At 41.3% G+C, this 142,232-nt stretch overlaps 1 protein-coding gene and 44 non-coding genes across 55 annotated transcripts; 44 read left to right on the top strand and 1 right to left on the bottom strand.

Moving 5' to 3' along the window:
- The first annotated feature begins 43,725 nt into the window (after nt 1-43,725).
- Nucleotides 43,726-43,798, top strand: trnaf-gaa (transfer RNA phenylalanine (anticodon GAA)). The gene has a single exon. It is a non-coding gene; the product is annotated as a tRNA-Phe (tRNA).
- A 511-nt stretch (nt 43,799-44,309) lies between these two features.
- trnak-uuu (transfer RNA lysine (anticodon UUU)) lies at nt 44,310-44,382 on the top strand. The gene has a single exon. It is a non-coding gene; the product is annotated as a tRNA-Lys (tRNA).
- Nucleotides 44,383-44,597: 215 nt separating this feature from the next.
- On the top strand, nt 44,598-44,670 carry trnaf-gaa (transfer RNA phenylalanine (anticodon GAA)). The gene has a single exon. It is a non-coding gene; the product is annotated as a tRNA-Phe (tRNA).
- Nucleotides 44,671-45,181: 511 nt separating this feature from the next.
- On the top strand, nt 45,182-45,254 carry trnak-uuu (transfer RNA lysine (anticodon UUU)). Its single transcript has one exon. It is a non-coding gene; the product is annotated as a tRNA-Lys (tRNA).
- Nucleotides 45,255-45,469: 215 nt separating this feature from the next.
- trnaf-gaa (transfer RNA phenylalanine (anticodon GAA)) lies at nt 45,470-45,542 on the top strand. The gene has a single exon. It is a non-coding gene; the product is annotated as a tRNA-Phe (tRNA).
- A 511-nt stretch (nt 45,543-46,053) lies between these two features.
- Nucleotides 46,054-46,126, top strand: trnak-uuu (transfer RNA lysine (anticodon UUU)). Its single transcript has one exon. It is a non-coding gene; the product is annotated as a tRNA-Lys (tRNA).
- A 214-nt stretch (nt 46,127-46,340) lies between these two features.
- Nucleotides 46,341-46,413, top strand: trnaf-gaa (transfer RNA phenylalanine (anticodon GAA)). The gene has a single exon. It is a non-coding gene; the product is annotated as a tRNA-Phe (tRNA).
- Nucleotides 46,414-46,924: 511 nt separating this feature from the next.
- On the top strand, nt 46,925-46,997 carry trnak-uuu (transfer RNA lysine (anticodon UUU)). The gene has a single exon. It is a non-coding gene; the product is annotated as a tRNA-Lys (tRNA).
- Nucleotides 46,998-47,212: 215 nt separating this feature from the next.
- On the top strand, nt 47,213-47,285 carry trnaf-gaa (transfer RNA phenylalanine (anticodon GAA)). Its single transcript has one exon. It is a non-coding gene; the product is annotated as a tRNA-Phe (tRNA).
- A 511-nt stretch (nt 47,286-47,796) lies between these two features.
- trnak-uuu (transfer RNA lysine (anticodon UUU)) lies at nt 47,797-47,869 on the top strand. Its single transcript has one exon. It is a non-coding gene; the product is annotated as a tRNA-Lys (tRNA).
- A 215-nt stretch (nt 47,870-48,084) lies between these two features.
- On the top strand, nt 48,085-48,157 carry trnaf-gaa (transfer RNA phenylalanine (anticodon GAA)). The gene has a single exon. It is a non-coding gene; the product is annotated as a tRNA-Phe (tRNA).
- Nucleotides 48,158-48,668: 511 nt separating this feature from the next.
- On the top strand, nt 48,669-48,741 carry trnak-uuu (transfer RNA lysine (anticodon UUU)). The gene has a single exon. It is a non-coding gene; the product is annotated as a tRNA-Lys (tRNA).
- A 214-nt stretch (nt 48,742-48,955) lies between these two features.
- trnaf-gaa (transfer RNA phenylalanine (anticodon GAA)) lies at nt 48,956-49,028 on the top strand. Its single transcript has one exon. It is a non-coding gene; the product is annotated as a tRNA-Phe (tRNA).
- A 511-nt stretch (nt 49,029-49,539) lies between these two features.
- On the top strand, nt 49,540-49,612 carry trnak-uuu (transfer RNA lysine (anticodon UUU)). Its single transcript has one exon. It is a non-coding gene; the product is annotated as a tRNA-Lys (tRNA).
- A 215-nt stretch (nt 49,613-49,827) lies between these two features.
- Nucleotides 49,828-49,900, top strand: trnaf-gaa (transfer RNA phenylalanine (anticodon GAA)). Its single transcript has one exon. It is a non-coding gene; the product is annotated as a tRNA-Phe (tRNA).
- A 511-nt stretch (nt 49,901-50,411) lies between these two features.
- Nucleotides 50,412-50,484, top strand: trnak-uuu (transfer RNA lysine (anticodon UUU)). The gene has a single exon. It is a non-coding gene; the product is annotated as a tRNA-Lys (tRNA).
- A 215-nt stretch (nt 50,485-50,699) lies between these two features.
- trnaf-gaa (transfer RNA phenylalanine (anticodon GAA)) lies at nt 50,700-50,772 on the top strand. Its single transcript has one exon. It is a non-coding gene; the product is annotated as a tRNA-Phe (tRNA).
- Nucleotides 50,773-51,283: 511 nt separating this feature from the next.
- trnak-uuu (transfer RNA lysine (anticodon UUU)) lies at nt 51,284-51,356 on the top strand. The gene has a single exon. It is a non-coding gene; the product is annotated as a tRNA-Lys (tRNA).
- A 214-nt stretch (nt 51,357-51,570) lies between these two features.
- On the top strand, nt 51,571-51,643 carry trnaf-gaa (transfer RNA phenylalanine (anticodon GAA)). The gene has a single exon. It is a non-coding gene; the product is annotated as a tRNA-Phe (tRNA).
- A 511-nt stretch (nt 51,644-52,154) lies between these two features.
- Nucleotides 52,155-52,227, top strand: trnak-uuu (transfer RNA lysine (anticodon UUU)). The gene has a single exon. It is a non-coding gene; the product is annotated as a tRNA-Lys (tRNA).
- A 215-nt stretch (nt 52,228-52,442) lies between these two features.
- trnaf-gaa (transfer RNA phenylalanine (anticodon GAA)) lies at nt 52,443-52,515 on the top strand. The gene has a single exon. It is a non-coding gene; the product is annotated as a tRNA-Phe (tRNA).
- Nucleotides 52,516-53,026: 511 nt separating this feature from the next.
- trnak-uuu (transfer RNA lysine (anticodon UUU)) lies at nt 53,027-53,099 on the top strand. The gene has a single exon. It is a non-coding gene; the product is annotated as a tRNA-Lys (tRNA).
- Nucleotides 53,100-53,314: 215 nt separating this feature from the next.
- trnaf-gaa (transfer RNA phenylalanine (anticodon GAA)) lies at nt 53,315-53,387 on the top strand. The gene has a single exon. It is a non-coding gene; the product is annotated as a tRNA-Phe (tRNA).
- Nucleotides 53,388-53,898: 511 nt separating this feature from the next.
- Nucleotides 53,899-53,971, top strand: trnak-uuu (transfer RNA lysine (anticodon UUU)). Its single transcript has one exon. It is a non-coding gene; the product is annotated as a tRNA-Lys (tRNA).
- A 216-nt stretch (nt 53,972-54,187) lies between these two features.
- On the top strand, nt 54,188-54,260 carry trnaf-gaa (transfer RNA phenylalanine (anticodon GAA)). Its single transcript has one exon. It is a non-coding gene; the product is annotated as a tRNA-Phe (tRNA).
- Nucleotides 54,261-54,771: 511 nt separating this feature from the next.
- On the top strand, nt 54,772-54,844 carry trnak-uuu (transfer RNA lysine (anticodon UUU)). Its single transcript has one exon. It is a non-coding gene; the product is annotated as a tRNA-Lys (tRNA).
- A 226-nt stretch (nt 54,845-55,070) lies between these two features.
- trnaf-gaa (transfer RNA phenylalanine (anticodon GAA)) lies at nt 55,071-55,143 on the top strand. The gene has a single exon. It is a non-coding gene; the product is annotated as a tRNA-Phe (tRNA).
- Nucleotides 55,144-55,654: 511 nt separating this feature from the next.
- Nucleotides 55,655-55,727, top strand: trnak-uuu (transfer RNA lysine (anticodon UUU)). Its single transcript has one exon. It is a non-coding gene; the product is annotated as a tRNA-Lys (tRNA).
- A 215-nt stretch (nt 55,728-55,942) lies between these two features.
- trnaf-gaa (transfer RNA phenylalanine (anticodon GAA)) lies at nt 55,943-56,015 on the top strand. Its single transcript has one exon. It is a non-coding gene; the product is annotated as a tRNA-Phe (tRNA).
- A 511-nt stretch (nt 56,016-56,526) lies between these two features.
- Nucleotides 56,527-56,606, top strand: trnak-uuu (transfer RNA lysine (anticodon UUU)). Its single transcript has one exon. It is a non-coding gene; the product is annotated as a tRNA-Lys (tRNA).
- A 226-nt stretch (nt 56,607-56,832) lies between these two features.
- Nucleotides 56,833-56,905, top strand: trnaf-gaa (transfer RNA phenylalanine (anticodon GAA)). The gene has a single exon. It is a non-coding gene; the product is annotated as a tRNA-Phe (tRNA).
- Nucleotides 56,906-57,415: 510 nt separating this feature from the next.
- trnak-uuu (transfer RNA lysine (anticodon UUU)) lies at nt 57,416-57,488 on the top strand. The gene has a single exon. It is a non-coding gene; the product is annotated as a tRNA-Lys (tRNA).
- A 215-nt stretch (nt 57,489-57,703) lies between these two features.
- trnaf-gaa (transfer RNA phenylalanine (anticodon GAA)) lies at nt 57,704-57,776 on the top strand. The gene has a single exon. It is a non-coding gene; the product is annotated as a tRNA-Phe (tRNA).
- Nucleotides 57,777-58,287: 511 nt separating this feature from the next.
- Nucleotides 58,288-58,360, top strand: trnak-uuu (transfer RNA lysine (anticodon UUU)). The gene has a single exon. It is a non-coding gene; the product is annotated as a tRNA-Lys (tRNA).
- Nucleotides 58,361-58,575: 215 nt separating this feature from the next.
- trnaf-gaa (transfer RNA phenylalanine (anticodon GAA)) lies at nt 58,576-58,648 on the top strand. Its single transcript has one exon. It is a non-coding gene; the product is annotated as a tRNA-Phe (tRNA).
- A 511-nt stretch (nt 58,649-59,159) lies between these two features.
- trnak-uuu (transfer RNA lysine (anticodon UUU)) lies at nt 59,160-59,232 on the top strand. Its single transcript has one exon. It is a non-coding gene; the product is annotated as a tRNA-Lys (tRNA).
- Nucleotides 59,233-59,458: 226 nt separating this feature from the next.
- Nucleotides 59,459-59,531, top strand: trnaf-gaa (transfer RNA phenylalanine (anticodon GAA)). Its single transcript has one exon. It is a non-coding gene; the product is annotated as a tRNA-Phe (tRNA).
- Nucleotides 59,532-60,044: 513 nt separating this feature from the next.
- On the top strand, nt 60,045-60,117 carry trnak-uuu (transfer RNA lysine (anticodon UUU)). The gene has a single exon. It is a non-coding gene; the product is annotated as a tRNA-Lys (tRNA).
- A 226-nt stretch (nt 60,118-60,343) lies between these two features.
- Nucleotides 60,344-60,416, top strand: trnaf-gaa (transfer RNA phenylalanine (anticodon GAA)). The gene has a single exon. It is a non-coding gene; the product is annotated as a tRNA-Phe (tRNA).
- Nucleotides 60,417-60,929: 513 nt separating this feature from the next.
- Nucleotides 60,930-61,002, top strand: trnak-uuu (transfer RNA lysine (anticodon UUU)). The gene has a single exon. It is a non-coding gene; the product is annotated as a tRNA-Lys (tRNA).
- A 203-nt stretch (nt 61,003-61,205) lies between these two features.
- Nucleotides 61,206-61,278, top strand: trnaf-gaa (transfer RNA phenylalanine (anticodon GAA)). The gene has a single exon. It is a non-coding gene; the product is annotated as a tRNA-Phe (tRNA).
- A 513-nt stretch (nt 61,279-61,791) lies between these two features.
- On the top strand, nt 61,792-61,864 carry trnak-uuu (transfer RNA lysine (anticodon UUU)). The gene has a single exon. It is a non-coding gene; the product is annotated as a tRNA-Lys (tRNA).
- A 215-nt stretch (nt 61,865-62,079) lies between these two features.
- On the top strand, nt 62,080-62,152 carry trnaf-gaa (transfer RNA phenylalanine (anticodon GAA)). Its single transcript has one exon. It is a non-coding gene; the product is annotated as a tRNA-Phe (tRNA).
- Nucleotides 62,153-62,663: 511 nt separating this feature from the next.
- Nucleotides 62,664-62,736, top strand: trnak-uuu (transfer RNA lysine (anticodon UUU)). Its single transcript has one exon. It is a non-coding gene; the product is annotated as a tRNA-Lys (tRNA).
- Nucleotides 62,737-68,137: 5,401 nt separating this feature from the next.
- Nucleotides 68,138-137,887, bottom strand: chl1b (cell adhesion molecule L1-like b). 11 transcript variants are annotated; one of them, XM_030419487.1, is made up of 31 exons: nt 137,734-137,887; nt 100,237-100,429; nt 98,525-98,542; nt 95,919-96,027; nt 95,528-95,718; nt 94,808-94,930; nt 93,410-93,580; nt 93,077-93,103; nt 92,795-92,906; nt 92,439-92,620; nt 91,776-91,907; nt 89,875-90,015; nt 88,868-88,979; nt 88,410-88,576; nt 88,163-88,328; nt 87,930-88,054; nt 87,467-87,568; nt 86,971-87,168; nt 86,681-86,751; nt 85,649-85,871; nt 83,226-83,341; nt 82,776-82,980; nt 82,521-82,643; nt 79,223-79,402; nt 77,992-78,021; nt 77,033-77,104; nt 74,555-74,662; nt 74,220-74,381; nt 73,687-73,818; nt 72,642-72,714; nt 68,138-70,578 (listed from the first exon to the last, which is right to left on the bottom strand). In XM_030419487.1, the coding sequence occupies exons 2-31, from the start codon at nt 100,334-100,336 to the stop codon at nt 70,374-70,376; spliced, it is 3,876 nt and encodes a 1,291-aa protein (XP_030275347.1). In that variant the 5' UTR covers nt 100,337-100,429; nt 137,734-137,887; the 3' UTR covers nt 68,138-70,373. The 11 variants fall into 11 exon arrangements, with proteins under 11 accessions (XP_030275347.1, XP_030275348.1, XP_030275354.1 ...); XM_030419488.1 differs by lacking the exon at nt 137,734-137,887 and adding an exon at nt 110,285-110,642; XM_030419494.1 differs by lacking the exon at nt 74,555-74,662.
- Between the last annotated feature and the right edge of the window lie 4,345 nt (nt 137,888-142,232).

The following is a 142,232-nucleotide window of genomic DNA, read 5'->3' as shown; positions in this document are numbered from 1 at the left end:
AAAGAAGAAAACAATGATCAAAACGATGAGGAGATGTGGAGGGGGTTTCTCTTCATCCAGACCAGAGACATAGAAGGAATTAGGTAAAGGAGCAGAAAGAGAGTGAAGTCATTATCGTTACAGATGATAACTCCGGGGGCCATTCATGTAAGGACAAATCCCAGAGGAAGTCACGCCAGCAGTATGCACATCATTATCAATATAATCAACTCCCTTGTGAAATTCCAGCCCCCCCAAAAATAGAAAGGAAGTAGCAAGGGTAGATTTCGGTTTCATGGTCTGTGGAGAATGTGCTCAGGATCCAGGAATGCAAAACTACAGCAAGGGCAAATATGCAGTTATCAGAAGCGCCTGCATAATTAAAGTATTCATTTCATGTAATTACCGCCTAATCCGGTGGGACACCAAGTATTACAATCTGAACTCCCTGATATTGAACAACCTGGGAAAGTGTTGCAGAGCTCAGTAATATTAGATGGTTTCAGTCCTTTGGGTGAGAAAGTCACTGTTGAACTCATTGATTCATCGGCTGTCAGTTAGGGTTTCCACAGAAGCATGTTCAGTTTTTCTGTCTTAACATAGCAAGAGGGTCCAAGCGAAACAGTAGGTTTTCCTTTGGTCCCGTAATAGTTGAGAAGGTAATTTATGATGAGATATTTATTGTGCCAGGTTTGGAAAAAAATAGAAGCAAACCACGTCATGTACAAACACCAAATTGTCTCAGGAGTTTTTCATTGGAAGAAGTCTGATAACCTGTCAACCTGCCACATTGAAAATGTAGGTGCATGGTAATACGACACAAAAAAGATATCTGATTGCCATTTGTATAACTTCATACACTTCTCTGCTGTGTCATTATGGATCCCACTCCCTTTCTTGTAAACACCTGACCTACTCTGTCTCTGACTGGCTTACTCTGATATTTCCCATGTTAACCCAGTTCAGATGAAACCAACAAACAAGATGTTAAGAAGCGAGCTGCAGCGGTGCTGGTAGGCCTTTGGATAAAATTAAGTTGTTTAGCTTTCCCCCTGTTTCCAGTTTATGTGCAGAGCTGAGCTAACCAGCCGCTGCTAGTGCGGTACAGAAGCTCTTCTCTGTCACCACGGTGGAGAAGAGGTCGTGTAGCTCGGGCACCACTTTGCGATGCCTAGGCCTGCCACACACTTCACATATATTATAATTTGTGTCAGATATATATATATATATATATATATATATATATATATACATATATATATATATATATATATATATATATATATATATATATATATATATATATTATTTTTTTTTTCTTCAACATGGCAAGTCTTCCTTCCTTGAATCAAGGGTCTAAGGACAGAGGATGTCGTTCACTGTACAGATTGTAAAGCCCACTGGGGCGATGTGATTGTGATTCTGGGCTATAGAAGTAAGACTGATTTGATTTGATTTGATTTGACAGTAGCATGGTATTTACTAAAGACAAGAGGGAGGAATCAATGTAATCTATACAATCTAATCCTTGGCAAGAAAGCGAACAATCATGTTTCTCAATATGACGAACAATTCTTTTAATATGGTTGTGGTTATGTTTTACTATGTAAAGTAAAGCCATTAAGCATTATCTAAAAGTCATTTTTGATTTTTTTTTTGTTTTTTTGTTTTGTTGTTGAGCTGATTGATGACTCATTTTAGCTGCTTGCTGTAATTTGCTGCTACACGTGTTCAAACATCACACTTCCTCACAGAATCTTGTTAAATTGATCAATGTGATGTCTCTCCTTATGGCACGTTTGACGTGAAGGTGCCGTGAGAATCGAGAATGCTTCTGTCTGTGTTTGTGTGCATGTGCTGGCCGCGCTGTTGTGTGCGAGACAGAAACACCAACATCAGCTTTTGTTTCAGCAGCTGCAGAGAGCAATTATATTCCACACACCTAGCTTGCCATCGAGGTGGCTGTTGTTGGATACAGAAGACGGTTTAGTCCCGAGTTTCAACCACATCTCATTGATTGACTGCTAAGAGAAAATGAGACAGCTGCCTTTTGATGTCACACAGTCGTTTGCATAATCGCCTTCATTCAACAAGGGTTAAACTGAAAACATGAGGGGGCAAAGACCTGTGTTCTCAACCACTTTATGTGCGAGCCACAATACAAGCTTACACTATTTAGTTTTTCATGCTATTCCGTAACAAAGAAGCCTGTCACAATACAACATGCAATTTATGTGTGTGCTGAGATTTATGAAGTGCAGACTCACCTATTACCTCCACTGTGCATACTCAACAGCACATTTAGTATGGTTATTCATTATTTATATATTTTTTTTATCTTTGATACAAAGCTGCTTTGCGTCATGCTTGTGGTCACCCACCGAGCATCTGTTGTGGCCCATTTTGTGATTATCTGATGCCAACTCATTGAGATTTTGTCAAGCCTGCATTGTTAATGGTGTATTGCATCCATCTTCTTTGTTTCTTTCTTTGTTTTTTAGTCAAATATGTCACTGTAATACCACAAACTCTGCAGGCTGCACCGATCAATATGTTCATCGGGTCGAATGTTGTGTCGCTCACAGTGATGAACCTTCAGAGAATCACATGGAGGATCGTTCAGTCACGTACCCTTTTGGATCCGCTTTTTAAGCATCGTCTCCAGGCACAGTGAGCAGCTGTGTTCAGCAAAAAAAAAAAAAAAAGTTCTAATAAACTCACTGTATGCTACCAACATAGCAACAAACACCAGACAGACACATTTAGTGAATAACTGTTGAGCATAAATGATCATTCAGATGCCAAAGAGCCAGATACTTACTGCAGGAGTTGGCAATCAAAGCATTTATCAGGGGGGAGAGAAACACAGCTTCAAATAACTGTTACATTGCCAACAGCAGTTAGCACTGTTGCCTCACAGCAAGAACTCCCTGGGTCAAATACCACTGGGGCGGTACATTTCTCTTTGGCGTTTCCATGGTACCCTTGCGTGGGTCCTTGCATGGGTTTCATCCAGGTTCTACAGTGTCCCCCACCAGACAGCTAAATTTGGTTGATTCTCCTGCAGTATCCTTGACCAGGGCACTGGCTTAAATCTGGAGTAGGTCCCCGGGTTTGTACGCTGCCCACTGCTCCCTCGAGACGTACATTGTATGATATGTGACAAAAATGAGGAATCTTCTGTTTGCTATCACTTTCTCCATAACAAGCTTAAGGTCGTAATGTCGGTATTGTGCAAGCTGTTTATTGTGTGTCAATCATGTGTTATTTTTGGGTCTGTGACTCCGCTCCTTTTCTTGAAGTGAAACCTTCCATCAATAAATTATAAATTGAACAAGATTAGTGTTGAGCAGGAAGGCATTGATGTACTGCCTGAGTAGCTAATATAGCTTTACATGACTTCAACATTTTGAAGGTCAGCATGTTTGCTGTTTAATCAGAAGTTGAATGGAGGATATCAATTTTGTCTCCTTCTGCCCACTGAAAATCTGATTTACATGGTATGTCTTCTTAACTTTGAAAAGCAGCGCGCAGTATCTACTGCATTACTTATTTATCTGTTGGTCACAAACTAAGACAAATCACAGAGTAGGGCTGGGCGATTAATCGAATTTTGATTGCGATTTCGATTTTGGCTTCTCACGATCATGAAAACACTGTAATCGAAGAAAAACGATTAACGTGCCACCGCGCGTCGTGTTAGCAAATTACTGCGCTGTAAATGCACAGTGAACGCACCTGTGTCACCTGCAGCTGCAGCAGTGAGTATGTGGATCAATTGTGGAACGAAAGATTGACAACATGGCAGAAAAGCAGCCTGAGCCTTTGGTTGAAAAGAAAGGTAGGACAACTTCGGTCATTTGGAGACATTTTGGCTTCAAATCGTCGGACGTGGAGCAGAAGGAGATTGTTTGCAAAGTCTGTCACACCGTCGTGTCAGCACCCCAGGGCAACACGAACACATTTATTTAACCATAAAGTGGTCTGTGACAAAGTATTGAAGGAGCAAAAGACCCAAAAAAGTGCAAGAGCGCCAACTTCAGCCACAGCCACCACAACACAGTCCTCCATTGACGACACTCTTTACAATGCCGCTCCATATCCCACCGGCTCCCGGCGACAGCGAGAGATACAGAGGCTGTGACATTCATGCTAGCTAAGGACATGTGCCCTATCAGTACCTTCAGCAACCCAGGCTTCAAGACACTGGTCAACACTTTGGACAAGCGGTACGAGTTGCCATCACGCCAACATACAAATATTATCATTTACTTTTTTACTTGTTACTAATCTATCTGGTTGTTTTTCTAAAAGTTATATTTAAAGTTGAGTTTTGGTGGCTCAATAAATACTTTTTTTGAAATCAGGGAATAATCGTGTTTATTAATCGTGATTTCAATATCAATCAAAATAATTGTGATTATTATTTTTAGCATAATCGCCCAGCCCTATCATAGAGGTCAGACAACTGCGATTGAATATTTATCTTGTAACATGTTACAGTTATGACAAAAAAAATGACAACAGAAATAAAGTTTGCTGATGTCACATATCTCCGCAACGCAAATTCACCAGCAGTTGTCTGCCCAGAAGTGACTTTTTGTCACCTAACCGAGTATTTAAGTTCCCTCAACCTAACCTAAAACTTAAAGTTAAACTTAAATGTGATATGAACCCCCGGTCCTGTGAGCAATAGCCCTGTTCACAATAGTTGCAGATTTGTAGGTTGAAATGATTGCCCTGGAGCAACATTAAATATGATGTTCTAGGAACAACATGAACACAAGCTTGAACTATGACATCAGAAGAACATGATTGCTCAGTTTTAATGACAGTCTTGGAACAACGTTAGTTTTGATGTTCTAGGAACAACTCCAACATGGTAATATCAGATACACCCAGGCACTGGAAAAATACTGCAACAACTGAGCAAGAGTTGTTCATTTTTTGGATAATTGTGGCTGCACATTTACAGTGTTTGCTGTGCAGTAAAACCAGCCGCCTTCTCATAGGTATAAATCATTATCAGACTATTCCAGATTTAGTTATTTGGTGTGTGTGTGTGTGTGTGTGTGTGTGTCTGGATACATGGCTTCTCATTGTTGGCATCTGTAGGTAGCTAGCTGGTCACCAAAGCACACTTTAATGGATTGGTATAAGAGTCGGTGCGACTTCCTTGTCTACAAGCTCGGGTTGGTAAGGAAATAGGCTATTTAGCTAGCTGGTTGAACTAGGTTGGTGGTTCTCAAACGTTTTTCTCATAAGGTACACTATTTCTGAAAACAAGTATTTCTATGCTATACTTTGGAATATGATCATAGCTATGTGAATCAAACCAATAAGACTCCTTCCAAAGCACACCAGCATGCGTTGACTCACAGTTTGAGGAGTTCTAACTGGCCTGCACTCACGTTGATGTTAATGTGGAACACGGGCTAGGCATAGAAAAAAAATGGGACCACCTTATTTTGCCTTTGTAGAATCCACTTGAAGTCTTCAAGCATTTGTTTCCCCTGAAGCCTATGAAGCACACGTATCTCTGCAGCTGATAAAGCACCGTCTCATATCTTTTTTTTCAGTGTAAGTTTAAGTGTGAAATAACGTGTGGTGCTAAAAATAAGTTGCAATTGTCAGGATAAAATCTAAAGATTTCCGGGCTGGACTGAGCCCCCAGTGTTTCGAGATCCTAACGCCGCCTCTGGTGTGTACTACAGTCCCCTGCTTTTCAGTACACTGTGACCCTTGATAATGATTCATCGAATTTTACTCCCACTCAGTGTGAGTAACATTTCAGAGGAAAGAGACAAATCAGAGATGCTTTTTATATCTAGACCTTTCAATCAGGATCTGACCTGTCTGTAATAAGTGACACCAAAGCCCGGCTTTGTAATTTATGTGCTGCCTCAACAAATTGCTTCACAGGGGACCAGAGGAGAGCTTTTCTTTTTCTGGCAGATAAAACCCGTAGAGACAGAGCCTTCTCGTACTCCGAGCTGGTATCTGCCTTGACTCCACCTCCCCCAAACATAAAAACTACATTTAAAGATGATCATGTGAATGTTTTTTTTTCTATAAACAGCTGTGTAACTGCAAAGGAATGTAATGGCTTTGATTGTATGAAACCCTGCCACCATTTGTCATATTATTATAGCTGTTGCAGCTTTAATCAAAAAACCTCTCTGTAATGTGTCTGTGGTGGCTTCTGCTATTGCCTTAAGTCACACTTCTGTCTTATTACATCTCTGAAATTTTATTTGCTTGCTGAGGCAACACAGGTTTCTCCCTCTAATTGTCTCTTCAGGGAGAGGGGTCTTCATGTGTGAAGGTAGGGAGCAAACATGGGACCCACTTTCATCTGACCACAGGACACGGTGACTAACAGTTGAACCTCTGTTTGCTGGAGCGGTCACTTCTGGTTTCCAGGGCCACAAATGCTGCAATCATTCATAAAAGATCACTATGTGCAGGATTTGTGTTTGAGTGAAGGCCAAATATTCAAAAATGCCTGTATTTTAAGCCTTTAACCTAATTTTAGAAACAAACAATTTACTCAAGCACCGTGCATGAATAAAATTTTGATAGAGTCGAGTATTTCCATGATGTATAAATAGCAAATGTACTTGTGCCCACCTATGCGCCCCTGGACATGTTGGTTTTAATATTAGTCGTGGTGAGGCGCACTGATTGCTGTCTTGAGGCAGCAGAAAGCAACTGCGCCATAGACCAGTCAAAAGCGCAGTCTGTTTCCTCCTGTTTAAAGGATTAGATGCTCCTACACAGGCGGGTTCACTCTGTTCACACACTATGATTTGAGAGGCTAATTTGAGTTATTTAAAAAATGTCCATGAACACAGTCATATCACTGAAACAAAGATCATGGCACATCCAATCAACTGAACTAACAGCTCTAGCTATATACTCTCCAAAGGAAGCTGGTCAGGAGTTTTAAATAATGAAGTTTATCAACTGTTCCAAATGACTCATATTGTTTCAGCTGCTGGAGGATCAATGCAGGTAACGTCACTGGTATTTTCTTCATTAAGGAGGAATTTCTCACCTCTCATTCCGACGTTATTGATCAGGATATGTGATCATATGACCCGTCCCGCCTGATCCACTGACTGAGATCCAGACACACATAGGGGTATGCATCAGCACTCCTCCTCCTCCTCCTCCTCCTCCTCCTCCTCCTCAGTTTATTTTTTCATATGCAGTCAAACAGAGTTGTTGATAAAACAGATGATTGTGAAATGGTGGGGCACTGGGGGCAGAAGGTCCCAGCAGCTGAGTATCACATCCGTCTCCATCACTGAAGATGAGTGGCACTGTTTAATATGTGCCAGTCCATGGTGCGCAAGGCTCTTCAAGGGAATAGGAGACCACACACGGATTGGTTATATGGTTATATGTTCTGCCCAAAACACACCCATAACTAGTCTAAACTCCACCTGTGCCATACTATGCCCAGATAATGTGCCATTTAACTAGTAAAATGGACTTGGACACACCCTAAATGCACTAATGCACCACGCTATAGACCATCTAAATTGTGCTCTTGAATCCAGAAACACAATGGCGAGGGAAATTATACCCTATACTCTGACATAAAAATGGAAAATAGAGTTGCATTTACACAACACTGTTTTAATCTTCATGACCCAAATGCTTGTCACATTCACTCAGTCATATACTGGTGGCAGAAGCTACCATGCAAATAGATCTTTCAATGTTCAAGTGTTCAAGTGCATGACCTGCTCTCGCTCCTATGGCCACTCCCAAGCGTAAAAAAATTCCGATTCCTAAATGTTTGAATGTTATTGTGTATAAAAATTGAATGAATCAGTTCTTAACTCAATTTACCCTTTTAAAACATGTAACTACATTTTGATAGTGTCCCATTTGGACAGTAAATTGAGTCAATTAGTCAATTTGATAGCAGGAAAAAACATTTTTGAGGATGCTATCTTGAGAGAAATCTCTTTTCTAAACTGTATTACATATAACCTCTCTAAAATATCTTAACTGCCATCTTACTGAAACTAAGATAAGACAAGCTAGCACAGTCCCATTTTAGCTTTTAGTTTTGCAAAATATTACAACATTAATGAAGCTATTTTAGTTGTTCTCCTAACATACAGTATATAATATAACATATATGATTCCATATGACAAATCTGTTTAGAAGGTGTCTAAATTGGCTTCACGTTAGCAAACTACTGCAATAAAATATGTTCACATGTCATTTTAGTGGTAAAAATATTATAGAATTATGTTTAGCCACATGGTCACAACCAATGGTTTGATTCCAGCTAGCAACCCTAGTTGCATGTCATAACCCTCTCACTCCTCCATTTCCTGTCTACCTCTTCACTATTGCTTTCCAATAAAGGTGTAAAATGCCAAAATAATGACAATAAATCTGTTGAACACTGTTAAAGGAAGCACTCTGTATTCTGACTTTGAATACATTTTGCTGATAATACTATTGTACGGAGTATATTTTTGTGTTGAAATATAATTAAACTACATGCACACTGTACATTTATACTCACGCCTTATTTGGATCAAGCCAGTCGAGGCAGAGGGAGACAAGAAGCAGTCCCCGGCTTCCTAGACATGTGCATTATGTCCTCTTCCAGATTCAGAGGTGAGGAACAATGTTTCATTTTTTTTTTCATGAAAAGCTGTCTTCGTGACATGTCTCAGCTATTTCGTCTGACATTCCAACCCCAGAGTATCGGTGAGGCATCTCTGGGCAGGAGAGACGGCACAATGGGAGAGGAAGATTTCCTTTAAGTGTTCCTCTCAGAAGCATTGCAATAGATCCTCAGACTGATCTCATCTCCTGCTTCTACATTAAATACAACAGATGACTGAGTGTCTGTACTCAGATTTCTGCCTGAGAAAGAAAGACACATCACAACTTGAAAGAATTTTTTCTGTAACCTTGAATTGACAACATGTGATTGTTCTAAATGGATTGTGAAATGTCGATATTTCACAATCCATTTAGAGCAATCACATGTTGGACACATCTATTGAAGCTTGGAAATCAAATGCACTGGATAAAATCCCTAATGCTAAATCAAGTATGATGTTTTGCTTTAAGTATCTTGTCTTTTCAGTTTCTGATCAATTAAGAAGCGATCAAATGATAACAGTTTGTCTGACATCCTACATTCAAATCACTTGCAACCTGGAGCACAGCAGTATGACATTTGAGCTTCCCATCCTGAGTGCGATGAAAAGATAAATGGCCACCATGTCAATATGGTCTAGTCACTACTACATAGCAGAAAACTGAAATTTGTACTTTCTTGGACATTGACTGCTGAACCCTCTGCCAAGACACTATAATGGATGGACATAGAAACCAACAGTAATCCTTACACTCAAGGATGGAGGTGCCCATTTGGTCTCCAGAATACAACACCAGCCTAAAGGGACGCCTTTTAGTCCAAAGTACGGCAGACTGGTCAGAAGGGAAATCATAAAGACATAAAGACCATTGACTGTATGAAATACGGACAGAGCATCTTGGTCTGTAAAGTGATGCCAAACCTGGATTTGTTCTATTGACCAGCAGAGGGTGACTCCACTGGTTTCAAAAATAAGTCCCAATGTGCGTAAGCTTATGCGAAAATGACCCTACTTTTCACTTTATTCTTCACCCCGTTTAATAAAATTTCCTAATTGATTTATGGTCTCAATCTCTTCATCACAGCAATAATTTCTTTTGTACTTTTTGGTCCCATGTAGAGTAAAACAGATGATGGGAATGTTGATTGACTAGTCAATACCACAGCGTATCTCAGGTTCTCAGTCAGATTCAGTTAGGATAAATGTGTTCCAATGCATATCCCTCCAAGCTCCACCTTCTTGTCCACATATGGTCACTTCTGGCTCCAAAAGAAATAAAATAATGCCGGCCACAATGCCATGTCACGGTAAGTTTACATTTGGTGATGACAGGAAACTCATGGTATTATGAGATAAAGCAGTTCTCTCAAGTGATACGGGCTTCTTCAAAGTCTTAAACCCAGGGAGAGTCATAAGAGACCCACGCTGTGTATCAAACCCAACCTGTTAATGCAGCCACAGCATGTAGCTGATGGAGAAACAGTTTGAGGCCAAGAAGCTTAAAAACACTTCCTCGTTTCAGGTTCTATAGGAGAATACAGCCTGTACAGAATACAGATGGTGCTGTTAAGGTGATTGTTTAACCTTTTATTTTCACAATTTTATAATTTATAGCTGCACTAATAAATACATAGTTTTATATTAACATGGAATTAAATGAGTGTGTATTGTGAAAAGACTTAACACTAAATTCTGCAGTTTCCCACAGCACTCTTTTGTTTCAGTTCTTCAGCGCACAACTTTATTATTTTGGTTCAGTCTCATAGCTCTCATGAATCTTGTTTTCAGGCACTGATTTCTGATTAAAACCACGGCTTAATTTGTCACTATCAAATACATTCTATGTAATATTTAATGTTATCTATCCTGTCCTTCATTTACTTCCAACCAAAGTTTCTCAGAAATACCTTGTTTGCCTGTTTTTTTCCAGCATTTTAAATCAGATCTTAAAAAGAGATAGAGGGAGCGGTCATGTCACGTAGTGACGCCAGAAGCATAATTCAAGCTGAGTTTTGTACATGAAATGCCAGCTATGTTGGCATGTGATTTATGCTTTCTAATGCCTAAATATTTTGGCAAATTATCACTGTAAACCTCATAAGTAAGTAGGCGTTTGTGCTGTGAAATGATAAAGCGAGTATGGTTGATTCAAGTTTGTGTGTGTGTGTGTGTGTGTGTGTGTGTGTGTGTGTGTGTATGTGTGTGTGTATAGGTGTGAGTGTGCAACATGAATCAGGAGCGATTGATCAGATGAAGAGACAGACAGAACATTTCACTTAGTTTGTTTTCATAGCCTACTACTTTTTACAGTTGTTGGTAGAACTTTCTGCCCTAATTCCATCCCACTCATCTATTGTTCTTTGAAATTAATGGACGACACGGAGGCCTAAGAACCGTCCGACGCGCAGCTGACGGTTGCCTCCGCGAAGTCCATTAATTCCTGATCATCGACACCTTGAAGGGCATTGTCCCGCTTATACCATGGTCACTTGCCAAGTAAAAGAAATTAAGACCATTTATTTATATTTTCATGTGTTTTACAATCAAAATATAAAGTTTTTCACAAGCCATAACTAAATTTCCCTGGTAAGGCTGAGGGTTTGACTAATATCTGAAACAATCATTACCCTCCCGTAAGGTGCTTATGCAATGGAAACGTTGTTCACTCCTCCAGTAAATAGGACGGACCTTGGATACGACTTGGCAACAGGAGATATTCTAGTCTGCTCAGCGATGACCCAGAAAGCTAACGCTATGCTAGCAAGATTCAAATAATATTTCATAAGATTCAATAATTATTCATAAGTCAATTGCGTACGGTTGACAAACAGTAAAATATAATTTGACAGTATGTTTATCAACATGTCATCGTCCCCAAATCAATATCAAGATTTTCACGAGCAAATGATCGGCTGTGTGTAACGTTACCGTGGCCGCAGCCTGAAGTAGAGAGTTGAACAGCGAACGGGATGTGAGATTATTCACGTATCATTGAGCTTAGAGGGAAAGTGTATTTTCTGCAGCTTGTGTGTTGCAGTCGCCATCCTGTGGTGTTCAGAGGATAAGGCACTCAGTGCGTTTACATGCACAGTTTAGTCAGATTACAGCCATAGTTCAACTATGCTACTCAATCAGACAACAGCAATTATCCGAGTATATATGCCGGTGAGAAAATCGGATTATTGGCCGGAGCATATCATACCCGAGTACGCCTGGTGGCGCTGTACCCATTTCAACTAGTGGTAACAGGGCCACCTCCGGCTGACCTCTTTACGTCACCAGCTGCCTCGGCATTCAAGAAAGATGGCGTACGAAGAGCAAGACGAAGCTACATCTTTGTACACTTCGTATATGGTGTACATGATAATTACACAAACTAGATGCACAATGGCGCTCTTTCTTGCAATGATTTCAGAGGAAAGACGCCGCCGCCGCCGTCCGTCTACTTTCGGCTCAAGGACCCAGGGAAAAATCTCGCGCTTGCTCAGAATCCAAAATCCGATCCGATCCGCTGGAACGTATACATGCAGGAGTAATGCGACTATCAATCGAATAATCTGGGTGCTTTAATTCGACTATGAGAAATCCGATCCGGTCCGATTTTAGTCAGACTAAGGTGTATACATGCATCTTAGAAATCCCATCATAGTCAGAATAACACAGTACTGCACTCAGTGTTGTAAATAAAATATTTAGATTTGATACTCCAACTAGCGCATTAATTTAGAATGGCGAACAGACAATTTGACTGGAACTACTTAGTAGGTGTCCATATATCAGGGATTAATGGACACCCTGCAGCCATCAGAACTGAGTATTCCCCCAGACCATGGTATAAATATATATTATATATATATATATATATATATATATATATATATATATATTTATATATATATATATATATATATATATATATATACATATATATATATTATATATATGGAAGAGGTAGAAGAAGTGGTAAAACAGCTATGTGTGTCAACTAAACTATATATTTTGAAAGCTTTCAAACCACTAATCTGAATAAAAGCAAAGCAAGAAAATCACGTTGTCTAATGGGTAGGAAAAACACATCCTCATACCTGAACGACTGAATAGGTTGATTAGCAGGGACACTCAAAACGACAAACATCAGCCTAGTAATTACTTAATTAGCCACTAAAAGTCACAACCTCACAGGAAATAGAAATATTGGGTCATAATAATCTACTTTCACAGTTGACCCATATGGTTGTTTCCTGGTGATGATGAGCTGGGTAGAAAGAAGAGTAAGGTTAATATGGAGGAAATCTACTGTTCAAATTATTCCAGTGTGAATATTTTGTAGTGTACACACTCTGCAGATTAGCTGCTCGTCCAATGAAATATAAAAACTTTAAAATAGAGATGGGTATCAATAATCAGGTTACCATGTCAGCCATTGCTACAGCATGCATGCTACGGACTGAATCCGCTGGTTTCATGGGACCAACCTGCTTCCCATTCTCCCCTGTCTGATCCCATGCTAAAACATGGGCAGATAAAACAGAAGCAAGGTATACACGGAGCCAGAAACCCCAGCATGACAGAGGAGGGAACACCTCATTAACAGCAGCCGCCTGGACTGATCCCAGCACTCAGTCTGGGGAGTAAGAGCCAACTCGCTCCATTACAGGGAAGAGAAAGACTTCTAAAGGGCACGACCATCTGGAGCAAGCCTCACTCGTTTTTTTAAACTGCGTATGGGTGGGAGGCAGAGCCCAGACTCATCAAGCAGGTTGATAATCAGGTGTCACCGGAACTCATTCATGTTGCTGTGTGTAGGGTCAATTGTGGCCGCCGGTGAAACTGGAAGAAATGGAAAGGAAAAAAAAAACCTGTGGGATGATTGTTATGCAGGCTGGGTATGCTCAGAAAGCCCCAGTGTAGGTGAAATATTTTTTGAGATTTCATAGCAGCCCAATTGTTCAAAGAAACAAGACCCTGTCAGATAGAAGTAGGACGAGTTTTTTTAAAAATAAGAATAAGTACAACCAAGTCTTTTCCCCCACGTCGGTCAGTGTCCAGGAAATGTCAGTGGAATGCCGTAGGGACAGGTGAAAACCCAGTATCCAGTGTTGGGATGACATTCGTCCCCTAAGGACAAATGGTTGCATATGAAAAATTGATATGGGGCAAAAAATAGACTTCCAGTCCGATATAGAATAAGGCTGACCATGAGACTAGTGCATGAGGAGCCCAAATTATAGCAGCACAATTTACCACAATTAATTATTCACTGGGCAGGAGCTGGTATCAGTAGCTAGACACACAATTACAAAGACACGAGGTTGGGCTTGTTTAAGGGTACATCCAGAACAAAACTAATGAGGACTGACGCACTGATTGATGGTAGAGTCTTGGAGCTATTTGTCTGTTCTCTGCTTGTGTCTGGATGAGGCTTTTTCCACTTTTAGCAACATAAGGAGGAATGTGTGAATGTATCCATAGCTGTAGCGTTTGAGATTCCTTAAAGACAATCTCCCTGTGACATCTTTTCCAGCAGCACGGCGTTGCTTGAGTAAATCCTCCGAGTCCCAAAAATAATTACCTCTTCCATATTACATCACATTATGTATATACATGGAGTGCCCTCAAAACGCTGCTGCAGTAACCTCATCGCCTCTCAACTCAAGGGAGCTGTTCAACATGCTCACAAGTGACAGCGAGCCTTAATAAGTCAGCCAGCAACCAGACTGCATGGAACACTGCTCCTGCGCTCGAATCCCTGCTCAGGGCAGATACATAGATAATCAAAGCATGACAGCAGGTTTTACATTTCAAATAACCCACGGTGCATTACCAGCAGTTATTTACAGTGTAAGCACTGCTCATTAATTTTTAAACAGGCCCTTAAGGACTGGTTGACAGACAAAGCTGGAAAGCACAAGCAGGAGAATGAACTGTTGTTGTTTTTTTTTTTCGACTCACAATATGAAACATAGTAATGGCACCGAGCAAAGTGCTACAGAATGCATTATTAATGTGTTGATGATGCAATATGTTAAGGTCATGGCAATAGTGTCTGCACACAGCCATTCATCATATACCGTAGTGTACGTTGATATCCGTGATTGGCGCCCAATTTACGTTCGAGATACTTAGCAGACATTTTTATTCAGAAATCATTCGTGAATTTAACTCTTCAAAATCTCTGTATATGGAAAAAAAAAGTGTTTCCTACAGATTGTAATTCTTTCTTTTCAGTGAAACCCCACAGGAGATGAAGAAACAGCTTGGCAGATGTCTTTTCTTGCCATGAACCTGACGCCACTGGGAGTACTGGGTGTCCCAGACACCACAAATGAGATCGCACAGCTGCCATGTCACCATCCATGCTGGTCGGTGTTGTGAATGTTGGTCGGGTTGTATGTTCAGGTGCGGAAGTGAGCCTGTGAAAGCGCGTACCTGGTAATCCTCCTTTATGTTTTTTTTTCCCTGCAACCGCTTTGTATTCTCATTACCCATGCATGTCTCATTAATTCCTGTCATGGCCGAGTGGCCCATCACTTGTGCTGTCACCACCCATAAGATCCTCTAGCCACCACACGCCAACCCAAGGCCTCTAAACAAAGCAGGGGGTGAGGAGGGAAAATGGTGGCCTGTGTAGCAGCCACAAATCATTGATGAGGGTCAGACTGTCTCAAACTGTGAGAACTCACCTTGGGCTCAGCTTCTTGCAGCCCTATAAATGAAGTCGGTTGTGCTCTCTGATGGATGGACTGCAACAAAACAGAAGGGAATTGCTGCATTGTTTGGCCATGATAAGGCTGTTTTAAATCGCCGCAGGCTCGCATACTAGGAGCACATATTTTTACAAATGAGAGGAACATTCAGTGGGTTTTCCATTATCACTTGCTGCACTGTGTGCGTAGCCGACGCTGATATGACGAGGTCAATCATGTTAATTAAACTAGATGGAGCTGTGGCTTGACTGTGTTTATGTGTTGTCTAATGAGGGTGCTAATGATGCTTTAAAAGTGTTTGTCGAAACGCTCACTACTTAGTACATAGTTCACTCTTTTATTTCATGGCTCCATGACTAACTTTAAATGGCAGTATCTGTCATCGTGATTGCAAAGAGGAGAGTCAACCAGCTGCAAACACACAGGACTGGAATACAGAGATTGTTTTCTATTTTGAAACAAATATGAGGATAATGAGGGTTATTAAAAATACATCACATGTGATAGTATAAACTCAACATACTTTTGGTTAAAAAGCAAAGCCACCAATCCTGTCATATACATGCAAATTTAATGGAAAACTTTAGTCGCTGTAAAGACATGAATGTTTCAAGAAGAATTTTGTAAAAATTGTAGTCAATCACCGAAAATCAATTTCCAAAAAACTGAGCAGGTTTTGAATTATGTATTGAAGTTTGAAGGCACCTGAATAGTGATTCTGGGTTGGTATAACTTGCATTCTTTTTTTTCATCACACTCATTATTCAAGTCAACTGCTGCGATCTAAGAGCCCATAATTTTTACCCACAATGTCATTGTTAAGAGTTGAAACTCACAGTTAACTGACCATGCTGCATTCAGTCCGCATGGAAGGAATAGAAAAATTTACTGATATTCTGACATTGAATCATTCCAACTTTAAGACTGAAGTTCCCAGCCCAAACACATATGAGTGTATTTCAGTACCAGAAATAATACATGACCTGGAGACGATTAAAGTATCAAGGCACTAATTCTACTGTCTTATTCTTGGTAACCCGTTAAAGTGGAAGCCTTTGTCGGCGTCAGACTTTAATGTGCAAGCATATGGCCATGTTCGGTCGGTCGTCCACTAATCAGAAGGTCACTGTTACCCCCAATTCCCCGGCTGTACGTCAAAGTATCCTTCAGCAAGATACTGAACCCCAAATGCTTCTGATAAGCAGGCTGGCATCTTGTATGGCAGCCTCTGCCATCAGTGTATGAATATGTGTGTGAGTGTGTCAAGTGTAGTAAAGCAGTTTGAGCTGTCAGTAGACTGGAAAGGAGCTATAGAAATGCAAGTCCATGTACCAACGTTTTCAAGATTATTATAGACATTTCTAGCATTAATAGTAGTAATGGTTAATAGTTACCTGAATACATTCTAAGCTTAATGCATACTGCATTTTGGTGTCTCTGTACTTGTACTGTGCACAGTGACAATAAAGTTGAATCTAACCCCCCCCCCCCCCCCAAAAAAAAAAACTAAATAACATTTACTGTTGAATTCTATACGAATATTAGAATTTGGTGCAACTTTTATTTCCATGTATGCCCATTCAGTACAGTTAAACTAAATATTTTTGCACAATTGCAGATAAAGATTGGGCCAGATCAATATTATATGCAAATCAGAATGAGATTTCAGTGGTGGCTATTTAGAATAGTTTAAAGCAGATTAGATTTAAAAATCTGTTTGAATTAGTTTGTTAACAGTTTGTCTAATCATCTCACTCATGTTTCTTTCCTGGTTTGACTTTGTAGTTTTGATAGCACCATGTTCACAGACATCAGCATTTACTTTGGTGAGTAATATGTTATCAAAACCGATAGCAACAATGACCAAAACGACTAAAATAAGACTCTTTACCAAACAACCTTTGCCTTAAAGTGTAATTCTTTCAATTTTCCACATTGAAGTGTGTTCACAGGGGCTGGGGAGTGAAGATGTAAAAGTAGTAGTGTAAAGCCTTTTACAGCTTGGGATGACATTACCCATAATGCATCTAAGCCACTGAGTGACATCACTGGAGGCGGTTTAAAAGATTACATGCAGCTTCCTCTGAAGGCTTTATACTACTTTTTTTCACATATGCAGCAGTACTCCTAAAAACCTGTAAACACACTTTAATGTGTACAATTGGTAGCATTACCCTTTAAACATAAAAACAGTGATATCTAAGGGAAGGGGCAAGCTTAGTTAAGTTCTGTTTTGTTGGGTTGTATGTGAGGTCCAGGTAGAATATACGTACTTTAGCCTTTTGCATTGAAGCTTTACTGTATAAGAACAGTTCCAACCTTGGACTTGCAAACAGAAGAAAAGAAAAACAACAGCAGCATCAGTCCGAGCAAAACCGCAGGCATTTTTTTTTTTTACATCAAATCACTAACAGGCCTTATATGTGGGTAGGGTTCATGGTATAATTTCAATCACCTTCATGTTTCAATGGCAATATTCAAAACCTTGAATGCAACATTTTCATACCCATCTTTTCTATGGCCTTTCCTGTATAATGATGACTTTTTCATGCCATCTGCAAAAGTTGAGTCGACATGATGTGATAGTAAGTGTTGTGTTTTGACAGCTAGTCCCTGCACAGACTCGGAAAGCTATAAACAGTTGTTTGAGCTATTCCAAAAACGTGTCCCAGGTGGCTTCGGTGTTACCACCACTGGTGGAGGTGTGAATTTGACAGTTTCAGTAACACAAATACCAACAAAAAGAAACACATTCTATTGCCATTTTAAGGCCCATATGGTATGTGCGAAATTGGTTGCAGTATGAGCATTTGAAATTAGCATGTGCCAGACACACACAATAGATTATTGCTCCAGCTGGATGATCTGATTGCACTCGGCGAACAAACATTATTTTTTAAAGTTGCCCTTCCACTAGAGACTCATGATTTTGTATTAATTCTTGTTTTTTTCTCTTAGCAACTAACTTTGCCTTTGATTTGCAACAACACCCCCATCCATCTATTTTCTAAACAGCTTATTATGTGTATAACATTAAGTAATTAGTACAGAAATTGAAGAAATATGCATGCATTATAAAAATATATACTGTACATCTTCACATTATATATATAAATTAATATATTACAGTATTGTTATTGTACCTTTAATGTATTTTTTTTTCAAATTAGTTGTTAGATGTCTTCATCAAGCCAATAGAAAGAGCATATGACTCTATTTTCACTTTTTATTTAATTTTTTTACTTTGTTAAATCACAAGTATATTTTGATTGCCTGTTCACTCTTGAGCAAGTGAATAATCATGCCAATAATTTTTTTTTTCCATAAAGTGTTATTTGAAGGAGTTACATAAATGTCCTCTACAGTGAACAGCATGCATCAAGTGATTAAGGAAAAAATGTTTAATCATTTTATTCTCAGAGAACCATACAGGCAAATACAATAGTTTTCATCCAGATAAGTGAGGTTTGGAATGTCATCATCTGCATTTTTTTTTTTTTTATGCAAATAAAAATTCGTTTATGGGAGTTATGCATAAGGGTTTATTTTGCTATTAGGCCTACAAAACAAGGGATAGATATTGGCCCTTTTTACAACAATCTTAAGACTGTTTAATGTTGCTGTTTGATTAAACTATTCAGGTATAAATTAAATAGAAACAGATGTATTTTCATTCACAAAAAACAAGGTTCACTGCATTTAACAGTATTTACAGCTGACATGGAGGATGCTACAATCATCTTGGCAATCATACCAAAGTATCAACTTGACTTAATGGTTATTCAAGGCAAAATGAAAAGCACTTAAATGAAACAAGCCATCAAATAAATGAATCATCTCAGTAAATTGTCACATGAGTAATGTTTTACTTATCACAGAGACTCAGTCTACTTGTTGTCAAGACTCATCTAAACCCTGTGCTTTTCTTGGCTCTGGTTATTGTACAAGGGAATCATTAGGGGAGCAGATCCAATCAACACCTGCCAGATGCAGCTGAGGTAGTGATATCTGTGCATATAATCTGTGTAGTCATAAACAATGTGTCGTGATACACATTTTAATACTTACTTTAAAGGGTAATGTCACCAATTGTACCCATTAAAGTGCATTTACGGGTCTTGAGGAGTACGAATACTTATATGAAAGAATCCTTTTAGTGGCTCCACTGGAAGATGTTATCAGTTAATTGCCTCCAGTCAGACTCAGTGGCTTAGTTGCATTGTGGGTAATGTAAGCACCATGTTTTGAAAGGGATGAAGAATGATAAAAGGCGATGTCTCTGGTTTTGATGGATTGATTTTTAAACTTTCCATTGTGCCTCCAGCAGTGTTATAGATGTGCAATGCTAAACCAGAGTAGTGCTTTTCAAAATCTGGCAACTACATTGCCCACAATGCAATTTAGCCACTGAGGCAATTCACTTGGGGCAATTTATCAGATTAAATGCATCTTCCTCTGGAGCAACCAAAAGGCTTTATACTGCTCTCCTACATATGCAGTACTATTCAACAACACCTGAAAACATATTCAAGTTTACTGGCCTTTAAGGCCGTCAACGGAACTGTACCCATCTACCACCCCAGTACGAGCACTTTGCTCTATTACATCAGCTGGCCGGCTGGTACTGCCATCGCTGAGAGCAAAGAAAGCTCGCTCAGCGAAAGTCACAAGTCTTTTCTGTTCTGGCACCTCAGTGATGGAACGAACTCCAATGTCAGGACAGCAGAGTCACTCGCCATCTTCCGCAAAAGACTCAAGACTCATTTGGTCAGACTTCACCCTGACCACCGCATAGCATGACTCCCTGAATGTAAATGTACTTTAATGTGTCAAATAAGCCACCCTTTGATTACAGACAGATAATGCATAGAACAGTTTCTGATATGATCTATAATGCTTTTAAAGGCTAAAAAAGTAGTAGAGTAGTTAAGAAGTAATATCCAGTATATATACAACTCTTGCATGTCAAAAACTCTCTGTTTCCTGTATGGATCTTAGGGTTAAAAATAAACCATGCAATGTATCTCTTAACTAGCACTGAATCATTTGCATATTGTCAGTATTAAATTATCAATATTACATTTTATCAGCTTATAAAGTTGTTGTGGCTTTTGTATTAGCAAACATTGGCCAAAGGACACATCTCGCCCCATTACTTGCATAATGTGTACAAATCTTGAGCTCCTAGATGCTACACCAGCTAGATGCTAACGTTGTCAGCTCTTGTGTGGTAGCATCCAAGTGGTATTTAAACCGTCTGGTGAGGCTGTAAAGGAGGTTGAGGGAAGCTGTTAGAGTGAACCAAAGCAGGCGAGCTGCAGGCCATAAAGTGGAACAGAGAAGCTTACATGCTTCATAAAGCCGAGGAGAAGTGCAAAGTTGGCTGGTAATTCACTTGCGGGTATCACAACAAGCCAACCCCCTTTACATTATACAGTAATTCCATCCATTGTGGATATGAAAATATTGATTAGTTTAGCTTTTAAAACCATGGGCTAATATTCAATGAGAAGGATGCAAAGAGCACGCTGTCCATCAGTAGCTTCCGAATAATTCAGGATATGTGAGATTCAGCAGGGGGTGAATAATTGTCTGTGAGTGACACAGCAGCAGCAGACCACACTGCCAGCAGAGAGCCCTCTGATCACCAGGGACCCCATCAAGAAACATTTCCGACTGACAACATCATGAGCAGTGAGTAAGAATTTGCTGAATGGGGTCAAGGACAGTGATGTTCAGGTTTCATGCCGACTGAATGCAAGGTCTGACATGAGTGCCCAGGGACCATGTGGCTCTTGGTTAATCAAGCTGTGACTGTTATTGCTCCTTTGATTGTACACTGAAGCTTTCAGATGATTTGTGTTGTAAACATCTGGCAGTTTTCCAGGAAATAGCTTGTGGTGCACAGGAAATGAAATGTTTCAAATTGGTGGAACAAAGATTAATGTTGGATAAAAAGAAAATGGGTTGTTACTCAGTGTTCCCTCCTTTAAAAAAAATGTGTTCTTCAATAGATCTGACAATGCTCCTTACTACTGTCCTTTCATATAAAAAATTTAAAAAAGGATATTCCTCCACATGCTGAAGAGAACTGACAGTGCACATTCAGGTTAAATGTCTGTGAGCAACTTTCTACCACCCTTTACCCTCTGCCATCTTAAAGAGAGTCAGAGATTACACGTTAAAATGCAGACAGCCACTGGGGCTTTTTACAATACCCAGCTGAGTTATAAAAACTGTGTAATGCATCCACTCCTTATATAAATGGTCAGAGATGATCAGGGGAAAAACTAAGAGCTTTTACAGGATAAAGCCATGTGTGTAAATTGAGCTCGTACTGCGCCGTAACAGTCAACATACTGTAAGTTAAGAGACAGTGGATAAGAAATAGCTGCCTATATATCACAAATCCCATTTTGCAGATGACAGTGGCAATTGCTTTTTCTGCTTTTATCAAGTGGTTCAGGCTCACTTAGATGTGCAGAACCCGAAACTGTGGAAATTGTCAGGAAAAGCAAAAATCCCAGCCCACAGCATAAAAAAAAAAAGGCGTTTCCCATTTCCCCAGTGTCAGTCACATAAAAACAGTGAAGCGCCCTGACGAATCTTTCTCTTCTCTTTTTTTTTCTGTGTCCTGAAATCGACTGTCAACACATCCTCAAGAATTTCAATTCCATGACATTTGCGGTCAAGGAAAGGCATTGATATCCGCAGAGATTCTGAGAAAATGCTATCACATTTCCCCACAACAGAAAACTTGCAATTGGAAGTTTGAGAGAGGAGGCAATGGCCTCAGACATAGCTCAAAGACATGGTTACTGGACTGTTCAATACTAAACGAAGACTTTTTCTCTTGAGACCACTGAAGCCTTCCTGGAGCGCAGCGCTGCAGACTTCTCCTCTGTGGCAGCCTTCAAGGTGCAGAAGATAAGAAAAATGAAAAATGACACTGTAGGGAAGCTGAGCGCTCTTGTTGTCTCCAAAGCATTGTTTATTTAGACTTTTTGTCTTCAGGAACGCTGTCTTTTATACTCTTGGTGATATCTTGCAACGCTATTTACAATGAATGGATCTTTAAGCTCATATGTCCTATTTATATATTTTTTTCTCATTTTGGGAATGTGATATCCTTAATGTTTATAGATTGGACAATGATCTATATATATATTTTTTTTTTCCTCTACATGACTGCATGTTTTCTCCTTAGATAGAAGGAGCTGCTGAAAATAACTGGCTGCGACAAATTAGTGGTGCAGAAAATAACTTAAACTGAGCCATATTTCTTCATTTCAAATAGTCCCAAACCAACAACATAAAACAGGGACACAGTGTCCAGTAGTAAGTATGAGGCTTCACGTTTTCTATACATCTGCAGAGGCACTTGAGTTCATCCAGTGTTTTCTTCTTTTATCTAAAAGGCATATCAGACCAACAACTTACCCACCTTCAACCTACTGAGGTAAAGATATGAAAACACTCTGCAGAGAAAGCGTGGAAAGGAGTTGACATCTACATATATCAATAAAACAATAAATGGTAATCACTCCATAAGTCAAGCATGTACCTCCAGTAGAGTCAATAAGTTTAAAACCACAAGACAAAAAGATTTTTGTTAGAAGTTTGTTAGATTGTCATACTATTTTTTTTTCCATTACAAATGGTAATATCAGTTTAACAATTCAAGTGAAAGGTTCAATCTTTGAAAAAATGTGCATGAATATCAGAATATCTTAATATTTAGTGTACGGACAGCATGCACTGTAGCAGGCATGTACTCCACGAGTTTGCCTGATCGCTCATGATATTTCACAATGGGTCACAACAGTGAGGGCACTTGAAGACCCAGGCATTCTGTGACTTCATGTTTGTCCATGCCAGCTATTCTGAAATTCATGGACAGTTTTTCAATGATTCAGCTCTAAAATTGTTAGGCTGACATCATCATTTCTCATGAATAACAAGGAAAAAAATTACTAAACAGATTATTGTCAGCGTGATAGCATCTCACAACAGTACAAAGTCGGGCACTGAGTACTAATGTAAGCAGCTGAGCTTGATGCAGGTTTAAATATCCTTGATCATACAGATATCCCGGTTTATCCTGCTTTTTTCATGCTGGTTTCAGTTTCAACAATCATATAATATACAACTCTGTCAGATATTTACTCTAAACATTACAACATAAGATGTCTCACACCCACGAGGGCTTTGAGCTTGTGATTTTACACTGGAGATCATGATTCATGTCCATCTCTTACGAAACAGCAACATTAGAGCCTTTAAACAATTAATTAAATCTATTTCTAACTGTGGCCTTTAGATGTTTCGAAGCTAAACAAAGTAGTTTTAGTCATTTAAATCTCACCACATTTGAACCATAATGCCACAACCAAAATTGCCCCTCACTCTAAGCAAAGCGATTTAGCATGTGTTTTGTCCTACTGTTCGTACTAAATCCGCAGGTGCCCAATTTGGTCACTTAAGTAAACAAAGGAAGACTGATTTTGTCCCTCAGGTATGAGGACTTGTTGAAAAGGTCAGAACGGCTACTCACTTGTAAGCAGCAGGAGACCACTGCCATTCAACAATGCATCAAATTCTTAGATAACAGCTGCAGTCCAGCAATAGACATGATTAAGTCCAATGCTTGTCCAAAGTTAGTCAACTTTCTATTACCCCCAATTTGCACAATACATCATGACTTTTCTCAAGTTCTGTTCTTTTTAATTATATTTCCATTTTTCAGTGGCCTTCTAATTAACCTCATTTAATTCCACCTGCAGGCAGTAATTATCTGTGAATACACCCGTTTTATGGATGTTTTCTACAATTATTTTGTTTTATGCCTCATCTTGAGGCAGTGATGCAATTATGCTTATAATTATGTATTACTCTTGCAGAGATATTCCACATGTCATTAGATTAGATGAATTGTGTTTTGTATGTTATACACAATGCAGCTGAATCCATTCTAAAGGTACGGAGACACTGAAATAAAAGTTGCAAAATGAAAAGGATAAAACCTTAGTAGTTTTCATCGTATGTGTTCTGCTGAGTTTGTGTGGAGCTACATTTGAGGCCTCTCACCCGTCGAGCAGGAGCCTGAGCTGGAATCACAGCTCTCCAATTTGAAATTGGCGTCACAGAGAGTTTGGTGCTCCCTTCCGTGTTGAAGGGAATGGACAGCATCTGTGCTACCAGCTGAGTTGACTTAAGCCTCCTGGCAAGCGTTTCATTTGGAGAGCAGCTGCAGTGGAGGGAACACAACACTTTTCCGTGTTTGTTTTTGTATTACATGGTTTGTTTCAGTCAAACTTCTCTCTGTCTTTTTTGGGCAAGACGTACAATGTTGGAGGTCTTTGGAAATGTGTTGCTTAGCAACAATGTCTGTGGTCAAGTCAAATTTATTTTTATAGTGTGTTCTTCAAAGTTTGACTTTCCACTTTTAGTGGACAAAGAGACCCTCTCTGTTAGTTTCTGACCAATGTTGAAATTGTATAGTTCAGAGTCATTTAGAGTCTTTTCAACCGTTCACCAACAATGAGATGTCTTCAGGATTGCCTCATTGCCCCCCCCCCCCATGAAACATAAGTTTTAATGAACTCAAATGGCATTTCATCTTAACATGGTAATAGTCGCCTGTCTTGATAACCGGCAGTGTGGGGTTTGCTAAGATTCTTTTCCAAAACCCTGGAGTTGAGAAGCAGAATTATCTCAAATGAAAATAATGAATGACAGAACACAGGTCTAAGGGCTGATTTATTTGATCTTAATTGACACTAATATTTAGTGAAATATAAAAAAGACTCAGCTTTTAAGCTAATGATTACAGCACACTATAGAAGGAAATCACTGTTTTCCCATGCTAAACTTTAAAAACAAAGACCTATATTAAAGGAGCGGTTTGACACATTTGGCTTCGCAATATTGTTTGGGATTCTGACTCTATAGCAGTTTGGTCTTTAGCCTTAAAGGTGCAAAACTGACGCTTGAGGGGGTAGATAGACCATCATAGTTTGAAGATAAAAGCTGTTATTTGTAAGAAAAGTGTATATTTTTCAGTCTCATTCCCAGCCCATCAAATTATGACGCATTGGGTTTCCAAAAGAAACTACGCTTTGGTATTGTAGTAGGATGGGTTTCCAATCCCAAAGCGTCTGTTTTTGACAAGTTGGAAACCCTGAGCGTCATTATTTGACGAGTTGGGAATGAGACTCAAAAATCGACTTTTCTTACAAATAGCACCTTTAATCGTCAAACTATGGGGCTCTACCTACTCCCTCAAGGATATATATATATATTTTCATATGAAGGGCTTCACAGTCAGGTTGGTGTAGCGCACTGAAATAATATTCTGTATTTCTTGTTGATCTTATATCCAGTCATGTTCAGTTAAAACATATGTCTACATAAGTGCTTTAATTTATTCATAGTGTTTTTATTTCCATGGTTACAAACATCAATTGTTAATAGTTACCTGTGAGAAAGATGGTGTATTTGCCCTTTAAGAAGGGAGCGCCATCCCTTTAAGAAAAAAAAAAAAAAAACGTTAGGAAGTCGTGTTGAAGCCGTAGATCAGTAGTGAGGCCAAGTTGTTGTGCTTGAGTTTGAACCGTGGACAGTGTTAATAAATGTTCAGCAAAAGCATGTTTCTTCAGCCCGTCATTGTTGAGAGTGCAACATTAGCGCGAATACATAACATGCAACACCTGGTTATACTTTAACGATAAGGGTGCTGACACACATATTACGACTTTTGTACTGTTATTGATGTTGTCAAACTGCATTAGCTTGGTTAGGTTTAGGCACCAAAACTACTTGCTAAGTTTTAGGAAAAGAGCAAGTGACGAGTAACATGACTCACATCACATACAGCAAGTTACGGAAATTTGTCACTCAACTCACGCAACGTAATTTACGTGCATTAACTTACTCAAGGAATAAAACTTAACTATTTACTCTTCATCACCAGTGTCCAGAGGGAGGCTTCAGTGTATTAGCATTTCACCCACTCCTCTATGAGACTATTCTTGCTTTTTATTCTGCACCAGAGGGGCACATCAAGATGTGACACTGAAGGGGCACCAGTACAGCGTCGAACTTTGATGCCTCACTGACCAGGCTCCTGTATTTGAAGCACCCGGAATGAGAACAGGCTGGCTGTTGCATACACCCTAGCCCTTTTTTGTCTGGTTGGTTTGGTTTCATCTAAGCTGAGTTTAATGATAAGAAGATTATGGTAGTAAAACATCTGCCTGAGGTATTACTGCACAAAGAGTGCCAAAAATATATCTGTTTTCTCTGCTCCAATGTTGGGTAGAAATCTTAATAAAAGTCTCCTCCTAACTGTTTACTTGCTTAAAATCCACATTACGTAATATGAACCTCTCCATTTTGATCTAAGGCAGGAAACCGCTATGCACGAGGGCCATATTTCACAGCTGAGCCAAAAAAAAAAACAACAACTCTGTCCTCCGGCGTACAGTATGAACTATAACGCCATCCTTATTGTGCGTTCTCTACAGTTTCATCAAGCCATGAAGGAGATGAATGATGTGTGAGGAAGCCCTGTGGAAAGTTCGACTGTGTGAAGCGGCGGCAGCTCCGGCTCTGTTTACTGTGCTTTGTAGTCACCAGGCCCACAGCCATTTGTCACACTATTGGCGCATCGGCATACAGTAGAGCACAGGGCCCGGGCCGCTCCCTCATAAATCAAATCGGAAGCTGATGAAAGACTTTTGACAAATCTGAATGGAGCCGTTGCGTTCTCGTAGCGTGAGCACACTTTGTCATTTAAATGCCTAATTTCATTTGACCCACATTGCTGTCCCAGCTCCGCGCAGTCACACAAAAAAAATAATACAATGACACCAAATTATCATTTAAATGAGAAGTAGTTGTGTTAGTGGTATTTGTAATAATATCATTATCTTCAAATACGGCAGGCATAAAAATTGCATTATGATGATTTTCCCTCAAATTATAATTTAAACTAATTAGCATGACACTGATACGAGCTTGCCTCAGTTTGATTCAAGGCTGGGGGTTGAATGAATTGTTTGAGAAAAAAGTTTCTCAAACAATTCATTCATTCATTCATTCATTCAAAGTTTCCACATGAGGAACAAAATAGCACAAACAATAGCACAACCACAGAGTGACAACTGGCAGTACAATAACCACAATGTACTTGTGTAGGAGAATGCTAAGAGGTTTCCTGCAGCTATAATTCCAAACAAGACAATTATCATGTTTAAGCTCGCTCCAATTAAAGTTTGGCTCAAAAAATGTTACATATGCAAATTGTACTCAAATGCAAATTTAACTGCAGGTGAAATTACAGTGAGTATCAGGAGATGGGTTACTGGAGTGCTACCCAATTCAAGGGACAGAAGTAGAGTTCTCCCCACAGACAGTCGCCATAATCGGCTATACTGCAAAGCAGCCACAAGACTAGACACTGTATTCTGTTTACAACCCTTGTCAACATGTGTGATAAGTTTTTCTGTGCTTGCATGCAAAGAGCTTCATTACTGTGACTAATATGGTATTCAAAGGCAGCCTCTGAAGCCTGGAGCCATTTTAAAATTACACTGCTCATTTTCTCAAAAGACAAAGATTAGCCTTTTATTAGGTTTGATAAATAAACAATAGTAATCTATATAATATACAAAATAATACATGGTTAACATGTGTGCCACAGTGTTGCATAATCTTCTGTTTGTTAGCTTGTTTTATTTTGTTGTATTGCTGTTTGTTTGTTTGTTTGTTTGTTTTGTTTGTTGTTGTTGGTGGGGGTTTTTTGGGGGGGGGGGGAGACTTCTTCTCACGAAGAACAGTGAGCATTCCAAATTTGATATGGCTAATTTGTAAGCAAACCTTGAGTGTCATTTTGTTCTCTATCCACTTCATAAAGAAACAATACACGGACTTTATCTTGCTAGTTGCTCCACTATGTTCACGAGCCTGTCGCTAACTTTGTTATTCTGACTTGTAGTGCTGCTCATTTAGAGAAAAGTGGTTTTAACAGAGACTTTTGTGTTGAAAACAGCTGCTACTGTTGTGAACAAGGTTGGTGTGCAAACTGAAGTTGCAGGCTTCAAATCAAAACAAAATCCAGGAAGTAGCTTTAAAAGTAACAATGTTTTAAGAGGAAAAAACATGAGAGTTGAGTCCTTGCCTGGTTCCTGCCTGTGGCAACATCAGTATTAATTCATACCAAATGGTTGATTTAATACAGCATTGCAATACAAGATATTGCTGACAAGGTTCTATCTTGGCAAGTATGACTGACCTGCTCTGAGTGAACAAACTCACAAAATGTTCATAGATGTGTTCATCTACAATTAGCACTCAACATACGAGCATTTTGTGACATGTTGGTGTGATACATGGGGAGGGACGTAACTACTAAAAATATACAGAAGTTCTGTATTTACACTCAAGGTAACTCCTGCACCCTCCAAGTTGAGGCCTTGTCTTAACTAAAGTGTGATCCAATAGAGTGTATAATCAAGTACAACCTTAGTTTCATCCAGGGAATATTTCAATATTTATTTTAATTATGAAATAAGATAATAGAATAAGATCATATTGTCAAGCAGTACCAGCTAATACAATTACAGTACTTTTAAAAACGTTTTGCTTTGTTCCACCTCCCTAAGGTGACTACAGACCTTCTGTAGGACAGGAAACGCAAGCTGGGGCAGGACAGGACAGGACAGGACAGGACAGGCGGGACAGAACAAGAAACCTTAATAATCCCAAAAGGGGATTTGGTGTGTCAGTCTGGTACAGTACATCAGAGGCACAAGGCACCATTGTTATAGAAACAATACATTGGAAAGCAATAAAAGGTGAGAGGTATAAGATAAGGGAACAAATAAACATAAACTTGATACATTTCTATGCCAAAAGTTCTGCCACTTGCAAAAAGTGCTTAAATGAAGTTCTCAACACAAAACTGGACCTAAAACAGAAGCAAATGGAAATGATGGGACATTGGTGACTTATTAGCAGTTAATTCACAGACTTCAAATCCTCAAGTCTCACTGCGGATTTTATAATGGCTGGTCCTGCTGTTAAGCTTCTGGATCAACTTCTAATCTTATGTTCCTCATGATTACATCACCTCTCAATGCTTGTCCGGCGAGGCTGGGACAACGTCAGTTTGGGGGGTTTAATTTTGTAGATAAAATTCCAATCAGAATACTGCACACAGAGATCTCCACAGAGAAAACTCATGAAGACTCACATTTATTAGACTTAATACGTCTGAGAGTGAAGATAGCCTGGATATCCAAAACCCTTTTTCCTCTATGATGGTATGCTATTTGGATCATAGGAGTGTAAAGTTATTATAAGTTATTACCTGTAAGATTTTCATGATATCCAATCCCATTATTGGTACAGATTTTGGTTGACATTTGTACAACTATAGCTGTTCAATGTATTTGTGCTATTTAATTTCCTTTCTATTTAGCAGTTCTGTTTTATCAATGCGCTGTATCCGATAGCATTCAAACACAAGGATTTAAAGGAAATTAATTTGATTTTATTAATCTAGTAGTCTTAATGTTTACTGTTAGCTCTCTTAACATCATGTACAAGCTGTATTAAGTTACTGCTAATGCAAACCAACATTACCGCTGCTTTACATTAAAAGCATTCAGCTGGTGAAACCTGATTGTGATCGTAGACATTGCCGTTGTGAGCAATCTTAAGCATTGCAACTTTAATCTCGAAAGTCTGGTCTAATTATCCACAGCATATGGCTGAATTCATCAGCTACATCTGCTTCAGTTACATGAAGAGTGTCTTTGCCACATTAATCTAAATCCTACAAAGGATACAGCAGAAGTCTTGCACAAAGAAGACTCTGACTCTTGCAGATGCATCCATTTTACATTGTAACACCCCCAAACTCAATTTTCACTCACTGGCAAAGTAAAAAAATTACTTACCAGGAACAGCTAAGGTGTCTAAATTCCAAGAGAGAATGCCATGTGTTGACACAGCAGGAATGCACTGCACTGCAGAGAGTGTGATATTGCAGAAATATCGAGTTTGTGTGCCGTTGTGTTGTTGTGACCGGGCTGGCATCACCTTTTTAGATGTTGGTAAGCCTTTAATACAATTTAGCATCTTCATTATGACCTCTTGTTTCGACTGATTGCATTAGGCTCCTGTGTAAACCCGAGGATGAAGGAAACACATTTTCTCATATGAGAATTCTTTATCTTGTGGCAAACATTGTATTACGCATTGCTTAAGGTGTTTGCTCTTTTGTCAGTCCAGACACCATCTGGGTAAACACAGTTCCCACTGCCCATCTGTTTGCTCAAATTTATTTTTTTGTTAATTTCAAAGACAACCAGGGTGCACACTACTTATAACTTGACAGGTGGGAAAGGTGTGAAGTTGGCAGGGTGCCACATCATCACAGCCAGAAGGCCAGTTGCTTCTTTGTACGATAGTCTGCAATATTTTACTGGAGACAGAAGCTATTGGATGATAATTATAGTCAATATGATTGGTGTCAGTGGTAACTAGATAGAACTTTTTTTTTTTTCAAATAAGCATTTAAAAATATTCTCAGCTAAAGGTTCACTTACTACGCATTTCCAGAAGATTTAACCTCATCTTGCCCTCTGACGTTGCTAAAAACGAGTGGCAGTTCAGTGTCATGACATTTTGTTCTTAATATCTCAAAGGCTCCGCCATCTGTGAACTTCCTGACTTCCCTAAACTGTCTTCAGGAGGATCAAGCCCATTGGTTCCTTTACTGAAGATGTAAATCTATTAAATGTTGCAGACGTTTTCTTTTTTCTTCTCTTACACATAATAACATAAATTCTTGTTGGCATATGAGTTTACAAATACAAGAGAACAAAGGTCGCTTAAACTAAGTGCATACTGTACATAAAAACTACTTGTAAGTGGTCAAACTAAATTCTCTTGCAATTCCATAACCATGACCAAAATATGCAAGACCTCAAGCTCTACTACATTTTTGATTGACTGTGGCAACCAAGCCCCCAGGAAGGTAAGGAACTATAGTATTGGCCAAACCATGTAATTACAACACCACTTGATCCACTGGGGCCCAAAAATACTTTTTCCCATAAGCTTACATTTTAAAGGAAGCAGCTGTAAAAGGGTGGATATTTTTTTTTTTAGCATCACACCTCTTTGATTATAATTTGAGCTGTTACGTCCAATACAATTCAGAAACTCTAGAAGAATCGCAAGATTAGATCATTTGCATCTCTATTCAAGTTAGCCAGGCACAAAACCGGAAGTTAGCCGGGAGAAATCTCTAGTCCGGGCACTCCATGGGCCCAACAAACATGGAGATCCGTGTGATTGTATCGTCAGGAAGTCAAGCCCTTTTGGCTTCATGTGCCACTGAGCAGCTTTCAAAGGAATGAATGGGTCTCTATCTCCAAAAATGTAACCACTCTGAGCGAAAGGCTAGCTGCCTACTACTCCAGTTCTGTTGACCTCTCACACATAGCTGCTGGTTGCATGAGCATTACTGACAGCGAAGAAGCAGTGTCATGCAAAACATGATTTATTCCTCTTCTGTAGCAGGAAACACAGCGCTTGTGCCTGGTGGTGAGTGTGCTGTATACCGAGCTTAACAAGAAATTTACGGCTGATAATAAGAGTGTTAACTGTTGTAAACACCTCAGCTACAGCTAGGAACTGACTACCCCACCCACCACATACATACACACACAGCAGGAGCTCCACTTCACCCAGGCAGTGACTCTCTTAAAGGGCTATAAACATCCTGCTAATGACTGTCAAAGCACCAAGAGACTCCCAGTTTTCACAGAAAATACGCAGAGAATCTGATTAGCTCTGATTACCAGCTCTACATCGCTACCACCCCGCTCTCAGTTGTTGCTCCCTCATTCATCTGTTGAATGCTGTAAGAGAATTTGATTGTAAAGCTGCCACCAACAACCAATCATTGGGTCTGACCACCAACAAAAAAATTGTGTACCAAACAAAAGCATCAGTATTTGACAACTTGGGAATGAGACTCGACAATCAACTATCTTCCTCCAGAATCACTTACTAGCACGCACCCTCAAACAAGCTAGGAGACAAGGTTGCAGCAGAATCTGAGGGTGTTGTTCCCCTTTAAAGGTCTTGGATCAGGACCAAAAAACTCGATCAAGACATCCCTTAGGTACATTAGATGGTCCAGTCACAAACTGTAAGTGGCCGTTGTTATTCTGCACATCACATTAACAACAGAAGCTCATGCACATTTCCTTGTGCACACTTCAGACAGAGACTGTGAGAAAATAATAAAGGAGTTGATTTTGCAGTCCACCATCCCTAAAATCATTAAGTGACTTACAGCCCTGTAAAGAAGTCTGTGCACTGTACAGTCAAAGGCTCGGTAATGATGAGCACTGGTCATGAAGCCAGCGGAACATGGAGGCCTCCCTTTGAAAAGAGACTTAGATAAAAGGCATCTATATGAAGACATAATGAACTCCTTTTCTCAGCGACAATAAACCGGCCTTCGCTGGCTCAGCAAACATGGGATGATAAAAGGTTGGCTGATGCACATTTGATTGTGAAATCTCTGCTATAAAAGAGAGGATAAAGTGATTCTAAATCAACCATAAAATTGCAGATGGTAATCCAGCGTGCACCAGTAAATATGTTAAATGACTATCATCATTATCACCTCTCCCTGCCTGACCCATGGCATACATCATTACTTTACCAATGAGATGGAACTTCATCTTTCTTGGAGGGAAGTGTTTCATTTGATTTTCACAACAAAGCAGTCGTAATATTTTGTCTTGTGGCATGATTTTCTCACATCTAATATCCCCGATATTTTTTGACCAAGAAGGCGTACCAGTCATATGTTGTTGCTCTAATAAGGCCGCAAAGTCATATCTCCTGTCTTAAGCGCAACGAGGCCTTTTATGGATTGAGCTTTAACATTTTCTTGAACATTCGCAACACACAAAAATAAACACAGAGCCTCAAATTGATTTATAGACTGAGATCAAGTTAAGATATGTGAGCTCTGCAGAAGCAAAACAGTAGCTGCAGGATTCCGGTCAGTTCGACAATGAAATCAGATAATCTGCTCCAAACGTCAGATAAGCTTCACCTGTTAGCTTTTTTCATCTCCTCTCATGCAGAGCAGATCAATGTCAACGAGGTCATCATTCCTGAAAATAATCTTTCCGGTGGCCTCGCTGGTGTGCCTTCTTTTGAGATATTGTGACGTTTTTAGCCGTCCACTGCGTTGCAAAACGAGGCTCACGGTGGACACGTGAACTCTGCTGCATCTGTTCATGGGAGAGGATGGTAAAATAAAAACAAGATTATCTATGCAAAATGTTGACTCCACAAGCAAAAGCTCATATAGAAAGACAAAAAACAACTGTTATCCTTTGTTTGATCAGTCCATGTTCTCAACCGCCACCCTGCTTAGACTTTCTCATTCTTCTTACTACATCACCTGACATGTTTTAAGCGTGGTCTGTTTGCACACAGTTAGATGGTGTACAGTCTTATCCATGGACAGATTGAAGCATCTCGGCTGGGCTTAGAGGTTCTCCTGAACCCATGGTTTCTATTAAAAGTGTCAGTTCACCCCCCCCCTAACCCTAACCCTAACCCCCCCCCCCCCCCCATGCAGACAGTGTAAGTTCTATTAGCCCCGATTTTTTGTGTTTGTTGTTTTAAAGTTATAACCTGTAATATTTTCATGATATCACATCCTGTTGTTGATACTATTTGTGGTAGACATTTTTACAATGCTATTTTACCTCTCTATTTAGTAGTTTTGTTTCTACAAAAATGTGATGTAGGAGGATTAAAACTTGTCTCACAGCATTGCAAAATAACACAAAAGTAATTTCATCTCTTTCCACTGATTTCCTGTCCAACTCTGTGGCTACAATTTTGAGATTTTAACTCGCCCACAAAAGGAGGATAACAGGTATCTCTACTGGGCCATTTAATGCTCCAAACAATACAAATGTATTTATGCATTTTTGTTCTTTAACTAAACCTCTGTTCATAAGAACACACTTTCTTAACATGTTTATATGTGCCTTCCACAAACAAGCCTCTAGTTGGCTTTCATCCATGACACACACACATACACACGCACGCACACACACACACACACACACACACACACACACACAGCAAGAAGAGAAAAGTGGTGTAGGTGATGGTGCACAATTTGTTCACATGCAGTGGGTCATAATGGCTCCATTAGGGTCTGTGTGGCCACACATGATCCCCTCTGTGTTCACACTTGTGCAAGCCATGCTCTCATTCAGGGGTGCTGCGGATTAATCTGCAGCACAGAATGGGAGGACTGCTTTAGAAGAAGACAGGAAAAACTGAATGTGAGGACACTGAGTCAAAACGTCTTGGTATCTTTGTTCCATCCCAAAAGACAGCTTCTGTCCTCTTCTTAGGGACACCTCTATCTCAGATGAAAATATTTCATATATGACAAAAATGTTCAACTTTAAAATAGTCATTTTGGTTATTTAGTTAATAGCTTATTTGGAGTATACCATTTTCTTTGGTTGATTCCATAAACACTAGTTGATGACTAAAATGTTGTTGAAAAACAACTAGACCTTTGTTCTGAATTTTGTTGAGTTGTGTACTTGCCCAAATGTTTCTTCCAATGTTCAAACCCAGAGAAATCTGCTAATTCACTCCATGTTTTATTACTTTTGATCATCTGTTGAGAAAGGAAGTTGGCGAACGTGACTAAACATAATGTGACTAAAACCTTGAAAGAGATTTTTTTTAGTGATGGCAGTTGTTTATCAATGACGACAACAAATAACCCAAAGTCAAAGTTTTCTTGCTGATTGAGGGACCCTACATACTGTGTCTTTCATTGACTGGTGGTTGCCTGACTAAGAAGAAACACAATTCTACCTTTGTTGTTTCTTTAACTGCTACGCACGCAGCTTTCACCAATTTAGCATTCTTTTTATTGATCAGGAAACGCTTCAATGGGTCATTCCATAGAGCTCTGACAAATTATGAATGTTGTTGTTTAATATGGATAACTTATTGGTTTCCGGCCAGCGGAGGAATGTACAGTAAGTCCACTACTCACTTTGAGCCTCCTGCTGAGTCAAGTTTTTGATCTGGAAATCCAAAAGAGGCTACTCTAATCACTAGGGGGGACACTACACATAGCAGTTTGATCTACTCTGTCATTACAACATAGCTCTTCAAAATAGCTTAAATATAGTTTAAACCAAAAATTTAACATCCACATTTCTATTCTGTGTCTGCTTGTTCCAACATGCAAGTGGAGACGGATAATGCTGACAGCGACTTTAATATTCATGCACAGGATCATCGTATTATGAAAATGCCCTCCATGTCATATTGGATGCACATTCCCTCACTAGTTCAGCACAACATATGTGGTTTCTTTATAAGGCCTTGGCATCTGTTTGGAATTTTAAATAAAGTCCTGTAAGTTTGAACAATGCTTATATGCTCAACATGCATTTGTAAAGATGGATGCGCCGTTGGCTCCGGCAGAATGGAGCAAAATATTGGAGGAGGACATGCTGTGCATGACAAATTTTTGGTGAGGGAGAGAGAATTGGATTTTAATGTGTGTGCCAGAGATGAACTAAAGCCAGAGCGGCATGTTAATGTCAGGTGGAAAGGGTGCCACCGCCTGAGGACATTTTACTCTGAAACAGAGAGAGAGAGAGAGAGTAAAGGACAGAAAGTGAGTTTTGTCAAAAAATAAATAAAAAAAGCTCCCCTTCTGAGTTGAATTTGTGGGCCCAATCCCCCTTATGTTCTCTGCAGATTTATTATGGTCATTTTGTCGCATGTGTCAGTCTTTATTATTTATTTGCTTAGTCTTTCTCTATCACTTTCTTTTCTTCCTGAAGGTCAGAATCAACAGAGCCTAAATGTCTATGACTGATCCTGATCCTCTCAAAGTAGGAGGGTATTTCAAAGTGTCATGTTAGGAGCTCGGCTCACAGCTTATCCCGCTGTTGCTGCCGTGAAAAATGTGGACCGAATCTTTGAAAGACCTGTTCCTGCCTCTGGAGGCACAGCCCCCCAGCGGGGCAGACCGTGCAGTTGGTCAGAAGTGCAGGAGAACTCGCTGCAGATAACACGAGTCCTCACCTGATTGGATCGGAGCGGAGGAGCCTTTCTCGCCGGCACTGCAGCAGCTGGGAACCAGAGGGAAGGGCCGCAGCGAGGCTCAGGCCACTCGAGCCAGAGTCATTAGTCTTACCCTGGGCTAAGACCGCGGCCCGGGGGAAACACCTCACCTCATACCAAGCAGTGTGTGTCAGAAGGAGGCTTTGTCTGATTGATTACACAAGAGCAGGTTTTTTGTAGGATAACATGCATTGCTGAAATTAAAATGATCATTTTATAACCTATATTCATCAGATCAGATTCATCACAATTGTCTGTGTACTAGGTACGCTGGATTGATTTCTTGTTCAGAAAGCGAAAGACTGTTTTGCATTTGAACATCAATATTTCAGCCTGCTTTGCTTGCACATTTGATGCACTATTTTGAGTTTTAGCAAAGAGTGCATTTTCCTCCTGTACTTGCCCAGCTTTGAAAATAAAATCTAGCACAGGGTAAGTATCATTATACCATGTGTGGTATGCATCAAAACCCCACATTTCTAATCTGGCTATCTGCTCTACACTTCCCCAGATGGCCTGTAAATTAAACTGCAAATGCTCTGAAAATCTTATGACAACAGATACAGTGTATTAACATATTTAATGCCATACACTCACACTGAGAAGTCTATTTGTCCTCTGCAGAGGACGTTGTATCCTGGGTAATAATTGCCACACCAAAATACAGTGGAGCAGGATTTGCAAGAAGCCATTTGGACAATAAAGAAAATTTGTTCAGTGCCCTCAACAGCACTTCAATAAATAATACAAGCAGCTCTGAAATTGCATTGTTATTGAATACAAGCCGCGGGCGATTCCCGGATTACCCTTTTTTCCCCCATGTATCAATGCACATTGCACAGAGATGGGAAGTATTTACTGTGGAGAAGCTTTATGGGATTTAATCATCATTTGAACTTTTGACTTTATCTAATTATCCACTAATCTATCCATTACATGTAGTAAGTGCTGTGACAGAGGTTTTATGATTTTGTGTGCATCTGCCCTACAGTCCCAGGGGGGTTTAATCTTTTGAGTAGTGACAATCCTGATACCTAAACCTGATTTTTTTTTTTTTGGCATTATGCATTCAGCAAGTTGTGAACAAATATTGACCTATTGATATGATGAAGTTGTAAGCAAACAGTTGCTTATTTGCACATCAAGCTGGTACAATTGCTTCAGTGAAAGGCAGTGCCAAACAAAAAGGTTTTCAGCCTTGATTTACAAGAGGTGAGAGCTGGAGCGGACCTACTTTTTTCTGTGAAACTTCATTGACATAAAAAGCACAGGATCTACACACTTGGATACAGTAAATGGATGTTTTTTTTAATTGTTTCAAAAGAACATAATGCTGCCACTTTCTGTCTAGGCTGGGATCTTCGTTCACAATGTATATTTACTTCACACTTTTCTCTCCTCGTCTGTGTATTACTTTCCACTCTATCGTTGATATTGACATCTCCTGCTGTGTGCTGCATGCGTGGTCAGGAAACAATAGAGAATATCCTGATCTGAGTCTTTGGATAGTGTGCCACAGTAAAACAGGAAAGGACATGACGTTAGCCTGATGAGACATAACACTTTCTTACCGTCAGGTGCGCTGAAATTTCTTTTAAAATACAAAAATGTGAACGTAAGATGTTGATTCTATCTATTTTTCTCTGTTCTTTACACATGACATGTTTAGCATGTCTGTCTGTCCCGAAAGGCGGTGTCCTCCTCTGGTGCTCTTTCTGAGATTTCTGCCATTAATCTCCTGTTTATAGCTTTTTGGGTGGAGAGTTCTTTAATGAATACATTTTTAAACTAGAACCGAGAAGTATTACTTGACTTACGTGCGAGAAGAAAAAGCATTTATCTCTTCTGTTCTTCAGTCTGCTCTTTCATCAATGCGCACAGAATGAGGCGTGAACATGTGGCTGCAGCTGAATGGAGAAGTGAGGTCAGACATGGAGCCACCTGGATCTGAAGAGGCCGATGCTTCACTCTCTGACCTGACAGTGTTGGGCTGCGTCCAGGGAGAAGCAGAGCTATCTGAGGTGTCTAATATAGGCCCATCTGCCTGCCCCCCCTGGGTCCCCTGCTACCTTGCCCCGCCACGTGTTCCCCGTAGCCTACATTCCCAAATCGGTGGCAGCCGAGTCCACATTCAGCATCTGTCTGTGCTAGATACGTCAGTCTGTACCGGCCCTCTCACAGCCCCTTCACGAATACTCAGAGGATATTCACCTACTCCAGGCTTCCCACACTTCTACAGTAAATTATCACCTCCCCAGAAAGAAAGCACTGTGCTGCCTGGGAGTTTGGATTACACAGCGTTGAGTGCTGGGCCCAGACAGTTGACATTGCTGTGTAATCATCATTACCCTCACAACTGCTTCTCAATAGGGTCACAAGGACGGCAGCGCTCAAGTATCATACAATAAATGCCATGTAAATGCTTGAATGTTCAAACTGCTCCTCCTCTGAAGAAGTGTTTGTGTAAGTGCCTGTTTATCTGAGCCCGAGAGATTGCAGTGATAAAAGCAACAACACTGAGAGGAGAAAAATCTACAGGATATAATTACATTTATTTCATTTAATTTTAGGGAAATTGAAAGAGTGTGTTTGACCCTGAAATGATGTGTCTATTAATTAACCCTGCATGGCAGAAACCTTCATCTTATCTTATGATTCTATTGAGTCCTAATAGTCTAACTTTATTTAAAAAGTCGAATATTTATGTGAGATGAGAACAACACAACCTGGTTCCAATAATTTCAATAACTTTCCAGAATCAAAAGTAATTTTTTTTTACTCTAGTGGAGCAATTTGCATCATTTGGCCACCTTTCAAGATACTGGCTCGTTTCTACAAGACGTTTCTCAAGCAAGTTAACTTGCTTTGGAAATAATCTTACTTCACTTTCCTTTTCTACCTGTTTGAAAACTTTACAGGATAATTTGTTGGATTTTTTCCAGTGCAAATTATAATTTTATTTCATTCAAAAGTTTACTTGATGAATAATTTCTGACAGGACAGTCAAAGTCTTGGCCAATCCAAGTCTCCAGTATGGGGGTTATTAAAGGACCCTCCTGAATGGGTCAGTCCTACCTTGACAGAGTGTTCTGAAATTAAGTTCCTAAGTATTCAGCACTGTGCAGATGATGGAGAGGAAAATGGTGGTACAGAATACATACCGATTACCATTACATACTGTTTTTTATTTATTCTATTAATTTATTTATCTTTTTGTGTTTTATTGGCTTGGTGAAGTGTCACAAACATGATTAGTTAGTTGTTTGTGGCTTTCACTGCACAATCATTTCTCCACTTGTGGGGAAAAGATGTATTACGAAATAAATCACATTTATATTAAGAAAAAAAAAGAAAGAAAAATATTCTCAAGCTTTTGTTTGGTTTGGTTGGCCAACAACACTCCCCCCTGAGAAGAAGTTACTTTTTGGTAGTACATTTTCCAATAGGATTGTTTATCAATTAATATTTACTTGGTTATAAACAACGAAAACATCTTTATTTATAATTTATTTATAATTTCTAGTTAGCTAATCACAGTTTACATAGTTCTTCCCAGGAAAGTTCCTCGGAAAATAAAGGACACATAAGCGTCACCTAATGTATCCTTCTTCTTCTTAAACTTAACAGATAGCTGAACTGTAAAATGATCAGCTCAATAAAGTGCAGTATTTAGTTCATTTCAAGAAGAAATTGATGTTTCTAAAGAAAACTAGTAGTATTACACCTGACCTAAAAAATATAGCACCCTGACAGGCACCATTTCATGAATTCAGCTCCACAAACTGTTCCACAATACCACATGGATATTCATCATGCCAAAGTCTTAAGAAGAAGTTTTGCTAGATTTTTTTTTTTTTTTTTTTTTTTCTTGCAAAAGTTGCTGCTCACAGGGAGAAATGTGTTGATGAATGAAGCTCTCATACAATGTGAGTTGCTGACAGCTCTGGAGACCTGGGGGACCAATTCATTTGCAGCGCTAGTGCGATATGTTGAGATCAGTCCCTCAGATGTCCCAGACGCCTGAGCACTTTAAAAGAGTCACAGGCCTGCGCTGGCACTGGAAATTCAGCAGTGCTCCAAATGAATCAATGCTTTGGAGCGCACAGCCTTTGCAGGATTTCTCATTACCTGACAGTATGAATCAGACTTCCACCAGTTGAATTTCCACTTATAATGTCTGATGTAGACTACAGTAGGCCAGAAGTGGCTTTACATATCGGTCTATTGAAGAAATAGATTGTAATATGTCTTGCTTCATCAAGGTATATGAAGTCATCCAGCATGAGGCAATAGCATGGAGACTCCTGCACTGTGAAATGATAATTGGATGCACTGTTTCCTTTGCTCTTGGGATGACGGCCTTACAGCGTTTTTTGACAACATGGGAAGAAAATTATATGCCAGGGAAGAAGTCAATTTTTCCTCTTTATTTAATGCAGTTATTTTTTCCAGTCCGAGACCTTCGGGGCAATTTTGACACTCATTTGAGTCTTGTATTATTTATACCTCTGATTTTGATAAAACACTGTTGGAGCACCGTGTCTGAAAAAAAGCACTCTCCCGTCACTGGAGCTCTTAAAAGTCCACCTTGTGCTTTAAGTCATTGACCTTCCCTTTGCTCTATTCATCATTTAACAAATGGCAATGCCCATAGAAAGGCTCGACTCTATTCCCTGCTGTGAATTCCATTAGATGTATGAACACACAATAGAGTATTTTTTAACTCTTTGGCATTGCCATTGTAATGGACTATGGTCGTGGAATGATATATAATATGCAAAATACTGAATAAATACATGATATGTTACTGCTTTCCCTGGCTTTTACATTACAGGAAAATCCTTGAACCTCTGTGAGAGTGCTGCTCCAGGGGTGTTACATGGGGCATTTACCTGAATACATTATCTTAGGGTTAATTATGTGACCCCCATGACCCACTGTGCACAAAAAACAGAGACTGTGCGTGTGTGTTTGTTTGATATTTTCATTTCAAATCAACCAAGGTTCTCCTGGTACTGCAAGGATTTTTGATACAACTACAGTGAGCAGACACAATTTTAGAAAACCAGTGTTGTCCTTAAACCCTAACCAATGAATTACACTTGGTCTTAAGCATGATCAATACTTGAATTAATTACAGGAAAAACTACCTTTGCTGTTGTAAGGACTTCGTATTGGATATGGATTTTTTGATTTTTCCTTTGTTAGTTTGTATTGTTTGCCACAGACTTGTCCAAAAGATTGGTGATATCAGGTAATGTCACAACTGCAAACCGAATGGACAACAACCCACCAGTCTCAGAGCTTGATTCAGAGTCAGTACACCAAGTTAATTATTCCATATTTTTAGAAGGCAATAATTAGTATTACTATTTAAGTCTTTTAATATTATGTCATGTAGTATCAAATTAAATGTTTCAAAATGACAAGTGCCATTCTAAGCAATACAGTGTAATTACAAACTAAAAGCTTCCTCTTGATTTTCCGCCATTGAAAAAGTAAATGGATGTGAAAATGATACTGAAGATTACTCCCTTAGAATAAAACAAAAAAACAATGGAAATTAATTAGGGGGTTTGATAATTAGCCGGTAAAAGCTCACACAAAGCAGGCTGTCCCCGTTCAGAATCTTCACATGAACAATAACTGTAGCTTAATGTGAGAGAAACAGAGACTTTGAGTCGTTTCACTCTGCTCGTACATGAAATAAGGTATTAAAAAACTTCCCATTAATGTCAATATTAGTTGGACATATTGTGCTACTTTGAGCCTGACCTCATGCTGTTTAAATGATGCATTTGGACAAAGGCCTTAAAGGATACACCATAAGCCACCACAATTTCAGCTAATGGCAGCTCCATTAGTCGACTATGACAATTGTTACAGCACGATGGGTTGAGCTGGAGCGGCAATCTGCTTGTCTTATAATTTAAGCCATTGCAGAAGAACCAAATACTGCAGTTCCTGAAATGGCATGAGGTTGAGTCCACAAGCAAGTCAATCCCTAGATGAGCCAATGGTAAAATGTTTGACTTTACAGCAAGAATAAACATGTTTACTGCCTGGTGCAAATAATGGTTTGGGTCTCATACATATTTATCACTTCATGACAACTGTATAGGGGTAAATTTGTATACACCTCAATTGTTTAAATTATACTAAAGCTTGAAGTTATGTATAATTAGAGTTGTGGCCACTTTGAGTGACAGGTAGCCACAAGCTACGATGTCTGCTCAGCCTTAATAACTTGATTGTAGTTAACTGGACTACAAGACCAGCGTGAGTGTTGATAAGCTTTAACTGGCAGCCAACAAGCATGTAGCCAGAGCCTGGAGTGAAAACACAGGAGGCCAAATGTATTAACCTTGTGTACGCATGAAAGTAATTTCACTTATACCACTTTCAACACAGGTTTCCAAATGCATAGAAATCCACTGGCGGTGACTGTCCATACTGGCTACATCTTTTACACCATATGTACCATGATGAACGCAATCTTTTCAGTCTGATAATTGTGATGTTGCATGTTGGCAAAAGAATAGGAGTGAATTATTGTTACATTTTATTTTATTTTATTTTTTGTTTTGTTTTGTTACCCCAATTTTTACTGTCTTATGTAAATATGTTTGTCAGTGTGCATTATGATAATTATGATGATAATGATCTTTATGTAAATAAACAAATAAATACAGTGGATTAATATGAATAAAGATTATATTATGTCAGGTGTAACCGGTACTATATAATGTCTTGGTCGTGCATGATAGCTGTGTATCATACAATGGCTGCTTTGGTGTTGCTAGAGGACATACCTGATAGGCAGTTTAGGCTAGAACGTCTGTAAAATGGATCAATCATTACTAGAAGTAATAATGAAAAAGAAAAAAGGTGCAACGAGGATCAGACGGTAGAGCATCAGACTTTTAATCTGAGGGTCCAGGGTTCAAGTCCCTGTTCAGGCGCAACGAGGATCCTCACAATGGCTCCTCCATTTACCGTTTCACCAAGGCACTGCTCACATGAATGCTCTTGCAGATTGAACCTTCGGCTGACCGTTCACTGACAATAATGCATTCTCTTGAATTGTTGCCCTTAATCTGACTTTTAGTCTTTCTTTTCAGAGCACTTTCATCATGTAATGGATCGCTGAAAACTGCAGATATTTACTGCTGTGCTCGCTGAAATAGCTCAGCTGGGAGAGCGTCAGACTGAAGATCTGAAGGTCCCTGGTTCGATCCCGGGCTTCGGCAAATGCCACCCGCACGTTCTTCACTTCCTCTAACACTGTCGTGACAGAGCTTTCAATTCCAACCAGAGGGCCTCTTGCCCAGCCATGGATCAGTGGTGTAGGTTGGCTGGATGTTGCACATTCCGCTCCACGTTTTGCAAATCGCTTGTCCTTGTATGCGCGTGGCTGCTGACTATTGAACGTATTTAAAAGGCGCATGTGGTGCCACACAGGAACAGGCCAAGATAATTATTTCCAAAACATTCGAAGTATGAAAGCCACACAACTCACACATGTGACTTCAAAAAGACAATGGACTACCAGATCTAGCACGACTTGTCCAGGCTTGGAACCCCACCCATTTTTGCGGCAAAAGCAAATTCCGTTCTCCTTGTGGAGTAGCCGAACTGTGGGATCCTGGCTCCACTTGCAACATGTACTCGATAGAGCAACATGAAGCGTAATGGAAATTTCATCAGTTGACCGTGGAACAGTGTCGGTCTTGGTAAAAACACCCGTTTTCATTTGCAAGAGCCTGGATAGCTCAGACGGTAGAGCATCAGACTTTTAATCTGAGGGTCCAGGGTTCAAGTCCCTGTTCAGGCGCAACGAGGATCCTCACAATGGCTCCTCCATTTACCGTTTCACCAAGGCACTGCTCACATGAATGCTCTTGCAGATTGAACCTTCGGCTGACCGTTCACTGACAATAATGCATTCTCTTGAATTGTTGCCCTTAATTTGACTTTCAGTATTTCTTTTCAGAGCACTTTCATCATGTAATGGATCGCTGAAAACTGCAGATTTTTACTGCTGTGCTCGCCGAAATAGCTCAGCTGGGAGAGCGTCAGACTGAAGATCTGAAGGTCCCTGGTTCGATCCCGGGTTTCGGCAAATGCCACCCGCACGTTCTTCACTTCCTCTAACACTGTCGTGACAGAGCTTTCAATTCCAACCTGAGGGCCTCTCGCCCAGCCATGGATCAGTGGTGTAGGTTGGCTGGATGTTGCACATTCCGCTCCACGTTTTGCAAATCGCTTGTCCTTGTATGCGCGTGGCTGCTGACTATTGAACGTATTTAAAAGGCGCATGTGGTGCCACACAGGAACAGGCCAAGATAATTCTTTCCAAAACATTTGAAGTATGAAAGCCACACAACTCACACATGTGACTTCAAAAAGACAATGGACTACCAGATCTAGCACGACTTGTCCAGGCTTGGAACCCCACCCATTTTTGCGGCAAAAGCAAATTCCGTTCTCCTTGTGGAGTAGCCGAACTGTGGGATCCTGGCTCCACTTGCAACATGTACTCGATAGAGCAACATGAAGCGTAATGGAAATTTCATCAGTTGACCGTGGAACAGTGTCGGTCTTGGTAAAAACACCCGTTTTCATTTGCAAGAGCCTGGATAGCTCAGACGGTAGAGCATCAGACTTTTAATCTGAGGGTCCAGGGTTCAAGTCCCTGTTCAGGCGCAACGAGGATCCTCACAATGGCTCCTCCATTTACCGTTTCACCAAGGCACTGCTCACATGAATGCTCTTGCAGATTGAACCTTCAGGCTGACCGTTCACTGACAATAATGCATTCTCTTGAATTGTTGCCCTTAATTTGACTTTAGTATTTCTTTTCAGAGCACTTTCATCATGTAATGGATCGCTGAAAACTGCAGATTTTTACTGCTGTGCTCGCCGAAATAGCTCAGCTGGGAGAGCGTCAGACTGAAGATCTGAAGGTCCCTGGTTCGATCCCGGGTTTCGGCAAATGCCACCCGCACGTTCTTCACTTCCTCTAACACTGTCGTGACAGAGCTTTCAATTCCAACCTGAGGGCCTCTTGCCCAGCAATGGATCAGTGGTGTAGGTTGGCTGGATGTTGCACATTCCGCTCCACGTTTTGCAAATCGCTTGTCCTTGTATGCGCGTGGCTGCTGACTATTGAACGTATTTAAAAGGCGCATGTGGTGCCACACAGGAACAGGCCAAGATAATTCTTTCCAAAACATTTGAAGTATGAAAGCCACACAACTCACACATGTGACTTCAAAAAGACAATGGACTACCAGATCTAGCACGACTTGTCCAGGCTTGGAACCCCACCCATTTTTGCAGCAAAAGCAAATTCCGTTCTCCTTGTGGAGTAGCCGAACTGTGGGATCCTGGCTCCACTTGCAACATGTACTCGATAGAGCAACATGAAGCGTAATGGAAATTTCATCAGTTGACCGTGGAACAGTGTCGGTCTTGGTAAAAACACCCGTTTTCATTTGCAAGAGCCTGGATAGCTCAGACGGTAGAGCATCAGACTTTTAATCTGAGGGTCCAGGGTTCAAGTCCCTGTTCAGGCGCAACAAGGATCCTCACAATGGCTCCTCCATTTACCGTTTCACCAAGGCACTGCTCACATGAATGCTCTTGCAGATTGAACCTTCGGCTGACCGTTCACTGACAATAATGCATTCTCTTGAATTGTTGCCCTTAATTTGACTTTCAGTATTTCTTTTCAGAGCACTTTCATCATGTAATGGATCGCTGAAAACTGCAGATTTTACTGCTGTGCTCGCCGAAATAGCTCAGCTGGGAGAGCGTCAGACTGAAGATCTGAAGGTCCCTGGTTCGATCCCGGGTTTCGGCAAATGCCACCCGCACGTTCTTCACTTCCTCTAACACTGTCGTGACAGAGCTTTCAATTCCAACCTGAGGGCCTCTTGCCCAGCAATGGATCAGTGGTGTAGGTTGGCTGGATGTTGCACATTCCGCTCCACGTTTTGCAAATCGCTTGTCCTTGTATGCGCGTGGCTGCTGACTATTGAACGTATTTAAAAGGCGCATGTGGTGCCACACAGGAACAGGCCAAGATAATTCTTTCCAAAACATTTGAAGTATGAAAGCCACACAACTCACACATGTGACTTCAAAAAGACAATGGACTACCAGATCTAGCACGACTTGTCCAGGCTTGGAACCCCACCCATTTTTGCGGCAAAAGCAAATTCCGTTCTCCTTGTGGAGTAGCCGAACTGTGGGATCCTGGCTCCACTTGCAACATGTACTCGATAGAGCAACATGAAGCGTAATGGAAATTTCATCAGTTGACCGTGGAACAGTGTCGGTCTTGGTAAAAACACCCGTTTTCATTTGCAAGAGCCTGGATAGCTCAGACGGTAGAGCATCAGACTTTTAATCTGAGGGTCCAGGGTTCAAGTCCCTGTTCAGGCGCAACGAGGATCCTCACAATGGCTCCTCCATTTACCGTTTCACCAAGGCACTGCTCACATGAATGCTCTTGCAGATTGAACCTTCGGCTGACCGTTCACTGACAATAATGCATTCTCTTGAATTGTTGCCCTTAATTTGACTTTTAGTATTTCTTTTCAGAGCACTTTCATCATGTAATGGATCGCTGAAAACTGCAGATTTTTACTGCTGTGCTCGCCGAAATAGCTCAGCTGGGAGAGCGTCAGACTGAAGATCTGAAGGTCCCTGGTTCGATCCCGGGTTTCGGCAAATGCCACCCGCACGTTCTTCACTTCCTCTAACACTGTCGTGACAGAGCTTTCAATTCCAACCTGAGGGCCTCTTGCCCAGCAATGGATCAGTGGTGTAGGTTGGCTGGATGTTGCACATTCGGCACCACGTTTTGCAAATCGCTTGTCCTTGTATGCGCGTGGCTGCTGACTATTGAACGTATTTAAAAGGCGCATGTGGTGCCACACAGGAACAGGCCAAGATAATTCTTTCCAAAACATTTGAAGTATGAAAGCCACACAACTCACACATGTGACTTCAAAAAGACAATGGACTACCAGATCTAGCACGACTTGTCCAGGCTTGGAACCCCACCCATTTTTGCGGCAAAAGCAAATTCCGTTCTCCTTGTGGAGTAGCCGAACTGTGGGATCCTGGCTCCACTTGCAACATGTACTCGATAGAGCAACATGAAGCGTAATGGAAATTTCATCAGTTGACCGTGGAACAGTGTCGGTCTTGGTAAAAACACCCGTTTTCATTTGCAAGAGCCTGGATAGCTCAGACGGTAGAGCATCAGACTTTTAATCTGAGGGTCCAGGGTTCAAGTCCCTGTTCAGGCGCAACGAGGATCCTCACAATGGCTCCTCCATTTACCGTTTCACCAAGGCACTGCTCACATGAATGCTCTTGCAGATTGAACCTTCAGCTGACCGTTCACTGACAATAATGCATTCTCTTGAATTGTTGCCCTTAATTTGACTTTCAGTATTTCTTTTCAGAGCACTTTCATCATGTAATGGATCGCTGAAAACTGCAGAATTTTACTGCTGTGCTCGCCGAAATAGCTCAGCTGGGAGAGCGTCAGACTGAAGATCTGAAGGTCCCTGGTTCGATCCCGGGTTTCGGCAAATGCCACCCGCACGTTCTTCACTTCCTCTAACACTGTCGTGACAGAGCTTTCAATTCCAACCAGAGGGCCTCTTGCCCAGCCATGGATCAGTGGTGTAGGTTGGCTGGATGTTGCACATTCCGCTCCACGTTTTGCAAATCGCTTGTCCTTGTATGCGCGTGGCTGCTGACTATTGAACGTATTTAAAAGGCGCATGTGGTGCCACACAGGAACAGGCCAAGATAATTCTTTCCAAAACATTTGAAGTATGAAAGCCACACAACTCACACATGTGACTTCAAAAAGACAATGGACTACCAGATCTAGCACGACTTGTCCAGGCTTGGAACCCCACCCATTTTTGCAGCAAAAGCAAATTCCGTTCTCCTTGTGGAGTAGCCGAACTGTGGGATCCTGGCTCCACTTGCAACATGTACTCGATAGAGCAACATGAAGCGTAATGGAAATTTCATCAGTTGACCGTGGAACAGTGTCGGTCTTGGTAAAAACACCCGTTTTCATTTGCAAGAGCCTGGATAGCTCAGACGGTAGAGCATCAGACTTTTAATCTGAGGGTCCAGGGTTCAAGTCCCTGTTCAGGCGCAACGAGGATCCTCACAATGGCTCCTCCATTTACCGTTTCACCAAGGCACTGCTCACATGAATGCTCTTGCAGATTGAACCTTCGGCTGACCGTTCACTGACAATAATGCATTCTCTTGAATTGTTGCCCTTAATTTGACTTTAGTATTTCTTTTCAGAGCACTTTCATCATGTAATGGATCGCTGAAAACTGCAGATTTTTACTGCTGTGCTCGCCGAAATAGCTCAGCTGGGAGAGCGTCAGACTGAAGATCTGAAGGTCCCTGGTTCGATCCCGGGTTTCGGCAAATGCCACCCGCACGTTCTTCACTTCCTCTAACACTGTCGTGACAGAGCTTTCAATTCCAACCTGAGGGCCTCTTGCCCAGCAATGGATCAGTGGTGTAGGTTGGCTGGATGTTGCACATTCCGCTCCACGTTTTGCAAATCGCTTGTCCTTGTATGCGCGTGGCTGCTGACTATTGAACGTATTTAAAAGGCGCATGTGGTGCCACACAGGAACAGGCCAAGATAATTCTTTCCAAAACATTTGAAGTATGAAAGCCACACAACTCACACATGTGACTTCAAAAAGACAATGGACTACCAGATCTAGCACGACTTGTCCAGGCTTGGAACCCCACCCATTTTTGCGGCAAAAGCAAATTCCGTTCTCCTTGTGGAGTAGCCGAACTGTGGGATCCTGGCTCCACTTGCAACATGTACTCGATAGAGCAACATGAAGCGTAATGGAAATTTCATCAGTTGACCGTGGAACAGTGTCGGTCTTGTTAAAAACACCCGTTTTCATTTGCAAGAGCCTGGATAGCTCAGACGGTAGAGCATCAGACTTTTAATCTGAGGGTCCAGGGTTCAAGTCCCTGTTCAGGCGCAACGAGGATCCTCACAATGGCTCCTCCATTTACCGTTTCACCAAGGCACTGCTCACATGAATGCTCTTGCAGATTGAACCTTCGGCTGACCGTTCACTGACAATAATGCATTCTCTTGAATTGTTGCCCTTAATTTGACTTTTAGTATTTCTTTTCAGAGCACTTTCATCATGTAATGGATCGCTGAAAACTGCAGATTTTTACTGCTGTGCTCGCCGAAATAGCTCAGCTGGGAGAGCGTCAGACTGAAGATCTGAAGGTCCCTGGTTCGATCCCGGGTTTCGGCAAATACCACCCGCACGTTCTTCACTTCCTCTAACACTGTCGTGACAGAGCTTTCAATTCCAACCTGAGGGCCTCTTGCCCAGCAATGGATCAGTGGTGTAGGTTGGCTGGATGTTGCACATTCCGCTCCACGTTTTGCAAATCGCTTGTCCTTGTATGCGCGTGGCTGCTGACTATTGAACGTATTTAAAAGGCGCATGTGGTGCCACACAGGAACAGGCCAAGATAATTCTTTCCAAAACATTTGAAGTATGAAAGCCACACAACTCACACATGTGACTTCAAAAAGACAATGGACTACCAGATCTAGCACGACTTGTCCAGGCTTGGAACCCCACCCATTTTTGCGGCAAAAGCAAATTCCGTTCTCCTTGTGGAGTAGCCGAACTGTGGGATCCTGGCTCCACTTGCAACATGTACTCGATAGAGCAACATGAAGCGTAATGGAAATTTCATCAGTTGACCGTGGAACAGTGTCGGTCTTGGTAAAAACACCCGTTTTCATTTGCAAGAGCCTGGATAGCTCAGACGGTAGAGCATCAGACTTTTAATCTGAGGGTCCAGGGTTCAAGTCCCTGTTCAGGCGCAACGAGGATCCTCACAATGGCTCCTCCATTTACCGTTTCACCAAGGCACTGCTCACATGAATGCTCTTGCAGATTGAACCTTCGGCTGACCGTTCACTGACAATAATGCATTCTCTTGAATTGTTGCCCTTAATTTGACTTTTAGTATTTCTTTTCAGAGCACTTTCATCATGTAATGGATCGCTGAAAACTGCAGATTTTTACTGCTGTGCTCGCCGAAATAGCTCAGCTGGGAGAGCGTCAGACTGAAGATCTGAAGGTCCCTGGTTCGATCCCGGGTTTCGGCAAATGCCACCCGCACGTTCTTCACTTCCTCTAACACTGTCATGACAGAGCTTTCAATTCCAACCTGAGGGCCTCTCGCCCAGCCATGGATCAGTGGTGTAGGTTGGCTGGATGTTGCACATTCCGCTCCACGTTTTGCAAATCGCTTGTCCTTGTATGCGCGTGGCTGCTGACTATTGAACGTATTTAAAAGGCGCATGTGGTGCCACACAGGAACAGGCCAAGATAATTCTTTCCAAAACATTTGAAGTATGAAAGCCACACAACTCACACATGTGACTTCAAAAAGACAATGGACTACCAGATCTAGCACGACTTGTCCAGGCTTGGAACCCCACCCATTTTTGCGGCAAAAGCAAATTCCGTTCTCCTTGTGGAGTAGCCGAACTGTGGGATCCTGGCTCCACTTGCAACATGTACTCGATAGAGCAACATGAAGCGTAATGGAAATTTCATCAGTTGACCGTGGAACAGTGTCGGTCTTGGTAAAAACACCCGTTTTCATTTGCAAGAGCCTGGATAGCTCAGACGGTAGAGCATCAGACTTTTAATCTGAGGGTCCAGGGTTCAAGTCCCTGTTCAGGCGCAACGAGGATCCTCACAATGGCTCCTCCATTTACCGTTTCACCAAGGCACTGCTCACATGCATGCTCTTGCAGATTGAACCTTCGGCTGACCGTTCACTGACAATAATGCATTCTCTTGAATTGTTGCCCTTAATTTGACTTTTAGTATTTCTTTTCAGAGCACTTTCATCATGTAATGGATCGCTGAAAACTGCAGATTTTACTGCTGTGCTCGCCGAAATAGCTCAGCTGGGAGAGCGTCAGACTGAAGATCTGAAGGTCCCTGGTTCGATCCCGGGTTTCGGCAAATGCCACCCGCACGTTCTTCACTTCCTCTAACACTGTCGTGACAGAGCTTTCAATTCCAACCTGAGGGCCTCTTGCCCAGCAATGGATCAGTGGTGTAGGTTGGCTGGATGTTGCACATTCCGCTCCACGTTTTGCAAATCGCTTGTCCTTGTATGCGCGTGGCTGCTGACTATTGAACGTATTTAAAAGGCGCATGTGGTGCCACACAGGAACAGGCCAAGATAATTCTTTCCAAAACATTTGAAGTATGAAAGCCACACAACTCACACATGTGACTTCAAAAAGACAATGGACTACCAGATCTAGCACGACTTGTCCAGGCTTGGAACCCCACCCATTTTTGCGGCAAAAGCAAATTCCGTTCTCCTTGTGGAGTAGCCGAACTGTGGGATCCTGGCTCCACTTGCAACATGTACTCGATAGAGCAACATGAAGCGTAATGGAAATTTCATCAGTTGACCGTGGAACAGTGTCGGTCTTGGTAAAAACACCCGTTTTCATTTGCAAGAGCCTGGATAGCTCAGACGGTAGAGCATCAGACTTTTAATCTGAGGGTCCAGGGTTCAAGTCCCTGTTCAGGCGCAACGAGGATCCTCACAATGGCTCCTCCATTTACCGTTTCACCAAGGCACTGCTCACATGAATGCTCTTGCAGATTGAACCTTCGGCTGACCGTTCACTGACAATAATGCATTCTCTTGAATTGTTGCCCTTAATCTGACTTTTAGTATTTCTTTTCAGAGCACTTTCATCATGTAATGGATCGCTGAAAACTGCAGATTTTTACTGCTGTGCTCGCCGAAATAGCTCAGCTGGGAGAGCGTCAGACTGAAGATCTGAAGGTCCCTGGTTCGATCCCGGGTTTCGGCAAATGCCACCCGCACGTTCTTCACTTCCTCTAACACTGTCGTGACAGAGCTTTCAATTCCAACCTGAGGGCCTCTTGCCCAGCAATGGATCAGTGGTGTAGGTTGGCTGGATGTTGCACATTCCGCTCCACGTTTTGCAAATCGCTTGTCCTTGTATGCGCGTGGCTGCTGACTATTGAACGTATTTAAAAGGCGCATGTGGTGCCACACAGGAACAGGCCAAGATAATTCTTTCCAAAACATTTGAAGTATGAAAGCCACACAACTCACACATGTGACTTCAAAAAGACAATGGACTACCAGATCTAGCACGACTTGTCCAGGCTTGGAACCCCACCCATTTTTGCGGCAAAAGCAAATTCCGTTCTCCTTGTGGAGTAGCCGAACTGTGGGATCCTGGCTCCACTTGCAACATGTACTCGATAGAGCAACATGAAGCGTAATGGAAATTTCATCAGTTGACCGTGGAACAGTGTCGGTCTTGGTAAAAACACCCGTTTTCATTTGCAAGAGCCTGGATAGCTCAGACGGTAGAGCATCAGACTTTTAATCTGAGGGTCCAGGGTTCAAGTCCCTGTTCAGGCGCAACGAGGATCCTCACAATGGCTCCTCCATTTACCGTTTCACCAAGGCACTGCTCACATGAATGCTCTTGCAGATTGAACCTTCGGCTGACCGTTCACTGACAATAATGCATTCTCTTGAATTGTTGCCCTTAATCTGACTTTTAGTATTTCTTTTCAGAGCACTTTCATCATGTAATGGATCGCTGAAAACTGCAGATTTTTACTGCTGTGCTCGCCGAAATAGCTCAGCTGGGAGAGCGTCAGACTGAAGATCTGAAGGTCCCTGGTTCGATCCCGGGTTTCGGCAAATGCCACCCGCACGTTCTTCACTTCCTCTAACACTGTCGTGACAGAGCTTTCAATTCCAACCTGAGGGCCTCTTGCCCAGCAATGGATCAGTGGTGTAGGTTGGCTGGATGTTGCACATTCCGCTCCACGTTTTGCAAATCGCTTGTCCTTGTATGCGCGTGGCTGCTGACTATTGAACGTATTTAAAAGGCGCATGTGGTGCCACACAGGAACAGGCCAAGATAATTCTTTCCAAAACATTTGAAGTATGAAAGCCACACAACTCACACATGTGACTTCAAAAAGACAATGGACTACCAGATCTAGCACGACTTGTCCAGGCTTGGAACCCCACCCATTTTTGCGGCAAAAGCAAATTCCGTTCTCCTTGTGGAGTAGCCGAACTGTGGGATCCTGGCTCCACTTGCAACATGTACTCGATAGAGCAACATGAAGCGTAATGGAAATTTCATCAGTTGACCGTGGAACAGTGTCGGTCTTGGTAAAAACACCCGTTTTCATTTGCAAGAGCCTGGATAGCTCAGACGGTAGAGCATCAGACTTTTAATCTGAGGGTCCAGGGTTCAAGTCCCTGTTCAGGCGCAACGAGGATCCTCACAATGGCTCCTCCATTTACCGTTTCACCAAGGCACTGCTCACATGAATGCTCTTGCAGATTGAACCTTCGGCTGACCGTTCACTGACAATAATGCATTCTCTTGAATTGTTGCCCTTAATCTGACTTTTAGTATTTCTTTTCAGAGCACTTTCATCATGTAATGGAATCGTTGAAAACTGCAGATTTTTACTGCTGTGCTCGCCGAAATAGCTCAGCTGGGAGAGCGTCAGACTGAAGATCTGAAGGTCCCTGGTTCGATCCCGGGTTTCGGCAAATGCCACCCGCACGTTCTTCACTTCCTCTAACACTGTCGTGACAGAGCTTTCAATTCCAACCTGAGGGCCTCTTGCCCAGCAATGGATCAGTGGTGTAGGTTGGCTGGATGTTGCACATTCCGCTCCACGTTTTGCAAATCGCTTGTCCTTGTATGCGCGTGGCTGCTGACTATTGAACGTATTTAAAAGGCGCATGTGGTGCCACACAGGAACAGGCCAAGATAATTCTTTCCAAAACATTTGAAGTATGAAAGCCACACAACTCACACATGTGACTTCAAAAAGACAATGGACTACCAGATCTAGCACGACTTGTCCAGGCTTGGAACCCCACCCATTTTTGCGGCAAAAGCAAATTCCGTTCTCCTTGTGGAGTAGCCGAACTGTGGGATCCTGGCTCCACTTGCAACATGTACTCGATAGAGCAACATGAAGCGTAATGGAAATTTCATCAGTTGACCGTGGAACAGTGTCGGTCTTGGTAAAAACACCCGTTTTCATTTGCAAGAGCCTGGATAGCTCAGACGGTATAGCATCAGACTTTTAATCTGAGGGTCCAGGGTTCAAGTCCCTGTTCAGGCGCAACGAGGATCCTCACAATGGCTCCTCCATTTACCGTTTCACCAAGGCACTGCTCACATGAATGCTCTTGCAGATTGAACCTTCGGCAAACCAACTGCTGACCGTTCACTGACAATAATGCATTCTCTTGAATTGTTGCCCTTAATCTGACTTTTAGTCTTTCTTTTCAGAGCACTTTCATCATGTAATGGATCGCTGAAAACTGCAGATTTTTACTGCTGTGCTCGCCGAAATAGCTCAGCTGGGAGAGCGTCAGACTGAAGATCTGAAGGTCCCTGGTTCGATCCCGGGTTTCGGCAAATGCCACCCGCACGTTCTTCACTTCCTCTAACACTGTCGTGACAGAGCTTTCAATTCCAACCTGAGGGCCTCTTGCCCAGCAATGGATCAGTGGTGTAGGTTGGCTGGATGTTGCACATTCCGCTCCACGTTTTGCAAATCGCTTGTCCTTGTATGCGCGTGGCTGCTGACTATTGAACGTATTTAAAAGGCGCATGTGGTGCCACACAGGAACAGGCCAAGATAATTCTTTCCAAAACATTTGAAGTATGAAAGCCACACAACTCACACATGTGACTTCAAAAAGACAATGGACTACCAGATCTAGCACGACTTGTCCAGGCTTGGAACCCCACCCATTTTTGCGGCAAAAGCAAATTCCGTTCTCCTTGTGGAGTAGCCGAACTGTGGGATCCTGGCTCCACTTGCAACATGTACTCGATAGAGCAACATGAAGCGTAATGGAAATTTCATCAGTTGACCGTGGAACAGTGTCGGTCTTGGTAAAAACACCCGTTTTCATTTGCAAGAGCCTGGATAGCTCAGACGGTAGAGCATCAGACTTTTAATCTGAGGGTCCAGGGTTCAAGTCCCTGTTCAGGCGCAACGAGGATCCTCACAATGGCTCCTCCATTTACCGTTTCACCAAGGCACTGCTCACATGAATGCTCTTGCAGATTGAACCTTCGGCTGACCGTTCACTGACAATAATGCATTCTCTTGAATTGTTGCCCTTAATCTGACTTTTAGTATCTCTTTTCAGAGCACTTTCATCATGTAATGGATCGCTGAAAACTGCAGATTTTTACTGCTGTGCTCGCCGAAATAGCTCAGCTGGGAGAGCGTCAGACTGAAGATCTGAAGGTCCCTGGTTCGATCCCGGGTTTCGGCAAATGCCACCCGCACGTTCTTCACTTCCTCTAACACTGTCGTGACAGAGCTTTCAATTCCAACCAGAGGGCCTCTTGCCCAGCCATGGATCAGTGGTGTAGGTTGGCTGGATGTTGCACATTCCGCTCCACGTTTTGCAAATCGCTTGTCCTTGTATGCGCGTGGCTGCTGACTATTGAACGTATTTAAAAGGCGCATGTGGTGCCACACAGGAACAGGCCAAGATAATTCTTTCCAAAACATTTGAAGTATGAAAGCCACACAACTCACACATGTGACTTCAAAAAGACAATGGACTACCAGATCTAGCACGACTTGTCCAGGCTTGGAACCCCACCCATTTTTGCGGCAAAAGCAAATTCCGTTCTCCTTGTGGAGTAGCCGAACTGTGGGATCCTGGCTCCACTTGCAACATGTACTCGATAGAGCAACATGAAGCGTAATGGAAATTTCATCAGTTGACCGTGGAACAGTGTCGGTCTTGGTAAAAACACCCGTTTTCATTTGCAAGAGCCTGGATAGCTCAGACGGTAGAGCATCAGACTTTTAATCTGAGGGTCCAGGGTTCAAGTCCCTGTTCCCTGTTCAGGCGCAACGAGGATCCTCACAATGGCTCCTCCATTTACCGTTTCACCAAGGCACTGCTCACATGAATGCTCTTGCAGATTGAACCTTCGGCAAACCAACTGCTGACCGTTCACTGACAATAATGCATTCTCTTGAATTGTTGCCCTTAATCTGACTTTTAGTCTTTCTTTTCAGAGCACTTTCATCATGTAATGGATCGCTGAAAACTGCAGATTTTTACTGCTGTGCTCGCCGAAATAGCTCAGCTGGGAGAGCGTCAGACTGAAGATCTGAAGGTCCCTGGTTCGATCCCGGGTTTCGGCAAATGCCACCCGCACGTTCTTCACTTCCTCTAACACTGTCGTGACAGAGCTTTCAATTCCAACCTGAGGGCCTCTTGCCCAGCAATGGATCAGTGGTGTAGGTTGGCTGGATGTTGCACATTCCGCTCCACGTTTTGCAAATCGCTTGTCCTTGTATGCGCGTGGCTGCTGACTATTGAACGTATTTAAAAGGCGCATGTGGTGCCACACAGGAACAGGCCAAGATAATTCTTTCCAAAACATTTGAAGTATGAAAGCCACACAACTCACACATGTGACTTCAAAAGACAATGGACTACCAGATCTAGCACGACTTGTCCAGGCTTGGAAACCCACCCATTTTTGCGGCAAAAGCAAATTCCGTTCTCCTTGTGGAGTAGCCGAACTGTGGGATCCTGGCTCCACTTGCAACATGTACTCGATAGAGCAACATGAAGCGTAATGGAAATTTCATCAGTTGACCGTGGAACAGTGTCGGTCTTGGTAAAAACACCCGTTTTCATTTGCAAGAGCCTGGATAGCTCAGACGGTAGAGCATCAGACTTTTAATCTGAGGGTCCAGGGTTCAAGTCCCTGTTCAGGCGCAACGAGGATCCTCACAATGGCTCCTCCATTTACCGTTTCACCAAGGCACTGCTCACATGAATGCTCTTGCAGATTGAACCTTCGGCTGACCGTTCACTGACAATAATGCATTCTCTTGAATTGTTGCCCTTAATCTGACTTTTAGTCTTTCTTTTCAGAGCACTTTCATCATGTAATGGATCGCTGAAAACTGCAGATTTTTACTGCTGTGCTCGCCGAAATAGCTCAGCTGGGAGAGCGTCAGACTGAAGATCTGAAGGTCCCTGGTTCGATCCCGGGTTTCGGCAAATGCCACCCGCACGTTCTTCACTTCCTCTAACACTGTCGTGACAGAGCTTTCAATTCCAACCTGAGGGCCTCTTGCCCAGCAATGGATCAGTGGTGTAGGTTGGCTGGATGTTGCACATTCCGCTCCACGTTTTGCAAATCGCTTGTCCTTGTATGCGCGTGGCTGCTGACTATTGAACGTATTTAAAAGGCGCATGTGGTGCCACACAGGAACAGGCCAAGATAATTCTTTCCAAAACATTTGAAGTATGAAAGCCACACAACTCACACATGTGACTTCAAAAAGACAATGGACTACCAGATCTAGCACGACTTGTCCAGGCTTGGAACCCCACCCATTTTTGCGGCAAAAGCAAATTCCGTTCTCCTTGTGGAGTAGCCGAACTGTGGGATCCTGGCTCCACTTGCAACATGTACTCGATAGAGCAACATGAAGCGTAATGGAAATTTCATCAGTTGACCGTGGAACAGTGTCGGTCTTGGTAAAAACACCCGTTTTCATTTGCAAGAGCCTGGATAGCTCAGACGGTAGAGCATCAGACTTTTAATCTGAGGGTCCAGGGTTCAAGTCCCTGTTCAGGCGCAACGAGGATCCTCACAATGGCTCCTCCATTTACCGTTTCACCAAGGCACTGCTCACATGAATGCTCTTGCAGATTGAACCTTCGGCTGTCCGTTCACTGACAATAATGCATTCTCTTGAATTGTTGCCCTTAATCTGACTTTTAGTATTTCTTTTCAGAGCACTTTCATCATGTAATGGATCGCTGAAAACTGCAGATTTTTACTGCTGTGCTCGCCGAAATAGCTCAGCTGGGAGACCGTCAGACTGAAGATCTGAAGGTCCCTGGTTCGATCCCGGGTTTTGGCAAATGCCACCCGCACGTTCTTCACTTCCTCTAACACTGTCGTGACAGAGCTTTCAATTCCAACCTGAGGGCCTCTTGCCCAGCAATGGATCAGTGGTGTAGGTTGGCTGGATGTTGCAAATTCCGCTCCACGTTTTGCAAATCGCTTGTCCTTGTATGCGCGTGGCTGCTGACTATTGAACGTATTTAAAAGGCGCATGTGGTGCCACACAGGAACAGGCCAAGATAATTCTTTCCAAAACATTTGAAGTATGAAAGCCACACAACTCACACATGTGACTTCAAAAAGACAATGGACTACCAGATCTAGCACGACTTGTCCAGGCTTGGAACCCCACCCATTTTTGCGGCAAAAGCAAATTCCGTTCTCCTTGTGGAGTAGCCGAACTGTGGGATCCTGGCTCCACTTGCAACATGTACTCGATAGAGCAACATGAAGCGTAATGGAAATTTCATCAGTTGACCGTGGAACAGTGTCGGTCTTGGTAAAAACACCCGTTTTCATTTGCAAGAGCCTGGATAGCTCAGACGGTAGAGCATCAGACTTTTAATCTGAGGGTCCAGGGTTCAAGTCCCTGTTCAGGCGCAACGAGGATCCTCACAATGGCTCCTCCATTTACCGTTTCACCAAGGCACTGCTCACATGAATGCTCTTGCAGATTGAACCTTCGGCAAACCAACTGCTGACCGTTCACTGACAATAATGCATTCTCTGGAATTGTTACCCTTAATCTGACTTTTAGTCTTTCTTTTCAGAGCACTTTCATCATGTAATGGATCGCTGAAAACTGCAGATTTTTACTGCTGTGCTCGCCGAAATAGCTCAGCTGGGAGAGCGTCAGACTGAAGATCTGAAGGTCCCTGGTTCGATCCCGGGTTTCGGCAAATGCCACCCGCACGTTCTTCACTTCCTCTAACACTGTCGTGACAGAGCTTTCAATTCCAACCTGAGGGCCTCTTGCCCAGCCATGGATCAGTGGTGTAGGTTGGCTGGATGTTGCACATTCCGCTCCACGTTTTGCAAATCGCTTGTCCTTGTATGCGCGTGGCTGCTGACTATTGAACGTATTTAAAAGGCGCATGTGGTGCCACACAGGAACAGGCCAAGATAATTATTTCCAAAACATTCGAAGTATGAAAGCCACACAACTCACACATGTGTGACTTCAAAAAGACAATGGACTACCAGATCTAGCACGACTTGTCCAGGCTTGGAACCCCACCCATTTTTGCGGCAAAAGCAAATTCCGTTCTCCTTGTGGAGTAGCCGAACTGTGGGATCCTGGCTCCACTTGCAGCATGTACTCGATAGAGCAACATGAAGCGTAATGGAAATTTCATCAGTTGACCGTGGAACAGTGTCGGTCTTGGTAAAAACACCCGTTTTCATTTGCAAGAGCCTGGATAGCTCAGACGGTAGAGCATCAGACTTTTAATCTGAGGGTCCAGGGTTCAAGTCCCTGTTCAGGCGCAACGAGGATCCTCACAATGGCTCCTCCATTTACTGTTTCACCAAGGCACTGCTCACATGAATGCTCTTGCAGATTGAACCTTCGGCAAACCAACTGCTGACTGTTCACTGACAATAATGCATTCTCTTGAATTGTTGCCCTTAATCTGACTTTTATTCTTTCTTTTCAGAGCACTTTCATCATGTAATGGATCGCTGAAAACTGCAGATTTTTACTGCTGTGCTCGCCGAAATAGCTCAGCTGGGAGAGCGTCAGACTGAAGATCTGAAGGTCCCTGGTTCGATCCCGGGTTTCGGCAAATGCCACCCGCACGTTCTTCACTTCCTCTAACACTGTCGTGACAGAGCTTTCAATTCCAACCTGAGGGCCTCTTGCCCAGCCATGGATCAGTGGTGTAGGTTGGCTGGATGTTGCACATTCCGTTCCACGTTTTGCAAATCGCTTGTCCTTGTATGCGCGTGGCTGCTGACTATTGAACGTATTTAAAAGGCGCATGTGGTGCCACACAGGAACAGGCCAAGATAATTATTTCCAAAACATTCGAAGTATGAAAGCCACACAACTCACACATGTGTGACTTCAAAAAGACAATGGACTACCAGATCTAGCACGACTTGTCCAGGCTTGGAACCCCACCCATTTTTGCGGCAAAAGCAAATTCCGTTCTCCTTGTGGAGTAGCCGAACTGTGGGATCCTGGCTCCACTTGCAACATGTACTCGATAGAGCAACATGAAGCGTAATGGAAATTTCATCAGTTGACCGTGGAACAGTGTCGGTCTTGGTAAAAACACCCGTTTTCATTTGCAAGAGCCTGGATAGCTCAGACGGTAGAGCATCAGACTTTTAATCTGAGGGTCCAGGGTTCAAGTCCCTGTTCAGGCGCAACGAGGATCCTCACAATGGCTCCTCCATTTACCGTTTCACCAAGGCACTGCTCACATGAATGCTCTTGCAGATTGACCGTTCACTGACAATAATACATTCTCTTGAATTGTTGCCCTTAATCTGACTTTTAGTCTTTCTTTTCAGAGCACTTTCATCATGTAATGGATCGCTGAAAACTGCAGATTTTTACTGCTGTGCTCGCTGAAATAGCTCAGCTGGGAGAGCGTCAGACTGAAGATCTGAAGGTCCCTGGTTCGATCCCGGGTTTCGGCAAATGCCACCCGCACGTTCTTCACTTCCTCTAACACTGTCGTGACAGAGCTTTCAATTCCAACCAGAGGGCCTCTTGCCCAGCCATGGATCAGTGGTGTAGGTTGGCTGGATGTTGCACATTCCGTTCCACGTTTTGCAAATCGCTTGTCCTTGTATGCGCGTGGCTGCTGACTATTGAACGTATTTAAAAGGCGCATGTGGTGCCACACAGGAACAGGCCAAGATAATTATTTCCAAAACATTCGAAGTATGAAAGCCACACAACTCACACATGTGTGACTTCAAAAAGACAATGGACTACCAGATCTAGCACGACTTGTCCAGGCGTGGAACCCCACCCATTTTTGCGGCAAAGGCAAATTCCGTTCTCCTTGTGGAGTAGCCGAACTGTGGGATCCTGGCTCCACTTGCAACATGTACTCGATAGAGCAACATGAAGCGTAATGGAAATTTCATCAGTTGACCGTGGAACAGTGTCGGTCTTGCTAAAAACACCCGTTTTCATTTGCAAGAGCCTGGATAGCTCAGACGGTAGAGCATCAGACTTTTAATCTGAGGGTCCAGGGTTCAAGTCCCTGTTCAGGCGCAACGAGGATCCTCACAATGGCTCCTCCATTTACCGTTTCACCAAGGCACTGCTCACATGAATGCTCTTGCAGATTGAACCTTCGGCTGACCGTTCACTGACAATAATGCATTCTCTTGAATTGTTGCCCTTAATCTGACTTTTAGTATTTCTTTTCAGAGCACTTTCATCATGTAATGGATCGCTGAAAACTGCAGATTTTTACTGCTGTGCTCGCCGAAATAGCTCAGCTGGGAGAGCGTCAGACTGAAGATCTGAAGGTCCCTGGTTGGATCCCGGGTTTCAGCAAATGCCACCCGCACGTTCTTCACTTCCTCTAACACTGTCGTGACAGAGCTTTCAATTCCAACCTGAGGGCCTCTTGCCCAGCCATGGATCAGTGGTGTAGGTTGGCTGGATGTTGCACATTCCGCTCCACGTTTTGCAAATCGCTTGTCCTTGTATGCGCGTGGCTGCTGACTATTGAACGTATTTAAAAGGCGCATGTGGTGCCACACAGGAACAGGCCAAGATAATTCTTTCCAAAACATTCGAAGTATGAAAGCCACACAACTCACACATGTGACTTCAAAAAGACAATGGACTACCAGATCTAGCACGACTTGTCCAGGCTTGGAACCCCACCCATTTTTGCGGCAAAAGCAAATTCCGTTCTCCTTGTGGAGTAGCCGAACTGTGGGATCCTGGCTCCACTTGCAACATGTACTCGATAGAGCAACATGAAGCGTAATGGAAATTTCATCAGTTGACCGTGGAACAGTGTCGGTCTTGGTAAAAACACCCGTTTTCATTTGCAAGAGCCTGGATAGCTCAGACGGTAGAGCATCAGACTTTTAATCTGAGGGTCCAGGGTTCAAGTCCCTGTTCAGGCGCAACGAGGATCCTCACAATGGCTGCTCCATTTACCATTTCACCAAGGCACTGCTCACATGAATGCTCTTGCAGATTGAACCTTCGGCCAACTGCTGACATTGAATCATTGCTCTTCTGTTATGACATCCTTCAAGAACACAATGGACAAGCAGAACTCGCACATTCTAGTTATGTGTTTGTGACTGCTGACTATTGAATTATTCTATAAGGTGAATGATGTGCCACACAGCAATTGGCCAAAATATTATCATGAAAAAAAAAAAAAGTTGTTCATAATTATCGGCAGAATGTAAGGGAATAAGAGATTGCTGTCATTGCATTGTTGTATTGTATTGAATTAATTAAAATACTAACCAGCTGGCACCTGCACTTCACAGTTTAAAGGTCTTATGCTAGCAGTCTAGACCACTAACTACATGGCAAAATTGATTATACTTATTTGTTTTGAGTATAAATTCAACCATTGGCCCATTCTTATATGTTGCACCTTTAAGATATCAGACGTTAAGCAAAGCATGAGAGTTCATCTTGAAATGATATCCATTTATAGTGTAGCAGAGTCAAACCATCTACCTCAATTTTATTTTCTAAATTCTTCAATTTTAACCTGAACTGTTATTAATTTAAACTTAACATAAGCAGAGGCAAAATTCTAAACATTACTGTTGGTTTAAACTGTTCTAAATGCACTGTTGCATCACAGGATGCAAGATAGCTTCTCACTGAAGATGCACGAGCTGAACATAATTTTATTTTTGTGGAGAAGTCATTGGCAATCATGAATAAGTGAAGCCACTCTGTTAGCAGTGATTCTTAGACAGCACTGGGGGAATCGGAGCAAGCGTGTCACTGGTTTAAGACACACCTTGAAGCAGGTAGCCCAGCTGTGATGGAAAGGCAAATCTGCTCTGGGCTGCCAAGCTGAGACAAACCAAGTACAGCAAGGCTGGCAGATGTGATTGAACAACAGCATGAGGTCATCTGACCAGTCTCCTCAGGTAATGGAGAGTGTTTGACTCCCTGTGATAGGCTTTTGCCTAAAAGCAAGAACTGAAATGTGGTAAAGCTAATTACTGGATGTTAATTTGTTGTCGAAACCTATGACTGAGTTTCAAGTGGCTGTGATTCAGTTTGGCATCTGGCATCGATGATTTCACTCATCTCATGGTTGATTTATTGGTTTTGAGTTTGCTATTGGCATGTTTAAGTTAATTGGTTAGAGGCTTTTGGAAAAGGGGATATGAAGCTTCCTCATACATAACTAGAGAATCGGTCAATGCTGATTTTGCTCTACATCATTCTGAGGTACCACCTTTGAACGCACACATTTCATTGTCAGCCAGATAGTTGCACATGGTAACATAAATATATCCCGAAGTAAGCGTCACAATGACAGCTGGCAATTACAAAGCCAGGCTGAATAGTTCCCTAATATGCGAGTTGCGGGTCATCTGGTGTGTGGATTGCTTAGGGAGTTCTTCAGCCTTGTTTTTACCTCTCATTACATTAATCTAATCAGAGGATTATTTTCATGTGATACCTTACCAATCCCTTATTTATATGCAATGTGTTATTAAACCGCTAAATGATTTTTTTTTTTTTTCTGTTTTGGCCATACTGCTATAAGCTTTTAGTTTTAGGCTGATGATCCAAAGGCACCTGTTTTTCGATTATTTTTCTGCTGTTAAAACAAAAGCAACATGGTTCTTGTGTCTTTCTTTATTTTTTTGCTATACCCATCTTGTCATATAAATATTTGTTTTTGTCCAATAGGTAGTGCAATGTCACTTCCTCCATCAAAACATTCACAGAAAAAAAGGTTTGGTCATAAAATGTGTGTAACCCGTGCAAGCACACACACACACACAGACACACACACAGCTTGATGCTATAATAATCAGGGCAGGAGAATGTTCACCAAAGACTCATTATTGCACCGCAGCCATTAGTGTTTCATTTGAGATTTTTTTTCTGTATTGCTTATTAGCTCCTCTTAGTGCTGAAGCACGGTTAGAGCGGTACAGGCCTGCTCAACTCTGTGTTGTTGTTGCTCAGTTCAGAATAGCTTTACTTCACTTTTTAGAGCTGCCTCCTCCGTGTTTGTGAGCTTCCACATTTCTGAGGTGGCATTACTGTAACAGCTGGCTTTGGTTCTTGGTCCAAATTTAACAGAAATAGAGAAAGAAAAGAAAGAGAGAACACAAACAAGCAGCACGACTTGGGTACATGGTGAAAGGTAAAACAATGTTAGCGTATTTGCCACTTAAAAACTTTACCTTGCTTGAGCATTACCAAGCAGTCGTCAAGCCTAGTTTCAATACGTTTAGAGTTGTAAAAGTTTAAATGCTTTAAAGTGGGGAAAAAGCAGGTACGTTTTAGAAAGAGTAGAAGAAAAGTAGATAATTATGACTTGATTCAAAATGTATGTAGTGTAAATGCATGAATAAATATCAATAGCAAAGGAACTGGTGGAATCGTTACGACGTGAGATGTATTTCTGTAGTGATGAGATACAAAACTAAGGTGTGTTCCCCATGTACATGAACATCTTCTGTAGCCTTGAAAGGCTGGTGTTAAGTGCTCTAAAAGCATAAACGTAATTCATTGAGCTCATATTATACATTAGAGAGAACTCGGTGTGCTTCACATTGACTTTAAAAAGAATAAAGAAAAAAGGGGCTCTAATTAAAGAAGTCAAAGCTAAAAAGGAAGCAATATATGGTTGAAGATGTGAGTGTTTGGACCATGCTGTGCCCACAGGTGGATTGTGCTGCAGGGATACTCTTATATTTAAAGCTGTCTATGGATATGTTGAAATCTTATTGCTGCTTGAATCCGCTGCAGCTGTTCTCTGTGTCATTAAGCTACCAATACCATGCCGACACATTTTAACAGGAGGCCTACAAAGGGTGAATGCTGGATAATGAATTGATAGTGATGTTTTGGGTGATTTTGCATATGGAGAATAACTATAAGACAGAGCTGGACCTGAACTAGTTCCAGCTACCCCTGAGAACTTTTGCAGGTTCCTGCAACTGTCAACAAGTGTCATGAGCATGCACGAGATGAAATTTTGCATGTGAAGATTGCTGGTAATGGAGAACCACTGTGTGACCTTCCGTGTAAATGATGCCCTGACCTCCCCGATCACTTTAGGAAGCATCCCCATGGCTGGGCAGCATATCTACATTTTTGAGCGCTGCATTGACAAAACCAAGTTCTTCTTTTTTCCTTTCTTTTTTTGTTTCCATTTTACAACGTCTGTCTGCACGCCAGTTGCTTACAAGTTTTATCATAATATACACAGTACAATGCATAGTGCATTTGACCCATCCGAGCTATTATGAGCACAGCACTGCAGCCCCGGGGACCAACTTTGGTTGTAAGGGCACGTTTTTTGAATGGGGGTCTTGCGTTCAGGCTGTGGTGCTCCGGATGCCAAAATACTACTAATAATAATAAGTCTGGCAGCATGAATGTCCCAATACACAACAGAGTTTAACATAATGTTTCATGTGTATTAAACTCAGTTTGACTTTGTATAGCAGTGTGTACCAACACTTTGTTTTGTCTGTCGATGCGGCAATCGCTTTAGGATCAGCACGCAAAAACACGATTTGTACAATGGTGAAGGCACGATCAGTCGCAGAGTAGGACCACTCTTACACAGGTATCACTTCATCACTCAGTTTGGTATTTGCACCATTGTGAGGATATGCCTCACATCCTGAGCCACTGTGATCACCAGCTGTAAATGAAGCAGCAACGTATAATATCAGTCATATATTCAAACAACTTAAATGTATCCCCAATTACTTGCCTGGCGCTTTTTACTAAATGTATCCAGTTGCTTGGTGCTCTATCCGCAACTTGACTAGTAGATTCTGCAGCACAGCTGTTGGAACTATGGCGACTACGATTAAACCAATCTGACATTCCTTGCAGGAATCCACATACATATCCATAAACAGTTAACTTGTCATAAATCAGAGTCGTTATTATGTCCATGCTGGATTCATAGAAGCTCAGCCAGCGACTCAACTCAGGAGCCACCACTGACTCACTTCCTCGCTGTTTACCTCCAGTTTGTTTCCTTTTTTCCCTCTATTCTCTGTATGCTTACGAAGCGGATTCATCTTCATGACGAGCCATGCCACCCAAGCAAATTTTTGTACCCAATTAAGACTTTGTATGCAGTTGAGCTGTCTCTAGAATCCTCCCTTTAGCTGTGCTAAATAGCTAAAAAACACAACAAATAAACCACACGCACTAAACAGAGTCACTGGAGGCTCCAGTTCTTTGTGATGTCCCTCCAGTCTCTCGCCTTTTCTCGGGGATACGCGCAGATTGTTGACAATGTGTAGATTCAAGCCAACCGGCCTAGGTAATCATTTAAAATCTAACCAAATGTAACAGAGTAGAAAAGGTTGTGATTTGATTGCAAGTGCCCATGTGAATGCTGAATGGCTTACCGGTTGATGGAAGACGGCGAATCTGAAGGATATGGTCACAATTTAATTTCACTAACTCAACCAGCTAAAGCTCCATAATTTCAGTTGAACTTCAGAATTCATTTTAGTAGAGAACGATTGAGGATTGTGTCCTCCAGCTCAAGTCATACAAGCACACACAATGACAGTGTGGACAGCAGGGATTATTACAGCGACCAATAACTCTTTCAAAGTACACATATGGCAATGTGAGCGCTGCATTACTTTAAGATCGACTTTCAAATCCAACAAATGTATGTGTTGTATCATATTGTCCTTTTTCACAGTGTTTATTCTAAGAGGCTTTGTCCAAACTGCATTCCTCCAGCTGTGCTGTAATTCAGCTTCTCTCCAGAGAGCAATAATTGTTATATTGCAGAATTAAGCTCTAAGTAGCTTCCCGCACCACTAATTGCATGTACAGCGACACATCCAGCTGTTGATATTGTTGTAAAAAGAGCTAAGGACCAGCGCTGTGGCTACCACGGGGTCAGTTATCAACACCTGAAGGTCATTTTTGTGAAATCTGAAGCCTCGAACTGCTGCAGCGAAGGCAAACCCGGGCTGTGTGATGACAGAGTATCTGAGGCACATGTGACCCGTGCAGTGAGAACCCTCACGCTGACACATTCCACTCCCTGCCATCAAGCATCAGACATGATTACAGCTCTCGCTCCATGATCCAGTGCCTGCCTGAGCCCACTCCTTTGATTTCTCATGATTCTCTCCTGCAGCCGAGGTAATCAAACAAGATGCTCAACTCAGACAGAGACTTGACCCCGGTGTGACATTTGTTAAAGTCACGCCGCGAAATGTGTAACTATTTCTCATACATCTTCAATTTTATTCAGAGGGAATGAGGATGTTTCAATAGGAAGTGCTTTCTCTCAAGTCATACTTTACTGCTGACTGGAGGTGAAGACAGAGATTTATTCAGTCATGTATTCAGCCGTGGGGGCAATACAAACAGTTCTGTGGATATCAAGACATAAATAATGTGATGGTTGTGACCAAACAGGCAGTCAGACCTTTACCAGGAGGTAAGAAATTAAAGCAATTTAATGACATCAAAAAACACCAATTAACATTCTTAACATGCAATGACTGTTTTTTTTTTTTGTTTGTTTGTTTGTTTTTTTTTACAAAACATTGCAATTTTTCTGAATATGGTGCTAACGTTAATGCAGAACAACATAGTGGTTGTGTTTTGAATGGCAGTATATTGAACGTAACAGAGTAAGGCTTGTTAGGACTGATGTAACAGTGACTACAGTGAATTGTATCTCAGCAGGGTAGGGAGATGTGGAATGCGATGCAACCAGATGAAACTAATCTGATTACAGGTTCTACGCACTTCCTTCTCAAAAGGGGCAGTCTACTGTCTACAGTGTACAAATACTGTTGGATAGGCTAATGTTCTGTGTCTCAGGTGCATTGTCAAGTCTGGAAAAGAAAACCGAATGACACCATAGTGATGTCACAGGGGTAACCTCAACATGACTTTGAGATAAGACATTTCAAAAAGGGGGCGTGGAATTTTAACAATTTGGGCATTTACCTTGTAGAATCTTTCTACTGAAAGAGAGATGGATTATGGGAAGTGTGGTAGCTAGTCAGCATTTTTGCCATGGACAGTCTGTTTTTTACCAATGTACATTTTTTTTTTTTTTACACAGTGTCAGTAGTAGTCCTCCATCATAATGGATAAACAACCCTAAATCACTGGAGAACTGCATTATAGGAATAGTTTGATGTTTTGGTAAATGTGCTTCATAACTTATAAGACTGTCTATCAACTTTATAGAAACCACAGCTAGCAGTCAGGTTGCTTAGCCTCGCATGGAAGCAGGGAAACAGCAAGCTTTTCACTGTTCACAGGCAACAACATGCGCAGATCTGCTCTGAATTCAGGGTAATTCTCATCTGTAAACGTTATTTTGCATACTACGGTTGTTACACAGATTAAGCAGATGAGACATATTTGGTTTAGAGGTGATGTTGGACAATTTTTTGTTGCCTTTTGACAGAGCGAGGCTAGCTATTTACCAGTTCACAATCTTCATGTTAGGCTGTGACAACCAGCTCCAAAGTTTCATATCTACTGTACAGACAGGAAGGTAGTATCAATTCTGTAATTTATTGCTCAGAAGGAAAGCAAATACACTTTTCCCAAAATGTCAAACCGTTCCTTTAAAGACCATGTAGCTACTTCTGTGACTAAAATGAATTTTTGTGGGGTTTTTTTTGTTTGTTTTTTTTTACAGAAAATTCATTCAGTTATATAACAGCTATTGGTAAAAATTTCATCTATAAACTGGATTGAATTGTAATTTTACTCGTAGTTTTACAAAATTCAGATAAGAAGCTGAATGATGTACACACGTTCTAATCATAATCTGTTTTTAAGTGAATGGGTAATGGGCTGTTACAGTAAGCACACAATGAGGACTGTGATTTATACTGTTGAGAGAATGTAAAGGCTAAACGAGACATAACTAAATTATATTTTCTCATAACATCACAGGGAGATTCATGACTAAAAGATCAGTGTTTATGGTATGTAAGGATATGTAAATGTCCTTGTTATTTTGTCAGGTATAAAACCACTGGGAAAAAAAATAAGTTAATAGGCAACTTTTATACACATCTTACAACATATTTAATGAATCCATTTCAAATATAAAAGGTCAGTAATATTTGCTCCAATTCAAAATATCAACTTGATATCTCCACTTATATGTGGTCTTCTACAAGATGACATCGGAGGCAATGCTGCATGTAATGATGTGCAATGGAGAGTGAAACATTTGTATAAACAGTACTGCAGCTGAAGAAATGGAGATACAAAAAAAGAAAATCCAAGCCCTCTAAATCTTTTGTGTAATAATAATTATAAAAAAAAGACACTCCGCACATACAATATACACTATATATACACAGTATTTAGTAATGGTCATTCTGTTGCAACTTGACAAAACAGAGCTTTATAAAATGAGAGTGGCAGTGTGCAGTTGGCAATGACGCATTACATTTGACACAAAACTTGTGCTCGGTATGGATAATGTCTGATTCCTCTTTCATTTGTTCCTCCCAGCAGGTTAAATGAAAACGGTGTCCAGGGGGACGATGGTTGACGGTTCTGCTCCTCATGCCGGGGTCTGAACGGTGGCTTTGATCTCAGCGGACACCCTCTTCTCCTTTCGCCCGGCATACTCGCCGATAAAAGAACCGTCCTCGTTGAACTGAACATCCTCGTCGCCGTAGTCCACTAGACTGTCACCACTGTCCCCCGCTTTGATCTCTCTGCTCAGCGAGTGTTGGCTGCCCTTCAGTGGCTTCTCATCGTTGTCGCTGCAAAAGAGGAACAGTGGATTTAGAACCACCTCATTTCACCCATGGCTTCACTCTATGGCTTACTGGAGAGGAGGTAAGGGTGTATGCTCCAGCTACCAGTGCCGCTACATTGAGCCTCTTTGACTGACATTAGCATTTACCTCTGGCTGACCGATGGGACATAATCACAGAGACGCATATGTTAAAACAATATTAATCATTATGCATCAATACATAGACAAGGTAATGACTGGATAAAAGATTAGGGGTCATTAAATGGGTGTTGATTATTGAGGCTGCTCATGCTGTGGTCCTGTAACACATTTTAACTGCCACACTACTAAACATTAAGTACTTTTAAATGATGAGCTCCATAAGTAACTTTGTGGACCCTAACCCTGAAGCCGCATGCTATAAGTCAAGTCAAACTTCTTAAAATGACAAAAATAGCACATTAAACTGAAAATTACAGAACACTATGCAAGTAATGTTGAGTAGCCCATGCTAAATTATAGGGGCTCTGTGGAAGTTCTCTGTTTTAGTGGTAAGCGGTCGTAGTTTATCTTTGCAGACTCCAAAGTTAGCAACTGTTGCTCTCTGTTAGTGAGCTGAGAGAGGCACACAGACCAGGAACATATTCTTTGGACTGTCGCGGAAAATCCGACCTGATTCCATCATAAAGAAATCCACAGTCCAGCAGCATTAAACAACTTAAAAGTGTAATATGTAAGAACTGGCAACCTGTCAAATTCATGCTCACAACAAACAGGGGGCAGCATATCACCAGAGTAACCACTAACTGCTGCTAACTTTAGCTGCCGCTGGCTAGTAAGCTCAGTTAGCTGTGCAGCTTGCAGGATACTAGCTAGCCCTGCCTGGACTGGTTCTGAGCATCAGGGGGGCACTGGCAGTGTTTACTATTGGACTATCACCTTTTGAGGTACAAACTGGCTAGGAGCTAACTGATTAGCATGCTAACTTCAATAGATATCTCTACAGCAGTAGTAATACATAGACGTCTTCAACTTAATATCAAAAATCTATTATTCCTTCACATTCCGTTATTAATTTCAGCTCATTTTTGTATGTTTTAAAGTAAAAATCCACCCTCCAGCACTAAAGCATCTCAATTAATTAATAATAATATAATATAACATATTGTTTACACCTGTTTATATGTTGTGTTTTTACAGGTGGTTATGTGTATTTCCCAAAATGCTGACCTATTCCTTGACGTTCAAAATATTGTTTCCCCCTTAAAAATATTATTTCTGTAAATTATGTCACAAGCTATGGTGGCTTACTGTTTATGATACTATTTTTGAATACAGATGTTTCCTAGCAACAGGTTTAAGTGTTATGGTTCACCAAAAAACTCTGGAAGTTCTTTTCACAAAACTTCGTGATTTATTAATAGCTAGTACAAACAGCTCTTGGAGACACCATGAGTCTAAATCCTGTCACACTGAGCCACTTTTTGACTTCATCACATCAGCATTTGTTGTGCTGTGCAGATCCCACTGATTGGAGAATTACACTGGGACTCATACTGCGGTAGACTGTTATGAATTGGACCACTAAAGGATTAATGAAACGTGCCCAGATATTACTGCCCTGGAGATGAGCTGCTTTCAATTACACTGATTGGTTTTAGCCCCCTGCTGTGCACTGGGCAGCCTGCATTTAGCTCACCCGGACAGAAAGTGCCACATCTGAACGGCCCGGCGGCTCCCTTTATGATGCAATGTCTATCACAAACACCAACACAACGCTATCAAAGCTCACAGTGTCCTATAAAGGGATGCTACCACTCTGACTACCCTCATGTGTAAACAGCTCAGGGATGCTACTGCTGTTTATCACATACTTTACAGTTATTCGGTCCATCAAATGTCTTGAACAGAAGAAGTGCAAGGCTTCCCGTGAACCTCGTGCATGCTGGGTTTCAGCCAGAGGAGGAAAGCAGAAAGAATTACTGAGAGAAGAGGATGGAAACGACCGCTAGCACAAGAAAAATTCATACAATATTGCACGTGAATTGCGGTGAGGTGGTGAAATACTGCTCAGAGGGTTATGCTTACCTGTATTCACAAAATGTGTCATCATTCATGCCCTGGGACTCCACGTCTGGGTGAAGGTCCTCTTTTTCTTTTACTGCTCACAAAATGAGAAGATATCAGTGATTTCCACAAGAGATGGCAGCCAATGAAGATCATTTTATCCCCTGACTGTTGCGTTGTTTGAATATGTTCGAGTGTCTGTCCCTGATCCCCTGCACTTACTCAACGAATGTCAGTGCAAGCTGCAAAAGACTGCAATATGTCAAATAAATGATGTTCAGATACATTTTCTTGTGATATTTTGAAATATAAATCTTAATTATATATACAATCAAGCGTTAATATGCATGTTCTTTTTATACAAATGTTAAATTAATGTCAAAAATATTTAATATAGAGCAACTGAATATATACAATTCTATATGTGGTGTAACAGAAAAGAAAAAAAGAAAAAAAAAAATGGCTCGGGCAAATGAAAGAAAAGCTTGTTGGGGCTCCGGGTGATAATGAGAACTTAATGAGAAAACAAAGGACAGCGCTGCGTCTCGCTCTTTTTTCTGCTGACGAGTGGAGCGATCGCTGCCCAGACGACAACCTGATGGCCATTAGCTGTGAATAATAAAGCCGATAAGGACTCTCATGTCCCCAACAGCAGGAATAACATTGAGATACCACGGAGCTTATGTCATCATTCCCTGTGCAGCGGCCCCATGTGCAGCATTTGCATTTTGTCACGCTGTGGGCTGCACTTTGTTTAGATTGCTGCTGGAAAAAGGTGCGTGTCTAAATAATGTAAAATTCAAATGCTGGACATATGGTAGAAATGCTCATTTTCCTATCAATACACAGGCCTTTTTTTTTTTTATGAACATTTGCATTAAAATAATTCTGTGGCCTGAAAAAGAAAAAACATATCAGCTTACATACTCCTGTAATGGTTTGTAAGGGTGACTGATTATTTCTTTCATAGCAACAAACAGAGAAATGGAAATATAATGAAATGATCGGAGCAGCTATTAGTATTCATGCATGTTAGGTGTGCGTGTTCTTCTAAGTGTGCACCTACCTGAATATTTCCCTCCTTTATTTCTGTTGACAAAGCAGGCGATCAACACAATGAGTGTGAGGAGAGCGATGGCACACATCAGGCCGATGAACCAGCCCTGGGTGGATATCCCTCCACCCTCCCTGGCCAGACCTGAGGAGAACAAAACCCTGTGACTTTGACACGCCTTGGCCTTTTCATCACGACACTTGATTGAATGTTTACAATCGACAAAGCCTATCTGATGCAAAGGCAGGAGGTGGCAGGGCGTGCTGCCGCTGGAAACGCTCCAATATTAATATTAAACAGCTAATCCTGCTTGTCTAATTAATCAAGTAAGGAACGCTGTACAAATGTAATTCCTGCTAGCGAGTTTGCGTGGCTAAATTAAATCCTAGTGACACCGCAAAGCACCACACGCCGCGGCTTGAGTCACTGCTCAAGGACACGCTCGGTGCAGCCGAACTCTGTTCAATGAGAGGTCAATTAGTTTTGCCTGCTTTTCTTTCTTTTTTCTTGTGTTAACTGGAGCTATTTTGGGTTTCCCTCCTCACCTGCGGACCTGGTCGAGATAACGTCTTCAAATACACTAGAATTATCAACCCGGCTGTTAGGAATAAGGCGCACAGTGTACTCTGTCCCAGGTTCCAGCCCGTCAATGATGTGGAAAGTCTTAGAGGTGTTTAAGGCCTCTGATATCTTCCAGAGACCCTCACCTGTGCAGAGGGTGAATGATCAGGATGAGAACACTACACTCTAAATCTAGTTCAGATATGTATGAAGACACATGAGGGGCCATTTCAGACAGAAAACATCTAAGTAGTTAGCTGTTTCACCTACACATTTAACATAAAATCACTCAAACGAACAGCAAAACATATGAGCTTACGCTTCTTCATATATGCAATGTAAAACTCTGTGTGCTCTCCTCCAGATATCCAGCTGATATTCGCAAACCTGTCGCTGACAGCTGAGCTAACATTCAACAGGACTGGGACTGACGGAGAAATGAGAGAAGATGAGAGAGGAGAGAAATGGCAGAGATGGTTTAGTGACGGACAAAGCAGATCAAAGCTATCATGAAGAGGTTGGGAGTGTTGCCATTATGCGATGAAGGATGTTGCTCTTCACCTTCCATTATAGAGGCGAGCATGCTTTTTTGTTTCCTAACACTAGCGTAAGGAGGCATCAATTACGTCTGATGGAGGGGGACATCGGGTGAATCCCGCAACAATAAAAACGACAAGAGTAATGTGGATATGGAAATGAAATCACTATATGGAGCCTGCGAAGCTAAATGGAGATCTACAGAAATCTTATGGGAGATGTGCCGTCAGCATTGTGTGAAGTGTCCTGAATGTGCTATACAGTTTGTTATGTCATCACATCATAGAAATATATTTTACACGCCCACACTGGTCAACTCTCGTTCAGATTCTGACAGTAAAACTCAGTGTTGAGGCCACTTCACCCCTACAGAGTTTTTGTTGGTCAGAGGAGACCCTATGAAAACAGTCAGATTGCTTCTGTTTTTCTTATAATTTTCATTACATTTACTGTTCAGTTATATATCATAAACTGTTTATCTTTTTCCACGATGAGTTAAATAGTTCCAATTAAAAAAACAACACACATTTATGTTTAATATTATTATTTTTTAAATAATAATAACATACAACTTTTTTATTTTCATTATGAATCTATTAAAATCGTTGGATTAGTAAAATTCAAGTGAACTAGAATGGCGCATACCTCTGCCAAGGCCCTACAATCCCCATTTGTAGTCATTCATACCAGCCGCCTTAATATGCCTGCTTTTTTTTTCATTAAGGCCCATGCATTATTCCCTGAGAAATTGACAAAAATGATAAAAAATGCCCTATCACAATGTTTAAGAAACTAGAAGAAAAAAATGCTGCACCTAAAGTTAATGGGCTCTATTCTGGGCTGAGACCCATCATCCATCCAAATTTTGTGGAAATCTGTTCTGTAGATTTTCTGCAATCCCACTGACAAACCAGCTGACCAACAGACATGGGTGAAAACATAACCCCCCTGGTGGATCAACTAAAAGTGACTAAATGGTAGCCACAGCTCTGATTATACTCTCTTTACTTCTCTTATATATCCAATTATTAGTTGGCTTTAATAATCCTTTTATTCGCTATCAAACATGAGTAAATTTCATCTGTGCTAAACTTCAAAAACCTCAGAAGTGTACAATAAAGCATTCTGATACCCAACTGGGAAAAAACTAAAATCTAATAATGTGGTGAATGATGTGCATCATTAGTATGGGAAAAGTAAGCTTTGACAGCAGCTGTCTAGGCCAGTCAACAAAGCACAATCCACTTCATTTCCCCATGGCAAACATGCAAATCTTCTGCTGTGTCCCAGCTCAGGTGCATTATTTGCTCAGGTGATAATTCAGCACACAAGGACACCTGCGTCTGTGCTGTCCATCCCAACCACTGCAAATGATATTCTCTGACTAATGTTGATGGATTAGTCTGCAACTACGGTAATTCTAATCATTGGAACTGTATGATGACTTCCACTGACATGGGCCCCAGAACTAAAAATATCCCAAGGCTGGCTGCCGTGGTTTGTCACCGGCCGCGCTTCTCAGCTTGCTATTAAATGCTGTAGAAAGCAGCTGCTCAAGCAGCAGGGAGCTGGTGCCCTGGAAGACGCCCCTTCAAAGTCAGGTGGCTTTTTCATAAGGAGAGGCAAGGAAATATTCTCATATAGGAGCTTTCAGAAGCTTCAACTTATCCACATATCTCAAGAGTTCTGTAAATATCACCCTCCCAGTATGAGCTCACATACTCAGCATAGTCCAGGAGGACATTCCTCCTCTCTGTATTTTCTCTGCTGCCCCAGACAACCACTTGTCCCAGAGCGGTGTTGCTGTTTACCCGGCTGAAGATTACATGGAAATGTCAGGTGACTGTTCTGGTCAATATACTGACGTGTACAGGAGGGACCGGGGCCCAACAAATCAATCACTGACAATTAGACATATTTGTCCCCTTCCAGTGACTGCATTCTGCAGCTACACTGTCGGCTCGGGATATAGATCTCGTATCCTAGATTTCCCCCGTGGTGCAGCAGAGAAATTAAAACCAGCCTTTTCATGAGTATGCACTTGTCAAACAATAAAATTGAGCTGTTACTTCACATTCACACCCTTGTTTCCATTGGAGATTATTTCTTTAAATAACACATGGAATAGAGCTTAGGCTACATAATATTCAGATCTATTTTGGCGGGTCATCATGCCACCTAGCAACATCCATACTCTTTTCATTGTTTCTGTTTGTCTCTGGTTTGATGCTTGTTGTGTCAGAATGTGCTGCAGCTCTACCTATAGTGGAACGAGTAGGTTTGGTCACTGGGGACCTTGGAGTGCTTGGAGGTGAGGGGGAAGCTGACTTTCCTAAAAAAGAAAGACAGACCTTGTGGTTATCAATTGGGATGGAGCTTGGGGCACTACATTCTACTGTTAGCACACATGCTGTTTTCGCCTAAGCTCAAACTCAACTAAATTAGTAACTAATCATGAGGACTACATGTTTACATGAAACCTAATCTCAGAAAACAAAAACTGCATTTTATTTCTACACAAGGTGAGATGTTATGGTAATAAATATCACTTGATCTTGAATCAGTTTTCCTTTTACACATCATTAAAAGGAAGAAGGGCAGATGTGTGTGGCGTGTCTGATGTTCTTCCTGGGTTTGGCTCTTAAAGCACCATTTAATTCCTCAGCTTGAGTTAGACAAGCTGCACTTAGTCTGCTGTTGCTAGGATAAAAGTCAATATTCGTTTACAGTCACTAATGAGCCAAGATTAATATGAATTTATAATTGGGTTACTCATTATCATTGCCATTCGAGAGGAAGCCTAAGACTTCATCGTAGAAGAAGTTGACATTTTTCTAATGAAAGGAGGCATCAGAGTGCACTCTGCTGATGGCAAGGGCAAACAGCAGACAAGGTCAATTATCTGCAGAGGAGCCGAGTGTTTGGAGATTTTTGATTCACTGCAAGCAAAATAAAATGTGTTGAACTGCTCGACAATGGGAAACCTGAAAATTTATTCAGGCCTGTAGCATCCACACCTGTCCACATTTTCTAAATCTAAAGCATGCATGAGCTACCTTCGACAATAATCGTGACTGTTAAACATGCCATACCAACATACAGCAAATTTAGAGATGAATAATTCCATTACATGTGTTATCAACATTTTTCAGGGCAATTTGAGATTGTATGTGTAGGTATGACATGCCACAGTGTCTACATGAGAGCAAATCTACATACTGAGGCCGACAGTGGAAGCCAAAATGGAAGCTGTGGGGAAAATAAAGAAAAGCAAGAAAGAAAAAGACAGACAGACAATGCACATTGCTAAGCAGACAGTTACACACACATTACCAGTACACACTGTATGATCAAAGGTTATGCTGAAAGCAGTACACTTTTTAGTGGCTCACGAGAAAGCAGGCAGAGGACAATTAACAGAACACTGACTCATACACACACACAGATAGTACAGCTGCCATGAATAACTTAAATGCTCGAATCTTAAGAGTGTCCCACACACGTAAGAGCTTCACAAAATTGCAATTCTAAACAAGAAATGAGTCCTTCTCCCTGTAATCATTTTCGCTGGCTTTTCGGCATGCAAATAAACAACCCCTAAGAGCCAATTAAGTTTCTTTCTGTGATTGTAAGGATTCTTCCAGTAAACACTAAGTAATCGCTCGCATATTCAACACTTGCGGTGTGTTCCAACATTAAGTTGAGCTTGTTGTTCTTGCAAACCACAACTTGAATGACATGCTAAATTTCTTCAGGGTGCATTTGTATTAAAAGTGCCACCCAATTATTTATGCTGCTGACAGTATCTGTTGCTGCAGTTCATTTTACTGACACCTAGGTGAGTCCACACACACTTTCCTGTTTCATTTCCCATCCAATCATTCATAACACCGACCGCAATCTCACAGAAGCTTGACTTGAGTCTGAGCCAGCTGAAGTATGGCGTGCAGTCCTCAACAAATCATATGTAATTGAAAAGAAAAGATTACATGTTACAAGCTGGCTCATTATGATTACTTACCCATCAACTCTTTCATGATTACACAATTTCAATATCAAAACCTTCAGTTTCCCTCCTGCTCAAAGCAATTTTCTTTCTTCTCTGATTGTTTCATAGCTCACACTCTCTGTCCAATCAATAAGCACTTGCTCTCTCATGACAGTGACAAATGAAAACCTCCACTACACCCATATGAAATTGTTTACCCACAAAAATTACTTACATGGAGATATGAAAAGCTTGGCTGCCCAGGCATATATCATATTCCACTAGTTCAATGCCATCTTGAATTAGTGAAAAGGCTTCGTCACCCACTTCACTTCTGCCCGTCTGCGTTTTCTCGTTGTCTCCACCAGGAAGTGACCTACTCATCGTCACCCACCCACAACCACAAGCTTATGCACATATACACAGCCTAGTGGAGTGCTTTCTACACCCTCTGTCACTCACTTGTTTCTAGGGTAGTGATGCTCTCCTCGCTGACAACAGGCCCGCAGCCCATCGTGGTGCAGGAGCGCAGGTAGAACTTGTATTTGCTCACAGGCTCCAAGTCGCGCAGGATCCACTTGGTGGTGTCGGGGTTGCTGATGTCTACTGTCTGCAGTGGCCCCACTTCCTCTGTGTCGTTGACTGGATGAAGAAATATGCACACAAAAAAAAGACAGTGAATGCTTTAGATCACGTGCTGCAAAATCACAGTGCACATATTTTGCATGAAAGGGTTTCATCCTGGGAATCTACCAGTTGGTAAAGGAGGATGTGCAGGGCACAGGGGGCAAACAAAGAACATTTAGGAGGGTCCAAGAGATTACTCTGTAATTACACTGAAAAAGTAGGAAAATAAGAACCGTTTAATCGTCTGTATACACTATTTATTAATTCATTATAAAGTTAATAAGGGAGCCCTCTTGCTCATTTTCAATTCTTTGACTTGATGGTATTGTACTCCTGAACCAGAGTGCTTGTTAGCTCCTATCCATGTGACAATGTGGTGAAAAAGTGCCTTTTATATTCTACAGCCCACACGCCCTCTACTTACACTGGAATAACGGAGGATCTCCCATGTTTTTCATTATTTACCCTGATGGTATTGTACTGTTGCTCAGCTCTTTAAGCTCAGCGGGGATTACTCATGCATGCTTTCTAAAAAATGAATAGAAATAGATAAAAAACAAAACGTTGCCATATATCTTTTACTAGTCACTGAGTGATCCCTGTAGTTCATTTACGCACTCTTGTTAAAGTTGCAGCTTGCACTCTCACCAGCCACTGGCATTTCAGAATACTTCCAGCTGACAATCACAAGACATTTCAGTATTGCCAAAGAAAGCAAATGTCAATTCTCATTTTGGCTTCCATTTTGGATTTTTGGCTTCAGCAAAAAATAACTTGTCATTTGCTTGTTTGGCTTAATACCCCACTAAGTTGTTATTTTGCATATAACGAATAAACAGTTTGTGTCCTTCACATTTACAAATTGAACTTGTTGGTGTTGCTTCTGTCTACATTGTGATGGGATCTAATTTTTCACTACGTAAAGCAGCCCAGTAGGTAGGGAGGTGGCATTTATGTTCTTTGTAACAAAAACAAACACAGCAGGTGTTGAGGTGACCTTTGCTGTGAAAGAGGTGCCACGTCTCTCTGGTAGGAGGTAACAGAAACAATGGCGAGAAAGTATTGGCCTGCTTCTCTTTTTGCCTGGACACCACCCACTGTTATCAGACATCACGACTTCCTTTTGTTTTGTTTTGCTTTATCTCTAGGGACAAAAACGGTCCATTTTTGGTAAATTATGCAATCCAGGCTGCTACTGAGAAGACCCACAAGCGTCATGTTTCTACCCCATGGATGGACAATTTCTCACTAATCCGGAGACACTTAGTCCTGACAGCTGGTGTACATGATCTTATAGAGTGAACTGGCCGAAGGCTGCTGACTTCAGACAATAACATCTCCAAATATTCTTTAGCCCTGCTGGGCCAAATATGGTTGACCGTGTGGAGTGGAAAACAGACCAAGAGTCAGCAGCACTGAAATCTCAGAATGACCTCACTCTAAGTATGAGTTGAACTCAAATTGGAAGAAAAACAGAATTAACTGAAGCAAAGGTCATTTGTAACTCCCACTCGTACGGTAGTTGATAAGTGCAGCGTAAACTTCACTTAGGCCACTCTGGACTAGTCGCTCTACAGTAACTCAAATAAGGAAGTGTTAAAATATTTGTCACATTAATACATTTGCAGTGTAAATGCAAACTGTAGCTACTATGCCACACAGAATGCCAAAATAGGAGACATATTTTGACAGCATGTATCGAGTGTGAGCTCTCAGCTTCACCTTTGTGACACACTTATCTTTTCCTCGTCAAGTGGTGTGAATACCTTCTTGAGAGGCAGTCGAATAGTTGTTTAGTCTGCACTGGCCTACTCTCCCCGAGGCTATGGAGTGGATAGCAGCTATTTAAGGCACTGTGACCATACCACCCACTCAATGCTGAGGGGAACATTCAGCATTTACATTCAGGAATTTATTTAGGGAAAGAATACAGACTTAAACTTTCTGTACACAGTAAATGAACCGCTGTTAATATCACTAAAAAGTGTATTGGTAGAGGAAAGGCCTCTATCATGTCCACATCTTCTGGACATATTGCCTCAATTCTGCTATTGTATTGATAAAGTCACAGATTTTTTTGGTGACATCTTCAACAACAAAAAAAGCAAGTTGGTTAAAGAGTTTAAACACGCTGGTATTCCTGCATGCTCAGTGTGTTATTACAAATCCTGTGAAACCTGTGAGATGTGAAGCTATAAAAGGCTGCTGTGAAGATGGGCGTAGACCTTAAACAGCTGCGTTGCAACTTGAGATTTCACTTGTGCCACGGATGATCCACTGACAGCTGGCTACATTATCCTCAACATTTCACACATGACTTCCTTCAAGGGGACTTCAACAAAAGTCACACTTCATAGAGTCCATCAGCTTTATTACTGTGGCCCAATGAAAACGTCCTCTCTTAAAAGACTGTATGACACTCGGCCCTCTTGTGCAGCCGCCAAATCAAACTCAATTAGCCGGGAAATGCGGCGCTAAGACGTTGTTGGAAGTTAGTCATTAGCTCGGTTATGACTTTTGTTTAAGGACAGCAAAGTGTGCACACATTGGATGTGTTCAGTGATGGTATCCCCAACGACTTTGAGCTATGGTAAGGATGTCCCCTGTGGACAGGATCGGGTCAGTAAAGCTGGACCTTAACAGGCTGTGACACAGTGGCCTCGGTCAGCACTGGCTGAGCCACGATCATGACACACAGGCCAGCCGACATCACCCTGACATGTCTCCTATACACACACTCTGATCTCACCATGACCCCGGCCCTATTAGAGTAGCACAATGATTTTCCTTTCCTTGCTGAGGATCATGGGTTAGACAATCACCAGCAAGCCAAAGATCCTCACCTTTCTTTTACCAATATACTCATGCACTGTATGCACTTGTCTGTATCAACACAATACCCTTTAAAATGGAGGTCGAGGCTTTGAATTTAAAGCAGTGAGCCTGTTCAAGTCTCTGATATAGAGTCACTGTTTCTAAATTGAGATATCTGGCCTGTGTGTTGTTGTATATGCTGTAAACAGAGGAATGTAAACACCATCGAACACAAGAGAAAAAACATAACCTCCCAGTGGGGGTATAACCATTACATCTGAGTTAGTTAAGTACAAGCACGTGGTGTGAAGATACGTACCTAGCTGATACTCGAGGAGATAACCAGTGAGAATCCCATTAGGCTCCAGTGGCGGGTCCCAGACCAAAGAGACACTGTGCTTCTGTACCTCTGCGACCCTGAAAACAGGATTTTTCTCTGGGACTGTGGGGGCAAAGAAGGTAAACCACAAAGTAAGCAGTCGAATTCTGCAACCCAGTTTTCTTGGCTATTATTAGATTTTCCCTTCAGTAGTTGTGAATCAATACACTCCATGCTGTTTTTCAACAATCCTACCTCCCTCTGGGGTTTTGAAGTTGACGGGATGACTGCCCGGGCCGTTGCCCCGCCCGTTGAAGGTCATGACGATGAGGCTGTACTCGGAGAAGGGCGTTAGACCCAGTATCACAGCATGGTTCCGGTCCCCGGGGAACGTCAGTGTGTGTTTATCTCCGTGGCTTTTCTTTGAATTCACCAGACTGCGCAGACGCCACCAGCTTATCTACATTCAGTAAGAAACACAGAGCGGAGTCCTCAGTAAAAGCCGCAAGACATCACACTTTGTATATTTGTATATGTGTGAGAGAATGCTGAATAAGTTATTGTGTTTTTTTCTGTTGGTCAGTGCATTGAGCTGGCCGAGTAAAGGAGACAGCATGGGGTGAGAGAAGCAAACGTTTAGAGCAAGGTCAGGGCCATTCCTTTTAAGCTCTGTCTAAAAGCAAAGGTCTGTTTTTGAGGTATTACCCTGTAGCCTCCCAGATGTCCATGTAACTTGTCCTTGTGTACACGCGTCCAGCTAACCTTGACCACTGAGCTGTTCATCACCTCCACAGCTACATCATCAGGTGCAGCAGAGGGAACTGCAAAGGCAAACACACATTAGAATCTACAGTAAGCTGAAAGTAAGTCATGGAAAAACAAGAGACAAGACAAGGATAAACCAGTTTGAGTTATCCTGAAAAACAATTAAATGATTTCATATTAAAGCTGCGTCAGAAATAAACAAATGAACAAAAGGGAAAAATACCTGAAATACTACACATCTAACTACATTGTGACCATCTATTTACAGGAGCACCTATTAGGTACTAATATCACTTTAATACAGTGACAGACGCTAACATAAAAGATAAAACCATTGACCTAGGGAGTGTAAATACTGCATTTAACAACACCACATCGGAGTGAGGACACAAAAAGGGCAAGAGTCATGACCTGAAGTGACTTCTTGGGGGCAAATCCAGAAGAAAGCTAAACACAGGAAATACAGTAAACTTCTGTACCAACTTGTGAAGCTCATACTGCTGAGGTACACAACCTTGAAACTGAAAGTCTAAGTCAAACCCCAAGTGTAGAATATTTCCACAAAATCACAAAACTTATCAATAAATCATTTCACGAAGTCCACCTGAATGCTGCAGCTGAAAATATCAGAGTTGAGCAGAAAGGGGTAAAAGATGTTTTTAATTAAACCACATCTTTCTCCATAAAATCACATATCCTAAAGCTACACTGGCTGCTTTGCACTTGGCAGATCCAAATAGCAGCAAGAGGTAAGTGTTGTGAACTTTAATACCCAGAAACCATACAAGTTTAAGTCAGTGAACTTCAGACGCATAATCATTTTTTTTCCACCGGGACTATCTGCCATCGCTTTTCACCGGAACTAGATATAACAAAACCGATGCGAATATTAAAAAGGTCTGACTTTCACTGGATGGCGTCTTATTTGTCAGGAAATATTTTCTATTTCAATTTGATTCGTGACCAGAAAACTTTCTTGCTAGATTCTTAACCTTAAAGTTGAGAAGGGTTTCTTTTATAGCACCTGACTTTCGCAACAGACCTTGAGTCAAGTTTCATTTTTTCCCTCAAAATTAAAAAGTTTAACAAGAATGAGTTTGCACTAGTCTGTGGATTCTCTCTCTATTCATGACACTACACCCAAAGCCGGCATCACAACTTTTGGAAGTTAGAGGTAAATTTCCATGTATATTTATAAAATGGTAGTAATTTCAAAAAAGCTAGTCAAGCTGTCAGTTAGCTTGTCTAATTGTTTTTGAATCCTGCTTATATGGAAATAGTGACTCAGTGATCACATATATTAAAGATTAGTGTTTGACTAAATATTGCATTTTTTCGAGCTTCTCAAAACTAAATTTTTTTTTTTGCTAAACCCTTGCCACTGTGGACACTAGTAAAAAATGTAGGTCGATCAAATCTTAAATGCTAAAATGTAGTAAAAATGTACAATAAGTGAACAAGAGTAATGTCGGTTACTCAGCAATATCTAACTTATGTCACCTTACATTACATAACATTCCTCAGCAGAAACTACTGGTCATTCCAGAGCAACAAAACCGTTGCTTGTATTGAATTTAATACGAGTGTGTTCATTGCTTATGAACTCAAGTTTTATTTGACAATGAAAGTGTTTTTTTTTTTGTGACAAGGTTTCACTAACTTTAACTTTCACTCTTTTGAGGACTGTTTCTCCTCCAAAGGGAAATATCTAGCTGTTTGGCAGCTAAATGCCGCACTATGTTCACCAGCCCGTTGCTAAATTTGCCAGCAGTCTGCTGCTAGGCAGGTAGTGGGTTTATCTGAGCTTTTTTTTTTTCTGAAAATAGCTGCTTGCTTTGGCTGGAAGAAAGGTGAGAGAAGAGTTGCAGGAAAACAAAACAAGTTAGCAGAAGCTGAAACTATCTTTATAGGAGAACTTCGGCCGTTTTTAACCTATATCCCTGTTGATCGAGGTTACCGAGTGCTGTCATTAGGAATGATAACGAGAACATTTGGCACAATATTTACCGAATATCAGAACGGCAGCTAAAGCGAACCTATGGGGGCAGACATAACCGAAATTGAAACTTAAGGATGTCTGCCACAATAGCTTCGCTTTAGCTGCCGTCCTGATATCTGGTGAACATTGTGCAAAAAATTCATGTTATTTTTCCTACTGACAACACTCGGTAAACTCGATCAACAGGGATATAGGTTAAAAACAGCCAAAGTTCTCCTTTAAACTCACGGGGAAGTGCAGAGTTGGGTTGTATTTCCTTGTGGCTTAATCACTTTGAGTGATGACTTACATTAAATAGTCATTTGATCCAAAATCAAAACATTACAAAATATTTTACTTTATAAGTACAATGATGACTACTCACTGTCCTCTCCTGAGTAGCCGATCACTATTTTGGGTTCCGGGCCCCAGCCCTGATGGTTCCTGGCTTGGATCTTGATCTCATAGGGCACAAAGGTGGGAGTGTTCTTCACCAGGAACGAGTGTCTCTTCACCATGTGTTCCTTCCAGTCCTCCTCCACGTCCTGCCTCTTGTAACTCACCTTATACTCCAGACCAGGGCCATTGTGCTCAATGGGTAACAAAGGCTGAATAATGTGAAGATAAGAAGGCACAAATGAAATGGAAGAACAACAGTGTGAATAGTTTCATAGAGACTTTCACAGTTGCATAAGACGTTTCTTGTATTTCACCGCTCAATGTCACTGCCACTGTGGGATTAAAATGACAAGCTAGCCCAGTGAACTGTGCTTGGAATGCTGGCAGTGTATTATGCCACTATCTAATAAAACAATGGAACAATTGACCTGGCCTGGCAGCATGGCTCTCCTTTGATACAGGGCTTGCTAGGACATCATAGATGAAAAGATTTATCTCCTCACAGAAGTTGGGCCGTGAGAAATAGAATGAAATACCATTATCCACAAAAGCAAATCATTAACGGTGGGAGAGCTCATGAATCCAGGATTCGGCGGCTTGTGTTACTATGACAGGGCGACCAGATAATAAGTGAGGGAAAGATTTATCTTTTTACAATAAACCTGAATATATTACTGTATGCATTAAAGGGAAAAAATCCCTTTCATAGGTCTCTTTCTCTTCCTAATCAAAGAAAAGGAGCGGCTTTCAATGGAAAACTCAATCAGAGTGACCCCAGAAAAAGGTGGTTCTATAGATCTGAACCACAGAATGAAATATCAGAAGTGGACCTTTTCTACTTCCTATTTCTGTTGGTAATTGCCTATGAAACATTGATAAAACCTAATTTCAGCTCTCTTACAGAAAATCTTTGACTTCCAAAAACTACAGCAGATGTTAATAATTATCTATGTAAAGGTGGCTGACTTTACAGAACGCACAGTAAGAGGAATAAAAAAGACCAAACCCTATTTCTTACCTCCCAGTTGATATCCATTTCATGTGGCAAACGACCTTCGATTTTGATATTTTCAGGGTTCTTGTCAGGAGCTGTACAAAAGAAGGAGTATAGATTTTGTCGACATTGTTAGTGGAAGAAACCTCCGGTGAATAGACGCACAAGAGAGCAGACTTTCAACAAAAATGGAATCAATTATGTGCCAGGTCTGAGTGTTTTATAGTTCACACAACAGCAGTGTTGGCAGCTCAAGTGGCCTGAAGGACCTTATCAAAAAGTACCATAAACAATGAAAGGAAGATGCCTCAGACCTGCCGGTTGGGTTTTGTATCTCTCTGTTGGCTTGCTGGAAGGACCCCTCCCTAAAGTGTTAACACCAGACACACGGAAGCAATAGTCGACGTGGCCGTGGAGCTTGAGAACGGCCGAGTTGTGGTTGCCGGGCACTCGGAGCAGTTCCTTCCAGTTTCCTGGCTCCCACTGGCTTTCCTCGTACTCGATAATAAACTCTGTTGACAGGCAGAAAGACAATCTTGCCAAAGGATTGCTTATCTAACCACCAGCTGTGCAGAAAACTCCCCAAACCCTGCTCTGGGCTTGTATATTCCTCAGGGAGACTAATCGTAATTCATGCTTGGATGAATCAATAATAGATTCATATTGTACAAGTTGGTATCAAACAAATCTATTAACATGCAGAATGATGCCCAGAAATGTGTGTATATCATATTCATACCAATCACTGTGAGATTCAGGGAGTGCTATACTGTATGTACTGACACCTGCGCACACAGATGCTCCTTTTACCTGTGGTTGTGCTGTTGTGATCGTCCCCTGGGATCCATTTCAGTTTCACACTTTTGCTCTTGTGTTCAGACAGTACCAAGTACTCAGGTGCATCTGGGACGTCTGAAAACCATCACAACAACATGGCTTTGGAAAATCACAGACACATCAATCTCTGCAGCAAAAAAGGCCAAGGGAACAAATGTTCAATCACATCATCCAGAGTGCCAGAGGATGTGGAACGAGCTGCATCGCTGAATAAGGCTGCCACTATTTCTTTTATACTTTAAAATGTCAAAAATATCTCAAAAGGGTGATTGTCAGGCACATTGCTGCGCTAATAAAACCACAGTCTGCGTGTTCATGCTCGGCTTTGGTTTCCTGACATATTGATCCATTTGTAAATGTGTCATACATTAATGTAGCACCAGGGGTCTCTGATCCTTTGGCTCATAGCAGAAATATTGCTCATATGTTAGCTCACCTTGCACCATGAGCAGCGCTGAGGCCGTGTCTTGGTCCACCGGAGTTCTTGCCACACATGTGTACACACCCTGGTCCCCATGGCTTACATTGATGATCTGAAGAATACCGTCCTCCACAAAGTATCTGTTGACAGAGCGATGGAGACACATTATTGATTCACAAAACTGAAAAGTAAAATGAGTTTCCTGCTCTGATTAAGTCTGCAATGCTGTAAAATATAAAATAAAATACCTTGAATTCTCTGTATAGTTGAGGGATATCTCCATATCATCTTTTTCCCACAGGAGCTCAAAGTCATTGCTGAAGGACTTGTCGTACTCTGCAAGGCATGAGAGCTCGGCCGTGGTACCTTTTAGGATCTGCAGGTTCTCCGGGGGCACGGCTATTCTGGTGGGATCTACCATAGGCACAACTGTATTAGTTAAATTGCAAAGACGTGGGAGCCACTGCCAAAACTTTCACAGGTAAAGCTGTTTACCTTTCACATTCAGCGTGGCATCGATGGCGGCCGATCCTTCTGTGTTTTTAGCTAAACATGTGTACTGCCCCGCGTCTTCTTTCTCTACTCTGTAAATCTCCAGCGAGCCGTTGTCATGAACAGTAACCCTCGGCCCCTCCACAGATTCAGAGGAGTCGTCTTTGCTCCTGGAAAACATCCAGAACAATCACCCGTTGAAGTCAAACTTCCCTCAGGTCAAATTAAACATGAACACAACGGCAGTTTAAACAGTACAGAAAGGAAGCAAAATAAAAGAAATAAAAGTTGCTGAACAGAACATTAGTTTTGAGCAACAGGGTCACTTGAGTTTGTTTTAAAGACACTGCAGGTCACCAGTAAAGATACACGCAGTATAAAGAGGGAGTGTATGCATCGACAAGCTGAGATCTACTGCTCTCTGCTGGTGTGTGAGCAACAGGAACTAACTGCAGACTTACCAAGTGATCATAGAAGGAGGAGAGCTGAAGACCTTGCAGTGCATCAGCACTGCCTTCCCATCCACAGCAGAGTATTCCTCCCCCTCAGAGGTCAGAACCATAGGGGGCACATCTGTAAACACCAGGCAGGAGAGTCCAATCATCAATCTTAGCTTATAGGAAAAACAGAGAGCAGGTGTTCTACCAGTGATGAACGTAGGTGTGGCCCTTGACTACTGTTCTCTCAGGACTTTTAGGCGATACAAAATTAAACCGAGGTTGTAGTATAGCAGTTTTTAAAACAGGAAGGACTGTGGCAGATAATGGTGGGCCAAGTAAGGCGTTAACACTGTTCTCTTCCCTGTGCATTAATTGTCGCTCCTTTGTGTCAAGAAATAATTCAGCTGTCAGGTTGTCAGAAATGCGTCAATGAGAAAATGAAATCAAAGAGGAAACAATGGATTAATGACTTAGCCGAGCATGAGCACCTTATCGGTTGTAGCCAAAGCCTCCCATTAAAATGGACTGTCTTTTCTAATTGTTTACAAAGGCAGCAACTGGGACTTAGCATTCAGAGACTGTCCAGCTGTATTAACTCCTGTGTCACCGAGAACAACACCCCCACGATTGTGCAGACCGACGGAGAGCAACATTTTGTCTTTTACATTTTTTTATCTGCGCTTGTAAAGCAGCACATGTTTGTCTTATGGCCCTGGTATCAATATGGAATTGAGGGGGAACTTGTTAGCATATAAATGGCAGGGAACTAGGCTTTTCGCTCCACAGGGAGAGCTGCTAGCCTGAATGAAGGAGTACAGCTTGTAGACAGCCCTCCGTCCCTGGGCTCCTCGCTGCTTTATGGGCATATGCCAACATCAGCACCAGCTCTCTCGCTTGACACATCAGTCAGCAGCCTCTAAGTGACTCACCGCACAGTCTGACACTTAGTCACGAACTTGTACTTGATAAAAAACATGATGGTGCAACAGAAGTGATGAAAAGTGTGAACTAAAAGCTGTCTGACTTACTCATGATCATAATGTTTGCATTGGACAGAAGGGTTCCATGTCTGTTGGAGGCCTCACACTGATAGACTGCACTGTCAGATGATTGGGCGTTGCGTAGAAGTACGGTGTCATCTAACACCTTCCTGTTCGCTGCAGGGGCTTCTGTAACAGACCAAAGACATATCAGTAAACACAAAAGATTTGGATGATCACCACTGATGCTGCAACACAGAATGTGGATTTAACACAGGTAATGATAATTTAACTTGCCTGAAAACCTCAGCTTATTTTCCCCTCTTCTATAGCTACACTTCACTGGCTAACAGTTGTGGGTTAACTGTCACTTCCTTCCCTGCATTAAACTGGCCACCTCTCTGCCCAGCACTGACTCTTCTGCCTCCTGTCACAAACATTGTGGAATAATCGTTGTGACTCAGGCAGGACTGCAAAGTGTCTGGTGTTCTGAACTTTCCCAACCTCTACGGACTTTTTCTCTGCAGTGAAGTTGAACCATAAATAATTCCTAAACACACATAATAAAAGCAACTGACTGGGTTGTTGTTGTATATTATGGTTAATTTTAGTGTTTTCAAAAATGCTGATTTGATTTGATACACAAACAATACTGAATATTTGAAAACACTCATTTTCTGCAGTATTGATACACAGGTACCAGCTTTACTCTCTGGCTCTTGCTGTCAGGAAATACATTAGATTTTAGGCAAATGAAGAAGTAATGGCAGAGGATAAAAACAAAATGCGAGGGAAAGGCACTTACACAACAAATTCCGCAAAGCACTTCTAAAAAGATTTTCAGCATTGGTGACAGCTCTCAGTTCACCATCACTGAATCAGTATTAAGCTGGCCCAGTAAACGGTTGCTGATAAGTGTCTTGTCCTGTTGTTGGACCAACAGTCGTTTATAATTCTTAAAGCTAATCAAGCTAATCCCCCTGAGAACTATCAGGCATCTCATCAGCTGAGTTTCAGTTCATAAGAAAATACTTGACAAATTAAATGCCCTCAATATTCAGTTTTTCCATCATGGTATCAAACAATGTATTATTGAATTTTTCATATTATATCATATGTATCAAAGTTACAAATGTATATATTGTAGCAACACTGGTTAATTTCATACCTTGCTGAATGATGTTTTCATAGAATTTAAACAATCTGATTATTTATCCTGTTAGTGGTTTAAAAAATCAATTTTTGTTTCACTTTACTGAAGACACACTCTCACCTTCTTTGACAAAAGCTGACACCTACATTAACCATAATGCACATCAGGTACAGACATTTTGGTCAGAGATTCAGGTGTGTTGTGATAGTAGCAGCAAATTCAGGAACTGCTGGCCTCAAGCAGAGGTGAAAAGCAGACCACAGAGGTCTGGTAAGATCACTCCTTTGTACCTTCCCACAGATTTGTTTCATTTCCAGGCTTCTAGTCTTCAGCCCCAATCGATGCTGATTTTAAGACATTTATTTGGAGCCACAAAAGGATTTATATAACTTTTTTCACTTATGCAGTAGTACTCCCAAATACATGTAAACAGAATCTGTAGTTCCACTTTAATAAAACATGCTGGAGTACTTTCTCTTTCACAATTTTACATAGAAATCTTCTTTTAAGATCACTAGTGAGAGAATTCACACTCCGCCTCCAGAATGCGAATCGGGGACCTCTCATAGCTGAAGAATCATACCTCTAGTTCAACAAGCTAAGGCTATCTCTCCTGCCAACTGTTAAACACTCTCTCCCCATGTTTTAGATTATATAATATGTTGTGTTTAAAAAGGAGAACAGGTAAGACAACATCAACAATTAACCCTTTTGTTCCTTTAAAACAGTCATCAGGACAAGCCCTCGGTTCAAAAGGGTTTCAAAATAATGACGTGAATCCAGTTGTGGGACTGACCCTGCAGAGGTACACCATTCATCCTCCACGTTATAATCGGCTGAGGAGTCCCACTGGCAGAGCACTTGATGAGCACATTCGAGCCAATCATACTGAGCTGACTCTCAGGCTCAGACACCCACTCCGGAGGCTCTGGGAACACACAAAGCACACAATATCAGCTAACTGATGAGTGTCATTACAAGAGCGAGACTGAGCATTTTCACATTCACAGGAACAGTTATGCAATTTATGTTATTTGATACAAAAGTCCACAAATGCTACATTGACAGGGTTATCCTTGACAGACACACAGGAGACACTTCAGCTGTGTACTTTCTCTCCACAATCTTTGTTAGCCGTCTGTATACATCCATATAACATTGTGGTTATTTTGGAGATTTCTCATAAAAAGGTTAACACCTGCACAATAAGTTCAAAATTAGCCAGGGGACAATGTTTCACTCTTATCTGCATCATTATCTGGCACTGTAGCTGTGTATTAGGAACTGTTTTTATCAAAATATGATTTATGTGAGCTTTGCATCTATAGTGATGTGCCTGTAACATTTGTATACATTTGGTATTTATTAGATTACTCAACTTAATCTTGCTCCATCAAACATTGTTTCATTAGAGCGACTTCACCAACACCACTGTAAGGTCACAACATGCTGCAGTTACCTTCTACTGTCACTGGGAAGTAATGGACAGCTTCTCCAAGTGTGTTCTTCGCTTTGCACATGTACTTTCCACTATCTTCCTGTTCAACTCTTGGCACAATCAGCAACTTCCCATGATTCTCCACTTTTGCTTTACTGGGAAGTTGATGACCCATCTTCACCCATTCAACCTGTGGAGTTGGACTAGCGGAAAGTTGACAGAGAGTTAGATATTGCCTATGCACGTGATGATATCCAAATACAGTACATTTAAAATCGACAATTTTGAATCAAATCAGTTTTGTAGCAGAATCAGTTTTAAAAACAAAAACAATTTTCTAAAATGTTTAAAAAACTTGAAATGGCAGTATTACTTACAATCCTTCAGCAATACACTCCAATTTCAAATCCTCTCCTTTGACCAGCAGTGTCTCTGTTTTGACACCAGAGGGCATCAGAAGAGAGGGTCTTCTCTGAAGGATTGCATTAGCTAAAGAAGCACAGCAGAGAATTAGGCCATATCATAAAAATCATACATGTGATGCAGTTTCACAAAGGCTACATGTGTGTATTTCTATTTACACACCTGCTCTGTGCACACATATGTTTAGAGAGGAAGTACAGAAGAGGGGTGTTTTACTCTAAAAGCTTCTAACTTACCAGTTTCAGGACTCATGTCTGTTTTCTCTGAAATGGAGGTGGATGAGACACACACACACACACACAAAAAAAATCACAGTGAACTTGAGGACAGTGTGGGAAACATCATGACAAACATCACCAGGATCAAATTCACAACATAAAACCAAGGAGATGCACACAAACAAGACAGTGTGACACTTGGATGGCTTTTGAAGTGCAGCTATGAATATGGACATCAGTGAACATGTTGGGAATGATCAGTGCTCTGAAAACAAATCAAAGATTGCATCATGCTGCTTCAAGAGGAAGACAGCACTCGAGTGAAGACAGACCGCCTTGATAGACACCTACTTGTCTTGACAATGACAGACATGGCAGTCTTCTGAACAATGGTTCGTATTCTAGGGAAGGCAGCAAAGCAGCAGTAGTCTCTCCTGCTGTCCTTCTCCACCGCGTGAGAGAAATAAAGGTCTCCATTCAAGCCCATCGACACCCGCTCGTCCTGCTCAATGTGCTGAAGACCTGAGCACACATAGAGGATGATAGATTTTATGTTATATTTCTAGTCATTTGTCTTCACTTCAAACCAGAGCATGACCTCTGTTTTAACACTTCAATAATTCCCCCCCGTTAACCAGTGGTATAATAGACATTCAATCAAGTACTGTACTAAGGTACAATTTTCAGGTAAGAGCAGTTATACATTTAACCAGGGGTCTGCAAAATAAATGGCTTGAGACTATTGATAAAATAGCAGCGTGTACTCTGGGCTCCTTGTCACATGTTTCAAAAATTGTTGAAATTGTTGTTGAGTTGTTAGCTATTTCACTGAAGAAACATTTCCCCTTTAACTTTAAACACGTGGTTTCATTTAAATAACTGAGGAACCAGGAGGCCAACTTATCTGATTTTCTTAAAAAAGTCAAGATCTTCCAAACAGAAGTCACACATAAGTGGTTAAAATTACCTCCATCTCAACCTAGCAATTCATCAGCATTAGAGAATGTAAGCGCAGGTTTTGGAGTAAGAGCAGCGGATTTCGAGACAATCACTGCCCCCGGCATATTTCCACCATCCAACCTGACCAGCTGGACCACCCAAGGACGGAGAGGGGAGAGATCCAGGGTGGATGACATGCTAATCCGGCTTGCATTTAAGGTTGCTCCTGCCTGTGTTTCCCTGATGATGAACTTTTAATATGAAGATGCTGACCATATGATCCTCACCAGCTGGTTGCTGCTGTTAACGTTAACACTTCGTTAAACATAAGTTACACTAGGTGTTTATGTAAACATATACTGTATGTGTATATCTAATAACATTTATGTTCTATGTTTGTGTACAAATGTTCATTTTGTTATGCAACCCCATGTTATAAAATGACAAATTAATCACCCAACCTTAAATCTTGAACCTTAAATGCTGGTTAGACACTGATGCATCAGTATGACTTAAATAATATCATATATTACCTGGTATCATATGTATGGAGACATTTCTCCAGCTCTTCAATTTTCATTTTATACACATTTCCACCTAATTCAGCATATCAACGTATTTTGTACCCATGGAAACCTTTAGATCGGTGAGTTTTAAGGGACTTACCATTTCAGATCAGTTACAAGAATATTGCTGTCTAAATATGCCTAATAACAGCATATAATGGGTGATAATCAAAGCTGCATCATTTATTATTTTGAACAGAATACACCACTATTTACTGATCATAAATAATAAAGGACCACTTACTGATAGTCATCCAGTAAATCTGCAGAGGAGGTATTCCTTGCGGTGGGTTACATTGTAAAACAAAGGCCTGGCCTTCCTCCACCTCAACAGGATCAAGTGTCTCTTTAGGAAACTTTGGAACATCTAGAAAAAAGACAGAACCCACAGTGAGTGAATGAAGCCAGACATGAATGAATAAAATACACCTTGCATTTCTCTACCTCTCCACAAAGTGGCAGTAATATCATTCTTGAATGTAGTGTGAGGCAAAGCTTCTCTGAGCTCTGTATCATTCACTAGATTGAATTCTATGGGTTTTTTTTTCTTCAGTTCTTGGCCTGCAGAAACAAAACAGACATCACTACTACTATTGTGTGAGGCTTGTCACGACTGCTGAGTGCTTGAAGCCCGGCCAAATTTAGTCAAAGTCGCCCTTTGGAGTGAATTTTCTTTGAAAATGTTACGTTTTGTGCTTGGGAACAAAATGAAAAAAATGTAGCAAAGGAAATGATGGAGAGCCTGGATCGCTTTCAGTGTTTTCTCCACTACAGAGCTGTAGATGAGGTGCTGCGAGGGGTGGGGCACTCGGGAGCCTCAATGACTTTCTGCCACGTTCAATACAATGAAAAGCTCTCAATAGAGAGGTGCAGTCATTACACATGGCTGCTGGCCCTGAATCACTCTGAAAGAACTGTAACAGAGCACCCCACATACACACATTCACAAATGTATGTTACTCACGGGGCACAATGAACTCAATCTCCTTCGATATGGCCGTCCCCAGTCTGTTTGAGGCGTAACAGCGATAGATTCCCTGGTACACTGTGAGGTTCCCATTATTGGGTATCACAAAGGTCCCAGAATCCTCCTCTTTCATCAGCCGGGGGTCTAGAAAAGGGTCAAATTCCTGGCCATTCTTCGTCCATCTGAATCTACATAAAGAAAAGCAATGGAGATGTCAAGTCTTTCAGCTACGACTACAGCACGCTCATTTTTTAAAGTTCCAAACCAGAGCACCCAAACACATGTTGATAGTAAACTGTTGTTGTTGTTTGTTATCTGAGCGTGTCGGGCTGCTAACAAACTCTTCTATTCTCTTCCCATCTGATGAGAAGCGAGGCTCTATACTCACTCTGGCTCGGGATTCCCTTTGGCTTCACACGTCATGGGGAAGCTCTCGTCAAAAGGGAAGGCGATGAGAGAGCTGGGCGACTGAGCTGTGATGGTGGGCAGCTGCTCAACTGGGCGACAAACAAACAAGCATGAAAATGTGAGAGACACAACACGAGCTTCCATAAGAGCTGTATTCAAACGTATATCAAATGTAACATGGTACTAAGGCAGTGGCTTCCAAACGTTTTGGTTTTAAGCAAAGCAATGTCTTCTTGTGACCCCTCATTGTGGGTCAAATGACCCCTATGACATATCTGTGGTTTCAACTTCACAGTTATTTTCACATTAAGACTTTATTTTAGGTTACATCTTCTCACCATTAACTAGCTGCTTATTAGCATGTATATAATTAATATTTTTTTATCATTAATAATAAAGCACTTATTAATGCCTCATTCTGCATGACCATATTCTACAACCTCTAGGCCATTAAAGCCCCATTACAGTGTTCTTTGACCTTTCAAATTTACTGACAATGTGATCAGCACATTCGTGGCCAAATTTGCTCTGACAAAAAATATACATTTTTGCTCCAACCTGTGCCTACAATGGAATAATGACATAAGCCTGTAGGAGAACAAGCTTAGGCAGGCGCACTGAAAAGCCTTAGTGGCACCAGCAGTGTCTCCAAAAATGCGACCCACAAGTTCATTGGTATTTAAGGACTAGCGTGGCTCCTTTAACAAATAGGGCAGTGTGTAGACAGTTGCATGCACTGTGCTCATAGCAGACAGATGTTGGTGATCAGAGCAGACGGAAAGTTTAGCAGTGAAGTTTTCTAGTGGCAGTAAAGCAAAGTACAGGTTACAGTTTGGCCATGAATATACTCTGTAGCTTCTGAATAACCAAGGAGAACTTACGTTGGAGTGACCACTATTGCTACTCACTGCTTATATCAATGTTAATATCCATACTATCAATATCCATGCTAATTACGTTGATCTAGCTAGAACGACAATCGTAATGGATTATGTCAGACCTTTCACCACACCCCAAATCTCTTTTTGGGAAAGAACATTAACCATTAAACAGGAAGAAACACTGGTTGGAAAGGGGTTTTAATAACTAGGGCTGTCATGATTCCAATTCTAAATTGAAAATCTTTCGAAATTAGCTTTTAATCTTGAGTATTGAAGCAGGATAAACAATTCTGTCATCTTTTTAAAATATAAACTATGTAGATCTTTACAAATCTAGATTTGATTGTCTAACGACATTGTTGTCAGTGCTGAAAAAAAAAGTTGCATCAAAAATGTTTTGACGTCAAAAACGAAGGTTAAAATCAATCTTGGATTCATAAATCATTTACTATGTTATAAAACACAAACTACAAGTGTTAATAGTGTCCAAATAACACTGAAATAAGTCTGGCTTTCTCAGAACTAAAGTGAAGTCTCACTCATAACTAATTCACTAGTTGTTTTGACACTATCTACCCAGACAGGTTCTACTCGTGAATTAGTCATGGGCAAGACTTCAATTTGGAATGGGGAACATAATCTGAGTTAGAAAGATTCCATCTACAGGTACTTGGACAATATTAACACATGGCGTTTTGTGCTTTGTTACAAAAGAAGAAGCCATATTTACTAAGTGTTATTAAGGGAGAACAACACATTTAATTACAACCCTTTAAAGGCCCATTCTAAGAGAAGCATGATCGTAATTCATGTCATCAAAGACTTCCTTCCTTCCGATCAATAATCAGTAATTAGGAGGTGATTTAGGGAAACGTCTCTGTTAATGGCTAAGTAGTTGTAGGATATGGTAATGCATTATAATGCATTAAGTGCTTTATAATGACTAAGAGCCAAGATGCTACCAATAAGCATGCTAACTACTTCATGCTGATATACTGTATGTGTACCTTAATATAAAAGGGCATAGTTTTTAATTCTCAGATTGTTCAAATTGAAGGGTTTTAAGAAGTTTAAAGTTAGTGAAAGTCTTCAATGTTTCAATACAACAAATAAGTAAGGAAAAATAAATAAAACAAATAAATACATTTACAGATTTATCTTTCAGAAATCATCTTGTGACCACTTAGGTTATTCTAGGGACCCATTGAGGATCTTGACCTTCAGGTTTGGAACCACTGTACAATGATGTTAATCATTTTATGTCTGCAGAGTTTTATACCAAAACATTATAATTAATAGACTTGTTACCATAACTTTACTCAAAATAAGTAAACCATATATTATTGTGTCAATAGGGTTGATGGTTTTGCCACTTAAATGAATCAATCATCTTATTTTGGCATAAAACTCTTTCCCATGTTGATGCTATGATCTTATGATGACAGAGCTGGGACAAGCATGGAATAAACACAATGAATATTAAGAGGAGTGTGACCAAGTGTAAAGGAAATGAGGACATGCCATGAGTCCTAGAAGCTAGAGAAGCAGTAATACAGAGTCATGACTGATGACACATGAGATGCAGATCCAAACACATATGGCAGAAAGTAAAGCTGCTGCTGTGCTCAACAGTGATCCAGGAGATTAACAGAACAGAGACGCGGATGTCACTAATACCAGCTACAGTATGGCAGAGTGAACTTACTGTTTACATGACCTAAAACTACAAAATCCATGGCAGCCGGGGGAATAAACAAAACAAAAACAGTCAGCAGTTTGGGAATAATCCCTTCATGTCACAAGGATTCTCTGTATGAACCCTTTTAAACACACACACACACACACACACACACACACACACACACACACACAAGAAACGCAAAACACAAGACTGAATTAAAAAGATATTCTGACATCAGTGAGCCCCAAAATGCTCTTGCATTTTCAGAAAACCTGTTTGAACTGTTCCTTATCAAGCCCCTAAGAGATGTTTCTGAATAATTTAGAGGGAGAGGTTTGATATGTGTTTCCAAGGAAACTGGGATGCGTGCAGTTCAACACAATGGAAACAAGAAACCTGATTCAAACAAGATAATAGCTGTAAATATATTCCATTCACAGAATACTTGATGAGTGTAACAGTTCTCTATGGTGCGATTTATTCTCCTCTAAATTATTCAGAAGTGCTTCTCTGATAAAAGCACTTCAAGTTAAACCAAGGACAAGTTGTCTGTAGACGAGACTCCATGTGTGTAACCTTTTCTTGTTCATACACTTGACTGTACCTTCTTGCTTATTTAATGACTGTCTTGAGGCTCATAATGTGTGTTGAAGTACAGTTAAGTGCCTATTATATTAGCATCAACCGACTCGTACTGAAATGTTACAGTGTAAAACATCAAACAGCAGTTTAGTGTAAGGAGCTTATCGTTTATCATTAACCTCATATCATATTGTTAAAAGTTAGTGTTACGAATTTCAAATTCATCCAACTTTAACATTTTCATTTTGAGAGCAGTTTAATTAGTAGTGTTACTAGTGTTCACTACCCAGCATGTAGTTTCAAGCATGCATTGTTTGCAGGTTAAGACTCTCTAGAAACCCTTCTTTTGTTTCTCTTGCACATTAAAAGAAACATTCAGTACATGATGGAAACTTAATGTGTCTTTTAATGGAAATCAAGTACATGTAGGGTTTATTGATATGAACATTTTAGATTGTGATTGCTCTTTGAGGCATCCACAATGTAATTTTCAGTAAATTGTAGAGACTGCGATATTTAATGTCCCCTTTATTTCACTCCTTCACATGGCACTTCCTTGTAAATAACACAATATGAGTTACAGTTAGCGACATGGTCCCTAAAGCAAAACAATCTTTAGTGCAATATATTGTTTTAATGGTGCAAATGTAGATATTCATGGATTATTTCAAGTCTGACTGTAGTCTACAGGGCATTTCAAACTTGAGAAAAGATCACCCACCTGTAAGTACAGTATACGCACAAAAAGACACGTTAAATTAATATCACTTTTTTTGCTCAAGTTCAGCAAGTGAGCCAACTGAACAAATTATTCAAGTTTATTCAGTTTACTCACATTTTGAAGACAGCTGAACAGCGTTACAAAGTATAAGTGTACAGTAAAGATTTAAAGGGTCAGTCCAACCAATATACAAATAGATTGTCTCATGTAGCTTTGAAGGTTCATTTTGTTTGTGTTGCTAACAGCATTGAAAATTTGCATTTAAAAACTTAAGGACAGTGGTCTTCCAAGAAACAACAGCCCTATTTGTCTGGTGAAAAAGTAATTTCCTATTTATTTGATAGAAAGATATCACATTAAGAAAGTATGATTTTTGTTAATCAAGTAAACCGCCCTTTAACACTCACTGAGATAAAGACAAATGAGCACTCACCCTCCAGTGGGATGTCGATGGCTGCAGTGGTATGAAAGGCACAAATACAGGTGATCACACCCAGTGCGGCTACGAATCCCAGACTCCTCTGCGACCTCATGTTTTCACGGTGAATCTTGGATGTCCTCAAGAAACGAGTGCTCTCTCTCCGGCGTCCTCAGTTCATTTCTCTGGTGCGCTGAAGATGCGGTACCTGTGAGAGCAGCACAGACGGAGAAGGCCCCATGAATCCACCCACGCGCTGGCACACAGAAAGGCAAACCCCAAACACAACAAATCCCCCATGACTGGAAGCCCGACTGCTCTCTGCTCAGCCAGGCATAACCAGGCACACTGCACGTTTTTCATTTGCATCAACAGGGACTCTGTTCCCTTCCAGTTAAAATTTTGCTGTGACAAAGAAATATTCACATTAAAGCTTCCTATCACCCCCTTCCCCTGGGACTCAAATTGTTTTGTAGTATGATGTCGGTGGGAGTCTGTAGCAGAAAGCATTTTTTTTATGCGACAACAGAAATAAATAAATAAACAAATGACAGCGCCTGTGGATTTATTAATGCATGGCAGATGTTCAGCATTACAGAAAGAAAAGGCTTTTACTCCAAAAGCAAGCCAAGATTGAAATCAAAATTACCATCAAAGTTCAGACTGAGCCGATTTAATCACAGTGCTGTTTGAATCTGTTCCTGCATGCTCCTGATAACAATGACTCAAAGAGATTAACAATGCAGCTACACATTTATCTATTATTGCAGAGATATCGCTGCCTGAGGGGTGTTAGGCATAAATAGCATACATAGTTAACAGTCAGGGAGAGTAAGCCGTCTGCACTTACACACTGACAGGCTGCAGAGTACAGAGCGCTGGATCATTTTCCAGCTAACAGACCAGAGTCTGGACTCTAATGAGCACATGATCAGTCCAGAGTGCAGGAGGAGGAGGATAGAAGAGAGCGATGTATGGGAATCTTAGTGTCTGCAGCGGGGCTCTGTAAACCCTCTGGGGTGTCAGTTCATTAGTCTTGCTCGTGTTGGCTGTGACCCAGCTCGGTGGGTCATGCTGGGGTAATTAGCTGAAGCTGCTAACACATACCGTAATAACAAAAAGAAAAAATAATATAAAAACATTAGTGCATTAGAGAAATGTGAAATCATGAAGCTATCGGTATGTATTATATATTATATATTTCTGGTGTTCATATTATACAGAACTTGTTTAACATGCAAGGAGCATCACACTGAATGAGTCCAGTAATTGTAATTACTGTGTCAGTGTCGAGGGGGCATCCAATAGAGAGGCCAAGTGCACCATGGGACTTTATTCCAGAGAGAATATGAATAGTAAGTAAATGGCAAGACAGAAATGAACTTGAGAAATTTGAGAAAGTTGGTTTGTCATAAGTTGAGAGTGTTGAAAATACATTAGTAAGACTACACATCTAACAGTTAGCTAACTGCGGCTGTTAAAGGGATAGTTCGGGTTTTTTGAAGTGGGGTCATATAAAGTACATATCTATAGTCGATCTGTTTCCTACCGCAATCACCGCTCAGCGCAGCCTCAGTTTGGAGAAGTAGAGAGCCGCTCCAGCCCAGATGCTCAGCTTTGTACTGCAGTGAACGGGGTTCAGCAAAAAAGCGAAATTAACCACCTAAAACAAGGCTCACCTAAAAAAATCTATATCAGGTCAAGTGTACGTTGTATAGGTAAAATTCACACTGCTTTACATCGCCGTCAGACCGCGCCTTCTTTTGGCACTACATTTTCTCAACTGCAGAACCCCCGTATCCCTACGCATGAGCGCTAATGCGGAAGGATATGGAGAGTTAAGTTTCGTTTTTATTCGAAAGTAAACCTCTCGTCCAGCCGCCGGCTCGCAGATCAGCTGTTGCCCAGTTACGCTAATGCGTAGGGATATGAAGGTTCTGTGGTTGAGAAAATGTAATGCCAAAACAAAGCGTATCTGACAGTGATGTAAAGCGGTGTGAATTTTACCTATACAACGTACACTTGAACTGGCGTAAAAATTTTTACGTGAGCCTTGTTTTAGGTGGTTAATTTCGCTTTTTTGCTGAACCCCGTTCACTGCAGTACAAAGCTGAGCCTCTGGGCTGGAGCGGCTCTCTGCTGCTCTAAACTGAGGCTGCGCTGATCGGTGATTACGGTAGGAAACAGATCGACTATAGATATGTACTTTATATGACCCCACTTCAAAAAACCCGAACTATCCCTTTAATATGGTCAGACTTGTCATGATTTTTCCCCTTTTTTGTTCTTTCTTTGAACCTAGGCGACAGCCATGCTGGTGTAGGTGATTATTATTGTGCAAAGCTCATTTACATCAGCACTCCCTGGGAAGGATACCGGTATAAGAGCTCTACTAAGATAATAAAAAACACAGAAGACAATGCATATTCACTACACAACAACAAAAACAGCAATCCCAACAACAACAACAACAACAACAACAACAACAACAACAAGATATCAAATCATCAAAACACTCCACAAATAACAACAAAATTTCCTCAGATTAAGTGTTTGATTTTATGCACGATGGGTACATGATTAGATTGATTTTAGCCATGATTTCATCTTAAATTTCAGTCAGTCAATCAGTGAATATGCAGCAATGTCTTTTATAACTTAGTTCCCACTCCAACAGTTCTGTTCTGTTCTGTTCTGTTCAAACTCAGAGGATCAGTTCTGTATTACAATCACCTGTTTCTAAAGAGAAAGTAGGGATCACAAGAAAACAAAATGTTTTTAACTATCCTTACAACAAACTGCAGACTTGCAAAATTATCTCTTAAATTGACAAAGATCATATGTGTAATTTATAGCATATAAATAAAGTAGTTAATAATGTATTAATGGACTTTGCCTCTCAATTGATGTCAATGCTCTATCTGCACAGGAATGGTATTACATGGAGACTTCTAGTTATTTGTAATAATTGCAGTAGATGTCTGTGATCTTAATCATGTGTGAATCTGCTATGTCCGGAATTTGTAAAGTAAAATTCAACCGCATAACACCCACCATATTTCACCAAACACAGAGGTCATGTGATAACATAAGTCCTGTGTGAATTGGCCTCTCAGTGATTTGTGGTTGTATTTCCTTTTTAAAACATCTGTTTCCTGTTCTCAGAAAACTGAACAAGTAAGACATTTGATCTCATAATATGTTGAACAGCAGTCAACAGCTATGCGTGTTAGATCGGCTTTAATGATGTTTGAAAGTGATGACAGGGGAGGTTAGGAACAGCGGAAGGTATATTCAAGTATAGCCACAAATAATGTGTTACTTGATCATATCAAGCTCCAAATATGTGTTTTTGTTTGTAACACATGCAAACTAAACTATATTGATACTGTGGCTGCTGAAGAACAGATGCTTAGCTTGTGAAAGCTGATGTTAGTCGGAGCCTTGATACGTATCCAGGGGATAATGTCAGTAAATCCGAGTAAAATACAGACTTCACTTATCCCGTACAAATGGTCCTTGTGGGGTGGTAATTTCTAAATCACATGAGGTCTCCAATACTACCTAAAAGTAGTGCCCAGGACATGAGACGTACTGTAACAAGTTCATGCTCAACCAGATGAATAGAATAGAACAGAACTCCCTCTTCACACTGGTGTTTGACTCCAACTCAGAACCTTTTCTAATCTTCTCTCTGTCTTTTACAAATTCAATAGGAAACACTGAGGTCAAACTCCTGCTCAAGAGAAGTTATTGAATAATTGACCAGGGAACAAAAGAGTCGATTTCACTCATTTGGTGCAGGTCTGTTTTCAGACGAACGTGCACTCTGAACTTTTCAACCGTTCGTTCGTTTTCTTCCGCTTTTATCCATGCGGGTCGCGGGTGATGTTACCGCTTTTATACCACCTTTTTCAAGGTGGAGCGGGGATACTGGGGCCAAATCCAGTGGCTCTATGGGCGAAGGCCAGGGTACTCCCTGGATGAGACGCCAGCTCATCGCAGGGCCCTTACTGATGGCAGTGGCTGCCACGAAGGTGCCAACTGCACATCAGGAGCAGTGTTGGGGTTCAGCATCTTGCTCAAGGATGCTTCGGCTTGTAGCTCAGTCCCGCCCAGGGGAGCCAGGGATTTGAACCAGTGACCTTCTGGTCACTAGTCCTCAGCTCTACCCACTGAGCCACAGCCGCCCTTTTCAACCGTGTCTCATGTTAATGGTATTAACTCTGTCTGTGACTCAATGCTGGCCTTTCTGAAGCAACTCGTGACCCCTACCCACCCACCTACAGCATCACCATCGTGGCTTCAGACTCTGTGAGTGTGCTATACATAATACACATCAGCCCCACTCAATCACAATTCAGGCCTATTGACTTTGTTTCAAACTAAAGATTGGTGCCTCAGACTCATAAGTCATCTAGAAAATGCCTCCGGCTTTGCTTTGTTTCAGTCGTTCCCAGACATGGTGATTTATGTTGCTAAACTCAGATTAAAATCAAAAGGTAAGGGCTTTGTGCTAATTGGCTTGTGCTTTGTTGGTAAGATTGGCCTGGTTAAGAGCAGAGTGAGGGGGGTTACAATCCCCACAAGACATTGTGTTCTCATTGTCCTATTGTGCTGGTCAAAATCCTTTACCAGCCTAACACCACCTTAGATGGATTACACTTTATTCACACTGTGCTTGATTATGTGCCTTCTGATTTAATTTGTTCTCCCCTCGTTAAACATTTTTTGAGAATCAAGTCGGCCATCTGGTTGAGGGAGGTCCGCTCTTAGGGTTTAACCGCTGCGAGCGTTGATGTCTACATTGAAGTCATAGGGTACGGTGCCTATTGGACCTATATGATGAACACAAGTGAGGCCCCCACAGGCTCGCCTGATTTACAGACCACGGGCTGTTCTTAATCCCCGCCCCTCTCAGCAGCGATCACACCGGTCTGAGATTGATGTAGCTGGCAGGAGGTTAAAAGCTGCTCACTGTGGGAAGGCCAATATGAACCCTAACCTGACTTAGCCAAGGCTCAGAGGGGACAGAAGCTCTGCGGCAGTGGGGGTATGGAGAGGGAAATTAAGCGATGTGGGCCAAGAAAAGTCTGCCTCCATGCTTTAAAAGCTCCCTCTGAGTGACAGATGTAGAGCACTCTGTGACAACTTTTTCCTTGTCAACAACACCAAATGACTTCAAATGTAGACCAATTGGATGCAAAGACATCGTAACCTATTTTTTCTTGTCATAATTAATGTCTTTGTTGCCATAAAAAGCGAACCCAGACAGCTCCCAAATTTTCAACTTCAAAATCATTATAATTTTCTTTAAAGCAGTCCATACATATAACATAAATGAAAACACTTTTCACATGATTCTTAGACTACAATATTTACTCATTTCTTGGGTCTGCACCATGTCATTTTTCATTCTAATAGTAAATTGTTATATGATGTGTCTATTAAAGAGGTGAAAGCATACAGTATGGTTCTAGATTGTCTCCCCAGTCTAAAGTGAGTAACTTTATTTCTTTGCCACACCCATCTTTGGACCCTTGAAAAGTAACTCATGACCCCCATGGGAATCAAGACCATGAGTTTTAAAACCAGTGCATTTCTGAGGTTGTTAATTATGTTACATGTCAACAGTATATTATACAGTTTTCTTATCTTGTAAATTCTCACCACTGACCAGACTTTACACTTTTTTTTTTATCACCCAGCCCTATTTCTGTTCAGTTCTCTTGTTAATGGGTTTGGTCCAAGAGTCTCTGAGCTTTCCTCCAACTGTATATTGTATGCCTGATCAATGTGCAGCTTCCACTGACTTTGGCACACTTCTGCAGTGAAGTTGGCAAGCTCTGTGTGTTTCTTGACTCTTACAGTTCAGCCATCTGCTCTACCATTACACCTTAACTCAGACCCAGACACACATTTACAAAAGGAAAGAAAATAATAAATATAAAGGAAACATAAATAAATACACAAATAAAGGAGAATACGGGCAAAAACAACAAGTGTCTTTCCTTGAGCATTCTCCACACTTGTGGAAGTGTTGTTTAGTAACGGGGTGGGGTCCAAGCACAGCCATTCAGAGTTCACTACAGTAGGCTCTTGAGCTGGCACCATCTGCTTCTTTCTCACACAAAGACAACAGGCAGAGAAGTGTGGGCCTACTGTAGTTTAATGTGAGAGCTTGTAATAGGATTAAGCAGATCCTCGTCTTGTCAGGGTGGATTAAAATATTCTCTTTGCTAAAGACCTGAGACAGGAAGACAGCAGCTCCACACGCCCCTCTCACAGTTCTTATAATGCCTCCACACTGATTCGCATTTGATCATTCAAGAACAATTAAAACAGCGGCCAAGCTGATTAACACTAAGCTCCAATTGACTCACGTTTCATCTGATATTTGTAATGCAGTTTTTTCGCCCCTCATTTTTTTCTTTTTTGTCTAATCATTTGCTCATTTAGCTTGCAAATGTGACGCTCTGTCTGCATCTCACTGCAAAACAAGATGTAGAAGATGTTAAGCGTTTACATGCAGACATTAATTTCCCTCTGTGTTTGGAGGTTTTGTTTTTCCTTTTTGCTCTTCAGAATTTTCTGACCTTTGGCAATGATTTGCATGATCAGTATTCTACTACAAGCTTAGCCATGCAATTCATCTATTATTAAAATATTAACAGCGTGAGAAAAAACAGAAACAGGATGTTAAATGAGATTAGGCAGTGGGAGCAATATTAGATAATATGCTTGTCTAATTGAGATTTGGCTCGATTTTACCGCACTTCAGAAGGCATGACAGTTCAATTATCACCACATTAATATTTCAGGGGTCTGTAGCTTTAGCAGGACGAGGGGACTGAAGACTAGAGCCGTGCAGAGGTGTGACAGGAGGATGAGGAGAAGGATGGAGGAATGAGGAGAGGCTCTCAGGTGTGGAGGAATGAGGGCTCGATTAAACAAAGCTATTGAGCTGCTGCTCTGATGAACTGCACGGTTTTTGACCCCTGCATTCTATATGAACTGATGAAGAATGACCCTTACAACCCTACATGAACTCTCCTCACCAGGGAGAGAGAGTGTAGTATAACTTACAGTGACCCTGCAGAGCCTCATGAAACTACATACAGCACTACAGCAGGATGGTCATGTCACCATCTGGGAAAGGATATCCTGGAGCAAGTGAACATATGATTAGGTTCATTTACAAAAAGAGAGAGAACAAACACCTAAAGTAGTTTCATCATATCAGCGATGTGCATTTTACTAAACGCTTTCCACTTTTTGTCATAACAAAGAGGATGAAGGCTTTTCCCTGCTGCTAATTAGCTGCTCTTCTGTGTGTCTGAAAGCTGTTTCTCTCTGTAAAATATGAAGTTCTACTTGAAATGTTCAGGCTCAACAGGAATGGGAACTGAACTGAATAAATCTACAGTAGCATCTCCATTTCTGCTTCGGATTATGACTTTTAATTCTAATCTTTTGAATAATTTATAAGCTTAATAAAACCACTTAAACTGATCACTAGGGCATGTCACATGTCATGATAATAAATCATGTATAGTATGTGAGTGTATGTGCTGTGTAGGCTAAAACTACATAACAGATGCTGTCAGAGTCCTCACTTTGAACCTGTTAATATGTTTTAAGCCAGAGAAAATGTTTCAGAAGGTGCTCTGCACCTGTGTGCATCACAGCTTACAGCTTTTTTTTTTTTCATTTTTCCCTCTGATGTGCTCTTTGAAGTCTCACAGGAGTGGCCCTTGCCCAGGACAATAATCACATTAGTGTGTGATCCTCGCTGAGTAGCCGGCAGAGAGATGAATTCACAAGTTGGACTGCAGGGACTGGAATATTATTTTGTGAGAACTAACACAGCGTGCCCCTCTCCACATTCATTCACTTCGTCTGACTGATGCTGGCAATTTCCCCAGACGAAACTGTGCCACAGCAAGACATGATCGATGGCTCTTATATCCCAAATCCTTACCTCCATCAGACCCCGAAGCAATTTATTTCTGCCAACAGCCGAGGATTTCTGATGTCCCTACAGCACACACGGAGCAGCAGCAGACCCACATTTTTACAGAAATACCTTTGCTGCTTCATCCATTTTTAATCCCTTCAGGTGTTCAATATACATGCAGCCAAAATCATAATTTCAGCTTGTGAAATGAGAGGTTCTCCGCATTTGAATTTCCTGTTACGTGCTCGAGCCGAGCATCTGGACAGCGTTGCTCTGGCTAAGCTGTTTGACAAAGCTGTCGGATGTGTGGCCCAGTTCCTGTGGCTCTCCATCACTTAACGGGGTTGAGCTGAGCTGAGTGTTGAGACAAATCGATTGGAAGGAGCTTGATATTTTCAATATGACAAGGCAGAATCTCTAAATGATCTACCAATGAGTTCTTCCAAATGTGATCCCTAAACAATAACCTTAACAACATTGTTAAGGTCATAATTTCTAGAAATAAGTGCCAATGACTCAAAGTTATCAAGTTGCAGTAAGGCTCACCAGTTTATTACACCTAGCCAAAACTAACTCAGTCTAAAAGTTCTGCAATGAACGTTATGCTGTTCAGTTTTGGGTTGAATCTCTTTCAGAGTGGTTTTTAGTGCTGTTGAATTATTAGTGTTATACTGACAGGTGTTTCTATTATTTTGTTCACCCATTTATATCAGTGTGGGCAGCCTAAAAAACAGAAGCACCTCTCTGTTTAACACAACACAAGTCAAGAATGCAGCCTCCTAAATGACAGAAAAATTGAATAAACATTTTGATCTTATTGCACAGTTTTTGTTACCAAAGGAGACAAGCTTTCTGCTACCGCTTCGTACTGCCTTTAACATAATCTCTTCAAAAAGTTTGGCTACACAACGCACACTACACTGGAGTGTCAAAACAAAATAATCAACTTATTCAACATTGTTAATGACTGGAAATCTTTTCAAGAAAGATTAACATGAATCTTTGACCTTGTAGAATAGATATAAATTCAATGTTAACAGTTTTAACCTAAGTGATCTCTGAAAAATATTCCATATTTTAAATCATTGTTCCAATCCTGTTCAGTCTATAATAAATGTAAATAAAACAATTTGGAGGTCTACAGTGAGAGATAATCACTGTAACTGTTCAGTGCCAATTTTATATAATTTATTTTGGCTAAATTAAATTCAGGTCACAAAGATACCACCTGGATTTATTTAGTGAGGGTTCAGTAATTGATCTTGACATGCTGTATTACATGTTTTGTCTGTTGCACAGTAAAACACACCCAATCCATTTTAAACCTTATCAAGTTAAAGGCTTTTTGTCCTGAACATATGACTGCAGATTCTTTGAGAATCTCATTAAACCCCGATTCATGTTGTGTAACAAAAGATGAGCTTTAATCTAGACAGAAACCAGCTGGTCTAATTATGTATTTATTTTGTGTGGTCTCTTTTGTAATATTTATAACCACAAATGTGTCTTTGTTTAGTCGATAACAGAATTATGACTGACACTGACTAAAGTAACTGTCATTTTAAATTTAGCTTTGCACACTCATTATTTTAAATCTTATCTTATTTGTCCGACTCTAAATGTATGACTGCAAATACTACAGATGGTAGTGTTTAGATTTGTGAAGTTTTGAAGAGTGATTTGTTTAGTCGCAAAGCTGAGTTGGCCCTTTGGTTTGTTCATTAAAACTCTCTAAAAATTACCATGACTGTTGTGGTCTCATACAAACAAGGCAAACATGACAACATTTTCACTTAAAATAGGAGAATAATTAACAATCAATAATAAACTGTTTTGGCAGATGTTTCTCCAATATGCCGCAGAGTTCTGTTTTTACACTCAAGTATGTTTGTTTCAAAAAGCCACAAAACAACCTCATGAAACTGACGATTCAATTCATTCACAATGTGAATCATAAGCCGATGATTCTCGTCTTGGCTTTCCTAGGAAGAAAATCTACTGAACGTTTCCCAGAGTTTCTCCAGCACATGGAAAGACCAAAACATGCTTAACCCAAATCTACTGCCACAGCTTTATACACATCCCTAGATAGTGTGGGATACTTACAAGATTTTACTTCATTCTTAGCTCTGGTCCCCATGAGAGGTGAAACTATTCCAATCCAGGTAATAACATCCACGAGAAGAGTAAACCATGGGTTAGGTAAAATCAGATTTGCAGAGAAATGGAGAGTGCTGAGCCCGTTGTGTGTTGTGTCATACAGACAGAGAGGAACAGAGGCACTGTAGTCACATATGTTGCCAAAGCCTCTAGCTTGGCAAAGACGCTCATTAAGCCACTGACAATCATTCCCACAAAGCCCAATCTAAAGGCTATTCACCGGGTGTGTACAAAGGAGAGTGGAGGAATGCAAGTTCTATCTCACCCCCCTCCCTTCAGCGTCATGAAAGATGTTTGCTGCACCTGAACCTCAATGAAAAGTACTCATTTGCAATGATCAATTGAAGAAAAAATATGGACAGTGCAGTAGGGGGGAGCGCAGATCACCTGCTGAGTGAAAATCTGTTAAGTTTTACTCCTGCTGCAATCTTCCTCTGTCAGCCAGTGAAAATCTCCTTAATTGCTAATACTGCTGAAGATTGTCGGCCAGCATTAGTCCAGCGCTGTCAGAGCTTTGAAGCTCATGCCTGTCCTCCAACTGTAAAAAGATATCTGAAGGAAAACGTTTGATTTTTTTCTTAGTATGCCACTAGATTCAAGAGGACCTGACTGTTCCATGCTGGCGAACAGGGACATGACTCCAGGACTATACATACGGACTTGAGTGGAGGCTGGGTGATGTGTCAGGGGAAAGCTCACTGCACAGAGAGTGCTGAGACTGTCGATAAGAGCCTTCCACCAGCCCGGCAAAAAAACCCGCAGTCTCTCTCCCACGACACATGAGGGGGAGGGGAGGAAGCGCCCCCACTCTGGATGATGTATGGTGTGGACCCTAGTCTGAGACTCGGGCTTTAACTGGGAGAAAGGCAGAAAATGAAAGGGGGGAGGAGGGTCATGCTTGAATTATGCTGATGTGGGTCGTAACCGTAGTGAAAAACCAACCAAAAGCACGGCTGCTTAGATGGAACTTGCAGCCACAAATAAGGTTATTATCACTCGGGCCTCACGAATGCTGACAGTCAGGAAATAGTGGAGGTGAGGTTGTGTACCTAGGATATACAACTGGTTGGATATATTAAGTAATTTAGCAGTTTGTTATGAACAATTTAGACTGATCCATTTCACTGGAAAAAAATAGCATTTATTTCAACGGACTACAACCATTTAAAGTAAATTGCCAGCTTTTTCTGTTATGTTACATATAAATCATTTTGATTTAACTTGCAGATGCAGCTTTCCTTACTCATTATTTCAGTAAATGAACGGATTGAAGTGAACACACCGGCTTTTAATTTTTATCTAACTAGAGGGTTTCATTTGGCAAATTGGGTTTAAAAAGCAGATGGAGAAATGATTAAAAAGTGCTGATACCGGAGGCTCAGATTCTGAGCTGTCTGTGGGGGGGGGGGGGGACACTGGTCTTTTCATAATGAGAGCATTCAGCCAAAGTCAGTAACTGAGAACACTCACAAGCCTCTGCAGCGCCAGCGCGAGGCCCTCAGAGCCCATAAGCACTCTTTGAGCTACAACAGGATGGAGCTGCCATTATGGCCACACAAACAGAGGGAAGCCTTATGAACTTTGCACAAATGCTTAGTGCTCCGGGGCTGGACAGCTCTGGAAGCCGGGGGAGATGGGTAGGTACCGGGGCGGCCTGCCAGTTCCGAAAAGCTTAGTGTTCATGCACTCGGGCCAGACAAACCTGACATTGTCCTGGGCACTGCCCCGGGGAAAGCCTCTTCCCCTTTCTCTCCGGCCACTCAGGCTCATTCACACTTCCAGCCCAGTTGATTCACTGATTTGGACATGACTAACAGAGGCAAGAAGGCAAACGTTTATTCACACTTTGAACCGATTGTTAAAATGCCATAAAGGAAGTCAGGGAGAAAGTATAAGCAGATCTTGCAACAAAAAAAAAAAAAACTCCCATAAATCAATCTACTTATTTCTACTGTCCCCATATTTCACCACAACCTGATGTGTCATTTGTCTCATTTCCCACTCTGATATGGTTTGGGAGCATACACTCTGACTTAACTTGGCTAGGACTCATTTAGAAATTCAATTTAAAATTAGATAATCCGCTGCGTTCTCACAGCAAATGTTTACAGTGTCTTTAATTTATGACACAGCTCTTATCTGCCTCGAGCAGCAATCACTAAATGTTATCTGACCACTACAAGATGGAGAGCTGCAGCCGTATCGTGTCAGTGGAATTAAAAAAACGCACTCTTGACCCGCTGCCCCTGTTGAGCGAGGACAGGTCGAATAAGAGAAAAGCACAAACAGCACCAGGCTCGTTTGAAACTAAATGTTGCTCCCCCACTCTCAGCTTTGAGAGCAGAGAAAGAAAAATGCAGGTGGCTAGTTTATGGCCCCAGTAAAATGTCCAAATGTAGCGCTGTTTTTCCACAGCATGTGCTCAAGTGACACCTGAAAATCTCCTTCAACCTGTTCAGATGAGATAAATATTTAAGCATTAAAGGAAAAGTTAGAAAATGCGTTAAGGCAGAGCCATCAATATCCCTCAAGGACGCTCAGATAGCTGAGGTTGCAGAAAGATTGATATACACTATTTCCACCATTTGGCAAATATGCTGGCTACACACAGTGTGAGGCTTTTAATTGAACTTTGGGCATACGGCCCATTTCACCCAAAAGTCGTCTGTTAGTCAGTCTGTCAGAAACGGTCAATAAGCCTCTAACCTGGCACTTGCAGATAGAAGAAGCAAACCTGCCTTTGGCTGATACAGAGTGAGGTATTGTCTGCACTCTAGATCAGTATGGAAACCAATGCATTTCTCTATGGCTTTCTTACGAGTTGTCATGGTAACAGGTGTCCCTATCGTCATACAGATCACTTAGGCACTGATGAAAAGTTGTCCTGGGTTGATACATGTGCAGCTGTTTACTGCAGCAGGCTACATGTGTGTGTTTGTGTGTTTATTTCAGGTTGGAGAATTCCATTACAAACTCCATTTGAACTCAGCTGGAGCCCATGGTTTACTGCCAGAGATGTGACTTGTACTGTTTCTGACCTGTGACTGTAAATGAAAAACAGACAAAATTCCAGCAAGGAAATTGCCCACATTCATGTGTAATTCTCCATTATCCGTGGCACTTTAACAGTCCCCTCAATTATTTCCAGATCTGCGGTGACAGCTGATTTATTCAGCGCAGCACACTACAGAGAAACTGATCAAAAAACTGTTATCTAACAACACAAAAATCAAGGACATCAAAAACATCAGAGCGGGGCGGCACACATTTCTGTGGTCAATCTGAGCTACAAAATGTTTAAAGTTGTAATAGTGGTGAAGCTTATAAAGTGTCTGAAAGCAAGTGTTAAATGCTTCCAGGTCTTTCAAGACTAGTGAAACAGCTCAATCATAGTGGAGTGAAGGCAGAGCTGACTGCCGACCTGTGAGGACAAGGACCGGATCAGACTGTCATCAGGCTCTCTCAGCCAGACTGCCGGCCATCCGAGCATCACAGATGGTGCACTCAGTGATCATGGCAGCGATCAGGGGATCTCTAGTCCTGATTAGCACACCTACTGAACACAATGTGCACAACAACGTCTGTTCCATCTCTGGCTGCACAACGCCTGCAGCAAGCAAGCAAACACCACTTTTACAAGGCTTTACTCATCATGTAAAATGTTATAGATTGAACTGCCACGATTGATATTGGCAGCACATCAGTGAAATGATGTCCTCAAAATTTTAGTTCAGAATGTTGCAAAAAAAAGTGCTTTTAAATATTTCAGTCTTCAAGAAAATCTTCACTGTGACAGGAGCATCAAGATTATGGACTCTATTGTATGTAAGCAGCACTGGAGCAGTGCAAGTGCCATTGCTAGTTTCAAACCAACACAGTTCTCACTTTCACACTCAGCGTCCACGTTGTGTAAATGTACTTGTGCACAAGCAGGCATGTAGGACTTAAAATGAGGTGTGGTCAGACCATTGCTGGTGCATTGTGATCTTCTGGCTAGGGTTGGGTAAAGAACTCCGGACTTTCAAGGGTACTAACTGAATAACGTTGCAGCTACCGAGCACTGATTTATAATAAATCAATCATTGTCAAATTTCAATACTTGAGAGCACATTGTAGAGTAATGTTATAGAGAGACAGAGAATGATGACTACTAATAACAGTCAAAATACAACCCTTTTGTACCATGCACTTTACTTCGAGCCCGGTTTAACTAGCAAAAAAGAGATGGACACATCCTAGATGTACTTGCACCATGGACTTAAGGCTGCCATGGGTGGTTTAAATAGGGTCCTATATGTTTGATCAAAACAGTGTAGCACTGTTTTTTTATATTTATATATTTAGACTTAAAGTCAAAATATTGGTGCCAACCTCTTTCTGAAAAAGTAGAAAGAAGCACTGAATTCAGGTCCATCAAAGAGGAAATATTAGATCAGAACCTGGACAAAAGCAGACTGGCTCCTTTCTATTTTCTTCTCTTCTCTTCTGTAGACAAGTTCAGATGAAGTGTCCACTTAGACCTCAATTTAATCATGTTTCCCCCAAAGAATCAATAAGCTATTTTCCTCAGGTCACTTTTAGCAATGGAAAAGGCCTCCGCTCTACAACTATTTAGAGTGTGTACACAGCTGACAGAGACTACAGAGGCAAACAGAAGCTTGAAAATGAATTCATTAAGATAAATGCAGTGTCTCTTATTAAAATGTGTAGGCATGGTAACCAGACTTGGCGCTGCTTTGAGATACACCCTGGATAGACACACAGCCTTCCAAATGGTTGAAGGGATCAGCACACACACACATGGGCACATACATGCACAGACCAAGTCTCACTCTAGCTGGAATCAAATCCCCTTCTAGAGAGAGGCTGGCTCAGCTGTAATGTAATAGAAATGGTTCTGCATGCGCAAAGCTAAATGAGAAGATGATCATCTCCATCAGCAGCAGCCCACCTGAACGGAGAAAAGGGTTCATCAGGACACAATCCAGACACAAGCAACGTGCTCAACTCAATATTATGACAACAAGTAGTATTAATTATTTCCGGAAAACAAGCTTTTTTCCACCTATAGCCCCGTGACAAGGGAAAGCAGGGCAGATAATTCAGTTGCACGCCCACTCATAATAAGCCGTACGGATCTAATAGCCTTTTAAGGAGTGGCCTGCCCGCCACCCCTTCACACACATGTCGGGGTCAGCCCTTCAGGAGCACTGAGGCAGAGCAGCCCGTCGCGCTACACAGTTAATCCTGCGGTGGAAAATGTTGGTGGGATCTGTCTCACATGGATGCACAGCAAGAGATGAGGAGGCAGACCAATATTTGAGACGAATTAAAAGTGCGTGTGTGTGGACTGTTGGGGGTGTTGAAGGAACGGCCTTGTCTGTGTGTGTTTTAACACAGACGTGCTCATCAATAGGCCGGCTGCACAACTTTTCAAGCCTCATCCTCATGGCCATTCACTGAGCACATAAAAAGAAAAACTGGACTGGTCTACTTCAGTGTTTGTGTGGGCTGAATATGTTGCTTTGCCTTAGCAACACAGGAACTCCTTGATTCTCCAATATTTATCCTTAAAATGTCTCTGTTTTGGAGAATGTGCCATGCAACAGCACCACACATTTCTCTCTTGTCTTCACTTTGGAACACCACACAGTGGTGGGAAACCCGTAGCCCTATTTTTCTCAGAGCCTCTCTTGATAGCCAATTAGCCCATGTCAGTTGTAGTAGCCCACGGGCAAAATTCTATAAAGTACACCAAGAACAGTGCTACAATGCAAATATCCCTTCTGGACTCACTAGATGGATTGTGCTTATTAGTGCCGGGTTATGTGCTACATGTCACAGGAAAATCAAGCGCAGCACAGGATACTTGAGATCTCAAGGTAGCAGTGGCTTATAAACTTTAAATCAATATAAACTATTCACTGTTGCTGGAGGGGCCTGTTGAGGAAGTCCACCTGACACTTGCCTACAACCTCATGAATGACATGGACAGCTCAATAAATTACAGAGTACCTGAGAAATTTATGGATGAACATAAAGGAGCACCTGGTGACTTTTGGCAAAATAGGGACAGCTTTCTCATCAGGGCTAATATAGAAATGTCGCTAGTTTCCATCATTATTTTACTGTTTATGTACACACATTTTAAAGTAGAATGATATAACTGTGGAAGAATTCATAAAACGAGAACTGTAACCACAGGACATTATATGTGTACTGAAATATCTACCCGACATCAAATCATCATGACAGATGTGGGCTGTCTCGCCAAATCGAGAGTCTAATGCTCTCAACGTTTCTTAGAGCTAGTGCCACTTGAAAGGATGCTTGAACAAATGAAACAAATGCCTGTCTCAAACTAAAACACGAGGCACACCCAGAAAGTTATCTTTTCAATACTTGAAAGGACACATGGGGCATTAAAAAAATCCAGTGAATGGGGCTTTTGGAGTTGGTGCTTTTGTCAGGCTAACATCAAAAGCTCTGCCTGAAGACAGAATATAGCTTTGTGTCTTCTGTGTGTGGGTTGAGGTCTGCTGTTTGTTGCACTCAAAGTCACATAGAGGAGAACTAACTGCTGTATTTTTTCCATATACTAGGATGTATTGTTATGCTCATTTCTGACTTAGCTTGACAATTATTTATTTAATATTCAAATTCACTATCACCATATGAATCTTTGTTTTAACATTTTTTCACATGACAAAAAGGAAGAAAACAATCAGGATGCAAAAAAGTCAGAAAATAAAATACAGATGTATTTTGCAGTGTTTTTTGCCCATTGTTGTATTGAAAATACATACAGATAGTATAAGTACCATTTCCTCAATGTTAAATAGCTCAGATCATAATTTGGGGCAAGAATTATTGTCTAGGACACCATTATTAGCAAAGTTTAGAATGTTTTACCCTCATTATGAATTAAAATAACATTAGCATCATGTTAGCACACAACATCAGCAATTCCAGACAAATCTACGCTGCATGTCATAGCTCAATAACAAATAGCTATGGAGGAGATGATTATAGCAGCCCTCTGTAGACCAATCAATAAAATTTGTCCAGATTAGATTAGTTATGAGTTGTGACATTGGCTGCAGTCTCCCTTTAGCAAACATTCATTTTGTTCAAGCAGGTTCTTTAAATCCAAAGCATACAAAAATCTATGCAGCCTCTAGTAAAGACAAGCAAAATATGCATTTAGTATTCAATATTAAATGCTGCAAAAGTGGTTACGCTGTGGGAGGTTGAGAGGTAAAAGCTCTACATTTCCAATGAGCAGAGAGGGAGTTAATTCGGGTCTCAAGAGGTATCAAGTGGTTAGAGCAAAAGGGGACTGGTGTCCGGAGATTCTGAGTGTATGTTCGAGCACTGACAGAGCAGCATTTAGCTGCCAAGCTGTGGTCTGTACTCAGTGGGATTAAATCTAATTTGGTAAATCATAAAATCGAACCTACAATGAGACAGGGTGAGAGAAGAAAATGGAGCTAAGAGTCATTAGTGCTGGCATGCTATCTGTATCTATAGTCCTGAAAACCAAAGGTGCGTTGGAATCATGAATGTTATTTTAAACACTGCTCGAATATAGATTTATTTTGCGGTTTGGACAAAATCCGAGTAACAGTGTGGCTGATGGTGAGCCAGGCGTGCAGCTGACCTCCCCATAGCTCCATGTGGTGTCTGGGTAATCAGGTTAACTGATGATTGAACACACAGCATTGTGAGCTCCACGACAGCGCATCCAAAAGCAAACAACACAAGACTAAAGGGCACTTTTGGACTAGAAGGTACCAGCAACCTCAATTTTATCATTTCTTTTGTTGTACATGTCAACAGATTAAAAGCAGTGTCAATGATGTGATGGTAAGGATGTGGTGAATCATGTAAGAAAAGAACTGTGGGACATTGAAAGCAAAGGTGGGTCATCAGAAGGGATGTAGCATTGATTAAGCAACGGGTTTTGTCACAGCACAATAGAAGTCCCTTTGCTCAAATATCTGACAGAATTGTTCTAAAGAGTGCTTTGAATGGCAGTCTTTAGACATGCTGGGAAACTTGCACACTATTGACTTACACATTCAGTGCCTATAGCTCATCATGTCTAGGTTTAAAAGTGAAAAAATATGTTCAAAATCATTAAAAATATATAAATCTAAAATTGCATCAATCCAACCTTTTCTATCTCAACCCCTTTTCACTGGAAAAGGAGTTGAGATAGAAAAGGTATCTGTCTCTAATCAGCGCTGATCCAATACCAGCTCTGTTTTACCCAAGTTTTAAATCTGTGTACCTTACTCCCATTGGACTCATATTTATTTATGGTAACATGAGGCAGGGGATTACTGTGGCACTACAAACAAAGGACAACCAGCTGTGACTGAATGAATGTAACTGATAGTGGAAATTTGACACACCTGAGCACAAATGTGGCCTGGTGTGTGTAATTAAGGGTTTTGAACCACATAAATGATCCAACAGTGGCTGCTCTCAAAATTACATGGCAAAAAAACGCATTTCTGTCAAAAAGGGGCATTGATGACAGCTTGTCAGTCTGTGGTCCTTGCTTTGCTCAGTCCATTTACACTAACTTTTAGTAGAGGTGTGGCTTGATGGTTTGATGGGATTACGATTCAGCTGTCACGATTCAAATAAATTTCACTGCATCTCAGTGTATGGCATCCTTAATGATCTAAATTACTACACATGGCAACTTTTGCATCATTTAAATTCCTGTTTTTAATTCATAAAGTCATTCTAGTAATCAGACTACAGCAGTCTACAACATAAAAGCTGCATCTTTCAATACAAAAACAGAACAAAAACAGAACATTTATCCAATAATATTGTTGTCAAATGGCAGTTTATAGATAAGGCATCTATTGACTCTACTGCACACACCTCTCTGAGTCGGACGGCAAAGTTGACAGTGCTCCATCAGATCCTGGCGGATTAGCTGGGCTTGCTGTAACAGTTATTATTTTTGGTTGCAGATGTTAGCTTCTGGTGAAAGTCGCTAAAATGATTAGGAATTGTTTCAAGGCAGAAGTCATGCTCAGCATGTGTTTTGTCCAATTTGTGGTTCCCAGCGAGGTCATGAAATCCAACAAGTGCCCCAAGATGCCTATTTAAAATAAACAGGTTTTATTATCACTTGCAGATGGTCTCTGCCTCCCTCTGACATACCTCCTACATAAGTAACGTTAGCCTAATGTACGCCCACAAGTCAAAGCCTGGTCGCAACGTAACTTTACTGTGCAGCTGTCGGACAATCAACAATCAACATAAGCTGCAGACTCTAAATACTCTGTCACTGCATCGATGCAGAATGTTCCATGTCCATATCGCGATGCATCTTATAATCAAGAAATTTCTACACCTCTAACATTTAGCACATATTCTCTGTTAGAATATCAATAACACTATTGAGAGTAAAGTCTTGAGAGATTCCATCTCATCCCCTAAATATTTCAAACATGCAAATCCAATGTTGTGTCTCTTTGGAACAACTGTTTTCTTTCAATCATGAAATGACATATAGAAAATGGAGTTAAGAAAAAGGTCTGATGGACTCTAATCATTCAAAGTGGTCAATACAACATTGACATGTTCCACAGGTTGACCAGAATGTCACTCAAGAATTACCTTTTGAGCAGCTGACATAACATCAATCCAAAAAGGCTGGAGGCTGCGGCCTGGCACTGCATACTGCCTGCCAGCACCAATACAGATAAGGAGTAATTACTTTCCCAAGCAATCACTAAACCCTGCCTGACTTTCATTTATTTGCTTGTAGAAAGTTTCTGCAATACAGAACCTTGTGTTGCCATAATTTACATAAAGGAGCAGATAGTTACTGGAATTCAATATTACCCACTGAATTGGCCAATCGTTCCAGTGACAGCACCTGTGTTATCGGCCACATTACTGCCACTTTTTTTTCACCACTACAAGCCCACAAAATCCATGATGACATGATGCGTGGGCTTTAATAGTCACACAACACAACACCAGTGACTTTATATAGATATTTTAAATGTCACTGTCCATGCTTGGCTCCAAACAGACTGCAGTCATTGTGAAGAAACCTCAATGTTCGGTGTGACATAACATGCTTGCATGCATCTTCGAAAAAGGAAAAAACGGGATTCGGAAGATCTGTTCCCCAGGAAACCAGTGGTCTTGTTGTCATATTTGTCATGTTCTGTAATGTGTCTGGCTTTTTCATGCGGTCCCCAGCCACAGCCCCCATTAGTGAGGACTATGCCATGTCGTGACATGGGAACCCTTATAAACGTGTTAAGAGCCGGAGGCATTAGCATTTTGGAAGCTACTGAATAGAGGCATTTGTTCCTCTTCCTGTGCCTCCCTGAAAGACTCTATTAAAGGGAGGTTTAGGAATTGCTCTGTTTTGGACTTATTGAAGTTGGGACAGCACAGAGAGTTTTTGACAGTACATTTTCCTAGAAAACATGTTGATTTTATTCAGTAATTGTGCACAATACTTGACTTTTACAATTTGTATTTAGACAAATAAAGTGCCACTGATAAAATAAAACTACAGCAAAATATTCACCCTTTTCTGTCTTTTAAACATCTTCATATGGTTTGAAAAAAACAGCGATGTCTTTTTGCTGCAAGTTTGAAACATGGAATAGAGATACAAATACTGTACAGTAGGTTAATAACATTTGCCTCAATAGAGGGTTACTGGGTGACAAATAGAACAAATCAATAAGAGCAGACTGTGCCTCATTTATGGACTTTTCTAGTTGTGACAGAGAAAGGTCGTTAACAGAACCTAAATGGCTAATACATTTATATTCGCTATCAGTCTTTATTCACATATCTATAAATGTAAGATATCATGAAGACAGAAGTGCTTATTGGATTCCACCTTGTTGCTTTTTAGTAAGCTGGTGATAGAATCAAGCAGAATTCCTCTCTACTGTTGGCTCCATTAACGAAGCCTGTGATTGATCTCTGATTCTATCTCGTGCTGTGGGCGCAGCAGGGGCTGTGGTCAGTCTGGGGGAGGCTCTTCACTGTCTGACATACTAGCTTTCATCTCAAAGCCTTTAACAGTTTATGTGTTACATTTGGAATGACTACATCATCCATAATGCATACTCCCCATCCACGCCTAATGATGATGAACAATGGTTGGTACACTGCATCTTAGCAGCTTACACCTCTTAATTTGATTCTCTATCACCAGTTGCCTGCAGTGCCTGAGTGCTGAACTGGTGATCCAGAATGAAGTTATTGAGAAACAGAATTGATCAAATACAAGTGACTTGTTTAAGTGGCATCAAGAGATGAATAATGTTCCTGAAGAAAAACCCCCTACCTTTATTTCCATACCCTGATAACACATTTGTCTAAATAACACATATAATCTTAATCTGGCAACTGCTCTGAGGCTGCGCTTTTAAAAAGCAATACTAGAAAAAAACTAGTTTGGTGAAGGCCATTTAACGAGATTAAACAACAATTACACAGCCTTGGAAAAGTGAATGAAGTCTTCTGCCAGCATACACAATTATGTGTTTTTCATTTAGCCATTTCCATGAAAGTAATCACATTAGCCTTTATTGTCACGAATCAAACCTAATATGAAAAAACAAAAATTGAAGCCAGGCTGATATATCACAGGGCTGATATTTTTGGCAGATATTGGCTTAACAAAGACAGATGTGTATCACAACAGATGTTAGTTGGCAGAACAGTTTGTTGATGAGAGCATGAAGGCTGAGTTTGTTCTTAGGCCATAAACCCTGCTCTGTAACTGTCTAAACCACTCTTCTCTGATGATCAAAATAAAAATAAAATGTTGCTGACACATTGTCTTTGTATTTTTCCCCTGGAAATCATTATAAGTGTTTGTCCCTCCAGGCTGGTATTGGTAAGATTCCAACCAGAAAGATGCACTTGGGATCCCAGCATCTGCTCCATACGGGGAATTGATTGCCTGCAATATAGGTATTGATCAGCATCAGGTAGTACAGAGCACAGCCATCGGGCTAATCATCATCAATGACGCCTTGCCAGGATCGCACTCGATCCAGAAGTCAAATCATAAATTGTGCACCATCTGAAAGCCCTGAGAAATCTAGACAAACCCATCAGAAAAAAAGAGTCAAACCTCTGCATCCTATTTGGTCAATTGGCTAACATAGAATAAAATAAATATACTGCATAAGGTCATAACAAAACATGTAGTCGCTACCATGACATCAATTAACCAGCCTGTTCAGTGGTGAAGGCAACAGGGAACCGCAACGATTTAATTCTACTTCTGATATACAGTGAAGCTCTCAGGGGCACACAGAGTGGAATTACTGTGAAGGTTTATTGATTTGTAAAGTGTACATTTGGAGGAGGGAATGATTGTGCCTAAATCCAGGGAAAAGGCCAAGCACAATGACTGCAGGCTCTTCTGTAAAGAGTTCATTTGGATGGCTGAAAATCTATACTGCCACCACAGAAACAACAAAGGGGGTTAGACTATGTCCGCTTTTGCATGTAATTGGAAAAAGATGGCCAAGTAAAGCCTCTCACCATGACAGAAGAAATAAACAAACTTGATGAATGTGCCCTGTCATGGCCCTGTATTGATTTTCAAATATTGCATTTAACACTTTCTTGAGAAATAGAGGTGATAAATCTTCATTCTACTGAAAAATATGCATGCAGATGTTTACTACCTGACCTTTTGATGCTAGAATTATTTTCCATTGGAAGGTTCTAAAGTGGTTATTTGAAATCTTAAAACGCAATTAGGAGTCCAGGGATAGCGCATCCACAGCACATCAATTTTACCAGCCCCATCCCCCAGTTTAACACTGCCACCACTGTGTGTCTCTCCTCCCAGCTCCCCCCGTTCTCAATATTGAAACGAGTAAACAACACCATCTTAGCCAGCCTTTAAATGAAGATAAACGAGGACAAACTCCCCAATTAGCCTCCTTTGATGATTCAAGGGTGGTTGAAAGAGGACGTCACCACTTATGCCCTCGTAGTGGCTCTTTGCTACCAAAGGTTTTTGCAGTCTGCATCCTGCTCTAAAGCAAGGAACAAGAATGGTGAATTCATCTCACTTGAATTAATTCACGTGTTCACACCCTCAAGTCTCCGATGAGCGCTCTGAATGTGCAGAGGCAGCAGAACAGGGACAGCCATTAGTGTCCACGGATGTAGAGCTCTAATGATGATGGCTGTGGACTTGCTGTGCTCTGCATTCTGGGCACCAGAGCTCCTGGCTCTGGTCAGATGGGAAGCGGTCCTCCAACATACTCTTCTGTAGATAGTAGTCTCGCTGTATGCAAAAACCAAATGGCTCAGAACAACATCGCCTTTATGCACTGAAGCACATACAGCTGTGATCAAACCTGTTCATTTTTTCTCTTTCTCCCTTTCATATGAATGTTTTTACCCCAAACTGCAATCTGCTCCTCAACCTAACCAAGTAGTTTTGTTGCATAAACCTAACTGCAACCATACATAGAAGGTCTGGTACACCAGTCGGTCCTGCAACACTCAGGTCTTTGTGGATCCTGTGATATATGTAGTTTTGGGAGTCACTGGCAATCAACGTATTCGGTCTTGTTAAGGTATGAATTTGTGCTGAAAATTAAGCAGTCTGTCCGAAGAAAATGCAGCTACAAATGAACCAAGCAGCAGTCTCCAGTGACCAACCCCAGCCTTCCAACTGGGTGCTTTTTACTGACAGTGACAGAGAGGCAGAGCTATGTCATCAGTTTAATGACCCCACCTCCTGCTTTAACGCAGCAGCAGGAAACTGGAGACACACAGACTTATAAATCAGTTGCTGTGTGGGGGGAAAAACCATTTTGATACCATTTTCACCACTTATTGAGCAAAACAAATCCCCTTCTGGTTCCTGTTGGAGTCAGTGTGGGGCCTTTTCAGTCAGAGCAACATAATGGATACCCCCACCTAGAGCAATGCTTATGGTTGGCTTGATCAGTATTGGCCCCCATTTTACAATTCACAGAAAAGGGACAGGCACACAGACGTGACTCTACTGGCAATATGCGCACTCCCAGCAACAGTACGCTCCTCCAGCTACATACAATATGAATCACCTCGCAGACTGTCTCCATATAGTAGATGAATGTCTATTTCTCACACCGCATATTTAGCGTTTTTCCATCTCTCCGGGGTAGTCAGCATGCAGTCATGGAATGACAGAGCAGGGTCCAGATCTTGTAGATTATTGTATCCGTTTAAATGCCTAATTCTTTCAATCACAGCTGTTCTACCATCTGTGTTAGAAAAGCATGTACATCATTTATATTACTGCTCAAACACTAGACAGTATCAATGTGCATAAGTTAAACTAGGGTTGCACAATTAGTCAAAATATTAGGAAAATCACATTATGGCCAATTGCAATATCTCAAATGCAAAAGCTGCACTTTTTGGATAATGGTAGAATGTGTCACACAACAGCATTACAGAAGTACTGTAGTGCTGCAGAGATGTCCTTGCCTAAAAATCTTATTCCCAATTTGTAATGAAACATGTTTGTTTGGTTCAGACCCTGACAAATGTCACATCATTAAAATTTTTAATAGGTTTTTCATTGAAAATTAAATTGTGATGCAAAAATGATCATTCCCACTTATCATGAATCATATCAGATTATCTGCCAAAATAATTGCAATATGTACCACACTGTGCACCCGTAAATTAGACCAATATCACTCAAAGCAATTAACTAAGCTCATAAAAAGCCCCAAGTTACGAAAAAGATGTTAGAAGAAAATTAGATCTGGAAGTGTTTAACATGTTTGAGTGACACCATTATATTTGAAAAACACATTTTAGGAGTAAAGATTTTTTCTGAAACATGTCATCACTAACACAGTGTGTATAAAATGTTATCACTCAAACAGCACAAACAGCGTCCCTGTTGTACTTTACATCTCCTTGAAGCTACAGATCAAAATACCAAAGCTGTGATTGCCAGAAAATCCTCCTCACTTCACTGTGATGCTAACATGCCTCTGTCAGCTTAACAAACTGAGCATCAGTCGCTCTTTGTGAAGTTAAGACACACTCCCACACACCCTAAAGAAGTCTCATTGTTTTTCGCTCAGTTTGAATAGTTCTTTACACTGTGATCGTGTAGCGAATGAGTGAAGGATGTCGTTTCCTTCGTGACTGAGGCAGCTGTAACAAACCCAAAGGAGGAGAAGCTTTTATCCTAACTGGGCTGAAAAATGAGGGTGGTGTATGGAAGAAAAGAGTGTTCACTGTTACAAAATCTGCATGAAGGTTCTTTGAGAGCCAGCAAAGTATGTCCATGCTCACTGGAAGGAATGCAGTCTGGTCTATTATGAACAGGGGAAGTGTCTGCTAGTGGACTGCCCTTCATAGAAAGGCACAATGCACAGGGTTAATAGGACTGATTCTGGCACACTTTCGACCCCAGCTAAAGCCCCATCACACTGCAGGTGGTAAAGAAAAAGAAGGGCTCGAGTATTAAAGAGGCCTCCGTGTGTTAGTAATGACATTCGACACGGACCAAAAGAGGAAGACCTGCCTGTAACCTTCACACTCTCCACACCTCTTCCACTGGTGAACCCCAGGAGGAAGCAAAGCCATCTGTAACTTTGCTTTGGCTGGAAATGGTGAACCAGGGACTGCTCACTGCTCAGGGATATGAGCCAAATGTATCACCAGCAGGTGAGTTACACCACACAGCAGAGCCAAGGGGCCTATACTGCACCAGTATTACAGGAAGACAAGGATACGCACCCTGGGAGAATCAGACCTGTGGACAGACTTTCTCCAGGGCATGTTGGCCGGTGCTTCACCCACTTCACACTCGGAAAAGCATAACCACAAATCCATGACACAGGGTGCAAACTGTGCCTCAGCTGGTGCAACTAGCTGTTAGACAGGGATTACTGAGGTGTAAAATGGTTTAAAAACAGGAGGTAGGAATTTGTTATCTATAGTGCAGGGAAGGCACACGTGAATTCATCAGCTGTCAGAAAACTGACAACTCTCAAGGCTAATGGTGTCAATTATACGTGCTTTCTGAGGTGATCTCTGCCAACATCCTGTGTCAAACTGTCATCCCATGAGCACCAGGGCCCCCGAAATTATCATGACCCCTGCAGAGCTGGCAGTCTCTTGTTCCTCTATTTTTGTAAGGTGGATAAATCACAGAAGTGACATCAGCGCGACTTGAAAGAACTTCAGATTACAAATGTATTTTTCAAGTGGAGATAGACGCAAAACAGGTGTTATCCCCCTTTTTAGTGACACTCGAGCTACAGGGTGTTATTGAGGCCGATTTTAGTCTAGACACACATGTAAGAATTTGCGAGAACACATGTCAGACAGCATTACAAGTCAATCTGCAATGACGTGCCAAAATAAACCCATACTATGTAGTAACAAAGGTGTGTTCTAGTGTGGTCTTTAATTGGGTTCTAGAAATGTGAAATGTTCAAAATTCATTGGAGCACCTTTCCCGTACTCTCTTTGAGTTTAATTTTCTTTCCAAAGGGAAAAACTTTTTTTTTTGTTAACCTCAATTAATTCATGAGAAAATCCATCACGCATGACTGACTAGAATTTAGTATGTCATTTTGAGAGAATGTGTGAGATACAAGTGGTCTATGGCTGGTGTGTGGCTGTAGCACACTATGAAACAAAGTTAAACTACAATTTCACCGAATAATAATCCTGCCTCCGTTATCATACTTCTGGCAGATGCAAGAGAATTAGAAGCAAAGCTGCCGACAAAACTCTGTCACTCTCTCCAAGAAAATAAATCACGGCAGCATGAAGTCAATTTAAATGCAAATGTCAATGTTTAAGACAACAAACTGCCTACAGTACCGTATCTCAAAGAGTTATGGTGCTGAAGTTGAAGACCACCCTGACGCCCTTACCGGGAAGATGACACACTGCCTCTGGCTTATGACACACCACAGGAAACCGGAAGGGTCAGCAGAAAGCCACAGAAAAGTGAGCATCCATCCAGACAAGAAAAGCCTGTGTTACATGTCACAGGAAGACTGATGGGAGCATTTCCAGGCCGAAGCCCAGGATATCAAAGTAGGATCACAGCTATTGATCTGTTTTTGTTTCTCAAAGCCATCGCTTCAAGCCTTTAAGCCATTTCAAATTGGCAAAGCTCTCACACTGAAATGGTGCCGGGTTTGTTCATACAGACTCAAGAATTTTTGATAGAGCTCAACAATTCTAGCTGTGATTGAATTGGACCTTTTTGAACCTGACCAGATCCTGAAATACTGAGGAATGTAATGAACTCAAACCAGATTTAACCCAGATTCTCACAATAGCCTACAGATGCCTGCTGTTTTTCACAGGAACCAGAGGCAGTTTTATTTTCTCTGCTGATGGAATATCTGACCGTCCTTTTCTTGTTTGTCTAATTAATATTTTCATCAAGCTTCTGTTTAATGTTCCTCAAGCATAAAATAATGTTTAAATTCTGCCTAATACAAATTTAAAAGAAGAATAGGATTCTAATTTGATGAATGTATGCAGACAAGCCTGCAGGGCACTATTTTTATCTTTACACTATTTGTTCCTTTTAATATCAACTGGATTAATCTGAAACAAACATCTGCTTCTTTTCCCAAACATATAGTATCTGTAATTCTCCAACACAGTAAATTAGCATTTGGTTGTTTATCATACATGCCTCTGTGACAGAACAATGTCATCATTATTTTTCTACAGTGCTCCCTTTAACATTCCGTTGTGCATTTAGTTTACTGTACTGGTTTCTGTATTTGTCTTTCTGCTCTGGAGATACACGGTAGTTCACACAATGCACAAAAATACAATCTGTTCACACTCTTGGGATCATGGCCTGTAGAAAGACCCTGCAGCTGTATTTCTGCAATGAAACACAGCTCCAGTGCTATTTCAAGACTCCTAGGAAGAATTTTGTGAATAAAACTGTTAAACTAAGCATTTTTAAGTTATACTCTATTTTCTAGTGTACAACAAAGGAGAAACAAGGTTCAAACAAACAAGGGCAGATATAACTTGCAAAAAAACTGTTGAGGTTAAACCTCATTTTAATCTACCATCTGTACTATCATGTGTTCCAAGCTGCTACATTACAGTGTTTGCATGATAATTTCCAAAGGGAAAATAATTCTAATTATAGTGGAAGCAAAACTCGATGGCATTTCCTAATGAGCACTACACTCAGAATTAGCCGTACTCTAGTACTGTAGTTGTTTCCAGGAAAGGCTGCATCACACTGCTTAGCTAATGCAATTAAACAGTATTTACCACCAACCACTGCCCTCTTGTGTGTCTGAATGAGTCAAATTGTGACTAAAATTTAAGCAATTTAGCGGCAAGCTATATTCTTGAAGTCTCACCATTATAATGCTCTACCTAACCGGAATGAGACATCTTAACTGCTCTCATTTTGCGGGCAAAATCCATCCCACGACACTCATTAGAACTCCACTGTAAACTGCAGAAAATGTTACAAGGTGAGATCGTTTGCAATCCAATATGCGGCCATAAAAACAAGCTCTGCGAGAAGTCTTGGTTTCAACTCCAAAAATCTGGAGCTGTAAAAATAATGAGGTCAAGAAGGTCTGCAGTTCATAGTTGGTGGTCTGCGGGTCACACTTGTAAAAGTGGAGAGTGGAGCTCCCCCAAGCTGATGAATTAATTTGGATTCTTACCAGCTTGGCAAGATTCTTTCACTCAACATTTGCTCTGTGTGGGGGGGTGAGTACATTAAGAAACAGACGTGCTGCGTTCTGGCTCTTGATAGAGGACCCTAAAGAATGACTGCAAAGACTAACAAACTATCACAACATTAAAAACTACTGATAATTTCAGTTAGGAGGAAGACAGTTAAGCGTGCGCACATTAAAGGACTGCCGCAGGCTGTTCTTGCAGCAAAATACAGCATTGGTGTACCTAATGGCCAATAACAGAACATGCTGCATGACCAGGCGGTCTCCTTTTACATGTGGATAAAGGTCTATAAATCTTTTATCCCCATTAGGACTCAAATATCACGAAATCCATGTTACCGGCTTCTCCAGCTCCAATCAAACCCTACTGACAATTTGGAACAAACGACTCGATGCACCTGCTCCAACAGAAAACAAAAAAGGATTACACCTCCTCCTCATGTGTTAGCCCACTTAGCCCATTGACCACTCAGCGGCACATCCTCTTTGTTTCATGATTCTAATCATGCTTGATCTGCTCTCTAATCTTCCATTTGGAGGATAGTGCTGTGCTTGACTCCAGGCCTCAACGGGCCAGTAAACAGTCTCTTACTATGCAAAGCAGACACTGGGCTTACATGTTCACACCAAATCATCATACATAGAGCTGTGCTGGCATGGGGCTCCCAGCAGTCCACTTACAGCACCCAGTGGAGCCGAGCGCTATGTAATGAGGTCCCAGGGGAAGCCTCTGGACATCGAGCACTGCTGTCCCCACCATGTACACTGTCACACTGACATATTTTACTCACCTACTTCTAGTCAGACAGTACTTTGGGGATACATTATCTCATACAAATGATCAAGTACAGATCTATATGGATCATATTTTTGACAGTGATTTCTTTCTGACTATGCAAAGAGCTCATGTGAGTTTCCAAAGGTTGTGAACTATGACGAGGTTTGGTGAACTTTAAATGACCTTTTTCACGTCAAGCAAGACTGTATTGTGCATGTGGATCCCAGTCATATCCTTCGTATCTTACAGGGAAACATAATTTGTTTCACCTGTGCTTTCCCTGCTACGCCAAGTCAAAATGTCACCTGACCTTCAGTGCCAATATCCAAAACCTATTCCTTCCTTACAAACCTAATTTAGCCTTGCTAGCCGTGTAGCTCAATGGATGGCAATGACTGTCTTTGTTGTGTTTCGTACTAACTAGCACAAAATGGACTAGGATGGTGAGCATGGTAAACATAAGGCTATACCTGAAATACATCAGCATGGTGGCAGTGTCATTGTTCAAAACACAGCTGACATGGTTGAAATTCTGGCAGTAGCTTGTTTTTTTACAAAAATCCTTTATTTCTATTTTCAAAAAACAGGCTACAGCTGCTATTACAGAACTCTGCATAAATAAAACAGAACAAAATTAGCAAAATAATGAGATATCAGGATATACTGTATCTTGTAAAATAAAAGGTACTTGACAGTTTTTGATACTCAATGCACACTTTTTGTTCATAACTAAAAGGTGTTACAGTTCCACAAACATCGCAGAAGGTAACAAAGAAAGGAACTGTTTCTCGTTGCCTTCTTTAATGTACAGATTTATTACAGGTTTTGTATGTTTTGACAATTTTTTTGAAATGTTTATATCAAACGTTTTATCGATAAAAAAATATCATATAATTCATTACTTGCAGCCCTAATAATTCTGTTTAGTCAACTGAAACACCATTAAACAATAAGAATTTAAAGAAGAATGGATTACATTACCATAGATTGGGTAAAATGCAAAACATTTCGTTCCAGCTTATCAAATATGAAAATATTGACCACCATTTGGAAAAAAAACAAGCCATTCAGGGTGAGGGAAATGGAGACAATTCTATCAAGTTAACTGGTAAATTGCACCAGCATCACAGCAACGTATGTAAGGCGTGTTTTACTTCTGCCCCGGTACGTCCTCTGTGTCCCCTTGCCTGTCAAATGTGTCCTCCCTCATCCTTGGTGCCCTTCACTTTCACGTCCCTGGGGTCCCCTTGCAACCTTATCCATGCAGGCCCACACAATACCCTTCATGGGACACAAAGCCAGTGATACCGCACTCCTCTGTTCCATTCTCTACATTTGTCACTTTTATTCCTACGTTCTTTGTTCGCCTTACCTCTGTATGCATGAGTTATCCCAAATTGAGCCAGCAATTGAAATGGAAATCATCCCTGTATCCCAGTGACTTAAGGGCAATAACTTCTTACTCTTTGCAACATAGCTGTCATGTTTGTTGTTCCTTGGAGAATCTTATGGCTGTGTTGCCCTTTCCACCAAGGTTTTTAAAATAAACATTGAATTTAGAAGATATGTACTCTGTGATTCAACAGTGCTGCTATAAATCTGTGCAGGCATGCAAGAATTGGGACAATATGATATGGAAAATGACTTTGAAGCTGACAGCAATGCATAGTGGGATTAAAATTCTTCCCATAAAACATCGCCTTATTTGTTCTCTTTATTGGTTATGGTTTTCATGCGAGTATAATGTAAATTGATTAATTAAACATAAAAATGACTATTCTAAAGCCATAAGAGGGAGAATAACAGTACACATCACTGTCTGTGCAGTGAATCCAATAAAGGATGGAAAATTCCCATGAAAAGCACATTCACAAACAGCCTGGAGGAAAGGATAACAACACAACAAGTGAAAGATGTTGGTAAATGTTGCCTGGGCAGAACAATAACGAGTCTTATTTTTTTCTGAATGATGACGTTTAAACACTAGACATTTTGAAAAGATTGCAAGTCCTGTAGCTGGCAGCATATAAGAATATGTCTGGATAAAATATTATATGGTAAAAATTTAAGAAAACAATCATGGCTTCATAGAGAAAGGACAATTACAAGCCAAAGTATCCCTTCAGGCTTAGACTTGTGCAGAGCACATCACCAGTGTTTACGACTGCCCTCTTATACCCTCCTGCTGGGAAAAGAAGAACTGAAGATATGAGATAACACTGACCTCACTGCCCCATTGTCCTTCAGTATTAACTTTACTGATTAATTGTCCATGCAGCGCAAGAAGCCATTGATCATGTTCACCCAGTGGCCCCAATGATGCAGTGGCCTGTTAAATAAGAAATAAACCTTGATTCTGATGATCAGCACCTCTTATCCTTGCATCTCCTCTCTTCCTCCATCCCCCATCAGAGGCTACGTGGAAGGAATCATTTCCAACTCTCCTCTACCTCTCCTCTGAACTGGTCACAGGTATCATAAAAGAATCTGGCAAATAAATATGCACACTGCCAGAGAGCAGGCAAGGGAATGAATATTTCATGTAACCAAACACATTTCCAGAACATACTGGCTAGAATGTGCCTTCCCAGCTGTCATCGGTGACTAACATGAAAGAGGAGGGCTCAGGTACGGCGACGCTGCAGCACTCTCAACTCTGCCTGCAGCACAGGGAGCACGAGTTGTCACTGTAATTGCTTGTAGTGCGCGAGCCTGAGCTGAACCTCAATTAGGGCCTGGTTACTTGCTAGACTTCACACCTTCTCCTCATCCTGGCCAGCCACTCCGGGAAGCACTCTCTACACTGTCAACACAGCCAGGTATCAGTATAATGTTTGTCATTATCACAGTTTAAGCTCACACTTTGTATCGCTGGATCAGCATACTAACAAATACCTAGAAAATTATTTTTATCCATCACCACCAGCAGCACATTCTAGACAAGGTGATAACAGGGCAGCTTACATAGACAATTAGTCTGATACAGCAATTCACTTGTGCTCGCAGTCGTTAGGCTGCTTTTTCCAATCTCTAATAGCCATCTGATACTCCAGATTCCATCTGACAGACTGAATTATAGCCTGAAATTACAGTGCTGATGCTGATAAGAGATGCATCCACTGTAGACTGGGCACAGACAAGACACAGATCAACATTTTAGAGTGGTTTGAAATGTGTAGACAGAATGTATAAGATACTTAACTACTTCACATCAAATACAGAGAATTCAGTTTCAGTGTTTCATGGCTCAATGTCCTCTCATGTTTCACTGAGACTGGGCACTTCAGCCACGCTGAATCTTGATACATACATCTTTCAGTCTGCTCTGTTAAAGGCCAGGTGTGTACACTGTGGGCAGAAAGAAAGGGCTCTCTGTGTCTCTCCATTACACTCTGAACCCCTACGTTTTCCCATACAGGATAATAGAGTGCACAAACATACTGTCCAAAATGTCTGCTGCAAGGCAAACACACGCCTATATGAACAGCAAGACAAAATCACAGCCTTTCTCTATCCATCACATATTCAAAACACTTCCTCCCTCCAAATGTATTTTGTGATGCTTGTGCTGAGGATAAAAAAACAACACAGCAAGGTGTAAACTCCTGTGTTTCTATCACTCTTCTATGTGACTGAGTTGCAATCTCAGTGCAGCAAAGAGTCCGATACCATACTGTGTAATGCCTCATTGAAATTCAGCAGACAATGTTGAATATTGTTAATGTTGCATTTATAACAGGCACTGTCCCACTACCTTCAAGACTGCTGTAGTTTCACGTGGACTTGACAAACCACACTTTGATCCAGCATAGCTATTGATCAGTCCCTAACCCTCCATTCTTTTCAAAAGCTCTTAGTGTCTAAGCAACATTTTGCTCATAGATCTTACAGTAATGTTTATGAACCTTTAAATTGTGCTTTCAAAGCTTGTCACTCCACTGAAGTAGTGAATGATCTTCGGCTTACTCTGGACCCCAATACGGTTTTGAACAGTAGAGATCACTGTAAACTCCTACACTGACTGGTCTTGACTGTTGTCTATGGTCTGCCTCTCAAATATTTTAAACCTATCTACCAAAAAGAACACAGTGTTTCTTACAATAAAACAACAGCAAATTCTGATATGAAATATGGGCTACCTCAGGGCTCTTTTCTTGACCCTCTGTTTTTCTCTCTTTACATTCTTAGTCAAATTACACAAAGTTATGAAATTAATTTCCAAGTTTAAACTGTTTTTCCTTACTCGATCAGAGAATCTAAGGAAATAGGGTGTTGCACGCTGTTTGGATTCCAAAGCCCACTGAGGCAATGTGATTTGTGATTTTGGGTATAAATACAAATGTCTTGATTTGGCTTCACTGATGATACTTGTCTGTATGTGCCTGTAAAGGCAGATAATCGGTTCCATATTATAAAAGTAGGGACCTGCTAGTGAGAAAAAGGAAATCACTTAGTACTCTGCTCCTAGATTATGATAAAAAAAAAAAAAAAACTGAGATGCTGACCGTCGGCCCTGCTCTACAGACACAACATTTTGATGACTTAACAATTACACCGGACACCTGTGTGATTTCCCTGAGTTTGACAGCCAAGGATATCGGTGTTATGTTTCAGCCTACCCTAACAGCACATTAAAGAAATCACCAAGACCGCCTTTTTTCCTGTATGAGCACACCTGTCACATCTTCTTCAACACTATCCCTCAACTGTCAGAAGACAGGGCTCCTGTCTGTACCCAGACTTAAAATAAACTCTACGGGCTGCAGGCTGTGAAATCAAAACACCTGAGTCTTTGAATCCAAACTTAAAAGTCATCTTCATACCCTCTAATTCAGTTAGCTGCTTCTTCTTTGTACCTGTTGTCATATTCCCCCGAATGGGTCAGTCTCATTTCTCAATGAATCTAATCTTTTGTAAGCCATGAACTTCTACACCATGTTTGTCTTGTGCTGCATTATTTCTGATAACCACAGCATCTGGCTGACTCTCTATTGGTTTTTCGTCCTACAAGTACATGTGCTTCACAGCTGTGTGTTCATCCCTCTCTCTTTCTCTCCTGATTTCCTCCTTCTTCTGTCATGTGATCGACGATCGGCCATCCCCAGACCTCTCTCTCTAACATGACTGTCAGCACCTGGAAGGTTTTGGATCTTGATCTTCTTCCTCCAGGATATTCAGCCTCTCTCCTTGTCTCTCTCTCTTCCTCTGTTTCTCTCTTTTCTCCTTTCTGTGTGTTTCAGCTTTGGCTCTTGTGTATTTAGGTAGTCTGTCCAGAGGTCATGTACCTCAGGTCTGTTTGGTAGCACCTGGAAGATCTCTGCCTTCCTCGCAGATTCATACTCTTCATATTTTCATACATACAGAATTTTTGTCATCTTGATTGTAGTGTTACTATGTTGGTCTATTCTCTACACACAACATCTGTTTCATCTCTCTCCAGGGTTTTTTAGGGAGTTATTCCTCAGCCAAATTGAGGTTCAAAGAAAAAAGGGTGCATATGCTGTGCAGACTGCAAATCCCATTAATACATATTTGGAATATTTTTTCTAGAATAAAACTGACTTGACTTAAGAGTGACCGGAACTGGGTGTTTCTCAACATATTTGCAAACATTTGTTTGTGGCTGAGGATGCCAGACATTAACAAATAAAGAATGAGTTGGCCCGCAGCTACAAAGGATGTTCTGTTTCCTGCATTTTGTAATCTAAATGATTAAAAGGATGAAAAAGGTCCATGAAATGCGTCAGGTCGGAGCTGCATATTAAGTGGTGAGAGGGCTGGCTGACATGGACCGGCTGGGAGATGGTCGACACTTTGCTTGTCCAATTACTGGCTCTCGCTCAAATTGTTTGGTGAGAAGCATTCGACCTACTTCTGGACACAAAGCACCACTGCCCTGAATACAGAGAGGCTGGGGACCACGTGTGATGACAAGTGCCATTAGAGGCTCTTGTCTTTGGCCTAGAAATTAAATTCAGACAACTTACCTGATGTGGGATAATTCTGGCTATGAACACTGGAGAACATATGTGCTTATGGCTCGTCCTGATAGGATGAGCAGGGGACAGCATAATTAGGATCTGCTCTTCTTGAAGAGCAGCCTGAGATGATTACATTCACTAATGGCAGTCTGACCTTCAGCAGGTCTTTGTGTTTAATATAGGCAGCCACAGAATCGGTATAAGGAAAAGCAGCACTTCTAGTTCTACAAGGAGTGGTAGTGGGACTGTGTACACTGCAATCTTTAGTCTTCAAAATGAACCACAAACTGTGTTACAAACAATATAGGCCAAGCTGATTGTGTTGTGAACAATGAAAGGGAAGCATCAAAAGGAATACAAATATCAAATTATGGATAAATTGTGAAACACTTCTGTTTCCTGGGATTCCCTCAAAGGCATAATCTGTACTGAGACGCGGCACAACAACACCGAGGAAACAAACATTTGAATTTGCAGCACTTCCCCACCCTGAATGATACATTTGCATAGCCTGTAAATATTCATATTGAGGGAATCACTATGTTAATCGCGAGAGATATATCCAGTCTATAAATGCAACACGTCAAGGACACAAGCCTAACGCACAACTGTTCCGTCCACGTCCCCATCAATTACCAGAGCTATAGGTAACAACCACAACACCAATCTTATTTAAATGTCGCCATAATGTGATTTTAATTGCACTCATCTAAGCCTCATCAGTCATCCCGATCTTTAACCAATGCGTACTTTACACTTGTGCAACAGAAATGCATGTAATGACAAACCAATTTCCTTAAGTGTGGAGAAGAATTAAAGAAAGAGGATGTCATTTGTTGAAAACAACTGCTTGTTCTTTTCTTTTTTTTTGCTCAGAAAAATGTTAGTGCTTCGTGAGATGTTACAACTGAACAGGAAAAACTCAGAGAGTAACACAACCTTTTACTGTCTTTCAAAGCTGTTGCAGCACTTACCTTTTCACTCTAGAAGAATAGATATGCTGAAATGGCATGCAGTTTCTCTGTCATAATCTGTACTTCAACCATCATCGGGGCTTCTGCACAGATGTGCGTTCAAGCATTTTTTTTTTCACCCCCACTGAACATAACTATCCCTGTGTCTGACACATCACATGCAGGAAGAAATTTATGCCAATAGAGAGTGAGATAATGCTATTCAGCACACTGGATGACAAGGTATGATTCAGTTCTGCGGTTCAGCTTTCAGCATGGGAGCCGCTGATAAGCAGGCTGAGATCATTACAGTGTAATGGGCAGTGTGCTGGCAAATAAAAAAAAAAGGATGGCAGACTGTGATCTCCAGTCAGAGATAACTATCGGGCATTACAGGCACTCATATATATAAGGGGAAAATTAACTATTCAGAATGGCATCCATCCATTCACACTTATCAACTTCACTGTTCTTGCAACATGTAGTTCATTTAAAAAGATCACATTTTCTGCTATAAAGTGGGGTACTTCTGCCTCTGCAGGGTGGTAAACCTGGTCAAGCTAGGTTAACGTTAGCCCCCCGTCTGGTTATGATTAAAACTGTGAGCCCAGTTATTATTCCACTCGTGTAAAAGCTGAAGACATTACAGCAGGAGTCGTGACAACATTTCCTCGGACAGAATTTCCCCCATTTGTATCCTCGTTTTCTTTTCTTTTTCTTTTTTACATTACATTTTCAACCACCTGCCACGAGTACGCAGTCAGGTGCAGGTGCCTGCTCACATCATGCTATCAACTGACAGCTCCGCGTTCAGAGCTAGCTTACGTTTCTCACAAGTGCAACAACTAACAACACTCAACAGGGGGGCAATGTGAAAACAGACGTTGCTTTTTTCTCAGATGATAAGATAAAAAAAAATAATAATAAAACTGAGTAAACTTACCTTCAGGTGCAACTCATGCCGCAGCAGCCGTTCAGAAAGTTGAATTCTCTCCCACCGCTGGAAGAGGGGCAGAGGGAGCTTTGACGTGACGCCGCTTCGCCTCGCTGTTGGTCTGAAGCGGAGCGCCTCCTCATCCTTCCCTCCCTCCTCCCCTGGATGCTACTACCGCTCCCCCACCCACCACCACCTCCTCCCCTCTGGAGGAAGAAAAAAAAAAAGTAATAGCGGTTTTTTCCCTCCTCCTCCACAAAGACAGACTCAAAGAAAAGAAGGGACCCTATCGCAGTCAATAGGTTTTTACAAGAACCCCATGGCAACGCAGAAAAACCGTGAGCAACTTCCCCGCGTTGTGACCCGGTTAAAGCGCCCCCCAGCTCCCCAAAACAGTGACAGCGCCATTATTCCCGAGCTTCAGAATGAGCTGGTTTTAATGGGTGGAGGCGAGGACAGGACAGGAGAGGAGAGGAGAGGAGCAAACTACTGCTCCGTTATTATCACTGCTGCTGCTGCTGCTGAGGATGTTGTACTGACATAGATGACAGGACAATAGCCCAACAACCCAATGTAGTGCAGGTCCAGTGTGTTGACAAGTGTTCTCTGTGAACTTAAGATACTCCATGATGTCCGTTATCTCATAAGGTGCAGTAGCTACCTGCATTCTGCTGTTTTAATTCACTGTTAATTTATGTTAGCCTACTCATTGTATATTTTTGGATTTTATTAAAAGTTATTCATTTATTTTACCGGTAAAAGTCGACCAAAACTTAGAGTAAACTGATAACAGACGGGAAACGTTCTTCATCCATTTCGTCCTCGGCTGTTCACCTCTGTAACCACAGCAGGCCCAAATTATGTACTTCTTAATTAACGATCTAGAAGCCTTAACCACAGGAGACATTTAAGCAGTTTAAACTATTAAAGCTGCAGGAACGCCCGTGTCTTTCACCGTAACGAAGTAGAGTATCTGTGAAAAGTAAAACTTGCCTAGAGTAGCTTAGCTGATGTATCGTCTGGCGTCTTCCTCTCTGTGGTCATTTTAAGGGTCATGGTTTATGGTGGCGTTGTATAAGACACCCTTAAGTTGTCTGCGAACAATAAAAACAACCCAAATGTAAAGTCATTGCACCGTTACCGCTTCAAAACTTAACATAAGGTTGAACTGCTTTCAAAACGGAACATTTCAAGCGTCCCAAACGTCGCATTTACCGCACAACTGTTGTATCGGCTCGTGTTTCATGAACAAGTGTTCACACTGTTGTGTGAACCTGCTGTCCATCAACAGTGTTCGCTCCTTTCATTACAATGCCGGCCCGTGTGTAGTAGTCTAATAGCCTCTGCAGGGATCTGTGATTTCAGCACCTCTGACAGCACAAGATCATTAAGAACTCTTTGCATCAGAGGAGCGGGGCAGTAAAGGTCGGCTAGAAATCAATTTATCCAATAACCCTCAGACCCACGGACTGAAATGGAGTGGATCTCCAACCTGGAAATGACGAGGAGGGAGGGGCGGCTCACCCTTTCCAGTCATGTGGCGAGCCTCACTTTCTGTCATCCCTGACTCAGTGGGTGAATTTATATCGGTTTTGTTGTCGGCCAACAATGCTACCAAGTGATTGGCTTTAAGGTCAAAAATTAAAAGATGTTGTATTATAATGACAGAGTGCAGGAATTGCGACTCTTTTCTTTTTTTCTCTCTAGATAAAGTGTCGAGCTACTACCTGTCTCTGCTCACATCCATCTCCTCCACTCATATGTCAGAGTCAGGAGACAGCTGTCACCGGTGCTGTGGTCTGTGATGGGTTTCAGTGTGGATATGGAACCTATTAGCCTCATTTCCTTCCCCCGGACCGACCGTGTGGTGTGATTTATTCCACTGATAGTTATCGGCCATTTCTGTTAGTTTGCCTTCACTGGTGTTCTGTAATTTGAATGTACCGGCCCAGATTTTAGAAATAGTAATTCTTCTCCGAGCTGCCAGGAACAAACTTTTGGTAGAGATTATACCTGATCCTTTATTAAAGTGGCAACAGACAGCTTTCCCACTGGCGTTCCCAAGTGGTATTATTGTTGGCGCCGCTGTTGTAAAGACAACTGGATCGTTTCCATTGTCCTTGGAGTCGCAAATAACAACACACCTTTTCCCAGGTGACAGCATGCCCAGTGGCAGATACAACTACATTGTGACAGCAAGGTTTATGGGGGTACAATGTAAACACCAACAGTTCCCTTATTCTATATCCATTACTATGTCCAATCAACATTTACTGTACTTCATAATGACATATTGAAGCAGAACACTTGTATATTACAAGTTTAAGTTATATTTGCTGGCACACGAGAAGTCAAACTCAAATTTATGGTGTCTAAAAATACTGGAAAATGTCTATTGAACTCCATGATTTTGATGAATCTTCTCATCCGTCTAACACTACATAGACACTGACACTGAAAATGATCGCTTTGCACGGTATCCGTTCATGAAAACTAAGGTGTGGTTAAGCTGAGGATAAAGATTATTGAAGATATATTAAACTAATTACATGGTTAGGGTTGGTTTAGGCTGTTTGGCAAATGATGATTTAAGAAAGCAAATGTTGCTGAGTAAATCGAGCTAACTGGCTCACCCAACTGACCTCTGCACAACCTTACATTCTACCTTGCTACAATTAAAATGGAGAACTCTATCCTGTTAATTAGCACTAGATTTTAAGGGAACATCCAGTAATGACATATTCATACATAAATTCCTAGAAAATTCGGCATGGACTCACTGTCCTCAATGATAGCTATCGCCCTGAATCCATGGCTTAACACGAAACTGAATATATTGCAGCACAGGTTGAAAAGTTTTCCTTCCATCTGCCAAAGACAAACAGAACAGAGACTCTCCAGTGGCTAACTGGTTAACGCATGCAGGTCATCAGAGGCTAGAGGTACCAGAGTCAGATAATACAGAGGTCTGAGCCAGCTCCACTTCTCGCTCTGTCCACAGCGGATTCATCTCCATCCAACTGGCACCACAAAGGGAAGACTAAGACCTCTCTGTTACGCGAAGAAGGGAAATGAACAGATTGACTTGAATCCAAATAACCCGATTTAGGGTATCATAATTGCACTGAATGGATTACACAATGGCTTGACCGAGCAATAAGTGTAACAAGATACCTTTGTGAGGTGCTCCCTGTTATAGTGAGTGCTCTTATCAAGTCAAATTAGATTTGGTGGAACATCTGCTTCCTTTTTTTCAGCCGGAACTGCCTCATCTATAAGCGGTAAATGTGATACAGTAGCTTAGGAACACTTCTCGACCGACCCTGCAGAGGCCCGGGTCAAAAGGTGGATGCACTATGTTCCTCTTTTACAGATGGGTTCAACCTGAAAAAACATATGGCTCCGAAAACTTTTTTTCTCAATCGGCCTTATGGTTCTTATGGGATATTTATGAACCTCAACACACACTATTTTTCTGCCATATTTATTTCATATCAGACATTTCTATATTTTAGTGAGTGAGCTCAGTGTTTGGAATGTTGACCTCTAAATAAACAATGCCAAAAGATGTTCTTTGAAACAAGTCAAACTTATAATCCTTAAGGTTTTTATGGAGTAAAAGTATAGTTTTTTCTGATCAGCATTCAAGCAATAGCGATGGAGCGTATCTAAATTCTGTTGTTACTTAACCACACAGTAGTTTTCATTCTTGTCCGAGGGCACCATTCCCCTGCTGCAGTTAAATTGCTTTCACCTACACAAGAGATTCACAAGAACTGAGGCCGACAGTCCAGCAGATCCTGTAAGTTCTCTTTGTTGTTAGTGTCACAGTTTACTGTTCACTCTCAGAGCTATCCAACCTGCTATTGCTTTGCATTGAAAGCATCCAACTGGTGAAACAAGGGACATCTTTTATCATGAAGTAGTTACGGGAAATGCAATCCATTAGTTACACAGATTAACAATTGTTCATTAAATCCGTCTACAACCCTTTTTTGAAGAAGAAGAAGTTTGATAATCATTGTGTAAAATGTAAAAAAGAAAAAAACACTTTGCAATCATCTGCGGGCACAAACTGTGTATACCAACTGCGGTTTCAGATGTACTTTTAGGTACTTTTACTTTATGCTACTACCTGTATTCCCCTTTGTTCATCTGACAGATTTACAAGTTACTTCAAAGATCTTCTACACAACCCTGCTGACAAAACATGAAAAGAAACAGAATTGCAATCATTTTCAAATTAACTGTGTTGAGTGCTGACAGTTTCACAAAGTGTTCCTGAGCCTATGTGCTGTAGTATTCTCCTTTATACAATCATGTGTTTGACAAAGTGGGGAACCTCTATCCTCTATCCAACTATCTATCTATATCTATATCTATATCTATACGTATATAAATATATATATATATATATATATATATATATATATATATATATATATATATATATATATATATATATATATATATATATATATATATAATCAATGTACTGTTTTAAATTG

The sequence above is a fragment of the Sparus aurata genome, chromosome 6 (genome assembly GCF_900880675.1).
Source record: "Sparus aurata chromosome 6, fSpaAur1.1, whole genome shotgun sequence".
NCBI classification, from domain to species: Eukaryota; Metazoa; Chordata; class Actinopteri; order Spariformes; family Sparidae; genus Sparus; species Sparus aurata.
Note: the sequence above shows the minus strand (reverse complement) of the source record. Positions and strands in the feature narration are given on the sequence as shown.

What these genes read in the sequence shown, in the direction of transcription:
- chl1b (XM_030419487.1), bottom strand. Translation starts at nt 100,336, where the DNA reads ATGAGGTCGCAGAGGAGTCTGGGATTCGTAGCCGCACTGGGTGTGATC. An exon ending in GGCTTCCACTGTCGGCCTCA is followed by an intron (nt 77,105 to 77,991) that starts GTATGTAGATTT and finishes TTTCTTTTTTAG; the next exon opens with GAAAGTCAGCTTCCCCCTCA. An exon ending in TAAAGGAGGGAAATATTCAG is followed by an intron (nt 72,715 to 73,686) that starts GTAGGTGCACAC and finishes TTTTGTGAGCAG; the next exon opens with TAAAAGAAAAAGAGGACCTT.